Source organism: Glossina fuscipes, unplaced genomic scaffold, assembly GCF_014805625.2.
Source record: "Glossina fuscipes isolate IAEA_lab_2018 unplaced genomic scaffold, Yale_Gfus_2 43, whole genome shotgun sequence".
Classification (NCBI taxonomy): domain Eukaryota; kingdom Metazoa; phylum Arthropoda; class Insecta; order Diptera; family Glossinidae; genus Glossina; species Glossina fuscipes.
Genome location: NW_023998427.1, coordinates 1200255 through 1344433, shown reverse-complemented (window position 1 = coordinate 1344433; position 144179 = coordinate 1200255). Strand labels below are relative to the sequence as shown.

Genomic DNA, 144179 nt, shown 5'->3' with positions numbered 1-144179 from the left:
AATAGAGAACCGAATATAATTCATGTTTCGTCGATTGATATAAAACACATCTCATCTTGAAATCTAATCGCATATAGTATAATTTATAAATAATGAATTTCTTTATTCAATGTTATGACCGTATGCATAGAGCTTACAAGCATAAATAAACACATGTGCGTTGTTTCATCTTTGATAAGACATTAAATAAGAAAAAATTACATCTTTCAGAATGTGTACATATACTTACATACTTTTAATTGAAAGGAATTATTTCAAATACAAGGTATGTATTAACTTTAAATATCGGACAGTAAGGAAAAACGAATAAATTTTCCTACAGTTGACTGTTCAATCTTTTGAAGTAATACATACTCAAATACACTTCAATTAATTGTAAGCTGAGCAGAACTTCCATTAATATATGCGAGAATTATTTTACAGAGCTAGGGATGCATTCAATGCATTAAAGGCAAAATTTTTTGAAAGCTACGAATTGTGTAAAGGGCTAACTTGATAGTCTTTAGTTGTCGTTTCTTGCATCTAACGATCCATCCAATAACAGAAAGCGGAAATTGTAACTCGTATCGCCCATACCAATATGGCGATATATTAGTTTGGGAAAAAAGAAATCCATTATTTTTTCGGTAGATGGCTGCACTGATAGATTTCTCGTAAAGTATCGATCAAACAATTTCCGATACTGTACATTTACATACTGTACATTTCGGCAGAATTGGCCGACAGGAGAGGTGTCGTGTTCCACCAGGACAACGCTAGGCCACACACATCTACAGTGACTCGCCAGAAACTTCGGGAGCTTGGTTGGGAAGTTTTAATGCATCCGCCATACAGTCCGGACTTGGCACCAAGCGATTATCATCTTTTTCTTGCATTGCAAAATTTCTTTAATGATAAAAAGTTGGAATTTAGGGAGGATTGTGAAAATCGACTACTAGAGTTTTTTGCAAATAGAGACCAGGACTTCTATGAGAGAAGCATTTTGAAGTTACCTTTAAAATGGCAACAAATCATACAACAAAACGGTGCATATTTGACTCAAATCGGACAATCCGAAGCATGTTAAATAAAGTCCTGAAGTTAATATAAAAATAATGGATTTCTTTTTCCCCAAACTAATATTTATATTATTAATCCAAATTTCATCAAAAGAATGCACAAGTTTTAAATCATGAGCACAATTGTGCTCAGTTTATATTGGGTTGTAGGTGTGACCTTTGACCAGTCTTAACTTACAATATTAAGGCTTTGGTCAAAAATTTGAAGCCAATATCTCAATTTGTACGATCACAGGAGAGCATATACCATAGACATTGCAGACGATATAGGATAGACATGCTGCTTAGCAATATATATATTTCGTACGTACCTTTCTTCTCCTTCATAGAGCGTATACAGAAATTTCGAATAATATTTTCTCTTTACTATCATTTAATACTCAGTTAACTATGCGGGTTTGGCAGAGTTAACTTCTTCGAAACATTATAAGAAAACATGAAAAGACAAAGAAGGTATCGATGACTGTCGACTATAAACAACTTAAAATTATATTGAAAACCAAATTATTGCAAACGTGATAAAGGTGAAATTGAAAAACTTGAACAAAAAAAAAAAAAGGAAAATTTACGAACAACTCAGTTGTAACATTTAGCATGCACAAAAACTTTACATCTCTAATTATGCATTGGTCTACGCTAAAAGTCATATTATATTAACTGGTCGTTTGAGTGTGTATGCATACAACAACAACTATTCGTAAAAACCCGCTGCTGCACTTCCCATGCTTTCTTATTTGTAGAGCAGCTAAGCAAGTCAGCGGATAGTCTTTTGTTGCAGAGCTTAAGGCGCTATCGATTAATACAGGCGTCGCTCGTATAACACGGTAATTGTAAAGCCCGGTTTCAATACCATTCGGTAAGAAATTTGCGACAATTATAACACGATTTTAGCACACCATGACTTTCAAAAATCGATTATGCATTCAACTACATTAGATAACTTTTGCACTAACTGAGCAATGACTAGTGAAGACCAGCTTTGAGAAAAAAATAGGTTTATCTATAAGTTTAGAAGGCGTTGAGATAGATCCAGATTTTTTTTTGTTAATTTCTAAAACACGAAAGTGTGGAGGAAAAGATTTCCCCAATAGGATGCTTTGTTTAGTGAGGTAGAGAAAAGGCAAAAAATTCGGATCGGCTGATCCGCGACAGAAGCAGAGCAAGCTTCGAACATTCTGTCAGCTACGTAAAAGTTGATCCTCTTTGGCTTACGTCATGAGGCAACGACATGAGAATTTTACTGTAACGATCAATTTGAAATCACTTTTTGAATCGATCTAAATTTGTTTGCTCGTCTTTCTCTCTGACGTCTGTTTATGTATTCTTGTATTCAACATTTAGGTATCAATTTTTTAGATATTCTGATAAAATTTGATACATTGACGAACCTAGGTCCAAGGACGAACTCTCTTGAGAATAGTTTAGACCGAACCACATTTTCGGCCAATCTTGATATCAGCCCTTATTTTGAAAAGTCGTTATATTTACAACTTTTCAGAATTTTTAGATAAAACTCGATGGATACTAGTAAACACCACATTTGAAATTGTCGTGAAAAACTTTGATCGTACGTAACCGTTCCTGGTAAAACTGAATCCCTACATGGCGGAAATGTTTAATTTTCAATATGTCATGATGAAAATTTGTCCATAATAGTAATTTCATATAAAAATTATTCTTACCAAATTTGGACAATGTAAGTCTAGTTTTTGAGTCCCATCCCGTTTAAATATTTTCATAATAAATAAGCCTTTATATGATAAAAAATCCCCATTTTTAATATTTTATAATGAAAATAAGTTTGCTAAAAAAAATAATTTGATACAAAACTTAATTATATCAAGTTTCGTCTCAAGTAGGTCTACTTTTTGCACCTCCACGCGCATACAAGGGTTGTGTCATGAAATTTTAGACCCAGATTTGTCGAAAACAAATAATTTTTCATATTTTATGATGAAAATTGGCTCATAGTAAATTAACCGTAAATTATTTGGACCACATAGATCTATTTTTTATTATATGGGCTCTTACGAAAGGTAAGTCCCTATATGACGATTGTTTAATTTATAGTTTTATACGACGAAAGCAACTGATCGACAAATAAAAACGTAATCGTGGACCACGATCCACCATTGAAAATGCCCCACATTACCCTACACTTGTTCACATTGCTTGATTTGTAATTATTCTAGACGTGACATTTTAGTCTAAATAAATAAATAAAAAGGTTTTGTATAGCACGGTTTAGATAAAGCTGGGTACAAAATGACCGCGTTATACGATCGACGCCAGTATATAAAGTAGAATTCGAAAAATTTTCAATGTTTATTAAAAATTTTTATATTTTTATATTAAAAATATTGTGTGTTTGTTTGTTTGTGTGTGTGTGTTTGCGTATGTGTGTGTAATAACATGTTTTATACTTTTTCATTGTAAATGGAGAATGCCTTAAGGTATACTTCAGCGGACTTTATACATTTTTTATTAGTGAATAAGAGCTTTAGAATGTTTTCTACATTCTATTATCTCTCATATCACAATTTTTTTTTTTAAAGTTTTGGCAGGCATTTGCCTCATTTTTAGTAAACAAAAAGATACCAAAATACATAAAAAAGATAAATTTCATCCTTTAGCTTTAGAATCGCTCAGCTCTTTTATAGGCAATTTTATAGGCAAAATTGAAAGAGTGGACCTTGACACATTTTAAAATTTTAATTCTCGCCATATTGCCAATTTATTACCCATTCATTCTAAAGCTTGCAACTACGATAACGATCCTAAAAAAACATCTGGGTTCGATGTTTTCAAAATTATCTTCATAGGATTAAAAGTTATGGACGGGAGTATTGATAGATTATCGGTGCTAATTTCGAATTTTTAATTGATCAAGCGATGTTTGTGTCAAATTTCACTTTCCTATCTTTATTTTTGCGACTGCGATGATTCAAAAAAATTTACCGTGAATCTCATATTAATGTCCTTTCATTTACTGTGTAAAACTAATAATTATTCTGCCTTAATAAATAATGATTTATTTATATATTAAATGCAATTAAAAAGTAATTCCTCCCTTGTTCAGGTATCGTGAAAAGTCTCAAGTCGGATAATTCTAAAATAAAAGAACATATAGAGACGTTAGGAATAAGGTCGAGAGAAGTTGTTTGTCGTGACATAACTTGTGAATAGTTAATAAACGTTCGACTCACTCATGATACGCAAAAGACTTTTCTGTGTTTAGTCGCCTGTAAAGATGTGTCTTTCATTTTCGGCATCAACAAAAAATCATCATGAAAGTAAATTGTATTGATTGTTCTAACTATGGGAGTAGGGATTAAAATTAATTAAAATTCATTCTATGACTCGCGAAAGAAACTGAAGAGAAGTGCAAAAGCGATCATAGTAACCCTTGATGCGATTTAATATATATCCAATGATCAGTAATGATAAAAGTTGAGAGTTGTTTTGTTTTCCTTGTTAATCGGTAATAGAGAGCATAAATGCCGAAGTAAGCGGAAGTAAGCGGCCAAGTGAATTGAAAAGATTGATTTTTTATGTATCCAATGAGTGCCTTAGAGGTCAACAACCGCAGTCATGCAGTATAACAGAAGTAATAGTCAAGTAGAGTATATTGACAATTTAAATCATTCGAGCAAATTTTTTTTGTATCATTTGAGTATCCATTTAATCACTGACGCGTAACAATAGAGATAGTGTAAATAATAATTAAATCTAGTGTTGCTACCTTATAAACGAATGGGGTAAGTCTTGATATGAAGCAACAATTGTATACATGTACGTCAGACGTACCGTGAAAAAATATGGAAAATTGCGAAATATGTAATTAAGCAAAGCGCAATCTCTGCATAATTAACGTGCTGCTAGTATGCTGTTAAAAGGCAAAATGGTATAACCACAATTTGTAATGCGACTAAGGAATCTTGCGGTTGTTTGCGTCAATTTAAGCAATTCATAGTAAAAAAATATTTCTAATATATATGTTTCTAATATATATACATATATATATATACTTACAAAGACAGCCCCATTACTTGGATTTAGAGAATAGTCTTAAGTAAAAAATATTTTTGCTACGTCCATCAATTACTTAGAGGTTACAACGAATTTAGACATATTCATTTTTGTGTCAATTTTTCGCATATTCGTATACATTAGGATGAAAAGCGAACAGGTGGCACATGCGAGCACATGAAGTTGACTACAACGATTAAGTTTGGAAACATTTTCTATTCGTTCATAAACCCAATCCTCCAGAAATATAATAGCATAACTTGCGATACAAGATACACTACGCAGTTTGGGTGGATGCTAAAGTGATGCGAATGATCGACGTACCCAACAAATAAATTCGATTCTTTTGACCTTTCTCTACATACAAATGACAGCTTTTTCTTTTAGTATTCTTGACCTGTTCAGCGCATACAGACGCTAATCATGGAACGCTCAAAATTGCATTTTCGACATTCATTACTTTTGTTGTTTGATATAGAGACATCTGCTCCCGAAGCCCAACAAACACCTCGGTTTTGGTTTTAATAGTTTAAAAGCGGTGATTTTTTCCTTGAGGGCCAAGGAAGTTCGAAGATAAAGCCGAATTACAAGATTTATTGAATGAAGACCTCGAAGAAAGAAGAACTCGCAGAACTCTCAAAGAATTTTCGAACTAAAATATTATTTATCAATGCTGTTTACAACATTCTTAAAAGTGTGTGCCGTTAACGGTGCACGCAGCCTATCGATCTGTAAATCTTTCAGGCGTCATTTGGCTTTTTGATTTATGATTTTAATTCTATTAATCCTTTCCTTCTTCAACTTAAATATTTCTGCGATTTATATATATATTTGATGTATTATGAATGCGATAATGCATTTAAGGTTGCGAAACGTCTCTATAAAGTCTCTCTCTCTTTTCTTATATTGATCGCTTGTCTGCACGTGTGTACATGTATTTTTATCCTTAATCTGCAGATAGCAATTTTTGGAGGTAGTTTGATGAAAAAACTTGGCAAGCTGATGTGTTTATGCCCAAGGGCGAACGCTATTGAAAATAGTTCAGATCGGGTCAGCTTTTCGGCCACTTCCCATATAACGAAATCGAAATGTTGTAATTTTTAAACTTTCGCTAAAGCACTTGTTTAATAATAATATTTCGGTATTTTAAATGCGTGTGAAGATCATAGATCGAATGGCAAGAAAATTCGTTCGTTGTAATGTCGTAATTTGATATAAAAATTATCTTCGCCGAATTTCGGCCACGTAACTCTATCTTTTGCTCTTTAATCCATGTAAGGGTTCTAATAAAAAATTAGAACGTGATCTAATAGGGAATTTGCATAACATAACTCTGTTCTTTGCACCATTTTCCGGTCAAAGTTACAAAGAAAATTTCCGACTATATTTTGTACACTTCGCCACAACAACTTAGTGTAAAACAAGTTTCCACATACAAATACATATGCATATATCTTCGACACGAGGTAACATAGATATCTGCCCGTATCTGTTGCCTGTCTTCCTTTTATCGGTTAAAGATATTTAAAAAAAAAAAAAAAAAAACTAATCTCAAATCAAGCAAGTTTTGAAAGCCGTTCATCACATTCATGAAGACTTGTTAGATAATTTCAATGGAATATATATACGGTTTGCTCTAAATAAATGTATATTAAATTCCACAAATTATTCATCAAATGTAAAGCAATTACAGAAGTCAACTGAATTAACGTTAAATAATGGTTTAACACGCAATTCAATTAACCATTACTTCCGCTGAACGATCTGAAAGGTAAAACACGTTTTCGAACCCGAACCCGAACGCGAACCCGAACAATGTTCATGTGACACGCAAAATATGTTACATGTCACTTAACAATAAATACGGGTTATAACCTGTCGCGGCAAAGTTCCTCTTTATCTCAAAGCAGTTTAAGTTTATAAAAAAAAAAAAAAAATCATTTTTTTCTTTGTTGTTTGATCTAACGTATCACAGCAGTCTCAGGGGTTTAATATTAAATACTTTTACGTAATAATAGTATGTAGGGTTGATTTCCTCTTAAGAGGGTTGTTTTTAGTAGATGTTACAAATTCCTAAAATCAATTTGTTTCATTACATATTTTTTCCCCCTTTTTCTTCTTTTGCAAATGTGTATAAAATTGTTGTTGTTGTTTTTTTAAATACTTTTAACCTGCTAACCTAATTTATTGATTTTTGCACTTGCGTTAATGCCTTTGAGAATTTACGCCGGTTATAAAATGTCGGAATTCCATTAGTTGTTTGTGATAAACACTCACCTGCAACGAAAAGTAGGAAAATGATAAATAGTGAATAAATTTAATTTTCAATAATTTATTGCTTTATAGTTTATAGTTTATCGCAATTTTGGGGAATATAATATTAACCAAACACATTAAAAATAATGTTAGATAAATCACTGTAAGTGCGCTGTAAGCCCCTAATTCATTAATTCGGCTAAAGATAGTATGTTTCCGCAAGTTTTACAAAATGTTAAAGACAAGACAACTGGTCAGTCAGCCAGTTAGTTAGTGATCGTTTAGCGGTACGATCAGATTATATAGTTAATGATGTCTTCTATGACGTCCTCGTTAGATGAAAATGCGAACTTGTGAAAATGTTTTGTTTACATATTCCTATTGCTTATCTATATACAAGGATTATTATAAGGACATAAATAAATTCCTTCCGTTTTCATATAAAATTCGATTTTATTAAATATATATTTGTTGCACAGATTACTAATCAAAATATTCAACAGTTTTTTGCCATTTATCGGGTAACTTAAGGATGTTCGCGCGGCGGATGTATACGGGTTTATATAAGAACTCAACTTCTGTGCAATACTGACCTGCTAAATATGATTGCATCAATCTAAATAAGTAATAAAAAGGCACGGTCAAGTTTTTCAGCCTACGTTGAAAATCACTTGCTGGATTGCTTTTGCTAGCGACACACAGACGTATGCGAATTTCTAGCAAACGATTTTCTAACTCTCTCTCTGTCTTTAGCTACATTTTTCCCGCATTAATCCAGCGGAAAATGCAGACAACAATGCACATCTATTTCTTGGCACCTTGACGTACACTAAACAGGACTTGTGGCCTTGTAACCAAGTGAAACTTACATCCTGACAGCATACAAACAACACTCAATAACGTTGTAGGATAAATATTGACGAACCCATAGGGGAACCCCATCGGGATTTTTCTACTACAGCAACTCGAATCGGAATGTCATGACATGTCATGGCTTAAAGATGAAAGTACTCTGTAACAATGTTGTGAATAATGGCGACTTCTATATGCCATTCTATGCACCTTATTGTACAACATACTATTTTATATGAGCAAATAATTTCGTTTCATTTGACTTCATATGACTTTATTAGATACCCCATCAAACTTTAAGATTTAAATAAATGTTATGATGAAGTTCTGATATTTGTTTAGATTACAACTTTTATCTAAACAATGCTTCTTTTTTATCTTGCGGAAAGTACTTTGCAAACAACCAGAAAGACATTTTGGGATTTTTAAGTTTCATTTGAGCTTCGCCGAGTTTCGAAATTTATTTATTTAGGATCGATGACCTGATCAGATGTGTGTACTTTCTTAAATTTCGAATGAGAATCGCCCTCGATATGTAAGTCATTTATATAATAATTTTAATGACATAACACCTTGAATTTTATTGAAAATATTTATTTATTTATTTCAATTATCGTAGAATACCGTTACACAAATCAACTGTGCAAAACGGCAATCAACAAACAAAAAAAAAAAAAAAAAAAAAAAAATTGAAAGCGATTTTGTACAGCTTTGTACATAAACTTAGTATCTTTACAACGATTATAACGAGTATTGCATAACTTATTGTCTAGAAAATTAATTCATTAATTAGTAAGAATAGTAACTTACTTGTTAAGGGTAACAATACGGTCGATGCGCTCTGGTCTAAAGAGATGTACAAGTTTGTATACGTATGTATACATTGATGTAACTTGGCAATTACATAATTATCGATCCGATTGTGAGCATTCGGAAGAATAGCCCTTTCGATACATGTGATGGATGGATTAGAAGGACAAAAAGCGAATAGCACTCATTGAGCCAACACTATTGGCTTATAATTACGTATTGAACGCGAAGGAACATGAAAACTGATTCCCTTTAACAAATTTGATGAATCAATGCAATCCTTTAAAAAGTTATGTGCGCAAGTAAATCCTAGTAGATATTTTCTGGCTGCGAGAGGGCGCAGGTATGATATCAGTTATGTGGATATCGATCAAAGGTTTCCAAAACTTTTCAGCTTTTTTTTTTTTTATATACATAAATGTTCGCGTTTCGCTTAACATCCGTTATTGCGTCATTTTACAAAATTTTCACTTCAAACGTGAACGAGACTTATGATGCGGGCGTATAGTTATGAGTTTATTCTAAAGATGCAATTATGTCACCAAAGAATGGCAAAGTGAAAGATTACTGTTTATAGGTCTTTAAAAATTGTTTGTTTGTTTGTTTGTTTCATCTAAAGAAAGGGGATTGGGAGAAAAGCAAGTTGTATTTAACTTATTATTATTATTATTATTATTATTATTGTTGTAATTTATTTATTCAGAGAAATAAACTTTAAGACTAAATTCGAAAAGCACTAGCATCTAAGGGTATCGGCTTAAGTGAAAACTCTACCACACTTGAGAGATTTGAGAACATACATACGACCACTGTGTTGTTAATCGTCACCCGTTGACGATTGTCGTAAACAGTTAAAGCTGAGTTTAAGTTGTTGAAAAGAACTGCAACTTTTGGCATATAAAGGGTTAACATCGAAGCAATTATACGCAATAAATATCTTTTCCGTAACTCAAACGTACAGTTGGGTATGCGACTAAGTTTCTTGTTATTTTTTGTTTGTTCTTGTTTTTTGCTTTCATTTTTTTTATCAGAAATATTTGTAGGAATTTTCACCATCATCGCAATTTGAGTAAGAGTTTTCATAAAACTAATTATAAGCATTCAAGTACTTTGCGCTATTACGCTCATCCGCATAACTATACAATATTTTGTTGAATTGTTTTGCATACCGCCATGGGGAAATTATTAATTTGCCCCAAAAGAACCATAAACTCATAAAAAGAAAATGGTTTTCAACATCAATTCACAAAATGAAACAAACATAAACAAAAAACAAATAAAAGTGATAAAGCAATTAAAAGTTTTCTGATCATATTAGAACGAATTTCTGCGACCTTTTTTCTTGCGAATAGATTCGGGAAAACAAAAAACCAAAAAACATTACTTTTTCAAAAGTAAACCAACCAATCTAAAAAAGTATATATTCCGAGGCGAGTTCTCAAAAAGTTTGACATCGTCCAGAATGTCCCGTCTTAGGATACGATGCGAATGCACGAACGAGCTTATTATGTATAGTGTATCTGGCATCTGAATGAAGTCGGCTTCGCGACGCCACCTCACAAATCCAAAGGACAAGAACATTTTTATATATCATATATGTATGTATTTCGATATAGAATTAATTAGAAGTCAAGCATAGAATAAAGCATAGCTTTCTGATATATCTGAGTCTTACTTACTTACTGTTCGTCTTCGCGCTACGTTCCTTCTTATGCAAACGCGCTCGCGGAGAGTAAACGTTAACTGTTTGAGAAAGCGACGAATATAGGGGAAATTTTAAAGAGTCAAATTTCCTTCTTAATGAGGTACGCGTTGATATATATTGAAGAGGTGTTCAAATGTCACGTTTGCTTATAGAGTATCGGAAAGATGAAGGGCTTTCTTGAAAATCTCGAGAAACTCTTGAAATTACATAAAGTTCTACCAGCCTCATAGCTATTCGATCAGTAACGCTAAGAGATATGGGTAAAGTCCTTTATTAGATTGAAATTCAGTTGACGCTACCGATTATAATCGAATTTTATGATGAATTTTTTCGAAATTTCATGCGGGGCCATCGTATAGTTTTTTGCCGGGTCGGAAGTAGTAACCGTGCATTCGGAATGAAAACGAAGAAGAAGACATAGGTGAATTTATTATATTTTATTTCTATCTGTAGAATAAATACATATGTATGAGTAAACCTTATACCCTGGACGTGATTACTCAAGACTCTTGCTTCTCGCTTAAGTGTTATAAATGCATGTAGGAAACGATAGTCAGGATTTAGATGGTTGCTGTTGAAGCTACACTTCACTTCTTAATTGACTGAATGAATTATGCAATTTGTCGAGAAGTTTTTCAAATTTTTGAGAAACACATATATCTGCTTAGTTCACAGTTGTTCACTTCGTCGTGGAAATGAGATTTGTTTTTGCTAAGCGTATGTTGGGACTTGTTCCCTTAACTGAAAGCATATCTTATTCATATAAAGAAAGAAGACTTTTTTAATAAAATATTTCTCAAACTTGATCGAAACACGAAAATGATGCAAAAAATTCATAGCAAACTGTTAAACTGAAAAAAGAAACCGCTGACAGATCGGGATGAGGGAAACCGATGGCTCTAATACGTTAGTTTTGTGTTCTTTAACGAGAACAAAGATTAATCTATAAAATCAATTAAAACATAAAAAAAAAAAATAATATCAACAATATTCATTTTAGAAGGAGTTGACGAAAGGGACTAAGTTGGCAAAGCTGATAAGATAATCTTCAATTAAGGTTTTAGTTTCAGTATCAAGTTTGGGTGTAGCGCATTCCCCAAATCTGCTTACATTTCGAGCTGGCGTTTTTCGAATTGAAGCGTTCAGTTACGTTTATCCGTTTTCGCTTGTCTGTCTGCACTTGCGTTTCCTACACTTCAGGATGTTTATCCGCATATCTGGCAATTAAAAAATTGTTCTGTCCTCCAATTAAATTTAAATTTTCTCAAAGTCGATCGTTAAATATCGAAAAATCGCCGATAGAACATATCTGTCTATCGCTGGCTTACAAAGTCCATTATTAATTGTCGTAGTTGAAAAAGAATATTAAGAAAAAGCGCTTCTCTCGAAAGACCATATATGGCGATGTTGTGCATGTAAGTCTTGCTTGTTAAAAAATTAAAAATCGTTCCGCGAAATACATACAACATTTTATATATATATATATATATATATTGTAAGTGAATATTTATTAATCGCAACACACACGACGAATTGTAATGATTGCTGTTGACTCTTGTGAGGAGGATGACATGCCTTAATAAATGAAGTATATGTTGTTACAACCACACATCATTAGTTTAATAATTTGACAGCAGAAGAGGGAAAAACAAACCGTACAATTTAAGATGTGTTAATATTTATAAACACTTGGTCTTCCTATTTCTCCAAAACTTTTGCTGTTTTTCATTAATGTGGGTATCTAGAGTAGAGTACTTATGTTCTTGCTTTTTGCTCTGCTCTCTCAAGAGGGACGCAAAGTTATTTAATTACGATAATAAAAAAATAAAAAAAAATAAAAAAAAGTTGTTATTATTTTATTCCTCTTAAAAAATTTAATTATTCTCAGCTACGAATCTGTACGAATTCATACTTGGAGCAAGAATTTTTATTAAAGGAGAACCAACTTGACAAACAAAAAAAAAAAAAACAACTGTGAGTTGTTTGCTATTTGAAAGTTTTGTCGCCAATTAACGCCAAGTCATATGTTACAATATTCCCTTTGAAATATTTCAGCCTTTAACTTATCTACTTTCTTGCTTTCATTTAAACATATTTTGTTTAGCTTATGCTAACGTCAATTCTTTGCAGGAATTCGTTCGCCCAAAATGAAAGTGAGAGTTAGTGAGAATATAACGATTTACTTCAGATTCGCAACATGAATATATATCTTCGTAGTTTATTTCTCTAAACGAAGGTTAAACGTCTCGTATATAAATTTAACTTATGTGAATATTTAGCTTATGTTAATTCTTTAAATTCTATAAATGGAATACAATGATTCATCGAGATTTTTGTTTAAGGTTTCATTTCTTAAAGTAAACCAATCAGTTCTAGGCGCTTCTTAAAGGGCGAGTATGGCTAGTTATCATGTCAGTGACGAATAAGCTGAACGCATGCTCCTCTGCGATGTTTGTCAAAAAAAAAAAAAGGTTAGATATAGATTTAAATTTCATAAGTCTCGGAAAGTGACCCACACTCGATTACCAGAAGGAGAAACTTTCTAAAACGGAAATGCTCGAATAAAAAAACAGTCAAGTTCAGCGTTTTCTGTCAAAATTATATAAAAAATGTTACATAACAGTTTAAGGAACCAATTTGTAGCGATTTGGCCAATAGGGGATTCTAAAGTCGTGTAGCTTTGGTAACACCAGCCCTAGCCATAGAAAATTAAAAAAAACATTATGGCACTGAGTTAATTCAGTTGACAGCAACTGCTTTTTGAAAATGAATCAAAATTCTGAACATATTTGTTATGTTCTATAATACCTCGCACTTCACAAGCCCGCGGTTAAAATGCCGCACAAGAGAAACACAATCGAGTGATTTTTAAAGAAACTTATCACGGGAGACGAGAGATAGTTCGCCTGTGCGCAATAAATCATAATCGAAAATGAGTGCAGAAAACGGTGGCAAAGCCTGGATTGACGTCACTTGAAGTAATGCTTTACGTTTACTGGCATTGCAATAGAATCGTGCATCATGAGTTGCTCCAACTTGGCCGGGCAATTATTTTCATTCGCTACTCTTGACTGTAAGATGCTTATGCAATCCTTATCAGAGTAAAGGAAAGGAGGGCGGAGGAAATAGAAGCAGAAGGGAGAGTGTCATCTGCACTGGTATCGCATTCATTGTTAAAGACTTTTAATGAAATCATTGGGAAATTTTGATGGGTCCACCGTATAGGTTTGTCTCTGTCCATTTCGAATGTCACTTGTTTCGCTCTCCCAAAAAAGGTAAACGTTGGCTTCTGAAAATCCCTTGGCTTACTCTTTTGCCCAGAAATTCCAGAAATTATACAAGGATTGTATAATGGTTTTACCAGAAAAATTGCGGAAGGCTATCGACCAGAGTGGCATAGTGCTGAAATGTATAAGCGATACGTTTTTTGACTTTTGGAAATGTGCGATGTTATGCCAATAGAGTACCAGCAAGGGGAGACGTAACTATTCCATTTGCGAGGCGAAGAAAATCGTGATACAAGTCAGATGAGACATTAACATCGATTGTAAATTAGATTATGTATAGTGGTCTCGTTTGTGGGGATTAGCTCAGTGCATTGTACAATGAAGTTTTCCTATATAACGAAACCACAGGTGGGATACAATACTAGGGATGACTGATGCAGTTAATTCGACCACCAAAAGTGGAACGGATACAATACGCTAAGAAATTTGAGACGGCAATTTTTTAACTGGATACCATATTGGGTTAATTATTAAAAGTAACCGACCGGATTCATCACCATTAGCGTTCCATTAGCATTAGTTGCTTCAACTGAACGACTTGTGTGCCAGCCTGAACATTGCCGACGATATCGAAACTATCGGCTCTTTTTTTTGTCAAAGGAGAAAATAATCTTTCGACATCGAATTCATATTTCGATCAAAGATTTTTGATAAAATATCGGGAACGGAAAACACATTCACGCACCTAATATAACGCATCTTCTTTATTGAGTCTATGCGTAAGCGAAAAAATGTAACAAGTTTAAACACGGATCGCCCCGAAATGATTAAATGCTCAAGATTGCCGAGACTACGTTAGATCTCTGTTATTGTCAGAAGATGATTAAAGCCTCGAATGGGCAGACACCACTAGTAGTTGTCTATGCAAACCGTGGAGCATTTTGCATCGAAAATCCAGACTCTGATGATAATTGTCTCTTCACGTGACGTGAGACCCTCTATAGATTTGACGTTTATGCAAGCGAATTACATCTTTCGAGATTTCGCTGAGTAATCAAGCGTCGATACAATCGGGAATAGCAGACAGAGCTCGGCCGAAAAGAAGGTTCCCAATTACATGTAAACGTGAAAACGTTGCCGCTAACATCCCCTAACGCTAAAGCAACTCCTAGCGGTCAAAGTAAAATGCAGAGCCCATTTGAGATAGGTAATGAATTAATACCTCTGCCTTACTCTAGCTACTAAAGCCGAAAATTTTGTAAATAAAATAAATGATTTTTCCGGCTTTTTTTTCTTTTCAAAGTTCCTCAGGTCGTACATTCTGTTCCAAAGCATTTCAAGAATTGGTTGCCATACGAAAATCAAAACAAAAAATTTGGGTTTGTCAACTATGGTTTTTGCAATTTTGCGTAGAGTATTTGTTTGGAAACAACAAAAACAAACAGATTATGAATATAGACGATAGATAAGCAATTTAAGGTAAATTGAATCAGAATCTTTATCTGACGAAAAATATATTTTTATAATAATCTTGGGTCGCTATTGAAGTTACATATGTAGAGAAAAATCTGGCGTGCACTTATCCTCCTGGCGAGAGCATGCCAGGAGCTTTTTGACTAAAATTCTTGTTGCCGACATTTGGGTTAGACGTGTTTCAAAAGTATCTATAGAGGCAATTATGACTTCCCTACTGGCGGCGAGTGTTTTCCATAAAAAGACTTGCTTTCCTAAGGGTCCGTCCCTATACAAAGTGTGTGAAGTCGATGTGATTTGATCCGAATTCAATTCATTTGATTTTTACACCAAATCAATTTTCATCATAAAATGATAAAAATTAGGCATTTTTGCCAAATAAAGGTTTTTGGTTTCCTTATAAACGAATTTTATGAAACGAGGTCGAAAAAGAGCGGACCTACGTGGTGTAAATAGGTTTTTAAAAATTGCAATTTTTTGTTGCATGTTGAAAATGAACGAAATCAGTTAAAAGACACGTCTAGTATCTGAAGCGAAGACACCTCTGCTCTTCAAAAGGATTAAAAAATTCTTTTTTCGCTCAGTTCTTATAAACTACAGCACATAAATGCTATGGACGATGCTTTCGTACCTTTACAAATGTAGAATAAATCGGCCACGCCTAATTAATTTTTTAGTGTGTAATTTCATTTTTCTTTTAAAAATTTTATGACGCACAGAAGCAAGGCGCGAAAACCCTATAAAGTATATAAGTTCTTCGCCAATTTCAAGTATAGCGCCCGTAACCATTTGTCCATCTGTCCGTTTGCGCAATTACGTAGTATTATACCGCTTACAAACTTGCAAAAGTATTTGAAAATCACCTAAACTTTGCAAAAAAACACGCCTACAACGCCCACACCTTTATATAATAAAAATTGTAAACCTCTTTGCTTTCCGTGTTTTTTGCTCGTTACTTTTTTCTAGGATTATGATGATGGATGTAAAAGGCTCGATTACCACCACCAAGTATAATCTTTTTACTTGTGGGATTATAAAAAGTATTGAACTTAACAGAAATTAACTCGAAAAAAAAAATCGCAATAATCTTTCCTCTCCTTCCCTCTCTCGAATAATAGCTAAATTAATACGCTTAGAGATACTGGTGCCTCGTCGTCAATTGGATGAGAGTAAATATGCTTACATTTATATCTACGATAAGAAAATATCGCAGATTGTTTAGCAAAAGTTCATAGATATAATAATAGATAAATAGTGTAAGGTGATGAAATTAACAGGAACGTCACAAATTCGTATTGTTTAGGTTCGATTATTGGTTTCGATTCGATACGAGGTGATGCAGCGTGACAAATTGATCGTAACAGGCGTATGTACGCGTAAATAATATCCAAACAGTTCGTAAACACTTCACGCATCAACTAATATGGACGTGTTACTCTATTCATGTAAGATGCAGTAAGAATCGTTTGAGATCTATTGGTATTCCGTGTAGTTTTTACTTTATTTGAATAGTGTAAAGGAAATTCCTGCATACTTTCTATTCGGAATATGTCGCTTGTATGTGACAGTTGTTGATAGAGAGTAAGTGGTATTTTGTTACGATATTTATGTAGCAACGCGGACATAAAGTCGCATATGTGCAAAATGCAACACAATGCATAATAATGACAGTCTTATGAAGAGAGAAACAACAATCGAATACCTGTTTATGTACACATAAAAAAATCACATTTTGCTTATAATGCATAAGATATTCTCACAAATTTAACAATGAGTTGGTACTTGAAATAAAAAGCACAATTTCCACAATTAGTATCACAACAACAATGAACGATAGTAACACAGCAACAATAATAACAACAACAATAACAACAGACAATGGCAATATGCACGTATAGTTATGTAAAAAATATCTCCATTCAAAATATGACAATGGAGACACAGCTCAAGATGATTACTTTGAATTAGTGCTTAAAACCTATTCTCTTAATTTATACTCAAAGGGGATTTGAGAACATGAAGCAAAGACCTGCTGCTGTTTGCAGTAGTTTGGAATAGTGTGTGTTTAGCTTTGAATGTGTGTGTGTGTGTGTTTGTGTGTGTGTGTATGTGCGTTTCTTTTCTTTTCTTTTTTTTTTTTCAATAACTGATCTATTTCTGTCCACTCAGCAAAATCGACGCTATGCGCTGAAATTGCTGTAATTATGGAAACGAGAACGCAATGAAATGAATCCATTACACTTATGTACGTAGGTGTGGAAATTGATATTAGTCAACATAATTTTAGCGTACAAACAAAAATATATGTATTTAAAAAATATAGTAAGTAAAGGGCTACATGAATTAAAGGACATCGATCCCTAATGGTAGAGGCATTTGTTACGCTATAATATTATATAATAACAACAACACTAACCGATGAGATAGATATCCATTGCATTATGCGTATGTCAGTCATAATCCATTAGCTGTTATTTTTGTATTCACACTTAACACACGCTTGTGTGTTCATGACATGCTCAACTACGTTCAAAGTGAAAGTGAGTCTATCCAGGTGAAAGGATACGAATGCTCGGGGTCGGCATATGAGTTCTAAATCACTATTTTTGCTTCCTTTTCTCTTCGATACGATCAACCACTTAATACGGTGGTGATTAGAAAGAAGTGGGAAGAGACGGATAAGGGTGTGGGCACAGCCTGTGCCGCATGTCCCCGATCGGTAGTTGTTATGCCTTCACCGATCTTCACGAACATACACACAATAGCTAGGACCATATACTAATCGCAATTAAAATCTTGTGTACCGCACCGACGACTTAACGCGAGTATGTTGACTTCGTAATCGCGCCCTTTTAATTTTTTAGCCATACGGTAGTCCAAGATAAATCCTATAACCCATCTCGCCTGAGAATGAGTTTATTGTGAATAATAGAATACATCCCGATCCATCCGAATTAGAGAGTGAAAAAACTATTATCATCAATTAGTAGCTTAGCTACTAAGACCAATTTGCCTAGCAAATGAGTACACTGATTAGAAGACGCCACACTGAGTTAAATTGGTTAACAACCACCAAACCATTTTCATTATAAATAATAAATAAGTTACTGTCACCTGCCTGGTTAATCGATCATGTTAACGAGAGCAATGAAAAAGCATTATCATCAGTCTACGCCAAGAATAAACATGCTCGCACGCACTAATCATATATTTGTCTTCAATCGAAACAACGTTTGTCATGCGAACAATATCCGTGATTCGTACGATTCGCATTTGTACAAGTCTATGTTGTAGGGACATCCATTAATTTAATGGCTACGTTACTGTAGGATTTCTAGAATACATTTATGCTCTAATGCTAAGATACAGTAACTAACTGCTCTAAGGCCAAAATCATCTGACCATGATGATCCTTTGAGTCACATTTGCAGGTAAACATGATATCGAAATTATCCCTGTTCACAAGATGGGTATTGTTACACCACGAAGTACCTTAGAGACATATGGAGAGAAGGCAATCGCCTGGAGCATCAGGAAGGGACTAATCGAGGCAAAAATTGTGGGACAGAGATGCATTGAGAAACTGTGCACATCATTTCAGAGCAGTAACGGCAGCATCAGATTCGATAATTTCTCTATCAGCTATGAGTTGGACCAAAGATCAATTAGTAGTTTTTTTTTTCTTATCTCTTGAAGCTTTTTCGTCTCTTTTTCTATATATAGGCGGTATAGAATATTTTCTGCTTACATACGAGTTGTTTGAATAAATTAATTTAACAAAAGCATTTTAATTATTCGCGCGAGTCAATTAGTGTCCGCGATATGATTCAGTAGAAAAATTATTCATGGAAACAATTGCAATTAGTTTTAGTTAGCTTGCATCTAGCCATCGGAGCCATTGCAGTTTATAGGTCCTTTGTTTTTTAATGCCCTCATGCGAGCTGTTTAGAATAGTTACCAACTCTTGAATAGTACAACGACAATATTACAACGACCTGTACGGGATTATGCCAACTCAAGACTGACAAGCAAGTTTCAAATTAAAGAGGCAAAGGGCCTCTTGTAGTGTTTACAAATTTAGAAAAGCTATGCTGGCTTGATCGTTATCCTGTTAAGATTATTTCCATTCAGAAGTGTCCTTAAGAGAAATACATTTGAGAAATCCATTTGCGATATTGCCGTAGAACTGCCGTTTTCAACTGTTAGCAAATAAATGAGCAATAAGTTTGGAGGGATTTACAAAAGATGGCATAACTAATACTCAATCGTTTTACATCATCTCGTAACTGTATTCATGTCCGCTTTTCCCTCTAAAAATCATTTTGTTTCATTTCGCCAAAGTGTAAACCACATTGTTTCTTCGAGCTCGAACTGCTAAGCCTTTATGGATGATGAATGGTGAATGCGTTACGATCCATCCAAAGCCCAAATAATTATGTGGCAGAATGAACGAACCATTAATATCGATGACAAGCCTGAATATCTATGGCGGGTTTATTTGGTGTGAGGGGAAGAAGGGCTGTCGGCAATGCGCCATATATTGTGCCATAAAGCCATCACTAAAGAGTGCTAGCAACGTGCAATAATTGATCATATAGCAACACTCGGACAGGAAATGTTTGCGGTTTCAAACCGTAGTAGCAATCTCCTACTCTAGAAGCCGCGACAATCGCGCTTGATCCGTGTAGAATCTTGAGAAAATGAGGCATTTTAGATCAATTCACCTCGTCGTTGGCAAGACAATGTAAAACATAATCCTTTTTTTGTTTTTTTTTTTTTCATTATTATTATACATATACAGTTTAAGCATATAATCAGGTTGCAATTTATTAGAAAACTAGTTTTAAAAAATTACGTACCGAAAATTGAAAAATTTCTCAAAGAAATTACGACCCAAACTGGTAGTTGTTGTCATTATATCATAAAATTCCATTTAACTGAGAATGTGTTTAGAAGAAGTGCAAGGTATTCTGTGTGTTTGTTTATATTCGGATATGCAGGCCAGGCGCGTTTCTCTCAAAAATTATTTAGCGCATAAGTTGACGGAAATATTAATCCGAACGTAGAATGCAGATATAACCGTTATATATATATATATATATAATCATTGTTACACAATTTTTGCGCTACTTTTTTTTTTTTTTTAATTAATTTTTCATATATGTGTATATTTTAATCGTTAATTGTTTTCATCACTTATTTAGAGAAATAATTTCAAAATACTTTTTACTGCTCTTTCGTGAGCCATAATCGAATATTAATTAAAAAAAAAGAAAAAAAAAAAAAAATACACATATGTGTACTTGATTGAAAAATAACATTAAGAAGCGATTGGATATGTATATGCATATACTGTATATGCATACTTGTATTTTCTTTATTTATTTATTATAATAATTTTTTTTTTTTTTTTTTTTCATTCGCAATAATTCTATTTTGCTTTCGCCGTTTCAGGCAAAAATCAATAAAAAACAATGAACATAATAAATGTTCATACAATTATGTACATAAGTATATTTTAAAGCGCCTTGTAAATATTAATTAACTCGAATAGAAAAACATTAACAATCAAATCACATGTCATTCATTCATTCATTCATTCGGGCATATTTCGTTTCGCAAGCATTTAATGCTGTTTTGTTTTCATATCAATTAAAAAAGAAATTCTTAACACGTTTATATATATATATATATATGTAAACAGCAATTGTGATTCTTTTCACTTTAACTAGCTAGAGTAAGTAAGTATATTGCGCGACCCAAACAATAACGTATAGTTGGAGCATTCGTTCGGTTTGAAAGTAATTCGGCGACTAACTATGTCGTGCTGCTGATCCAGCTGAATTTGTTGTAAAAGCATGTACACATGCAGATTAATACACACATATATACAACCGAACACTAGCAAGTACATATCCAATTGTGGATGCCTTACGGTGCGATCCGTACACAATAGCTATTTGTGGATAACAAAAAGTAAAAAAATAAAAAATAAATAAATAAATAAAAAGACTTCGTTTCGTCGTTAACGACGTCGTTGTAGTCTATATTTTCTGTCCGGCTGCTATGCACACATAGGTATTCGTACATACATCGTTTGTTTGTTCCTATCTTCGTGTTATATTCTTTGAAGCTTTTTGTATCCGCTGAAGTGCCTTTCTTCTCTTTCTTTTATATCCATGATTGAATGAATTATTTTATTTATAACCAGGGCCACAAGATTCGGACCGGAATCGAATAAAATTTAAAAAAACCGGACTTCTTACATATCAATCGATATATTTTTTTTTATTTATTTATTTTTTAATTTTTTTTTTTCATATAATTATAAACATTACGCGTGCATGATTGTGCGTGCGTTTGCGTGGATCTAACTATCATCCTATAACAGTTGCATATGTAAATTTTTGAACCGATTTAACAATGCGTCCATCCTTTCGTAACCTAAAAATTAGAATCTTTTTGTAAATTTTATTAAACTTAAATTCACTTATCCACAATTTATCCTATGCGGTGTATGCATGTAAAGTTACCTTAAACTTTTATCCACAAAACAGGGCTTTATTAAAAATGCAGAAGACATCGAATCCATACATATTCTTTTATGTAACGTGTAGATGTTTATGATCTAAAATAGTACCTTTTGCCACCCCCCCCCCCCCCCCCTTTTATGTATGTTAAAAAGATCAAAAATGTCGGAGTCTATAAACGGATGCATGCAAATCTCATTGCAAAGCTAGCTAACCCGGAAGTGAATTGGGGGGAGGGGGGGGGGGCAATTTTTATCTTGCAGACACTTCACAGATCATTACACTTATTTACCGAACGGGCTGGATTTATGTCCTAGGCCATTCTATATCTTGCCTTACCATGGTGAAGGTGAGAGGGGGCAACCGCCACTGTATTCTTGCATTGTTTTTTCGTTAAAACTTGCATGCCAGTCAAGTACAAAATATCAATTTGATATTTCATCTAAACATATATAGAGATATGTTAAAGAATCATTTCAAAGCTTGTTCCGGCGGCCTACTAGTAATGACAACAGTTAATTATAATTCAAAAACCTTAACATGTATGTTTTCCGCATAGATGGAAAAGAGGGCCGAGATGATCGTTTATTTATATTCTGGGTTTCGAATCTTTGAAATTTATTTCATGGAAAGAGAAATCGGGCATATATTGATATATGAAAAACGGAAAGTTTAGTGGAGTTTTTTCAACTTGAAGAAAATTCTATATAAATAAGCAGAGAGAGAGAGAGAGAGAGAGAAAGAGAGAGAGAGAGAGAAAGAGAGAGAGAGATACGATAATGTTGGAGTAGTTATTAGCTGCAATTGGATTGTAACGGCTTACAAAAGGGAAAAGAGTAAATAGATTAACTTCCAACTAGAGGATCCAAATTGTAGGGTTACTTGAAGTCAAAGATTACCCTTTCAATTTTTTATTCTAATCACGAATGAATTACTCAAAGTCTTTACCAATATATTAACAACATAACGGTAAAGAAAAGTTTTTCAAAATTTTCGTCCCAGAGATTGATAATATTTTGCAATCAGGAATCGAGCGAACAGCTATAAGCTATAACTTCAATATAGTAGATCTGAACGAGAATCTTAAGTTTTCCTTATGTAAAAAATTTTTCTTTTTTCATTTTCCCAAGAGGGCGGCTTGTATCGTTCAGCGTGGGAAGTACAGTAAGTGTCTTTAGTTTTTAATTTTGTTTAAGTTATAACTTTATTAGTTTTTCTATATAATATTAAGCCAGATCGATGCCTACGATTGATTGTTGTCACGTCAATGAAAAAATATGCAGGAACTACTAAAGCTATTAATGACGTTCAGAACAAAAAGAATTTATTTTTTTTTTATTTTTTATTCATTGATGTGTGCGTATATAATCAAACTTGTTGCTATTATTGTTGACCACCTTTGGTTTTAGAAAATCTTACAAAGAGAGAAAAAAAGGAGAAAAGTAAAGAATAAGAAATACCTACATTACGATAACCAGGAAGCAGTCGATTTGATGATATCTTTTGGCACAGTTACAGTTGCAAGCATTAAAAGAAAACGTTATAACTTGGCAAGTGCTGTATAACTTTGATAGGCATCAATGCCTATCTTGAAGCATACGAAACTGTTTTTTAAGGCTTTTGATGAAATTTTTATAAATTTAATCACCAGCACCGTTTCGGTAATTTTATATAGGCATATGTATATATATATTTATTTATATATATAATATATATATATAAATGAATACGTATAAATATATATATTTATATATAAATCTATGTTCATTTGCAGGAATTTCATTGCAAGCCTACCGAACCGCCTAACATTACTTTAGCATCCGGCTAAACAAGTAAGAGTCCAATGACAGCCAGTAATATTATTACCAGACTGAGTGGTTGGGCATAACGTAGACAGAGAAAGAAAACGAAACTCTATGTTATGAACATTGCACTTTTATATAAAAAAAAAAAAGAAGAAAGAAAAGAAAAGCAGAAAAAAAAAAAAAAAACGTCAGATAACAATGTGCAAAATATGTTGCTGACAGAATACACTCGCGACTGGCAACCGCAAATGGACTGATTGTAGAGAAATGAACAAAAAGCAAGTGCTAGAGTTGTGGATAATAGGGTTACGTCGATTAATTGTGATGCTAAAAATCAAAAGCTTATGAAACGCGAAACGTAGTTGTGCACATAAATGGCGATCTGGTCGGGTATGAAGCGCTCACTTGCTTATGTATCACTTACGCATACAAGAAACTAAATTAATATTAAGATCTACATCTGAATTTGGCAAACGTATTCGCGCCTATCAACAGTGTGCAAACGTAATAATATATTTAATTTACCGTCTGCTAAAGGTACGTGATCTATCACAGTATCCATGTTTATGAAATGGAAGAAAATTAAAATGAAAATAAAACGAAAGAGTAGAAAAAGTTTTTTTCTTTCTTTTAGTGGACGGAAGACTCAAGAACAAGAGCAACAAACGAAAATAGCATAACAAACTACAACAAAACATTTGAACATGATCCAAGATTAATAAACATGCGAAAAATATTTGTAAAAATACATTTTTTTTTTTTTTTTTTTTTTTTTTTTTTTTTTTTTTTTTTTTGGAAATGAAAGTTCAAAAAATTATTGCTTTCCACGCCGAGATGAGATTTTTAAGTTTTTAAAGATAAAGCAAAAAAAGAAAAAAAAATAAATAAAAGCTTGAAAATACGCATTAGGATGCTTCACAAGTAGCATAAAATGCATTTCGTTTGCAAATTTGTTAGAGCAACGACTTCTCCTTCTTTTAACTAGTTAACTAGTATCGATCACTTTGGAAAGTGTGCATTTAAATCGCATCGCGATGACTTGACAAAACGACATACACACATACTAAAATACATCATTACGGCAAATGTGCATTAATAGCGATAAAATTTTATAAGGAAATCGGACAAGGACGTATGGACGGATCATGACGTATATATTCGTCATATACAATTAACTGGTTAAGAATGGGATGCATTCTTACAACGATAGGAGCCGATACGAGCAAAAGCGAATGAGGAAGCAAAGCTTCATTGTGCCAGTGTATAGAACTTGGTGAAGTAGAAGCCATCTGCGTGCCCTGCAAAGAAAAGCGACGGCTTTGATTGCGCTCTCCGCTTGCTTTCTTAACGACGTATGAGCATACGATTTTGTCAGCTAACTCAAGCCATTCTTCACAAATTCTTCAATTCACTTTAGTTATTGCAACGAAATTGGGAATTACTGAGAGAGAGAGAGAGAGAGAGAGAGAGATGGTGTTGAAAAGATATATCACTACTTTAAACAGAAATACATACATACATAACATATGGCATCTTGATAGCAACTTTAAAGTCGTCTCCAAACTATATTTCGAAAAGTTTCTTTCTTACATTAATTTAATCAAATCAACCGATATATTATATGTGTATGTGAACATATGTAAACATTGAACCTCTCTTATGAGGCATGTATACATATGTACATATAATATTTTATAATTCTTCAACGGGCCATGTTTTGCGTAAAAATTCAGTTAAAAACATTTTCCCATTAACCTATAATTCTACATTTGATTTAAATGTTAGTACACACGAAATGTTTTCAAAGGAAAACTTATTTGTGTGTTTAGAAAACTTCTTCTTTCTTTTAACTTTCAGTAATTGCCTACAAGTAATAAAACTTAAACTGTAAATAGACATAAAAATGCGTCTAAAAAAATTCAAAAGAATATAAGAAAAAAAATTAATATTCACTCAACCATAATCATTAGACACGAACGTTAGTCAGCGACTCGCTAAAATTCTTTTCACTTGGATTTTATACGCTCGACCAAAACTTCCATATAATAATATAAACGACAAAATCTTTTAAATTCAAAAAAAAAAAAAAAAAAAACAGAAAGAAGAAAGAAGAAAAAAGAAAACAATTGTTCGTAGTTACCTTTTTTTTGTTTGTTTTTTTATATTTTTATTTCTCAATTTGAATTGAATTTCTTTAATATCTAATGCTTTCATCGTCATAGCTTTACAAGAGAGATAGACTTCATTTCATTTGAAAGTTAATAGGAATCTGTTATGATTAAGAATGATTTCAAAATTGCGTTCTCTCATTGTGGCATAGTAAGGCCTCACCTCTCTTAATTGATCACAAGACACATAAGGGTGATCACAATTGATGGCAAAATAAGTGAAAACACTATAGTGGGCCATGGCACGTGATTAAATACTCTACACTACTTCGCTTAATGCTCTTATTCATATAAGGACTTTTCAAAAGAAGACGATATAAGGCGAGTGATCAAGAAAAAAACGGACCGTCCAAAACCATTTTCAATAGTGTTCTTCCCTGGGCCAAACCATCGGCCATCGGTATACCGATAATGCACATAACGGCTTTTCCAAATTGGGAGTTCTATGACAAGTGGTCGAAGGAGGGGTCCAATCTGAACCATATTCGATAGTGTGTTACCTCGGGCTGAAACACGTTAGCGTACCAACTTTCATCAAAATATCTAAAAAATTCGCGAAAAGAATCTTTTCTGCCTGAAAGAATATTTTTCCTAAAAATTTTGAACTTTTTCCCGACATACTCTGAAGAAACTATTGGGTGAACCCCTGAACCTCTCCAATCTGCTAACTAATATCTTTATTAAGTATTTATGTTCATTGACAAGCATTTCCACACAAGGATACATAAGCGTAGGTTCATCGAGACGAAGAATGGGATGAAATGATGTTCAGAGCGATTTACAAAGAGCCAGTGCTTCTGTTAGGAAATTTGAAATGTTGTGATGAAGATCAAATATTTCTCGCCATTTTCTCTATCATATCGTATTATGCTATAAAATGTGAAACGTATTGCTTCTCTCCTTGAAAGATGAGGAAAAATGTTCAAAAAAGGAAAGTGAAGAGGAATATTTGAACATAGAAGAGCAATTTTATGATCGGGGGAAAGCAGATTAATGAGAAAAAAGTAGTGATATCTATTTTAGTTAGAGAAGTGCATTTCAATGCTCAATATCAATGATAGATCTTATATCGGTTGCTTTCTGAGAAATTGAAATCTAATTCCTGCTAACTCTGGTCAAGCAATGATCTTTTTATAGCGTACCATGCATTCATATTTCTTGATCATTCCACCATTGCGAATTACGTTAAACAAGTCAATTTTCTCATTAATTATGGTGGAAAGGATTTAAGTGCTGTCATTAGTTGCTGGCGAGAGGTTGATTTTTTTCATAATTTTCTGAACTTTATTCTAAATTCTATTAAGTACGATTTATGACTTCATTCCCCGGGAATTATATTCTCCCACTTCGTTAGAGACTTCGCGCATCAACGCTGTATTCAGCATGGAAATTACGATGATTGGCCCACATATTGTAGTCTACTCTAAGACTTTTATGTTCGCATACATTAGCCAGCGTAGATGTTAATGAGGACATTAATCATTTTATACAAAGCAAAGCTAAATTTAAACCTTATATCGATCGAGAGATTCCCTGAGACTTTCTCTGAGACTTTTAATTTTGCGAAATCCTTCGAGAGCAGATTAAACTTACGCTTCCACTTGGTTAAAGTTTGTCTACCTTTTTATAAACTCTACAATCGATATGTTTACCTTACCAATTAATAGCAAACTCTTCAGACTCCTCTAATGTTATATATAAACTATTGCGTTGAACTAAAGTTACAGGATGCCCTTTATGAAGAGAGCCCGCAAATTTATGCCAGTTTTGAACTTGCCGCCGTTTGTGCGATAGAGTGTTGGTAACCACAAAAAAAAAAAAATCAGTTTGACTGCTAGCAGTTTCAGGTCGTTTACGTTGTTGAACAATATTTCCAAAGTAATGAAAATTTGCTGGCCACAGTTTGGAAATTTTCTACAAAATATGGCCAAGATAGCATCACCACCTTGGCTTCGTTAATCATCAAAATTGTCGCATGTGGGTTACAAAGAACTTCAGAATGTGATTGTCGCGAAACATATGCATCCGCAACGTGTCACTGCTTAGTGTCGATTTTGAGCCGATTTTTGGGACGTACCTCTTCAGCTAAAAACATGTCCGAACCACTTGGATGAAAAACGCCTCGCAAGAATATATTTTCATCTTTGCAATACCTAATGCTTAATAACTTTCTAAGATGCTAATATTCGATCAGCTTTCCATCAATTCAAAAAAAAAACAAACCGATTTTCCTCGCTATTAAATTGGTATTTCCCGCTCTTAAACTTGTCAATGATCTTGTCAGAGAATGTAAGTCGAGGAAAACCTACACTGATATCGAGAGCGCAATAATTTGACCGAGTTTGGCGTGGGACGTTTTCAGTAAGGTATTCGCTTTTCAGATGTAATCGGCGTAGAGAGGCTCTGCTAGAGACGATCAATTTTGGTAGATTATAATGATTGCCTAGACGCCACGATGAAACGCATCAATTTTGATATGATTGTAAAAGTTTCTTTGGGTAAAAATGTATACAAGATGTATCCCTCTAAGAGCGGGCAGATCCGTCCTCGGGTAGACCCGTCCTCTGCTGTTTAAATTCGTCTTGTACGAGTCATTTGGGTTATACAAGTATATGGGCCGTTCGCAATTCAAAGCGATTAACTCACTTCTTGTTATTATATGTATTTGTGATAAGTTTCTTTAATAGTTTGGGTTAGTCGTTATACGAACACGGCCACAATGTATATGTGCTTCCTTTTGATTGTTTGAATTGACCTTTCTTAGAAGCTGGCAATCAATGTTTACAAAATTCTACATTCACAAGAAATCAATTTGAATTTGCACTAACATCTCGCACCTAATTATTCGTAACGTGCACTCCGGCTCAGTAACTCAGTAACGTTTGAGATTTCTAAAAACGATTAATTGAAAATTACTGTAATAAATGAGAAATCTAGTCATAATTGACTTAAGTCTTTTCTCGAATGAAAGATTTTAAATGAATGAAATTTGATGACGAATCGAATAAAGGTTAGGGTTAAAAAAAATAAATAAATAAAAAGGAGGTTGAATTGGGAAACCAATTAACCCGTTCCTAAATGGAAATGCGTTTATGCAAACACTGACCCATTCGTAATGTGATCGGAAGGGAAGACTTGGAAAATATTAAGAAAACCCGATGACTGTAATAATAAGTGCGTATAAAATTTTATCGATAAATGTCTAGAACATCTGTTAGTTCGTAATCACTGGACTCTGTCTGCAATGAAGTTTGCAGAGAGAGCACGTTATACGTACGCGTTATACGTGGTGGGTAAGCGAGATTCGACTTGAGTTTCGTATGACTTTCCGACTTGTTTTAACTAATGGTTTTTTCATTACGATAAACTTTCTTTTTTTTATTTTATTTGTGATTAAAATACATTTTTTTCTCAGCATTTATTTAGTTGTTATTGTTTATATTATTGAATTTATTGCTTCGTTAGGCTGCAGACTTTTTGCAACAGCATGCTTGGTCAGTAAAAGTTGAAAGCTTATTGAGAATTAGCTAAACACAGACAGAGCAACAAGTGCTCCTGATGTTTTTTTTTGTTTTTTTGTTTTTTTTTTTTTTTTGTGGTTATTGAACTGTGACCACGGTTACACTGTCTTTCGTGGACGTGCATGGCTATACACTATAATGCATGTACTTATCGTTGTTATTGCTATTGCTATTGCTGCTGTTGATGTTGTTGTTATTTTTGTCGTTTTGTTGTTAGTTGTTGTTACAAGGTGAAATGTAAATAATCAACTTGCACATAAATACAGAAACTGTGTACTCACCAGTTTTGTGGCTTCGTCTCTACGATCCCATTATTAATTTAAGCAAAGCAAAAACTATTCGATTTTATTATGCTTCATTGTTTAATTCCTCTTTAGCTAAAAATATTTGCATTTTTATAGCGCTTTTAAGCGCTCTTAGCCGTGTATTTTATAAAATTTATTTACAATGGTAACGAAAAAATACCTTTCATAACATAAGTGTACCTATAAAATATAAAATATAATTCTCTTTAAGCTTTAGAATATTTTTTTCAATGCTTTCTAAATGCGCGTAAGCCGTTAAGGTAAGAAATATTGATTTATAAACACAAACCGTTTTTCTTTTTTTTTCTTTTTCGATTAAATCCTCCGCATAATAAATATGAGCAAAAATATTTAACTGTATTCCTCTTGTACGGTATTAGAAGCATGGTTCAGTATTAATTTACCATAAGCCATTTATCATACTACGAGAATATTTAATCTGTGCACACTATGTGTACGCTCTTTATGTTTGAACGAAACGCATAACGGTACAATTATAATTTTTAACTCTAATAATAACTGTAATGATTTCAACGTGAAGCTTTAAGCCAGTGAAGTAAATAAACGTATTTTTCTTCTATATTTATAAATAAAGGCTTCACATGTTAAATAAGATATTGTTGTTGAAATCTTGTTCACTTTCAAACTCTACTTCCCATTCGTTTATGTAGCCCATTCGAAATACTTGGAGTTACACCGCTATGCCTTTCATCTGCTGATGCGTACGTTCGTTAAATATCTAAACAGCACATGTATGCATATGTAACTTATAACACGATAGAGCGCTTTGAATTCACGTAAATAAATTTCCATAAGATTTTCGAAGAAGAAAAATTTTCATTATAATATTCCAAGGGGTGAAATTCGCTACACTTAATTCATATCACTTTTTCTTTTCTTTTCGTTTTTTTTTTTTTTTTCGTTCTAATATCTTATTTATATTTTAACAAGTGTAAAATAAATTATATGTAATGTAATCGCAACGAATTCTCCGATGGTTAAGCATCTCAGCTTACGTGGGAATGATCAGCTGTTTAGCTGCCGAGTACCAACTCACACTCACTCACTCACTCACTCGTAATTAGGATAAGTAGACAGGTTTAAAAAGAATAAAGTAAGAAATTAATAGTCGGGCAATGCCGATCATTAGGTACTCTACACCGCTTCGCCTAGTACAGTTATTTACTCGTTTTGGCAATAATGCACCAAACGTTGCACATCATTTTGCATGCAAAGCCTTAATTCTCATGGAAGCTCGCATATTCTGTATTCTCTGCATATAAAAATTTGCATTTCGTGATAACTGTTAGGGTGATATATGCTAGGGTTAAAAAAAAAAAAAAAAAAATAGACCTATGTGATCCAAATTCCCATCGGCTAATTTTTTGTTACTCAAACGCTACTATGGAATAGTTCTCATCATAAAATATAAAAAATTAAAGCTTTTTCCGAAGGGCGTACTACTCATGGGATATCTTATACGAAGTGAGGCCAAGGAATAGATGCATGTGGTTGAAATTGCGTTCATTTAGTTTTTTACTTAATTGCTGTCACAAAAAAATTAACAACTGCACTCTTTTGGCATATAAGGGCTTAGGCTTCTTGAGAATCCTCATATGCGATTACATCCAAGAAATGCACTTACGTGGTCCAAATTCGGTTAGCTTAATTTCTTTTTACTGTTATGAGCCAATTTTGACCATAAAATATTTTTATGCTATAAAAATTCAGTGTCGAGACGAGTAGGAGAGAGAGCGAGCTCGAAAGATTGCACCGGCCGGTTCAAAGTTCTCGCACCAATTAGAAATGCAGGAATACTACTACTTAGCCACTTTTGTTGAGAAATTTTGGAAATTGCAACGACTTTTCACAATAGGGCGTTATATAGAGAGTGGTCGAAACAGTGGACCGATTCAAATCATTTTTAATAGCGTTCGCAAGAACATAAGACGGACAGACAAACAGACAAGCTTAAACCGATTCGTTTCGGCGATTTTCTAATCACATCTTTCTGTTGCGTAAAGTAACGCAATTCTTGCGGACCTTTTGCACATAAAATAGCACAAGTGATAGAAAAATCTGACCTAAAACTGCTAAATGGTTTAACGGATCTCAATGCAACATAATAACCTTACTTTCTTAACATGACACCTGTTTTGCTATAATAAAAGATTTTAAATATTTAAACAAAATTTTTTTTGTTCATTTTTGGAAAAAAAAGGAAAGAAATTTATAAAGAAGCATGTTTTTTGCGAGTAAGGTTATTGATAATGATTTAAGCAAAAAAAATTTAATTTAGTTTAGCTCAGTTTATTACTTATTAATAATAATTATTAATGACAATCTATATATATATATATATATATATTATTATACAATAGTAACTACTATTATTATGTAATTAATATTAATGCGCCAAAAATACTATGAAGTCTCTTACGGTACAGTACGGAACAACAAAATATATCAACAAGGATAGTAAATATGTTGTACAATGTTAGATCAAGGGAAAGATGCAGACGGGATTGTAAATAACAATATTCGATAGGAGAGGAAGGATACTAATTGAGCGAAACTCTTGAGGAAAAACTGACAATTACTTTTTCTTGCAAGGACTCAATATCTCGCTATTGGGAGAGCCACACAACCACCGAGCACGTTGTTTTCATAGGAAGCAGAAATTTATTTATTTATTTATTTATTCCACTTATACAAGAAACTCAACTAAAACAAAATGGCAGTCGAGTTCAATTGACTCTTAAGTAAATCTTAAAATTATTTAATAATAAAACTTAAAAAAAAAGCATGTACACAATTAGCATAGAGCCACGCCCACAACCGATACAGGACCAAATTGCAAGTGAACCCCTAAGCCATCGCAAACATGCATAAGCTTGGCAACCGATAATTGTTAACAACAAATTAATTTTCGATCCCACCTAAAATCTATAGAAGCAAGCGTCCAAGCAGTTACTGCTATGTGGCTTATGCACACGAATTGTTATCACTAATCTCGACGCCAACGCACTCAACAGGTCCTGTACTGGCGGATGTTGTTATAACCGTTAATGTCACAAAATTGACGGTCCATGCGCGTCTTGAACCATGTCTACGTTATACAAAGAACATCAATTGTCAAAGTATATAACAACTGAAGTAGTCAATCCTCGGCTCATTGATGATCTGCGCATTGCGATGACAAAGCGTTTCGCTAACAATCTTCGAGACTATTATCATATTAACACCGCAAGCATATAGATGTTGCTCACGCATCCTAATCGAACCTCTGTTTGACTAAGCTGGACCCGATTTGCTCAACGTGAAATGGTTAACTATGAGACCTAACTTGAATTGGATCTGATGCAATTAATACATTTATCCACTAGTTCTCCATCACATCCATTCGCGTCATGGCTACTTAAAGTCTCTACATTTGTAACATCTAACCATTTCAGCTCCAACAAAAGCACGACGGTTCTCCCAACTCAAAGCCAACGCAGCCGCATCTAGAACCTTAAGAAACCCACGTTGCTTCAATCTCTACGCAGTACGGTGTGTCCTAGTTCGTCTAGAAATGCCATACGACCTCATGATTCTAACTGCACTGCCTCGAGAAATACGATTCTGCATCGGGGTAGCTTCTCCAGGAGTTCATCATTGTCATATGTGAAGTTAATACTGTTTAGTATTTTCAATCACAGCACAGCACTCTTCATCACAGCTTTAGTTTTCTTTCCTTCCCCATCGCCACAGCAACCTATTACCACCACAGTGTGCAGTGAATATTTGAAATCTTCAGTTTTTTTGGGTCAACATTTTTATGATTCGCGGGATTGCGATAATCACGTCTGCTCGCAACTAAAGTTACTGCCACAATCAATGATCGCAGCCTTTTTCGCTTTAAGGTCACCGTACATCCTACATTATTACAAAATCAATAATATTACATTGCAGATACGTTCAGCTTATTTAATTCCGCTCTGCTTGCTAACCCTAAATAATTTTTCACGTTTTTTAATTCGAAAAGAAAAATCTCCATAAATCCCTCGCATGTTTCGTTTAATGACTCTGAGTCCTCGAATGATATTGAAACCTCAAATCCTTTTGCGGAATACGTCCGACAAAACGTTTCGACTACTAATTTCGATTTATCAGCAAACTATCGATAGCCGATTACTAATTTGGTTTCAATTCTTGATTTTGTTGTTTCTGAAAATGGCGTTTTTGAAGGGTTAAGCTCTCTAAAATATAGTTGTGCGCCTGGACCTAAAGGAATTCCATCGTGTGTACTTAAATCTTGTGCTGTCGAGCTAAGCGGTGTTATGTCAAACATTTTTAACCAGTTCTTGAATTTAGATGCTTTCCCTTTTTGTGTTGGAAGACTAGTTTTCTTATTCCAATTCACAGAAGTGGAAGTAGACAACAGAGGCATTGCCAAGTTGAGCGTCTTGCCTAAACTGTTCAAATGAATTGTGACTCAGGATATGGCTTTTGCCATCAAATTGTACATATCTCGTCTCCAACATGGCTTTCGAAAAGCAAGAACTCCCAGTTACCAATCTGTTAGAGTTTACTTGTCATGTTTTCGAAGTTTTTTCTAGTGGATCTCGCACTGATGTCATATACACTGATTTTAAGCAAAGCGTTTGATTTGGTTAACCATAACTTATTTATTTTTAAACTCCAAGCCTCTGGCTTCCCTTTCTATTTATCGAGACAGTTGAGCTCTTGTCTGCGCAAAAGATTATTCATAGGGTTTTGTTTAACTTCATTACCTCGGATGAATTCCCCGTGACGTCTGGCGTACCTCAAGGCAGCCACTTAGGGCCCATTTTATTTAATTTATGCATTAATGATTTGCCCTCGGTGAATAAATCCAGCCAAATCCTAATGTATGCTGGTTACGTGAAACGTTCTCTTCCTTTTCCGAAGAATCGCAATCACATCAGTTTCAAAATGACTTGAATAATATGGATGCATGGTGCTCGATGAATCTTCTGAAGCTTTCTTTCCCAAGAAGGAAGTCATTCATTACTCAGTATTTTATTGATTCTCACAATTTGGAAGATGTCGACTAGTTCACAGATTTAGGCGTTCTATTTGACCATAGGTTACGTTTAACTTGCATATTGAGCTTTCGTTAAGCAAAGCTTGATTTTATAAAGACGTCGTCCAAAGAGCTTGATGATCCTTATATTACGAGAAGGCTGTGCATGTGTTTGGTTCGAGCTATACTTGAGTATGCCGCCTCTGTTGTGTGGTCTCGTTCATATAGATGCTATGTAGATTCAATTGAATCTGTTCAAAAGCAATTCTTGCTGTTTGCCCTTAGGAATTTGCGTTGGGTTCCGGTTGCCTCTCTTCCCCCTTATAAAAATAGGTTGCTTCTGTTATCCATACCGCGTGTTGAGAAACGTACATTTATTCTTGACGTTTCCTTCGTAATCAGAGCAATAGATGGTACTATTGACTCGCCCGCATTACTTGGCGAAATAAGCTTTAATGTCCTTAACCGCTTCTTTAGGCACTTTATCTTGATTAAGTTAAGCTTAGTTGATGTAGCTACAATTATGGGCTGTTTAACCCGCTCAGAGTTGTTTGCAGAAACCTAAATGATGTCTATCACTTATTCCCATTATCGGACTCTTTAAAGTCTATTAAAGCAACTTTGCTTAATATGCGCGATTTACCTATGCCGTGCTTTTTTTGTTTAAAATAATATTGTCTTGCTAACACGTCGGTTGCCAAGCTTATGCATGTTTGCAATGGTTCAGGGGTTCACTTGCAACCTGGATCTGTTTTTGTTGCGGGTGTGCTTCTATGCTAGCCGTGTACATGCTTTTTTTTCTTTTATCTCTTTTTTTTCTCTCTCTCTCTTTTTATTTATTGATACATGAATTATAATTTTTAACTCTTTAATTTACTTTTAAACTTACTTTCTTATTATTATACTTCTTTTCATCTTCGTTTTTATTGTATGTTAGTTATTAAAACAATTAGTATAAGATTTTCTCTTAAGTTGCACTGAATTCGACTGCAATTTTCTTAGGTTGAATATCATGTATAAATGAATAAATAAATAAATATATAAATATAGGGGCCTACTTCTATTGAGTACCCTTATATATGGTGGAATTTAAAAAATAGACCTATTTAATCCAAATTCTTTACCGTTCATTTTCATGGAATGAACGAATTTTCAACATTAAATATTAAAAATTGGACCGTTTTGGCATAAAAGGGTTTATATGCCATAAGAATCCCTGCATGCGATGATGTCCAATAAGCAGACCTACTTGATTCAAAGGTATTACAGTGAAGTTTTTATCAAATTACCCTTACGAACACTAAACGGATGGACTGACGGACAAGTTTAAATAAAATCAAAAAATGATTCTCAATCAATCGGTATGAAAACAAAAAAAAAAAAATAGTTTGATCCGATATCCTTACCAGTGTTACATACATACGTACAAACTGCGCATACCCTGTATTACAAGTGGGGAGGTAGGGTATAAACATGAACACTGTTTCATGTCGGCCAAAAAAACAAAAAAAAAAGAAAGGAAAAAGATGAAATTACTTCCCTTCCAATCTATTAGTTTAAATTGCAAGCACACAAATTGTAAGGTGATGGCCTTAAGGCAAAGTCCCATCCCAAAATGCAAACAAAATCAAACTTTACTCAATAATATTTTTGCACTTGACTTAAGGTGTTTAAAGAGATACAATAAATGTTTTTGCTCAGTTTATTTATGATTTGAAAAGCAAAAAACATTGGCCGAAACGTGAGCAGAAAATCTAAGCAAAAGTTTTTTTTTTTTTGTTTTATTTTGGCAAGAAATAATATATTGTTTATTTATTTATTTATTTAGTTTTATTTTTTGCGTTGGTAAGATTTTAAATAAGCAAGAAATGTGTTGAGAATCAATAAAGAAAGATCTTAAAAAAAAAAAAAAACCCTCTAAGAAACTACTTAAACTGCCTTTTGTTTTATTGAATATAGAGTTTCTTTCAGTTCTCCAAAATGTCTGCAGCAATTACAGCAGTGCACGCACGTTAAGACGTTCGATAATTAACTGGCAATTAGTTAGATGATTATTACAAAACCTTATCAACATATTCCAACTACATAAAATAATGAATGAATGAATGAATGAATGAATGAATGGATGAACGAGCGAGCGAATGGAAGACAAAGTGGAGCCAGACTCATCTAAAGTTGAGCATTTATCTCTAATGGCTAAACATGAACTCAGACAATTTTTATAATAAACACGCGCGTACACTGCGATAAGAGCAGCGAAGCGTATAAAATTGGTAAAATAAAAATTTAATGTTTACGTCTCATTTGATAGAAAACAAGCACAAATCTAACTGTTATTGTTTTTGCCCTTTTTTTTGTTATATAATCACCACAGCAGATATATTAAATTTGGAAAATGTTTGCAACGCACAAAAATAGTCGTCATCAGGCCCGAATTAAGAAAATTTTTTTCTGTCCATCTCTCGAATTCATTTCCTCTGCCGAAAGCAGCTACATGAATGGGAAAAGAGGCCGGTGTCCACGCAAGTCAATCCATGCATTGCATTGCAGTTTCAACATATAGTTTCTATAAATATAGATTAGTTAAATGTCCGGGTACATGTTATGTTAAGTACAACTAACAAAGTCATTTAGAGAGACTGCTTGTATTTTTCTATAGAATACGTTCGCAAATCTCTCCGCCCCTTTATATGTTGATTTAAAGTGAATAAATAGAATTCTTACGCTTACTTAGACTGTTACGTTTCCTTAATATATGTTATGTTATCGATTTCGATTAAAATTGATTTTCTTTATTTAAATTCGAGCATTTTGTATTCATTTTAGCGTTCATTAAAGTCACTTATTCAACCCAAGCATGTATGCTGGATGACTATGAAAATTCTCCAAAACCAAAAAAAGAAAAAAAATATTCCCTTCTTCTTCTTTCCTCTTTTTCTGTTTTTCTTATTTTATTACTAACGCTGCTCTAATATCGAATTAAGTAACAACGGAATTTTATTTCGTTGATTAGGTAATGATCATAACAACTATGTACTTTCACGTTTAAATGATGACTAATGGATTGAATGAAAGGCGATAATAATTTATCTTACGTTGATGATATGAATTGTGACTTATGAGCAGACTGGCGTGGGTGAACTTGGAAATTTGTACTGAAGTTTTTAACACCCTATGCCGCATATGTCATATTGCTATACATATATATATACATATATATATTGTGTGGATGTACTTAATACCCAGAAACACGAAAGAGGAGTTCATCTTGTGTTATAGCGATCGACTTACAGTCGTTTCATGAATCTATCTAAGTTTGTCTGTTCGCCTGTCCGTCTGAATATGCTTCGCAACAGTTTGCAGCTTTTCAGATATTTTGACGAAATTCGGTACGCTCACATGAGTTGTCCTGCGGGTGTACTCAATTGAATTCAAAATGGATTTATTTGGACCATTCTTTCCAGCATTCTCGAAATAGCGCCTAGTTTACGAAAAATTATTATATGAAAAACAAGTAAAAGCATTATATAATGGGCCACTGCCCACCATTAAATACCATAGAATACTCGACTTAGTATTGTTACTCAGATGGTCGAGAATGATTTTCAAGATTTTTTTACATGCTTTCTGGTGCAACCGTTTCTTTTGGGCAGCCACCAAGAAGACGAAATACGAATTATTCCAATGTTTTCGAAATCCAAAAAAGCCATTGTAACTTGTAAAAAAATATTGACAGGACATGTAGCTTACGTTGAAGGTCATTTGAGGTCTTACATTTTTTCGGAACTACATATATGCTAGAGACGATGTCTGCGTGTCAGTCCCAAGACTGCGATGCTATAAGTAACATTAAGGAGAAAACTTAATTTAAAATCCAACTTTCATTTGATAACCATTCAATTAGTTAGTTAAATAAGATTAACAAAATTTAATAAAAATTGGTTTCCAGTGGATATATGGGTCACACACCCAGGATGCCCAATATCGTAATTTGAAGTTCTTATAAAAATTTTAAATATTATTATAAACAGTTTTTAGCTCACGGTTGTCCAAAAAGCAACATTTGTTCTCTACTTCAGCCTTTGTCTCCATAATGGTCTACAAATATTACTTAATGAATTTGAGAATCTATGAACTGTAGTCGGCAGTAGGAAAATTAAATAATATATGTATATTGAAAGAAGATGTTCGGGCCTCATATTACCTTGTGATTAACAGTTAATGTTCTTTTAACTTTAGAATTCTTACTGGGCTTAATGGGGCGATCTTCGTCTATTATAGATGATTCATGAGAACTGAAGCATTTAGGAAAAACGGTCGTCGTTAGTTTAATCAAAAAGCAAGCGCCACCTAACCAATCATAAGTATTGTATACGTTCTTCCCAAGTCTCTTCATTACAGCAAGCTGTGTTAGAAACCTAGCATAATTTATACAATTAACATTAACGCCTTCTAGTTTTTTGTGCTTTAAAAGAACTGCCTAAAGGAACATAAAGAACTTTCTTTTTGTTAGAATATTTGCACCAAACACTTTTCGTGTCCCGTATACGTGCTCTCAAGAAATGCATAATTCAGGATAGGTAGTATGCGGTTCTAATCGAAGAATTATTTGTACCTTGATTATTTAGCTGTACCTCGTCACCTGTTGGAGTCTTATGACGTGAAGTGAATAAACTTTTTTATTTGACTTTTTGGTGCGCTCTTGCAAGATTATATCAAAGAATGAGCATGACCTCTCGCTCACCGTTGGTCAAGGTTGCAAAAATCCACAATTGAAAAAATTAACGTTGTCAGTAAGTCGGAGTGCATAGGCAAATAATAAAATTATATTTTCTTGACCAAACGACTTATCGGATGACAACAAAGAAAATTTCCCTTATTTTTGTCTTTACCTTTGCCATTATTTTTTTATCGATCTGTTATTACTTCTTTGACTTAAGAAGGATTTTAAATCCGACTACCACGCTAGCAATGAAACAGTTTTTTATATACATTATGTACAACTCTCTTACTTGCTTTCCAACAATGAACCCAACGCTTGATGCATTCTCTAAGGCTTCTACTTTAAAATTCCGCTTTCGTTTCTTTTTCATTTCTTATTAAGAGTCTCGAGATAACATCAAGCCGTAAAAAATATATATTTATTGTCTTTCCTCTTTTTGCTTGCAAATAAGTGGGAAAAATATGTGAAAAGGAAAAAAAACCTCAAGTAAAATTATGAACGCTTTTATATGAACAAAAATAACAAAAATTATATTCGGTTTTGACCGAAACTTTTACATCTCTCATTCCCTCGTCAACTTTAATTTCATTCAAAAAACCGCCAAGCCGAAAAAATATATATATTTCAGCTGACTGATCTAATGTGTGAGCATAAATGATATTTTCCATTTTTGCATATGCGTTTTGTAGGATTTCCAGGAAAACGCAAGTAAAAATTTTAATCATTATATCTGTTGCGAATAGTAAGCAAAAACAATTAATGTTTTACTTTTGAAAATAAAATGTGTGTGTAAGCGTGTACTTAAGACAAATTCGCGACAAGATGCAAATATCTTTTTTACAGACGAGTGGGAGCGATTATCGGACATGCTTTTGCGTAGATTGGCAGGTGAGCATGTTTAAATTGATTCGGAATTTGATCTGATCAAGAATATATCTATAGTTTATTAAACCTCTGAGCTTGTCTTGTGACCGTCTCAAACTATTTAATAAAACGAATGTGCCTAGATCTTTTGGTAGTGAATATAAAAGTGAAAAATCATTTTAAGAAAAACAGTTGGGCGCCACTTTATATTCCATATTATTTTCTTACAAACAAAACAACAAAAAGAAATTCTTTTCGTTTACGTTTTCGCTTTCGTATTTTCGTCTTTTTTTTTTTTTTTTTTTTTAATAAACAAACAAAATATTCATAACACTTTTATGCAAATAATTGAAAAAGATCTATGACACATTTAAGAAAATCTAGAAAAATTATGCTAAGTAAACAATGGAAATAAAATAAAATAGAAAGAAAATGCTGCGAAGATTGGCACCATTAACAAGAGCAACCAGCGGAAGCGGAATTTTGATTCCAATGAATGAATGAACACACAATAAGAATGAATGAATGTTGATGGTAACGGCTGTAATAAAATGTGAATACACGCAGTGACAGCGAAAACAATATAAAGCAAAATTGCTCAGAAACACTATTTTTTTAATAGCATACTTTAGGGCGAATGTATACTTTAACAGTTTTTACAGTTTAGTTTTAACAATAAAAAAAAGTAAATAACATGATTGCCAAAGCAAGTTTTAATCGGCCGAGCATGTAAATTTTATTTGTCAAATTGGATAATAAATACATAAGAAATCAGTGATATTTTAAATTAAGAAATACTTTCATTCATTATTTGATTTAGTTAACTTATCCTAACAAATGAAGTGGTATCGTTTTATACCTTACCCAGCTTGTGATACAGTGGTATATTAAGTTAGCACCGATGTGTACAATACTTGAGATAGACCCGCCTTTGATTATGCTGATCAATTTTGAATCACTTTCAGAATCGATCTAAGCTTACCTGTCCGTCTTGTTTTCTTGTATTCAATTTCTTGTACAGGCCACAAATGTTGAGATATTTTAATAAAATTCGGTACACTGAATTGATTTGGCCTAAGGACGAAAGCTATTGACAGTGGTTCAGATGGGAGCTCTTTTTCGACCACTCCCCATAAAACGGCTTTTCAAAACGGGAAGGTCTGTAGGATTGTGTACGGTATTTAATGCTACGCCTTGATCCACTACACTACTATTATTATTTGCAGATTGTTGCGACCGATTCAGAATGATTTTCAGAATCGATTTAAGCTTGTCCCGTCGATCTCTCAACCTGTTGGTCCCCTTATCAGCCCGTTTAGTATTTTCAAGAAATTTGTTTTGCTATAGAAAATTGTTCGGATCTCTTTTTCAATCACTCCGTGCATAACGTCTTGTTTTGAAATGTCATTATATGAATAACTGTATTAAGCGCAGTCGTGCAGAGCATTTAATGGTAGGCCGCAGCCATCTATAATGTTTTTAATTGTTCAGTTTGTGGTCGGTCAATATCATTTTAATAGGCGGCGTTTGCGACGCTCAGAAGGAAGCATCAGAGACCCCACAAAGCATATATATTCTTGATCGTGCAACGTTATTTCGTTCACAAAAAGGAAGATTTCGCCTCGGTTTTGACACGTCTACAACGCCCATACGCCTATGCGACAAAAATTAGGAGCACCTTGACTTTTCCTGTTTTTTGCTTGTTACTCATAGAGTACAACATCTACAGCATATACACCAATTTCCAATTTTATTCTGAAAACAGAATAAAATCAGCCGAGCCCACCCAATATTATAAAATATGAAAACGTACTTTTTCTTCTTTTTTTTAGCCTTTTTTAGCATGGCGGCGACGGATACAAAAGATTCGGTCATGACCGAATATAATATTCTTAACATATTGCTTGTTTTTTTTTTTTTCTCTAACATTTATACATATGTTTTGTAATCTTATTATATGATATATCATTATGATATTGAGATTGCTTCCATTCCAAAACAATTGCCAAAAGTATATATTTTTTTTAGACTTTCATTGTCGTGGCTTCGCCCGCCTCTTAACGGTTTTTACTTCGCTTGGAAACACTTTTCTTTTCTCGCATACAAAGCTTATTCAATTTATCACGAATCGTAGACAAGCCTCTGCTGGCGTAGTGAACTATAGTCAAAGGAAATTGCACGGAAAGTCTTTGTTCTCAACAAATCAAAAAGTCGAATTATACCGATAGCAAAGCCAAGGTTAGGCAATCACTTGGTCCGCATTAGGGGCAAACGTATTGAAATAGTAGGAAAAAAGAAAACTCTTCCGGTAGCTTGGAAAATTTCAAAAAAAACCCGGCTTACTTACTAAGCTAAAAAAAGAGAAATTTAACCACAAATAATTACAGACGTGTCTCTGTATATCGGCGGTGGTCATAAAAATGTTTTCCCTTGCTTAAGAAAATGTTATAAGATGTTTCCAATAATCGGCATAAAAAAAAACGGCTATAAAACAGCGATTTGTTAAAGTAATTTATTTCCCCTTTTATATGGCGGTTTAAATTGCAATTTTAGGTTTTGTTCAATTTTGTTCTTTTGTATCACATAACTAGAATAGATAAGAAAAAAAGGAAAGAAGAGAACAGCATCTAAACAATTTACTTTTCATGTATTATAGAATAGATTTTCACATTTATATTTCATGAACTTTTATTGATGTTCTTTGTTTCCTGACCACCCAAGTAACATATTGAAGTTTCGATTTTTATTTGCTTTGCCCTCCCTTGCCGGGTTTAGGTTCATAATCTGTTTGTGGAATCTTTCACCTGTTGTTCTCGCTAATAAAACTTCGCATTCAATTGTTAAACCATTCCCAAACTATCCCTTATATACCATGTAAGTCGCATTTTTTTAGAAGAAAATACAAAAATTTCTTATAACAAACTTTTCGTTGTTTTCGAACGTTATTACACGCAACAGCAATAAAGTAGGCAATGGTGCGTGTATCGTTTCAAAATTGTTATAATACCGTTCTTTCCTTAAGCGAAGCCATACAATAAATACAAAAAGTGCGCATTATAAGTTTTTCTGGCCAAGACATAAGGACGTGAAAGGAAAGAAATTTTACATTCTACGCTCGCATCTTTAATAAAAGTATACGAAACTGTGCATCAGGAATCTTTTACTGTATATTTTAGAGCATATATATATATATATATATATATATTGATGTTCTGATAGCCTGCCAAGTATTCACTTGATTCAACCTGCGAATGCATGCATTCTTCCGTCCATACAGCTATATATCTATGTGTCGTTCTATATGTATTTCTACAGTCTTTTACCGTTAAAAAAGGCATACAGCTTGGAACAAAAGCATAAGCGATTTGCAAATCGCCACCTCTCCATTTGCAATTGCACCCATTCAGCCGAATTCTGAGTAACGTCGCAGAAATGTCGCAAGTCGCAAAATAGCGGAAAAGAAATGTGAAATTGGTTTTATAACTTGTACTGACTTGTGATCAACTATTGAGCAAATCTCATAGAAGTTTCCTTAGCACAGCATAGCAGAGAATATGCAGAAAATTGAAAAAAAATGTTCTTGAAATAGTTTTATATGAATTTGTGAAGATTAAGTAAAGAGAGATGGGTAGGTAGGTGTACAAAAAAAACTTCGTACAACTCCTAGTCACAACTTCATTAAAGTACAACGTTAAAGCATTTAACAAACATCTTCCTACGTCCCTTAATAAGCACTATATATGTGTATATACTTTCGAGAAAAATTCAAGAATGATATGGGACGAGATCGTTCCAATCGACGTTGGCTCTCGAAAACAACGTGATGAAGGAACGAAAAGTTTGGGATTATTTGGATTTGAGCATGTACAAAATATTGAGAAACTTGCGGCCTATTATATCCAAAAGTCGATGAACCAACCGAAAAACATGAAGAAAATCGGTATGTTTGGGTAATGTGTGCAACCGGACTATCGCCGCCCTTGCGAACATCGACAGTTTACGCGGTCTTAAGTCGCCAAAATTATTCTTGGAATAATAAGGAAATTCGTTCGTTTTTGTTAGCGCCACGTTCTGGCGGAAGGAATAATGATGGCCAAAGTACCAACTCTGAATCAAAGATTACTTGAACCCGCTCTACTCCTATTCTCTCTACGCCGTATATTTTCACAATTCATGTTGTTGTCATTTTATATCTTCTTCATATTGAAGAGATCGCTCTACGTTTCTACGATATTGAAACCGAAAGATAAAAATGAAAGAAATTCTCTTTGGCAAGCGGCATTATTGCAGCAGTAGTCATTAGTCGATATCTTTCCAAGTGGCTTATCGGATGCAATATATTTTAGACTACTTTTTGGAGTTTTGCAATTTAGTCTCAAACCTCTTCTATTGCAATAACTGAGCGAAGGTAAGAAAAATACTTAGAGAAAAATGCAATGTAAAAATAGATTTTCTCTTTTATATTGTTTTCCTAAATAATTTCAAGGATGAATATTAACTTAAGCGTTCTTTACTTCTGGCGTACTCAATAAGTACAACAAAGTTTCAGGGCGTGCTCTAAAAGAGCCTTTTTAAAGAGCCTCTTATTTATTAAAGCTGTTCAGTTACTCGGCATAGAAGGCTTTAAGGTCCACTATCTATAACCTAATAACGGGACTTTCTCGTAGAAGTTTAAGGGGAGTGTTGGAAGAGATTTCTCTTTTCTTTACGAGAGGCAACCTTTTCCTTCCCCCATATAGCTCACTAGCATAGAGGCGATCAACTTTGCTCAGACTCTGATGCTACTACAAAGTAGCATTGGGGTGTGGCGCTGTTAAGTATGTGCTGTGTGAGATGACGCCCTTAAAAGCATTTTTGTCTCGAAAAAGGATAGCGTGCTGGATGGTCTTCCGCGATGTACGTCAGATCTAAAGGTAAGCGTAACGCCGGCTGCGTACAATAAGATAACATCTAAAGCCGTGTAATATGGCGTAAGCCCAAAGGACGACCAAATTGTGGACGATCAAACTGTGGGTGTCCATGCTGCGGTTACCCAGAAATTTCATGGGTCCGTTAAAGAATGAGGTCTCGAATCCTCTATATTGGCACCTCAAGAGTTGTGGAGCCCCTTTCAATAGGCATTGTTCTACTCCTTGGTGGACGTTGAATATCGTTTGCCAAATTAATTTGTTTGCCATCGGACGCTGTGAGGTTACGCCATTTGCGGTAGTTGCACAGATTAAACGCTGCAGGAATCTGCAACAAGAAGGATTATTAATCGAAGAATTATTAATTTTGTCCGTTTGTTTAATTCGTACAAAACGTGCCTATCAAAAATCCGTACATACAGTTGATCAGTGTGCGATTCGATTTAGCGGAATACTCTGTATGAGCGATGTTGTTTAGTCCTTGTTAGCGGTCTCATGGTGGCACATATATTTTCACCGACCAAGGCAAATAGGGGCAGGTGGCTGACAAGGTACTTTTGACAAAAATTGAAAAAATTGAAATCAGTCTTCGCCGTGTGGCAGGCAATCAGGCGACACGATTCCTCAGATCACCAGTGCAAGCAAGATTCGATCAATGGTCATTTTCTTAGTAAAAACCCAAACTAGCGAAGAGCTGGTTTTACGTATGTAAAAGAGTCACTTCAAGATGTTCGTAGTACTTCATTGGAATGAGTGTTTGGCATAATGAGGTTCATGACGAATATAATATTTACTCTCTCTCCCTCTCTCTTTTCGACAACATCTTTTCAGAATTGAGAGAAGGCTATCATCTATCTTACTTTAATTCCTTAAAAATAATTTTATTTTCCTTTCAATTTTCAAAAATGAAATTTCGGACATCTTTTAGTTGTTGTTCACAGTCACCTTAGCTTAGCCACATAAATTTTTCTTTTGCATTTTTAACAAATGCTTTTAAAGGAAGAATTTAAGGATGTTTGGAGCACTTAAGTATTTAATGCTAACTAATTCTATATCGATTCGTGCAGTAAAAAAGGAAAAAATTCCGCTTGCCTAAACTTATCCCGAAATCGGATGTGCCAAAATTTGTTTTTTAGATGCTGAGCTGGTGTCTTAATTTGTTCAATACCCTACACTACTTGATATAATATGGTATATTAGGTTTATATAGATGTGTGTAACGTTGACAGAGGCTTACAAGATAGATTCAATTTTTATTATGCGGACGTGTGTCCCGTGTTCTCACTTCCGATGTGTGTCCATGGAGACTTGTATTCAATTACAGGCCATAATTTTTAAGAAAATTTAATTTAAAATTTGCTACACCGACATGCTTTGACACAAGAATGAACCCTATTAACTACGCACTATTGCCACGAACAGGTTAATAAAAGGACAATCGGACAGATAAACTGATATCGAAATGATTTTGAATCGATGTGTGGATTTGCCTTAAGCCCATCTAGATATTACGCAAACGTCCAGATAAACTTAACAGACCCTGTGCTACTTACTGTAAGTACGTTATAATGTATATTATAAACACTTGTAGTTCCATAATGAAGCATGGCAATTCTATCTATCTGTAATTCGTAGTTCGACTAAATATTCTTAGTTTTGTTCAAATAAAACCGCTATTGTCGCAAACATGATTAAAACATTTCCAGACATGCAATAATACATGTATACCAAAGAGTGTGCCCACCATTATCATCTTTAACTTCATAGTAAACACACGCACACACACACATTTGCACGAACGTAAAACTATGAAAAAAGTCGTATTTGAGCAAACCACTTTAACTGCTAGTGGTTAGTGCACACGCTAGGTGTATTCCCATAGCACAAAAACCAAAAACCAAATCCATACCAACATAAAATTATTATTCTATAAGTGAATGTTCTCGCCTACGATCTGCTGTGTTCCCGGCTTTGTGGTAATGACTTTCATTTGTTTAGGAATTCTTGAAAAGAAAAAAAAGGCAAAAATCCTTTCGTAGTTAATGTTTCATATAAACGAACGTGTACGTTCGTGGTTGCGTACGTACATAAGCGTGTGTGTGTATGTGTGTGTGTGTGTATATATATATATAAAATTTATTTATGTGTTATCATCGTTCATATGTCTCTCCCATTGGCGAGGCATCCCTGTGACTATACTCGTTCGTGCGTGGTGTAAACATAAAACTCTACATTTTTTCTCTCTACGTTTTTTTTTTTTTCTTTGTCCATGCACTGGAATTTTGTTGTTGTTTTTCCCTTTTTGTTTTTTTTTATTATTTTTCTGTTTATTTTTTTTTTTTTTTTTTTGCTTTGTTATGTATTTATGAAATTTAGCCACATGATTGTATGCGTATAGACTTTAGTTCCGCTAAACACACATATACACATTGAAATGTCCATGAAAACGTATACCAGTAAAAATATATTTTATATGTCCAAACTCACCGCATGGCCTACAGAGCTTTTACTTCACCAGACTCTTATAAGGTCTTTGTTGAAGCACTGCTGAATAAACGGCACTGATATGGTTGCTTATGATGGGCGAGAGTGTTAAAGTGTTTGGAATGATTTATATTGCATTTATTAAAGGCTTCAATAGCCTTTTCATTACAAAATACTTTTACGTTGTCCTTACTTTTTTCAACTTTGCGGACATTTGCTGCGTGATGTTGGATTCGTTTCCTATAAAATTTTTCGAAAACATAATTTATGCTTCAAATATAATTAAATGTTGTAATTGAATAAACGTGTATACGCACGGAAAAGGAGCAAGCAGCATTCTAAGGTACCAATCGAGGTGCCTGTTCGATGCTACGAATTTTCTTTAATATATTTTTGTGTGTATTTATTTTGATCAGCGGACTCGATTGGCGAAAATGATAAAGTAAGTAAAGTAAGCAAAGCAAAGTATCAACGTACACAACAGTTAAATTTCGATGATTTTGACCTTTCTCTACATAAAATAACCGTTTTCCATTTAGCATTATTGAGTTATTAAGTGTACATAGACGCTGACAATGAAACGCTCAAAATTGTGCTTTCGATATTCATTACTTTTGTTGTTTGATTTGAAGAAATCTACTGCCGAAACGCGGCAAACACTTTTAGAAGCTTATCTCGATGATTTTGGCTTTACCGGCTTAAAAAAATTCAAAGTCAATGAACGAAAACCCAGTTGTCAGCCTCAACGAACGTTCGAACAGCTTAGCGGCTTAGATGAATCAAATGTTTCTAGACGTTTACATGCGATGGGAAAGATTCAAAAGGGTATAAAACGGCTTCCATACGAATTGACTGAAAATATCAGTTGGAACCATTTCAACATAGCGGGTTCATTGATTGTCAGGGAAAAAAACGAAAAGTTGTCTGTGGCATATTGCAACTGGCGATAAAAAGTGAGTACACTACGACAACTCCAGGCGCACAAAGTTGTGGGTTAGCCCAGGAGACCTATCCACATCGACACCGGAGCGAAGAGTATTTATGGCCACAGAGCTGTTAAACCAAATGAAACAATTATCGCAGCTTTCTGCCTACGTCAATTGTACAAATTGAAGGATGGATTGTCGCAAAAAAAAAAAAAACAACAATTGGGGTTAAAAAATGCAAAGTCATTCTCTTGCATGACACACACATTCGGCCACGCGTTGCAGAAATTTTCAAGGACAGGACCCAACAGACGTAGCGTTACCTGATTACCACATGTTCATATTGACGCAGCATAGTTTGACCGGAAATTCTTCGGGATTTGTGGTGGGGTCCGCTAGTCTCCTTCCCGCCTTAAGAAAGCGGATTGGTTCTTTCAACCTTACCTTACCTTAGGAGAAACGTAGAATTATCCTAAGTGTCTCATTCTTAACTATTAATCAATGATGTCCTGCATATTAGGGGAGATTAATTTCTCTCTGTCTCTCTTTCTCTGGTCATTGTAGGTGTAATTGTGAGCTATTTAGTTCGTCCAGGATCGCCTGCAAAATTCTATATGATATTTAATAAACAATAGATAGCAGACGCACTGACAGACAGGCGGACGGACAAACTTAGAAATGATTCAGAAAATGACTCCGAACCGTTAGGTATAATAGAAGGTGCGTCCATTCATCTTAAGCCCTCCTGAGTGGTACGTGCGTCCGTCCAAATTTAATATACCCTCTACCATAAGCGATGTACGGTATCAAGACGCTTCTTGTTTTTAAGTGAATCGTGAACTAAAATAATCAATTTAACGTAACCATCTTTCTTAATTGCTCTCAATCAGCCGAATAAAATAGACGTGATAGTGTGTGAGTTCGTTTCTCCGTTTGCTCGTATGTGCTCATACGCATTGAAAATTCATATAAATTAAAATACAGAATACAATCATAAGAATAAAATTTGAATTGTTTTTGTTTTTTTGTTTATTCGTCATATGCGCCACATATTTTTTTTGTAAATTGTGTAAATATTTCAAGAGTTGTCTCACGCAATCCTCTTATGAAAATAATTGAACGAAACTTAAGTGCGAGAGAAGGCTATCGTATGTCATCCATTCGGCTAAAGCTACTTATTAATTGGTATCGACCTCAATATATCATATGTATGTGAAGTTTTAATCATAAATTATGCTTCTCATTAACAACACTTTTGCAAGAGTTTGTATGCAAACGCACTCACTCAGCTTCACGTTCACTCGCACATTTATCTTTATACCCGATAAGGCAGCAAATGGCATTCTACACTTCTCTCACTCTAGAAGTATTCGAATTCTAAATAATTAATTATTTACTTTACGCGCATTTCAAAGAATTGCGAAAAAGTGAAACACATCTTGATCTAGAAAAATCTAATATTATTATGATTTTTTTTTACACCACTTATGTGGACCCTAATAGATGGTAGATTTTAGTAGGTTCCCTTTAGCGATGGACGAAAGTATACTTAAAATAAAAAAAAAAATCATACAATTATCATATGCGAATTGCATATTACATATTTACATGTGATATTTCTTAACGTTTTGGGCCGCATTCACAAATCACAGCTGTCTGTCGTCTTATCAATTACGAAACAAAACGATCATAGAGTGAGGCAAACAATTTAATGTTTTTTTGTTTATAACGGCATCAACGAAACGATGAACGATAAATAAAATAAAGACAAAAAAAATGTGTAAGTTGCGCACATGCTCCCCTGGTAAGTAGTGAAGTGACAAATACTTATTATTGCACCACAGGCAACTTGATGTTTGATTTCAGTTTCAGTCTGTTTATTAGCAATTGTTGTTGCTGCTAAACGTTCGCAAAACATTGTAACATACTTGCAATAATAATGTAAATGGTATAAGTCATTTTCGTTCTTTTAATGAATGTCTGTGTCTCTCTCTCTCTCTCTCTCTCTCTCTCTCTCTCTCTCTCTCTCCCTAAATTTGCTTATTTGTGTCACTTACAACTGTCAATTAGTGTCAAACTAGCAATTTTATTGTCATCGCACTGACAAGTATACTACTATACTATGTTGCTTTTACTGCTAGTGTCAATACTACTATGTGGTGTTGCATTACACTAAATGCCTCAAAGTGAGTGGTAAAATATTTGTATTTTTTACGCGTTTCCATGTCAAATAGCCAGACAAAAGTATTAAAAATGAATGATGATTAATTAGTCAGTCGATTTACAACTATTATGAAAGGATATCATAAACTTATTGTCTAATTTCCTTATGCCGCTTATCAAACTTATGATGTTTGCGATGACAGGTTAATAACGATTATAAAATTTATTTTTGCTTCTAATCTTCTGAAGCGTAACACTTAATTAACTCTACACTTTCTTCGTCCTATTTTTTCACTTAGACTCAATCTGTTGATTTTTTAGCGCTTCTTCACCTTTACTTTGCCTCTGCAACGCTAATGTTAATATCTTGTATATATTGTGTGCAAAGATATGGTTGAGCTTAACTTTACTTTTTGCTGATGATTTTCTGCTGCAATGAGATAAATTATTTCCTATCTCTCTCTCTCTTTTTCTTTTTTTCTCTCTTTCTCTCTCTCTCTCTCTCTCTCTCTCTCTCTCTCTCTCTCTGTCTCTCTCTCCGCATACTATTGGTTTCCCCGTGAAACTATGAATATAAGTTCATCGCAGGAACCCTATTATAATATCGTTGCGGTATTTCGTTTCATATCTAACATATCCGCGCCTTTCTCTTTACAGGCACACAAATTTTAACGTACAGAAAGTTGAGACAACTAAGAAAGCGGATGAACACTATCTTGAACACTATCTTACCTCAACTATATGAACATTGCGCTCTTCGATCGTAGTACTATCTACTTTCACACCATTCGAGCCTACTTTTGTAAAAGATGTTTATATAACTTTAATAAAATTGACATAAGTCACCGATTATTAATGAGAATAAGATTACGTTTTCCAATTGCTTTTATACGTTTCAAGAGCTCTATTTTCGAACGAATCTTTCTAATTTTCATTTTTGATCTATGAATTCGAATACATTCCATGATATGCAACACATCACCCAATTAATTCCTAGGATCAAAGCATATTGTTTTTGCGTTTTTACTCGCTTTGGACGGCTTCCATCGGTTGCTGTCCATTCGATCTATTGCCAGTTCAACTATGAAGTCTAGCGCTGCATCCATATCTCATATATTTTTACTTATCGCATGATAAATCCTTTTTATTGCGCCTAAAAAGCTCCAAAAAGCTCTTGTTCTCCGTGAAAAGTAAGCAAGCACGGTATCCACTTTGACTAAATATTTCTCATTAATAAATGTTTGTACAAAGTAGTAAACAGGCATTGCCTTTTCAGCATCATCACTTAAACAGTTTTAGGGAGGAAAATCATGGTCGAATTGCCATGAAATGTGAACACATTTTATTCGAAGATTGACGCTATTGAAATACGATATGAATTCGGCAATAGTGGTGAAATCTACATGTTATCCTACGACCTTGTTGAGTGTTATGTTATGTATGCATACACGCCAGTTTAGCAGCTCTACTAAAGGGCATTATCCAAGCGGGCAGACGAACAGATAGAAGTTTTTCTAATTTATTAAAGGAGAACTTATGCATGTTATGTTCTAATAGTTGCAAGCAGAATCACAAAGTTGGGGAGGGTACCGCCAACCGGTGGCGGTTATAAAAATAATAATGTCAGAATAAAAGCCTGCGCTAGAACGTCTTCGAGTCAATATTATCTTTTGTTAATTAATATCTTTAAAAATAGTTTTGAATCAGTTTCATTTAAACAATTTAAATATCATAAGCTTTATAACTTTTGCAAATTTTCTCAATAGAATAAGAATAATAGAATAGAATAGAATAATAGAATATCTTTTCTTTTGTCTCAAATAAATCATATTCGAAGTCATGTCAACTGAGTTCGAATGTGATCTTTAACCGATAGTTAACGCCAGTTAATTTCAAGCCGAGGTATAGAGGAAAAGAAGTTAACATACAAATTCCTCGTTCCTTCGGGACATAGCAGCTGTTCGATTAACGGCGTCAGCTTCAGTTAAATTAGATCTGCTGTAATCCGCATGGGGAAGCTCGTAAATTAAACCTGTCTGGTGATAGTCTCAGTGGAAAGAGTGAGATAACTGACCGAGACGATTGCATGCTTCACGGCTGGTTAACACGGAATCCACAATATTAGTCACTATCAAGTCGTAGGTTCTAGAGGAAAAGACGCTTCATTTTCGTTGTTTCGTCGTTATTATTGAATGGCCTTTGACCTAGTTAAGGGCTATACAGCTGCAACGAAACTGTACATATCAAATGGGCAAACTACTTTTGTTCCTTACTTCATTATAATGAAGTTGAAAAAGAAAAAAAAAAACGCTAAAGTGTATGACTTCTTGCATGTTCCAATAGAGAGGTCAATGCTAAGATTAGAACCACATATCCATATAGGAGCTCAAAGCCTAGAGAGTGCCTAAAACATAGTTATATAAAATTTTCCCCTGTGAAGAATTTTTTTTTCTTAATTTTACATTTCTTACTATTTGTTTAAGAGTCAAGGATTGAAAGATTGCATTACGCAGAACTGGCCACCATATTTATCCAACACGCGAAAGGAATACCTAGTGCTGCCTAGTGATTGAGACAAGACTTTAAGCAAAATTTTCACGCTAACAAACAAAAGATGCTACGTTCTATAGCAAAATCATAGGTGCTCTGAACGGATATAAGATTTTCAAACTTGAAATATTCTCGTCCCTAGCTCCTGAAGACTTTCCCTAAAACCCAAATATGGCAATGAACCGAAATACTTTTCAATCAAGCTCTCCACCGCAGCAAATTAATAAACATTAAACAGCATTTATATGACTTGCATATACAATACCTTCACGGCAGTGTCTACGCAGAACGCATACTCAGTGGCTCATGCTAAGGCCCAAAATGGTACAAACAAAATAGACATATATATATATATATTTTTTTTTTTTTTTCATTGCAACCGATTTTTTTTTGTATCCATCACAACCGTGTGTTGAAGCAAGATGAAGGCTTCAATAATTTTGCGTAGTTTACATATATATTTACATGTATATTTATATGAGTGCTTAACTTAAATGCGCAATAAAAAGGGGATCGCACACGAAATGGCGCTCTTTAAACATATTTTTATAAGACATCCACATATCAGAGCATAGGTATGTGCCTGTAATTTAAAGAGGAAACTAGAAATCAATATGTTGAGAAACTTGTGATAACCTCGGTGTTAAAATTCCCATACAATAGGCATATATATATATTCCTGATTACAAGTGTGTAGAAGAAACTTTTTCTGCGGAGATCCTTACCGCAAATTACCCCATTCAGGGCAGTTTTAGAGACTTTCACCATGACCATGACCGTAACGAGAGTAATTTGGTCCCATTTCTTTGTATAATTGCCACTACAAGAATAGATAAGGAATCGAAATAAATTTTATAGAAATCTATACAAGAAAAATAAAATGTCTAAAGCGATTGGTGGCATAATTCATGTTTGCTCCTTCAAGAGCCAGGATGCATATGGATTTCATTATATGTCGATAGCTAAACCCAAGTGGCTGTGTAACGCAAGGTCGTCATGAATGTAGGAACATTATAGCCTGAAATAGTCTACACTAACTCGCTTAATGCAGTCATTGATATAACTACTTTTCAGAATAAAGCGTTTTATGGGTATTGGTCGAAAGAGTGGGGAAGAGTGGTTTAATGACCTTCGTTCTTGGGCCAAGATACGCCGGTGAAACATATTTGGTTAAAATATTTCAAAAATTGTTATCTTTTTGTGGAATACGAGGAAACACGAGGAAACACGAACCGGCGGACCGTCGAGCTTAGATCGATTTAGAAAGTAGTACTGAATCGTTACGAAAGACAAAATTACTACCATTTTGATTGATTCTAGATCCGCGGAAAAATAATGCATTGTGGACCGTATGAACTCCGTGGCACTTAAGAATAACATATTTAAATAAGAATTGAATTGTTTTTCCTTTTTTTTTTTTTTTTTTCTTTCAAAATGGAAACGGGTTTCACTCGAATTTCATTGGAATTTTAATTTATGACATAATGCATGTACTTCGTACAGTACATCACTTTAATATACAATACAGACAAATACATAAAATTACACGCATGCATAAATATATTGTGTACATAAACTCAATAAAGACCCACACTCTTATATGCATAAAATTGATCAGGTTCTATGACCCCAACACCCATACAAACATATGTATGTATCGATAAATAAATGGTTGTTTTATTTAAAATAAAAAAATAAAAAAAAAAAATAGCAAAAACAAAAAAAAAAAAATGTGCGTTGGCATCGTTTTTATTTTATGTGTACTTAAGCTCACCGTACGATTGCGCAACATTGCTTTATCGCTAGCAAAATTGCTACCACATGAAAAGCAATAATTTATTAGATGCAAAAGCGTAATACATATATATACCATGAATAAAATATGGACAAAAAAATGCATACTCAATTCATTTGCACTTGTGTATATTTATCACCTTTGTGTCTTATTTGTTTGCTTTAAGTAGATTTCAGTTCTTTATGCGCTGTTAATTTGTTGCCGCATATATTGACAATGTCCTCGACCAATTGTGCAGTTTTCAAACTACTTCTAGCCTTTGCATATTACACGTCTTGTCTTCCAGCATATTCTTTTCGGCTTTCGCAAGGTCTATATATGGTAAGTAGTATATATTTAATTTTCAAATGCTATATGCTATATGCCGATAAGCATGAATGAATGATTGAAGACGTAACACCGACGTTAATAATTGCATTGTGCTAACAAATGTTGAGCCTTCATAAAGTCAAGATATTATGTATGCGACTCAATTCATGTTATCAGCAAGAAGTAAGAAAAGTGTATTAATTTTGGTAGCATTAGGTGCTTGCACATATTTTGATCATCGACATCTATTGTTCAAAACGATCGAAGTATCAATGCGCACAACGGTAAAATTCGATGATTTTGACCTTTCTTTACATGAAATAACAATTTTCCATTTAGTGTTATTGAGCTATTCAGTGTCGAGGGACGCTAATCATGGAACGCTCAAGATTCCATTATCCATTATTTCTGTTGCTTGAGTCGAAACGCGTCCATCATCTACTCCGTCCAGGACCAAAAGAGGTCGAAGACAACGAATTGTAAGAGTTGTTGGACTAAACTCTCAAAGAACTTTCGAGCAGCTTAACAGCGAATGAATCAAATTGCTAGACGTTAGCCTGCGACGGGAAAGATCCGAAAGGTGGGAAAGCAACATCGAGGTTTCATTTCTGGCCAGGCAAAAAAAGAAAAGTTTTCCCTGGAAAGTGGATCGGTTACGACAATACCAAGCGCAAAAGTCATAGGTTAGTCCAGAATAGTAGTTAATATCGACGCCGAAGCGGAATATTCGTGGCCATAAAGTTTTGTTGTGCATATGAAATCATGGATGAGATCAGTAACGCGTAGTACATTACGAGCTACTAAAAGCGAGTGCAACTATTTTTGCAGATGTCCGTTAACGTCAATTGAAAAAACTGAAGAATAATTTGTTGCAAAAAAGACCAGTAATAGCGGTTAACAGATGCAAAGCCAGCAGCTTGCATGACAATGCCCAGTCACACGTAGCCAGATTTGTCAAGGAGTTACTGTTCTGCCACGTCCGGCGTACTCATTAGATATGTCGCAGCATGGCTTCGAAATGCTGAAGAAGTGCAGAAATCAGTTACAAAATCTATATCGTTCTTTCGACACGGTCGATACCGTGCTGCCAGAAAGATGGGAAAAAGTTGCAAGAAAATGATGGAACATTTTTTGAATTTTTCTCAATAAATGCCTTTTTCTAGTGAAAAATTACCGGAATACGTACAAGCAATCTATTACATTTTTAACAAAATCCAATAATACCTATTCAAGGCCCTATAAAGCATATAGAATTTTACTGGCAGATATGTATCTGTCGGTTCGTGAATATTAATCTACTTGAAGCTTCATATATTTCGTACGACAAAAGTCCGGCTTTCGAAGACGAACTGTACAAGTATATCCTACTATGTGCAAAAGGACCATGTTCAGCTGATTAACACGCCCATGATTAAGCGAAACAATAATCGTTAGTTTCTGAAAAGATTTTCTAGCTCAAAAATGTAATGGAAAGTAATATTTCTTCAAACGGAATTAATTTAGTCTCAATTTTACCGCCAATAAAGGCCATGAAAACAATTTTCTTTTCTTTCTTAGACAAATTACAAAATTATTTGCGTTTCTCCTATCGTCGGATAGTGGTTACCTAAATTTGTCATCGACTGAGGACTCGCCGTTAATTAGTAGATTGCCCAATATTCCCATCCATTCGGAATTGATTCACCATCTTTGCCAAGACCTTTTTGTACCTAAAATGCGCAATGATAAAATTTTGTAGGATTGTCGAGTTGTACAGAGACGGTAACGAATCGTATGCTAAAGGAATTCAATTTTTATATTAAATATATATCCGGTACAATCTGGTGAGCGTAGTACGCGATGCCTTTTTTGTGTATGACAGATGCTAAGCTGCTTCTATTTTGTACGTAAGACTTCCTTTGTCGATGCTTAGCTTTTTTACTGTAATAGTCCAGAGTTAGCCGAATATTTAGGGCAACTCACCCAAGGTCCATTCGTATGAAAACATTCAGTCTTGAATAAAAATAGTAACCAATGTTAAGTGGTTTAATGTTAGTTACACAGTTGGTATGTTGCTATAATAAGGATAAATTAAAAGATTACAAAGACCTTATATGCTAGGGTTTCAGCATTTAATTCAACCCGAAAATGCAAAAATGTATGCGACAAATACATTCTCAACACGAACAATTGGTGACTCGGCTTTTCAGATAACGCATTCATAAAGTTTGTGATATGTCTCCGATCCGGAATAGATATATTTTAGATTACGAACATATTCACGTGCACAGTTGAACGTGTAATAATTATATAGGTATATAAACATAATGCGTTTAAACATTTTAACATTTCTTTCCAGATCTTAACATATTTCGGATTAGATTAACAATACGCAGCGACTTTCCTGTAATTTCGCAATCAATGATGAACTAAAAGATTTATCTAAATTTATTGCATTTCATGTCGGCAGCACATGCTTATAACGCATGGCAACGTGTCGCAGATAGTTATGCTAACTATATGTGATAAAAACCACAAATTATGAATTATGTGCGCAATCAGGTTTCAGAGAAATAAATTTAAAAAAAAGAAAAAAATTTATTCAAAATATCGTATCTTATCCGCCGCATATTTTTGACATCTCTCTACTGGACCACATGATTAGACCCAAAAAAAATGTTGAAGTTCTTCTTAAATGGATAAGTCAAGCTATATGCCCTTGGCCGGAACAAGTAATCATTGAAAAGTGCCAAGTCCGATGGGTAAAGGCGGATGGAGGAGCAGAAGCATGACGAGACGAAGCGTTTTCATAACGCAAGAGCACTGATTCGTAGTTCGTGCCTTATTCTGCCCGTTCTTCTAGCAATGCATTGTATTACAAAATGATCAAATATTCCCGCCGACGATCTCCATAGACTGTTTGACCCTATCTTAGCAATTCATAGGTAACAATTCCATTCTGGTCCTATCTAAAGCGTAGCGTTGTCTTCTCTTCACCGCAAATTGGCCATGCCGTCGGTGTTGATGCCATACTAAATGGAAAGCACAATTTTTTACGCTTGAAATGCTCGAAGTATCTCCATTTCTCGTCGCAATTGACAACTCGAGATAGGGAAATTGATGTTTCATTCCGGAAAAGCAAAATATCGCAATTGTCTCTCCGAAATTCCTATACATAGCGGTCGAGGCTTAAGAATGATAAAAGATTTTCTGACAATTCGTCGGTCTATCTTCTATTGATTTTCAATGTCGACCCGATGAATTTGTTAATACGCAATCAAGACAAGACGTGTTAAGGAAAAATGATTCGACTTTTACCCCAAAAAGTGATATCAAATTTGCGCTAAAAGGAATGAAAAATCTCAGTCATAAGCAGCCTTTGAAGAGATGGACAACAAACAGTGTAAAAGAATCCAAACGGATTAAACGCCTTTATTATTCCGACCGATGAGCATATATCTCAGAAAGTAATCTAAGTCGAAAAGAGAAATTTTGTTTTCATGAAAAGAACATAAGTTACAAGCAATCACAAACGTGCCAATTTTTAGTCATTTACTAAATAATAAAAAAATATCAAAACCACCACTTACCCTAATTACGGAAAGTGTAAATATAAAAATTCAAGTACTTTGTAAAACAAAAAAATTGGATATCAAAAGTATAGAAATACAAAAAAGGGCTTGGTAGAAGCGAGGGAAGCTTCGGGTGCGCTTTCATCCCCATATGTACTTAAAGTGCACCTTGAAGTAGACACCAGGAGGCAGAAATCGAAAGACAGCACAGCTTACCAGCTGCAATTCGATTGACACAAATATCCTATCGCACCGCTTGGGGAAGAATTCAAAATTTTCAGGTAAACATTTTTTGACGCGTGGCCAAGTCTTAAGAAAAACATTTTTCGGCTTTTAAAAAAATAAAATAAGAAAAGAAGACGAATCACTCACATATCCACTGAACTAGCTAACTTAGCAATGACGCGTACGTCCGTCTCTACAACCACCGATCCTCTTCAAGTGGCACTTAAGAGTAGTTCTAAAAATAATAGACTCAATAGTTCCATATTCAGGCAGACAGAGAAGTATTTTACAGACAAAACGTTGTAGAAAATGATGGAAAATATGTTGATTACTCATTTGACTGGTACTAAAATGTCTCAAGAGATGTCTTTTTGAAGTACAAAAATTATCAGAAAACATGCAAGCAACTATTTATTTATTTATTTATTTATTTTTTTTTGCAAAGCGAGTAGCGCGTAAAGATGGTGATGTATTTGGCGCCTGTACGACGTAACCTATAATAATAATAATAACAATAATAATAATGATAATATTTTTATGAGTATAATAATAGTGAGTCATGGAAATTTTTTTTCACATCACTGTATAAATTTGTAGAAAATTCTTATATGTATTGTATTAAACGCTCACGCAGCCCTAGAAACCTGATTGCGCAGTATCGTAATATAAGACAACTTCGTTCAAGTCTCAATAAATATTTTGGCAACTACTCGTTTTATACGTACAACAGTAAGGCCAACAACAAACGTTGTGAATTGTTATACATTTTGGCAACCATATCGGATGACTTCAGGTGTACAGGTACATGCACTAACTTATTTGCAGACACGAAATATACACATACATATATATATATATATATATATATATATATATATATATATACATACACATGTACATACACACACATATCACACACATACACAAATAAGGCGCATACTGATTGGGTTAGATTAATCGAGACCTCGTACCCGAGACACGGCAATACGTATACAATTGGTGTATAAATAAATCGTTCGTAATTGATTGATAAAAATCACAAGAGAGAAACCACATTTGAAAAACAAAACCAGGAGGTGAGGTTTATTAGCGTGTGCGCCCCGCTTATTGTAGCAAATGTTAATTTTCATTTAACCGACACCACAGAAAGAGGATCTATTAACTTTATTAACCTATACGAAAATAATGATAACATCTTGAGAGAATAACTTCAAGATGTCAAGCTTTGTCTTTCTTACTTTACTTAAGTGTACGTTTGAGTAAAATACAACTGCTTGTATGGAAGAAAGGTGTTCGATGATCGAATTCCACTAACGTTCAAGTATTTGCACTTAATTATTATTGAAATTTTATATCTATTGCTGCACATTATTAACTTGTTAGCTGTTTCAAAAGGGGGACGGACGCTTACGCCTGTGAAAATGTATATTCAACTGCGAATAATTTTATAAATTAACCGGAAATCCTTTCAATTGAAAGCTAGAAAAAAAAAAAAAAAAAAAAAAAGAAACTGGAACAAATGAATATCGTTATCTCTATTTGAAATTTCAATTTTGCATCATTTGCATTTGAGACAATTGTCGCTGGCGAATTCACGTATTTAATGTTTACACATGTGTACGCGCATATACGTTTGCATACATATATGTATTATTACATATCAGTGCAAAGAGTTGCTGTTAAACTGCATTTACTATTCTTGTTACAGCTGTGCTTCATTTCAATTCTCTATTGGCGTCAAGTCATTCATTCATTTATCTACAATCGGTTATTATGATAAATGAATAATGGAATATAGAAAGCAAAGAAAAACAAAAAAAAAAAAATTTAGGCTTAACACGCTTTAAGCAGATAGCTTCTATAAATTATTCTTAGACCCTTTAAGCGCTAGCAAGTCAAAATTTCAACTATAATAATTTCCATCCTCAATGTACTGCAAAGACTCATTTCAATTTTTAATTAATAGTATAACCCAAAGAAAATATCAGTTTCAGGCTACTCAACAAATTCATCCAATTCATGGAAATCAATGCCAGACCAAATTGTAATTCCTATATCCTACAACATATGAATTTTGTGCGGACATATAACATCCAAAATGACTAGAGATAGTAGAGTCGCACTTTTTGAGATATTTTGATGAAATTTGGTGGACTCGCGAACCTTGACACCGGATCGCTTTTCCGGCAAGTTCCTCTATAAGACTTTCATTTGAAAATTTATTGTATGAAAAAAAATCACAATTTTCAGAACTTCACGGCACTCTACATTCATACGATTAATTTGCATCAGATCAGGGGAAATCTTTTGAGCTAATCGTCACTACGAGAACTGAATCTTTATATGGGAAAAAGATCAAATTTTCAAAATTTTATGGCTTATAATAATTAAAATTGATCCCATCAGTAGATGTTTTGAACATCCACCCATATGAGGGCTTTGACGAAAAGTATACCTTTAGAGAAAAGTAACCTATGGTTTTTGGTGCATTATTACGAAAATGAATAAGCGACTATGTTAGGCAATGTCGTATAGGGTATCCAGTGGTTAACCTTGGTAGACTATAATGTTGTTATCTTTACGCTTTATGGTTTGCTATGATTGCTTATCTAAAGAAATCTACAAAACGAATCCGGTCGGGTTTCAAATTTGCCTCATGTAAGTCATCAAAGTGAATGTGCCTCACATCTTACATAAACTAATTCGGATGTTACCGAAGATTACAATTTAACGCGACTCTTCATATAGTCACTCGTTTTCAATGCACCAAAACTTTAGTACTAGGAAAATACATTTAACTCTCTCAATATACACCTCTGCACTGCAGGCATAAATTGTGCGCGAAGCCTTCTTATAGTTTAGGCAATTATTCTATCACCAAGAACTATTAAGACTAAATATTCACTCTTGATTTGAAAAATTCATTCATATATATGTATGTATATAAAGGCGAACGATTGAGGAATTTTGATTTCGTATCCGTTCGGAGAAGTATAAAATTTCGAAAACTAAAAACAGAGGAAGACTTTCAAAATTTGCTAATAATTAATTATATGATTGAGTGATAATGAGACGCCTTCAGACGAACTCTATTTATACGGATTTGAGTCTTTTCTGATTATAGAATAAATGCTATTTTCAAATCTGATATGTTCGAGATATGTTAGACAAGTTGAGACTTTCAATATAATCATGATAGTCCTCTCTTATAGTGGCTTACTAAGAAAGCCGTTGGAATATCTCGTGCAGTTTGATGCCATTAAAGCTTTTCTGCTTCATTTTCTTTAATGTTCTTTTGCGGTTAGGGGTAAATGTTTTGTCTAATTTAAGGTCTTTGTCGGACCGCATGTTTTATGCTTTTTTCAACCACAAAAAAAGTCGCAAGTAAGTATTTTATTATTCCTCTTTCTAGTGGCAAATATTTTTCTTTTTTGTGTTTTCTTCTTTTTTTTTTTTTTTTTTTTTGTATGTATATGCATATGTATATGTATATAAATAATGTAGAGTTTCTAAAAACGCAGACACGAAACATTACACACGTATACGTATGAGCAGACAAGCAAGCCCCCTTAACATAGAATGTATGTGTGTTTGTATTAGTTTAACTCGGCATATATGAATACAGGGAAGAGAAGAACACAAAGACGGTATGTGAAAGTAATTTTATTCAGCTTCCCTATTCTGTCGTGCTTACAGAAAGAGAGAGGGAGAGATAGAGAGAGAGAGAGCTGTGGTTCAACAGCAATTACTTGTTGGTCTTTAATGAGTAGTAAAAGCTAAAACATGATGTGTGTATAAGGTGATTGTCTAGCCAAAATAAAAAGGATAATCTTCTTTACTTTTTTGAAATGTATGCACAAATGTACATAAAAATACAAACACGAGCAGCACACGCACACACACGCACACACACACACACATACACACCCATCAATGAGAGATTAAGCAACCAGGCGGGGGACTAGGCAAAGAGCAAAAAAAAAAATCATGATTTATTGATTGAATTTTGTGGTCAATCGTAACAAAATAATAAAAAATCTTGTTTCTAAAAGTTGTCACATCCGCGAATGAATACTCGAAGATGCGAAATTGTTTAAAGCCTTCAGCACGATCGGTTATCGATGATCGATTCTCAAACTTAACTAGAGTCGAGAGTAAACAGGAAAATTTCCAGATTAAATTTGCTATTCTCGACAAATTTTTTCCCGTTGTTGTCGCAAGTTCAGAACAGAAAGACAAATTGAATGGAAATATACCGGATCAATGTCGTAATCGCTACAATTTTGAACTTAATTTCGTCAGAGTAAATGCGAAAAGTTTATTCTTATTTAACAAGATTTGGAGATCGTGATTAAAATTTAATTAGCTTAAGTGGCCAGACAAAGACAATCGAACCCGAATCGATTTCATTTCAATTCCGTTAAACGTATACATAGGTGATTGATCTCCGGGATCTCCGATACCAGAGCAAAAGAAAATAGAGCACAAGCGTATAACCATGAATCTTAATGCAGACGATCTCGTTGCATTTGGTAAACAACTTTTTTCTTTCATTTACAAAACAGAGAAACATCTGGTAGAGAAACTATAGAACCTTCACCAGCGCTACATTCTAAATCTATTTGACTCGCGCATGTCGGTTAGTCTGTCCTTATTATAATTTAGGACTCTCACAAACAAAAGTATTATTTAGTTAGAGACTACCGAGGGGAGGCGGTAACAAACTCAAGATCTAAAAAGCTAATTCTAAATGTTTTTATGAATCATGCATAACAATTAAGGGAGAACTTATCAGATCGCTTGAAAATTTCGCGCAAAAAAAAGCCCAGATAGACAATCCTTACTATAGCTACAACCGCGATTGTTGTTATCGAACTAGTTCGAACCATCAAATTTTCATTATTTTGGTAAAAGAATCGCGTTATCGAGCAACTTTTAACAAGTAGTGAGTTGATGGCGTCCGATAGTATATCAATTTTGCTTGATATCGAATATGAAATTTCTTATTGATCAGTGTTGCGGCGTTTCGTTGTGCGTACTAGTTCAATAAGGAGAAAAGTAAACCGACCGAACGGTCTAGCAACGGGCTATGGAACTGGAGATTGAATCCAAGAATGTTTAACTGAATAGTGACACTTCTAATTTTATAGACTATCCGTTAACCCCCCAATTATTGAACCCGGAAAAAGAGAGAAAGATGAAGACTGTCATGTTATTGGTAAAACAATCTTTGAAAGGTGAAGAAGCCGAGTCGCCAAACCGGTTGACATTGAAGTTTAAATCATACTTTTCGATGAAAGTTGCTTGCATTGCTTTGACTTTGCAAGTTGGGAGAAGTGAAAAGTGATTAACAATAGCGCCGAATAATCAATTCAAAGGTTAACCATTGAAAACGATAAGATTATTGTCGAGTGAGGTTAACCTCCCTGTACCTGCCTTCATACCTCTTTCATATATAATTGAAGATACACAAAGCTTGTAAAACGTTTTACAAAAGTCTCGGCTTTCTTATGCTGAGCAAATACATCGTAATACCGTAAAGGATTATTAATATTCAGCTCTAATTATTGAACGTAGCCTTTAGGGGGCCAAGACGGGCACAGCGAAATTAAAGCGACTGAAAAAGAGGCTAAACGCTACGCTATTAAAATAAAATATCATATGTTTAACGCAATTCGAGCATGGAGAAAATTGGTAAAATGCATGGCAAGCCGATATAAGAATGCCATTCGCATGATTTCCAAAAGAAAGCGCAAAAGACGCGAAGAGAAAGAAGACAGACGCTAGCCGAACCCGAAAAGCGTTGATAACATGTCAACACTTAAGATTCTGCAGGTGGCAAGAGTTCACAATGTGCTTTAACTTGTAACCAGCCATTTATTGAATTACATTGTGAGTCACAGTTTCCATTTAAATTGCTTTGTGATTAATGTCTCTCGCAGTGAACTAAAGATTAGCTTTAAAATGTAGTCAGTCATTCTGGGCACAGATTACTGAAAGGTTAATACTTCTCTTTTGCTTTTTATGATCCTATTAACCTAACGAAATTAAATTTAATGCCTTCAAGCGAATTATAGGCATTAAGTATTATATGGAAACCTTTGGAGCTATACGATCATGATGCATACATTTGTACTAAAAAGAATTTCATTTTAATTTCAAGTTTTTCTCTGCCTTCTTCTACAGAAAGATTTCCAAAATTTCAATGCATTTCATCTCAATAGATTACTTCTATTGTACTCCTTGCTCTAATCTAATATCGTCTATAATATGGTTGGATAAAGAGTTGATTCCCGTTCGCCTAAATGGCTAATGTTGAATATTTTCATTAGTTTTTTGTGTTTTCTTACGCCAATCAGCCAATCAAGTCAGTTTAACTTAATATTTCTCCTCCAGCAGCGATTTGATTAAAGTGTTACTTTGGATCATTTTTTGGACGCAAAACGTTACAACAGATAAAATAAATTATGATAAACCTCATGTATTCGTATTGTTAAGGATTCTCTTAAAATGAGCTTTTAATCTATTGTCTAATTGTGTTATTCACACATAACATTAAATATGCGCGTGCCTTGTGTTAAATTATCATAGATACGTCCGTATTATGTATGCTCATTAAGCAAATTGTGTTTCTTTTAGGGTTCATTTCATTTATGTTTTCTATACGCGTTTAGTGATTGGCTTTGTTACCAAATTACTGCTTAAACAAGTCCCCTTAATTTACTTAGCACTTTATTGTACTATATCTGCTTATATACTATGAAGAAATTTATACGACCTCCATACAAATTATTGTAATTAAAGCTAATAGTATTATGGTTAATCCTTTTATACTATGATTGTTGAATAACATGGAACTGTGAATTAATGAACGGGGAGACCAACACGCTTGATATTCGATATTTTGTAAATAATAAGATAAAATATTTCTTCTTATAATTCAAAAACATTGTTAAAATTTCCTTTGAACGAATTCGCAAATTTTCAAAAAATAATTCTTAGTCCTCGTAAAAGCGACCATCAGCCTAACACAAAAAGAGGAGCCATTCACTTCTTGTCACCAGAGAAATTTGTCTCTGTGAAAAGTAAGATAATCATTTATAGCCACCAGCGAAACTTGCTGCAAACCCAAAAAAAAAAAAAAAAAAACAAGCATATACATCATAGTTGGGCAAGGCCGACCTTTAGATACCCTGCACCAAAAAATTGCTCATCATCTTCATGCAAAGATACACTTTTCATGAAGGTCCGCATATTGAAGGATGCCCAAAACGTCACATGACGTGAGCCAAATTTAGAAAAATTAATTTTCTTCCCAAAAATTTTATAATTTTTCAAATTCGCTCATAAAAAACTAGAAAATACACTTTCTCCTCCTATAACAACCCCTCTATATATTAGGGTCTCAAAAATAGACCTACATAATCCAAATTGCTTTCCGTTTATTTTTGTGCTAATATGGATCAATTTTCATTATAAAAGAATAAAAATGAAATGAATGCTTTTCTGAAAAGGTTACTTTTCATGAGAAATTTTAAATGGAATGGAGTCGAAGAAATAGACCCATGTGGTTCAAGTTTGATCTACTTCATTTTTATGTCAAGTTACTGTCAAAAACCAATTTTCATCATAAAATATTGACACTTAGGCGCTTTCAGCATATAAAGGTTTACATTTCCTGGGTATCCCTAAATGCGGTGGTAACCAAAAACTTTACCAATATGGTCTAAATTCATTAAACTTGATTTCTGTTATAAATTAATTCTCACCATAAAATTTTAAGGATTTCATTTTTTCACCATATAAAAATTCAGTTTTCTTAATAACGAGTTCAGAAAATTACGCCAGACGGTCTAAAGTTTTCACACCAATTTAAAATATCAAACTGCGATTACTTTTGTCAAAAAAGTTTTGAAAAATTGAAATATTTCTTCCATATAACGACGTTTCAAAATGAACCCTTATATGGGGGTTGGTCGCAAAAGGGGACGAATCCAAACTATTTTTAACAGCGTTCTTTGCGTCCTGGGATGAAAACACGTCAGTGTAGTAAATTTCATCAAAATATCGTGAAAATTGGAACATGTAGGTTGAGCAAAAGAACACATGGACACACCTCAGACGAACAGATACACTGAACAAATGACGTTAAATCGATCGGTATAATAAAATGTGGATCCACCTTAATCGCCTCTGGGTGTTACGTATGTCCGCATTCTCACCATTTATGGTGCAGGGTGTAAATACTACTTTTAATGTTTTATTAAAAGGAGCATTTTATCGCGCCACGTTTCAAATACGAAGAAGTAAGAAGCAAAGTCATCCTAAACGTAGGATTAACTCATTTAGTTCGTTAGTAAAAAATGTGGCGCAAAATCAGACTGTGCCCACTATAAATAAATGAATGATTTTCGTTTTGTCGTTTCAGTTAGGCGACAAGCATATCCCCCTGGCAGACGTGATAGTAATCAAACGTACATAGAAATGGACTATGGCAAGCCTTTCATGAAAAACTCTATAAACTGACCGAGCATTAATCTCGTTCTACATTGTAGTACATTGCTTGTGTATTGAGTAAATATATATATATCGTTTATATAATATATATACAAAAATATTTATATATATATATATAGATATATATATATATATATTTTTTTTTTTTTTTCATATACCACATCACTAAGGAGATGTCTCTTATGCATCTGTACGACCGTGACGGTCAAAAAAAAGATGTAGGGAAGGAGAAAGGGAGGGAAGTGGTCGCAGCTTAGTTTTTGAGTCGAGTGGTTGATGGGCAAGTGTTGTGCCTTTTTCTGACACTGTAGTTACGAGCCCGAAAATGGTCTCATGCACTGAGTTTCGAACTTATCAACACCAACTTTGTGAACGCTATTCTTATCTAATCGATTACTCATGCGGGCAATGAGTGAAAGGATAAATCAATTTTGCGAATTTTTAATATTATGCGACTTTCTAGCGAATTTCGCGTTCGTCGAAATCTGCTAACATTTAGAGACATAAATGAAATGAATGAAATGAATGTGATGAAACGTATCGGATTTTCACGACCGATTACATGTTTGACGCGTCTAAATAATAACATAAATTCTAAAGAAAAAGTGTGAAGAGCATCATCAATTTTATATCATAAAGTGGTGTTAAGAAAAGAAGATTTTCATATAATTAACCCAATTACTGGTTTCATCATCATTATCATCTATGTATCTATTTGTTGCATGCATAATACGCACTTATCTGACAATGCAGCATATGCCTAATGATTGATTGTCGTCGTGAGTGTGTTCAGCGGTTGGCGGGCTGGTTGATAATCGATACATTTTAAATTGCCCGCAGGTATATGAAACTTAATAAAATACTATATATATATATATATATATATATATGTTTTACAGTAATGAAGGCATTCACTCACCTGAGAAAATTTGACGATGATGGTAACCAACTACTGGCGTTGCTGGTGTCGGAGTTGCGGAATTTATACAAACGATTGGAGCTTTTACTAGGTGGCGATGATAATGATACTAACGATGACGATGATGTTGATGCTGAAATTGATTTGATTCTAAAATCTGTTGACGATGACGATGAGATGAATGAAGGATTTGCAAGTGCTGTTGTTATTGTTGTAGTTGTGATGGTTTGAAACGATGTGCTAGAAATATTGTTACAGATGTTAGTGGTGGTCGCTGCACAGACACTGGGAGTATGCTTGACCACATTCTCTTTGGCAGTTATTTGTGATGTTAATGCCTTTAAGGCCTGTTGTTGTGGCAGCAATTTTATGTGCAGCGTTTGCGGTTGTTGCAATTGCTTGCGTTGATATGTATATAATGGCAGTCTGGAAATTCGTGTAACATCAGTGGAGAATGTTTGGAATGACGATGATGATGACGATGACGATGACGTTAATGTTGATAATGATTTCGATGGTGAACTGCAACAACTGCTCCTTGATATATTTATATTACTTTCTAATGCATTTATAGGTTGCGTATGTTGTATGCCTAGACGTCCGGTGGTTATAACATTTCCGTTGTTAATTCTATTCAGTTCGCAATTGCCATTACTGCCATTGTTATTGTTGTTGTTCGTATCATTGCTCTGATTCGCATCAGTGCAGATTTTCTGATTGAATTGTAATTCATAATGATTTTGTTGCACTTGCTCTACACTACGATTTAATTGCTGTTGTTCATTTTGTTGTTGTTGTTGTTTTTGCTGTTGTTGGTCTACAATATATTGATTTTGATGTTGCTGTTGCTGCTGCTTCTTCTCTGCTATGTCTTGCCTGCTATGGTAAGTGTACTCACACTGTTGCTGGTAACTTCGATAATCGCAAAGCGTTGATGAACTTTGCGAGTAATTTGAATAATTTGGTTGTGTTGTCTGACTGTTTCTATTAATGCCAGCAATGTTACTGCTTGTGCCAATACCGAGTGATAGGGGTGTATAAGTAGCGGTAGATTGTGAATGATGATGAGGTTGATGATGATGAAGATGATGGTGTTGGGAGGCAGTAGATGTGGCTCCCAATCTTGAACTCGGCGATGATCTTAAATCGTTAAGCATCATATCCAAGTCGGTAGCCAGAGAGCTGAGAAGCTGTCATTTAAAAAGATAAGAAAAATTCATTTACTTTCTATCATAAAATTATACAGCAAAAGTATACTTTGTATTATATTACAGCGATCAACTATATATATATAAAGTGTTTCCTCGATTAACTACCGAGCTGAAGAGAAGCACGAATTTAAATCGAAATAATTAATAGTTCATTACTTCATCTTCGATAATATCATTCAGCCTACAAGAATAATTCAGAGTTTTTTTCGGATTGCCGAACAAAAGACCGAGACTGAGCTATGTGAAATACAATGGAACAATTCGTTTTGACAAAATAGTTTTTTTTTCAATTCAGTTCATCATTTCTAATATAGGTGAAGCTATATATGCACATAATCGATCTGTCAAAGCAGTGACTTTCCTCGCATCTACATACGAGATGCATGGCATTAGCTCAGAATTATTAAACAAAGGAAAAAGCAAAAGTTATACAAAAATCAACTTTATTTCGGAAAGCAGTCGCATTAAATGTTTACATTTCAAGCGGCTTTAATAAAGTGTATAGATATAATTTAGGAAAAGGAGATAAAAATCGAAGCAACGACATCACCAGAAAGAAAAGATTATAGGCTGAAACAATCGTGACTTAACCTTTCCGATCTTTCACTTCTGCTGCTTCTATAGTCTGTTCTTGCTGCTGATGTCGTTGATTTCTCAGTTTTCTCCTTTTCCGAATTATCCCCTCTAATAGCCTAAGTATATCAACAAATGTATATAAATATAGATAAATATATAAAAATGACTGGATATGTTTTTAAAGTAAAACCGATTAACGAAAAGTAAGCTTTGGCGATTTAAGTCCCCTGAAAATGTCAACATTGGTAAGTGCCACTAGTGTTCGATTATACACCTTATCCAAGTTGCTTGTTAACTCTTCGATCTTTTTCATGTTTCGCTCTTTGTTGTTTCTGCGTTGATTCATTGCCTTAAGGATATTAACTTCGAGTTTATCAATATTTTGCGTATGCTGGAACTCTAATGCCTTCACATTTTTCAAAAGTTGCTCACGATCTTTCAATGTCGTGACATCGATACTAGCGATTTTTTCCAATTCTTTCGCGAGTTTATGATCTAACTGCTCCTCAGTTTCCGGTGCGATAGATACTCGCTTTTTAGACGTTAGACGCTTTGATTGAGATTTTTGATTTTGGGCATGTTGTTCTTCTGCGTATTCGTCACGGCCAGAGATAAGTTCCGGTTTCAAGATACCGCGTCTTTCAATACTTTGGTCGGAGAATCCATGCTCCAATTTTATTTGATCCAAAAATTTCAAATCTTCAGCGTACCGCTTTTGAAGGGTTTCGTTAGATTTTTCAAATGCCAGGAACTCCGAGCTGGCATTTGCTTTCCACGCTTCTAAAAATTGCAAATTTTCCGAATCTTTTCTTTCAATATCTTGAACAGAGCTTTGCAATCTTTGGTATATAATATTAGCTTTATTTTCAGCAGGCGACAAATCGAACGTTTTCATTGTTTTTTTTTTTTTTTTTTGCCCTTTTTTCTTTTTACAATCCAAAGCTTTCTCAAAAATTTACACAGACGAAATGAAAACCAAATGAATTGAACTAATATTTTCTAACTGAAAATTCGAATTAAAAATTTCAATGCTATTATTGAATTACATATCGCAACCTACTTAGTCCCCTTAAAAACCAAAAACAATTTTTAAAAGTTGACTCAGGCCGGAAAATAAAAAGCAAAACCTTGTTAAACTTGAGAAATATATTTGAATTACAAAAATAATTAATCAAAAATGTATTCTATTTGGCAAGGGATAAAATTCGATTAAAAGAGCAAGTAGGAAAATTATATGCGGTCGCGACCGAGTCATTTACATCCATCACCACTTTCTTCAAAAAAAAAAACAAAACCAGTTAAAAAACTAAACTTCCGTGCTCTATGTGGCCGATTTGGTCTAGTTTCAAAACCAAAGGTTTAGTCGCATAGGCGTGATGGCGTTATAGACCATCGTGTCCATTGAAAATTTTAGGACGCTTCCAAATCCGTTTGCAAACTTCTAATCGATATCCTCATTTTTGCTAAGGGGAGCATATATACCACAGATACTACACAATCGCTCAGACGGACAGATGGACAAACGAACAGACTGTTATGCTTAGTTGAATTCTAAATTTGAAACTGGCCCAGGATTCATATACTTTATAGGATTTTTGAAGCTTGTTTCCGTGCGTAGTAAAGATAGCAAAAAATCCCCTTTTTTGCGCAGGTATTGCTTTAGTTTACGAATAATGATCGAAAAACCTATTGTACGTTTATGTCTGAAAAACAGAGGTGTTCTCGTTTTGTGCAGTACTGCAGACGCGTCCTTTGACCTATTTGGACCATTTTCAATATCCAGCTGAGTGCAAGAAGTTTCAATGTTTCTGCCCAATGTGGAGGCGAATATTTCCACAGACGCACACACGAATAACCCGACAGATGGACAGACGGACAGGGGTATATTCATTTTGTTGGAACGTTTGCGTATTTTTGATCATCATCAAATTCTGACTCGAATAAAGCACGTCCATTTGTCCATCTGTCCATCTGTCCGTCTGTTGTAAGCATTCTCCTGACCGTAAAAATGAAGTTATTCCCTTCAAAATTAAGTGAAACATTGGGAGTACTTGCACTCATATTGGCATTGAAAATGGGCCAAATCAGTCGAAGGATACGCTTACAGTAGAACGTATGCTGGGAGCACGTTTGTTTTTCGTGGAGAGAAAAGCAAAGCTGGTTTTTCGCTCGTTTCTCACAAACTACAATTACAGATAAACCTACAAAAATATAAACGTTTAGTCTCGGGACAATGCTACCGTATCTGTGCAAAAATGGAAAATGGTCGCCGCGCCTATCCAATATTATTATATATACAAACATTTTTATTTTTTATCGGTACCCTTATAGCGCCCGAAAGCAAGCTTCAAAACTCCCGCAATAAATTCATTACCAGTGGTAAAATCGGAATGCACCTAAGCGTGTCCATATGTCTGCCTACCCGATTGTGGTGAATATTGTGCCGCTTACAAGTTTGAAGAAGAATTTGAAAATCACATAAGCCGGTCAAAAGAAACGCGTATAAGACAACAAACACTGAGAACACTTTTACTTTTCAGATAAACGATATAAATTTTCGCCTTTACATTATAAAAAAGGAAAAAAATAACCCACGCCCACTCAACGCTACAGAGTATGGGGAAATTTAGTACTTTGCTGCTTTTTTTCTGATTTTTTTTCAGAATAGCGGTGATAACAGGTATGAAAGATTCGATCATAGCCGATTATAATCTTCTTTTTGCTTTTTTCTTGGCTGAATTTCTGGAAAAGAAGACATTTTTATAGCGTTCATGAACAATTCCCCAACGCTTCTTTTTTTACTACAATCCAGAAGGACGAAGTTTTTTTCTCTTATTTATTTTATTTCTTGTTTCTTTGTTCGATTATCTGCTAACCTAAGATATCCAAAAACGTTTAAAAGGAATTAATTTATAAAATTTATTAAACATATATTATTTGTCATTCAAATACCTACGAATATATAAAGACTGCATTATAATAAAAATATTAAATAATGCAACCAAAACAAAATGTGAAATATAAAAAGCATAATAATAAAACATATAATTAATAAATTTATACGCGCCTCAGAGCAAATCTTGAAAATATTCACTGCCTCTAGCCAATGTATAAAATTTGCAAAATATTTTGCTAACTATCAGCGTTTACACCAATTGACCAATCGAGTATATATATATATTTTTTTTTTATACTCACTTTTAAGATAGCTTCAGGAAATTTGTATAGCAATTAATTTTTTTATTTTTGTCATTAATTAAATTAGATTAATATCTGCAATAGATTGTCAATAGGGATTACGCCCCTTTTGCTAACTTGATTAACGGCGATAAACTTTCGCTACCATAACTTCTTTCTAACAACAGATAGACAACAGGTGAGGGTGGCGAGGGGGAGGAGACAGGTGGGTGATTATTGCATCCATTGAAAATGCTACGCTCATTAAGAGAAACATATATACACACATACCAAAGTGGTAAAACAATTTAGTGGATAACGAAAATGATGATCAACCAATTAGGTCTATGTCCTCATTGAAATCTAGAACGACTTAGCCATAACATGTGCGACATTTTTTTTATGAAATAACTTTTATTATTCACTAGTCGCGACAAATTGAATTTAACTGTTTTTATGTTATGTTACGTTACGTTAGCGCTTTATATAATGAATTCATAATATAATATAATATATGTTACGACCTGTTAACAGATATAGAAAAAATTCGCTACTATATTATGAGAATCAAAGTCACTACTTCATTTCGGTGCTGTATTCAATCGTAGCCTTTTATGTCTACATTTGCATATGGTAAAGCTTACTGGTAAGAATTAGAAATAAAAGAGTAATAGATCACTTTCAAAGCTGCTGGAATGAATGTTTGTTTAGTTCAGCCATTATTAAGCTGTCATATCATGTAATGTCATATTCTCTCGCCTATATTTAAATGCAATAGAAGCCCCATCGAATCTAATTACAGCTAGCTGATCGACAAGATCGATTAAAATTACAGAAAGTGAAGAAGTATCGTTTCCGTTTCCGTTTTTCTTCTTCTTTTTATCAAGACTGAAACGTGTCAAACATGCCGCAAATATATCAAGCGGGTATGCTGAAAGTAAGTGTTCAATAGAATGGACTGCGCTGCAATATACAGACGCTCTCCTAAATTCGTTACTTTATAATGCTTCTGCTAAATGTGGAAGACCATCTAACCATAAAAACATCAAACATTTCAATTGTTTTATCTGTGTTCATGTTTCCATAGTGGAACGGTCTTCCAGAGATAAAATAATAAAAATGTACAAGACAGCCAAGGTAACAAAAGGCAAAAAAAAAAAAAAACGTCTAAGCGTAAAAAGCCGCGTGGGTATAAGTTTGAAAATATGTATACATAAACATATATGTATATGAATATTATGAATACTTAAAAGGCAAGATAGTCATAGCTATTGAGTGTATAGGAGTAGCCATAAGTGAAGTAATAAATGAACTGGAAGTTTGCTGGTATAACGTTGATTGAAAATTTACAATCTTCTACTTATCGGGCCACCTTAATATAGATACGTTTATTAATGTACGAGAGTAAACAATAGACTTCTACTCATACAATTCGACAAACAAAACCAACCTTGAACTTTGTTCCATATAACATGATGCACTATTCAATACTGATAAGGGAGTATGCAATATTTTATACAATCTGACAACATTTGATAGGAGAACTCACTCGGCAACTCAATATCTCATTCATATGCCCCAACCTAATTATTACATAATTTTTCATAGATATGGACAAATCCTTGCTTCGATTTATCTTATTTTCCAAGTTGACTTGGGAATAAGGATAAATAGGGCTCCAAGTTCAATACCGTTAACTAAATTTTGAGATTGGAAACTTTAAAAAAAAGAAGGTATTTTCGTAGCTATTTGTGCAGACAACAGACAGACAGGTGACCAGAGCGATAAAAAAATTGCTAAAATCGATCTTTTCGGGAACACTACTATACTATACTTAATGCGTATCCTTTTACAATATGAACATTTAAAGGATTCCTGCGGTACATATATAAAGAGCTCGGTACTCGCAAACACTTGGCGCATTTATGCAAAGTAATCATTATTTAAGAGAGGCTTTCACTTTTCTGCGCATACAATATCTAGTAAATAAATTAATTCCAGCATAAAATATCGTATTGGCCTCTGAAGTGTGAGTGGAAAAATGCTTCTCTTAAAAAGGAGTAAGAAAAAAAAAAAAAAAAAAAAAAAAAAAAAAAAATTAAAAAAAAAAATTAAAAAAAAAAACTAAAAAACAAAACCGAACTATTCGTGACCAAATCCAAGAACAATGAATTCGCTTATATTGCAAAATGTGGCAATAATTTACTACCAATCAAATCTGTAAAACAACATTAATTTGCATTGTTTTACAATATGTTATGCTAGCATATATAACTATGTATGAGTACATGCAAATACATGCATTACTTAAACGAACGTGGCGTGGATGAAAATGCTAAGCGTAATGTTTTTAGATTTATTGAGCGCACTTTTATATTAATGTGCCAAGTTTTTTTAAATTGCTTTATGAACAAAAGACGTAAGAGTTTTTTTCTCTTCTTTTGAACTCGAACTTGAGTTGAGAAGCCGAAATGATTACAGATGTGTTTCTTGTTCTATCGCATCTAAAAAGCAACGTGATACATTTATATTAAAGTCTTACCACTTAAGACATAAGCACCATTATGGAGAAAGAAAGCGCAGTGAAGGGGATGGACAAGGTTAAGAAAATTGTAGAAACTGCAAGAGCCTCTAAAGAAAAGACAACGTACGCATCAATCGTTTATTCTTAACTCCTAGCGAAATATCGTTTTCACTTAAGCGATATTTGTGTACTTTTTATCTAAGGGAGTAACTAGCATAACTGTACATTTTTCAGAAAATCAATTCTTTCCGTTGGCATAATGGATGCTTCGAGTCTTCTAGAATAAGTGAAAAAACGTTTACCACCTGTCAAAAAAGCCCATCTGCTCTACTATGAGGACTTGCTACTAGAAAATTGCAGCTGAATATTTTACTTGTTGATTCTTAACTCTTCTAATGTACGCATAGATGTAACCGTAATTTCTTCTAATTGAACTTTGTCTCGATATTAGACTGGGAAAGATTCGAAAGTTCTCAGTACTTCTCCTGACAAATTAAATGTTTAGAATGACATTCTTAGGGTTGGTTATGAATTCGGCTATCGCATTACAACAAATCGTATTGTATAAAGTGTAAAAGGTGCGATCCTGTGTTCGACCGACACAGCATAAAAAGCACTTTCGAGCCATAAATCGTCGAAGAAAGCGTACGCAGAGAAATATTTGAACTTGGAAGTGCAATTTGACAGTCCTGTGATCGCATACTACCATGAGAAGAAACAATACAAAAAAAGTGTTGTAATAAAAAATGTCTACTGCTGCATGTCGCGGAGCCCGCTAACCGGAAGATTACTCTAAGTAGTTACTATTGTCTTTTAACATTTCTCCAAAAGCTTTTTTTTTTTTGTAACACTTAAATATACGCGTAATGACTTTTCTAGATATTATTATTCTGCTACCTTTACTTGCATCCAAAAAATAAAAAAAAATTGTCAGAAAGCTATTACAGTGACGTCATTCTTTAAGTGGCGTTAAACGATTTTTGTAAAATGATTACGTTTGTAGCTAAATATTACAAATTCCTTAAGAGCATAATTTTTCTTTTAAATCTATTTCTCTGACAAAATCAGCTTCCATTTTCGATTTTAGATAAACTGATGGTACTACTATAGTCCTCCCTGGATATGTTTCAAGCTTACGATATTTTTAAATTATCTACCTGCTTGCATCAAAGAGACGAAGTGCGTGACGTTTGCGGATGATTTAAAAATCTTCCATTCATTTAACTCCACTAGCGATATGTCATAAGCCATCAGTCTGACTTAGACATTTTCAATTGCTGTAAAGATAATGGTATAGCACTGAACTTAAAAAAATGTTTCTGATTGACATAGCAAAGGCTAAGACGGCAGCGCAGTAAGAAGATTCATTGGAAATTTTACAAACCAAATGTCCCTAATTAATTAATGATTCTGAAGCGCCCAGTTCGCCTTTCTGCTTTTTTATGGGTATAATGTTAATAATAATAATAATAATAAGAGAAATATAAAAGATTTCATTTTCTATTGGTTGCAATGAACTGCTGACTAGCTAACTAGTCTTCTTATGAGGTAATGATCCAAAAACCTTTGTCTTTTCCATTGTTGGATAAGTTTACGAAAATCGTTACAGGTAGCGGTTTTATCGAAACGCTGCCTTTTGGTAGGATTACAACGAATGTTGTTGCTATACTTCAACGTACTAATTACAAATTTCACTCAGATATGCATTCTTTATATACGCGACATATGCTTTCGAATCCGCTTAAGACTGTGGTCATTTGTAATTCGAGACTCTACCGTAACTTTTTAATCCGCAAATTTTATTAACCAATAGCTTAATAAATTAACTGTAAACGGCGTTTGAAAAGCGAAATAATATTTAATCGAGAGCCTACGAAGGTCCAAGAGTTCACTGCAATTTCCTAAAGGCCTATGTATAAGATTGAGTTTGAACAGACCAAACGGAACAACTCTACGGAATACTCTGTCTGTCTAGTTTACATCTGCACAACAAACGCCTTCTCATTTCAAAGCATTGCCTCCCGGGAATGACGGATAAATTTATTTCGCAATTTTATTTCCATGTTATTTTAATCGTGTTCAGAGCTGTTTTTAATATCTAATCGATAATAGAGAGCAAGGTGGAGTAAGCCATTACTTACTTCTTCTCATTCTCATAAATACATACACACATCTATGCATTTATAAATGGGCACATCACTTTGGCGAACTAAAATTGGTGTTATTGTGTATTATATCTAATGATACTTTTATTATCGAATCTCATTTTTTACTTTTTTCTGTACAGTTAACATATGTACAACAAACAAGGGATTGAAAATCGTCATTAAGAAGAAACCATACAAGCAAAAGCCCTATTGTGAGCCACGGCCCATCATTAAATACCCTATACCCCTCTGCAGGTATTCATGTAGAGGTTTTTCAAAATGACCCGTCGAATCGGGGGCGTTGATTCGAATCGCTTTCTATAGTGTTCGTCAACATACCTTCGTAAAAATATCTGAAAAATGGCAGCCTGTGGTGGGTTGAACACAAGAAAACAATGCGGACGGATGGAAAGACAAGCTTAAATCGATTGAGAAAGTGATTCTGAATCGATGGATGTGGTATAAAAATCACAATATTCACCCCTCAGTTCACTTTCTCAGATGCAGGACACTGTTGATTGTCGATATTTTTGTATCGATTGATATTCGATGCCATAGTCAAAGAGTGTTGCCACTTTGCTTTATAACTTTTCTAAGACAGCTTAGTTGTCAGATGGATCAGGCTAAATGTGCTAACCTTCTTTATATGTTATATATTGATCGGTTACGATCGATAATGTTCTCTTGATTCAATTCGCAACACTATTCGTAGAGTCTGAATCGTTACAATGGCTAATAGTTATCTGGTAAGCGAATGTTCAGTAATGTGTAAATTTATTCAAATGGTTTGACTGGCCATTATATCAATAATAAACACCAAATAGTCCATTAAAAACAAAAAAAAAAAAGCGCTAAGAACGCGAGCAACAACACTTGTTTTTAGATTTTTTTGTTCTTTTTTTTTTTTTTTTTTTTGTCTTCTCTCTCTTTTTTTCCAATTTCAATTCCATCATCGTAACATTGTACCTCAATAATTTTAAAAAAGCACGTTGACATTAACAAGACAAAAAGGCAGGCAAAGGCAAACACAACTACATGAACATATTTGCAACCTTCTGAAGTAGCAGTAGCAGCTATTATATACAGATGCATTGAAGTAACGAAAAGAAACAGAGGGGGCAGATACTGCATTGTAGCAATTATGAAACGGTATTTATTCTTCACACAGTTTTATATGAGAAACGCGTTGCACTGCCGCAATTGTATACATATTTACAAAAACAACAGTTTCATTAAATTATGAAAACGAAAATCATAAAGGCCGAGACCATGCAAAATACGTTGCCACGTCACAACGTTGGCTCATAAACTTATAGCGCTGAATGCGCTGAGACTCCGTCTCGGTTGATTATGGTGCAGAGGCTGTTGAGGAGCTCCCACGCTTGTGCCAATTTTGAAAGCATTTAGAAAAAGGCGTTTAATGGTAAATTTGAAACCAAGTGACATAATAAAGCAAACACGATCTATAAAATTGATAATAAACTCGATATTGTTACTGTTACGCAGCGTTAGTATGTGCGTTTTTTTTTCCTTTTTTTTTTGTTTTTTTTTTCTTTTTTGTTTATTTATTTTCAAAAGCAATGGAAAAAATATTAAATTAAATATAAATTAATTAATTTTAATAAATTTTCATAAATTTCAATAAAATAAAATTCGTCTCATACGCACACAACAACACAATTGTGAAATAAGCTTATGAAAGAGAGAAAGAGACAGAGAGATAAATAGAAAAATAAAATAATGCAGAAAAAAAAAAAAAAAATGGAACCTACCGCAATAGCGTCCATAACAGCATTAACCATTTTGCTGTTGTTGTTGCTGTTGGTTGGTTGGTTGGTTGGTTAGTTGGTTGGTTGGTTGGTTGATCTTATGTCTGGGATTTCAATAATTTTCACTTTTTCCTGTAACAGTTGTCACATAATCTTGTTGCTGACATTTAATTTAGTCACCGATTCTGTACATGCACACGCATACGCATACGCATATTCATACGCATACGGGCGACATATACACAGGCAGATATAAAAACAAAAACAACAACAACAACAACAACGAACGTTACATGCCCACCTTTTCTGTTATACGATGGCTTTGTAATCGTTTTCCGGCTGCTGTCACTATGTATTTGTGTTAATCCATGGAAATGATTAAATTCCATTTAATCTCTTGTATTTGCACCGTAAGACATAACCTCGTTATTAACGTAGCTTCAACTGCTTTTCACATCGCATAGCCAGCCACTCATGTGATCTTTTTTTCGCTCTTACTTACATTAATCGTTTAAACAAATATTGGATTTAGTTTTTCTTTCATTATTTCTCTTCGGTTATTTGCAATCAATTCTATGATTTTTTTTTTTTTTTTTTTTTTTCTCTCTTTATTAGTTTTCTTTATTGGTGTCTTCGGTGTTTTGCACTTGTTTGGCTTTAATTAAATTTTAATTAAACATTCACTTTATTTATTTATTTTTTTTTTTTTTTTTGTTGCTGCTTGCTTTTCACAATTCGTTATTAAAATTATTAGGATATATTTGCTGGTGTCGCCAGTCGTTGTCGCATGACAATTTTGCAAATATTTATCACAGTTTTCATCACATTCAAAACGACAAACACGAAATTTGAGACTAAAATTAAATGTGAAACAAACAAGTGAGAATGCTTCGATTCAAATTTGGTTATGGAGCATAGCATTTAGACGCGCCTTTAAATTATATCTATTGTTAGTAAGCATCTCTTTTTGACAGGCTTAACCTTCGAATGTATTAAGTCTTGAGTTTTGGTACAAGAGATGACGCGAGCTATTTCTGCAAAGGTCAAAAAGTCAAGTCAGACATCATTTAATGCCTGGTTATATTTATATTTAAACAGAAGATACTGGATCCTGAACTGTGTATACATACGAGACGATCCAAAAAAGAACTATATATATATATATATATATATGAACCGTTTGTTCAGAACTTCCGTGAACATCGCACATGCTACATGCTACATGCTAAAAGGCTTGATATGTCAAACCCCGATTGCATAGCTGAGGTAATAACTCTCGCGACTGCCAACTCGATGTTCACGGATTCAAACCTTAGTGCGGTAGATCATCCTACATAGTTTGCCACACACATAATGGTTCGCACTTATTTTCGCTTCGTAAATCGTCTGCTCTCTGTCTATGTACTTTTGCACCCAAAGGATGAGAAATGCATGCATTTTATCAAAATCTTTGCAACACCCAGCGCAAAATTTCATAGACATCGTATAGTGTATATTATATTAATAGTTTTGATTAGCATCAAATTCTGATTCGATTCAAGCATCTACGGTTGCCCGGCTATGTAATATCCGTATAATGTCTATTCTAAACTGTATTCTTCTGGCAGCAAAAACGAAGTTATAGGTTTCAGGTTTCGCAGAAAAATGGAAAATATTCATCAGACGACACGTCTACAATCCCATCGAGAACACTTCTGCTTTTCGAACTAAATAAGAAACGGGTTTTACGCTCTTTACTCACAGGGTAGACTTACAGATATATCAATAAAAATGCGAATCTATAGTCTATGGGCGATGCAGCATTGCAAAAATTGACCAGGTCTATCCAATATTATAGTGCATCTAAATGAGACATTTTCGTCTAGTGTCAAATTCGAAATGTGGTTACGCATGTCTGTCTATCTGTCTGCCCAAATTTGGTAAACGCCCATACAGATACCACATATACAAGAATACAAGAATAGAACAAAGTGAGCCACGCCCACCCGATATAAGAGAGTATAGATATTTTGCGTCTTCAAGTGAACGATTACAGCCGAAAATCATTCTCTTATTTGTTTTCTTTTTTATTCGTAAATATCCATATATTTAAGAGAATTGTTTTATCTCTCAAACATCTACAACAATGGAATATAGTTCACAATCTTTATGATATTTGGTAATGCTTTGTAAAAAACTCTATGATGAAAACTAGGAGAATCGATCGGAATGAATATTTTTTAATGCAAAAATTTTCAAAACACAATTACATAGAATTTTTTAAATTACGTAGCACTTATTGGCCCTTATTGGTTAAACGATATATATGTTAAAATAAATGCCGTTTATTTGTAGCCAAAATTTTTCTTCTTCTTCTTCTTTCGCAAAAATCAAATCCTATAAAATGCTATCATCCCAAGAAGCGAATTCGATAAATCGAATGTAAAGATTTGTCCGTCCCCCATTCATCGACAATGTTTTTCTTAATTTCAATTTAAAGTAATTTCTTAAATTAATAATTAATCATGTTCACATATATTTCATGTTTTCGTTATTACGTGGAATAGCGGAACAGTAACCAAGACTCGTCGAAAAGCAAATAAGGCTTTCTTTCTTTGCTTTACACACTGATATTACTATGTGTGTATTAACTGGTTTTATTTTAACAATTTAACAACAGTGCTCTATGCAATGTAGTGTGCGTCACTACTGTTTCAGTTCGCAGATTTGAATAGATCGCCCATCCATTCATCTCATGTGCATTCAAGTTATGTATACATGTATATATGAAAAGATTTCATGTTTATCAAAAGTAATAATAAACAAATTTATGTTTGTACAACATCAACGTTATTGATTGCAGTTAAGAAAAAGAGCTTAGTTGGCATTTTGTTCCCAGATAATTCAGCTGAGATTTATTATTGTTTTTATAGTATTTTGATAGAATTACAGGATCGTTATCAAAACACCGCACTTAGCGGGTAACAATTTCATTTTGTTTTGATCTCTTTCACAAAATTACTTTATTTGAAATTGATAAGTGCGTAGCTGCGAATAACAGTAACGAACATATTCATCATTTGTGAGATAACACGTATTGATAATTTTTCATTCAATGTTTACTTAACGATTATGGTTCTTTTGAGCGTATTGAACACAATGCAATCTCCGTCAGAAATAAAGAACAAAGAGAAAAATGGAGAAAACAAATAAAAGAAAATATTCGAGTCAAAGAGTACCTTTAAATTTATTATTTCAAAGTCTATTCTATTCTATCTAAATCCTATGAATTTACCCTATAGAAAATATGAAAATATGAATATATGAACTTTTCGTTATGTAAATATGTTAAGAAAATGCCATTGATATTACTAAGCATTAAATGCATTAGTGGCTTGGCGCGCACCTTTCAATGAAATTGTACTCACATACATACCAATACCTACATATATACATATATCTACATACATATACATAAATATAAACATATATATATATATATATATATATATATATATCTACATACATATACATATATACATATATATACATATATACATAAATATAAACATAGATATCTCAACATATCTCTGATAGTTTTTCTTAAGAGGGTTGCAATTGCTTATGAGAAGGTGTGACAACCTTTTCACAGTGCCGTAAACAAGATTAAACGATCTATAAGAAAATTTAAATTAAACTACTGACAATCGTTTCACTATATTATGTCTTATGTATTAGATAACGAAATACGCAGGTAAGGACTTTTGGAACACCTTCACATTTGTTATTACGAAAGCAGTGACAACGGCGTTCAGTGCTTCAGGGCTTCAGAGCTATATATACCCACTATGGAAATTTTAACATATTTTAGCTGAAAATTATGAGCACATCATCATCGTTATTAACTGATCACATCAAGTCATATAAAGCAAACAACTATTTGGGGAACGAAGGCCATACATCTTCTTCTTATATAAGAAATTGCTAACATTTAACAGCAGACCAATGCGTTATTTTTCATTTCAACCTTACATTCGCCAAACCGAAAAAGTTGGGAAAGATGTTAACCTTTTAAATGTGTACTAGAGCCCATCACGTTTCATTTTTAACTATAGCAAGCAAGAACGCTAGAAACGGTGGGTGCACGACCCATACGGTCTTTCGCTCTGCGGAAATACTCGAAAGAGTATCGAGATCCGAATCATTCTTAACAGAGCTCGTTTTTGGTGATTTGGTGAAAATATCTCAAAAACTGCGGCCTGTATGTTGAGCACTTAAATACAAGACGTGCAGATGAACAGACGTGCAGACAAGATTAGAACTTATCTTTCTGAATCTATCGATGTATTAAAAGGTGGGTTTATCTCAAGTCCTTTTCGGGTTTGTATCCATATACGCATAGACTTGCCCAAGAAATATTTACTTTCTAAGGAAACGAAGAACCATATGAGCCATCACTTAGCAGATGTCCCGTAAGGGTGTCGTACCTTGACGGTCAGAAGGAGATGAGGGAAGACAAAAAGATAGGAATTGGCTGGGGCTTAGTGGATGCGTACCTTATCGTCAAATTTCAATCCGCAAAAGCTGAGTTGGTGATCGCGATGCTTATCTACCCGTCTAGTCCTACTACTCTATTGCAGCCGCAAACATTATAACGTTTCAAAAGCGTCAAGGAATAGGAGCCTTTTGCTTTTTATCACAACAAACAGGAACTTTTAGAACGGAACAAATGGGCATCAGATGGCCTTTCTGGTCGCAATCATAGGCTAAATAATATCCCCTTAACTTTTAACTCGGATCGGAAAGAAATTTTTCTTCGGCTTTCTTCGTTTTTGTTACGCCATATATTTCATCGCAAAATGGAGTGATGGTGCTTTCGCTTTCGCTTTCGCTAGATTTACATCTTAAATCGCGTATATTATATATGTATTGACGTCCCTCTGTAATCCGATACTACCTCACGAGAATATATGGAAACAAAAACTCGTATTTACATACTTAAGCGAGTTTGTGCTGATTTTTTTTTTTTTTTAATAAATGTGTACGAAGTGACTCTTAGTCACTTTTAGCTGATTTTTTAGCTTTGCATGGAAATTTCGAGACTGCATTTAAAAAAAAAACGAATTCTTCGCTAATTGTGGCCGCAATTTATTAAAAGAGTTCATCAAATTTTGAATTCGATATGACGAGAACTAGAAACACGAATTTGTAACCATTATATGGTTTCTAGAGCAAGAATTAAACGTGAACTCATAATCTTCAGAGATAGACCGACGGACGGAGCCTGTTGAATCAATTTCGTTGTTCGCGTTGATGAAGAATCTAGTCTGCGCTAAGCTGCAGTCACTATCTTCCTATTTCCCTCTTTTTCCTCTCATCTTTCCGACAGTCACCGATAGTTACACCAATAGGGGACATAGTCGAGTGATGATTGGTCATATTAAAAAAAAAAAAAAAAAATCACGATCTCAATTCTCATATGAAAGAATATTGTGGCTATACATTTATGCCACTCAAAATATAAATATCTTACAGTATAACTGTGAATATTACTTCAAGTGGCGCTCAAGTGTAGATGGCCGTGGCTATATGTTACCACAAATATCTCTGATATTTCCAAGTAACTGATAATGAGTATACTTCAAGGGTAGTATGTAGTATGGCGCAAGGAAAAAAAAAAATATATATATATATATATATATATATATATATATATATTTTTTATTTATATATATTTATTATATATATGTAGATGTGTATGCCTGTAATTTCATTTATAATGCCTCGAACACCTACTTTTTTTTGAGCAGCATGTTATCGGGAATTTCTGTGATGCAGAATCTTTCAACCTGAAAGTTTCTTTTAGAATACGGCGAACGAATGTGTTGAAGAAAAAGGTAAAAAACATATTTAATTCAAAACCACAATGGTTACAGTTATTGTATAGGAAATACACATTCTCGTACTTCAACATAGTTACATAAATGCCGAATGCTTGTTGCTTTCCTCGCTTGCAACAAAAGTGGTAACAACATCACCGGTTAGTTAGCATAAACCTTTAACAATGAGGACCTATGCTGCTGAAATTTTCGATTGCCTTTACCTTTAGGGGATTTATTGTTGTTCAAACGGACACACGAGGTTAAAGACCTTCTTTGTCTGGTCAACGATGAAATTCATTTCATTTCAATTTGGTCAATTGTTGAAGACAAGAAATGTATTCTTTTTTTATACATATATATATATATATATATATATATATACAAGTGTATGGATGTGACGCAAACCTCTTTACTTATTGAGCTCTTCTCTTGCGCTCTTGCTCAGCATGCTTGTTTTTTGTACACACACACACTACACATATATATATATATATATAGATGTATAGATATATAAACGCTTGTTCAAACGAATGTTGGGAATTCCTTAGGTTTTTAACTTTAGCAATATTTTAGCATGATGTCAAATGAAAGTCAGTGCCCTTTTTAAAATGTTTCCATTTAATATACCAATACCAACGGTCCGCTTGTTTGGTAGACAAACTGTCTAACTGTTTTAAGATAGCCTTATACAATTTTCGTATTAATCTTATTATGAAAGGAAAGAAACATTTCCATAAACTTGTCACAAAAAATTCAAATACTTCTTTATCAATAACCTGAAACGTTTAGCATATTTATTTCGCTAACTAATATCTACCTATATACATATACATATATATATGATTTGAACTGATTTAAAGCAATAAAAAATGCTAATGTCATTTTGCCTATCATTTTGCCAAGACTCTATGCTCTACTAAATAATAATCATAAATATTAATAATGATCAGAAGATCAGAAATATTCGACCGCAGAGTAGGTAGGCATGGCTTTTTCTAAGTAATAATGACAAGCTCGAAAATAAGGGTACAAAGATAAATTTGCATTTAACTAGCAAAGCCACTTACGGACTAACTTAACTGGGCTCTGCAAGCGCTCTAACAGAGTTCTCTAAACTGTCCAACACAAATCTATTAAGTTAATCGAAATAGGACGGAATTATCGAATTTGGAAGATTACTTCGTATAAATTAGAAAATGTACGATATTTTTTGGTGGAAATCCCGTGATAATATCGTTCGAATGAATTAAAGAAAGGCAACATTTTCTTTTCACAACTATTCTTAACAACTTTTTGAAATTTAGGTAGATAGGTTTGCATAAACCGGCTATGGAAAAATAGTCAAATTAGTGACTACAGTGCAGTCAAACTAAAAAATATCGCCTATATTCACTTATATCATCTTTCAATATCTTTCAAATGAGCGAACGAAATTCGAACTTGGCAAACATCTTCAAGAAGAAGAAGCACAAACTTCTTTATCCCATTCAAGTAGCCTTCCAAATCCAGCTATATATCTCTTTTTCTGAATAACTTGACAGAGATCTGCTTAAAAATTGTCTTTGATTTCTGTTGATCGTCACCGTTCAATCCAACTCTCTTTGGGCACAGAAATGAAATGAAAAGACAAAAAAGTCGTAAGGATTCCGTAAAAAAGTGTATATATAGGCTTTTTATTTTGAAGGGAGGCAAGTCCATTTCTTTTTTCTTCTAACTGTAAATTTTTATTGATCGTAAGATCGTATTTTTTAACAATGAACTTGCTCCACTTTGAAATCGAACGGCTCCCGCGTTAATGAGTGGCTCATAAATTTTCTTACGCGAGAAAGCAAAAAGCAAAGAACAAGGAAGTTGACCTAAATAAAATGAAAAGAATCAAATTTCCTTTGTATAAGGTTTTATGACATTTTCAAGCATTTGCCTGCCCTTCTAAAATTATACCTACATTACATTTATTTATTTATATACTAAATCATTTTAATTACATTTCGGGCAATTTTCATTTCTTTGAAACCAGATTTTTTTGCTTTACTGCTAACTATACAGATGCGTATAGCTCACAGGCAATACTTTCAAATGATGAGGTCACAGTGTGATTCAGCGTCTCATACAAAGTACTAATATGATTGCCCATTTTCTTAGAAAACGGACCGAAGGAATTGCTACTCCGATTAGTTCAGACACAATTGAATCAACACCTTGGCCGCAGATGATAATAGATTGCCAAGTCGGATAAGATAAATTGAAAGAAGCAATCGTTTATAATGTGGCGCTGTCAACCCACATAGCTTTGAACCGTTATTCGTTAATAGTGTTAAAAATACGGTTGGAGATTTCAGTGAAGATGCCAGACATTATTAGCAGGAGACATTCTTGACCGCATTTCAAGAACTCTGAACAGTCCCCTGCATTGGCTTAATTACACTTTGTCGCAGACATAAATATACAACGTTTTACCGTGAACTTCACCGAGTCATAGCTTACTGAACGAATTGAGTAAAACATTTTCGTTTCAGGAAAAGTATCTACGATGGAAAATTCCAAGAAATTCTCAGCCAACTTCTGATGAGAAAACAATTTTCCCACTCGGGCCGTGAAAAAAACAGGCAAGTAATTTGTACTTTCCCTCTTTCCTTTGAAACTTTGAACCGTTGAATGATTGTATTACAAAGTGATGTGTGTGAGTAAATAAAATTGAAATTTAAAAGAATACAATGCAAGCACAAAGAGATGAAATTTTTTTTTTTTTTTTTTTTTTTTTTTTTTTTGATAAGAGCGTTGCTTGGGATAAAGGGAGAGCTTAAGACAGCTTATACCAAACAAGACGACGTAAACGAATTGATAAGATTTATTAAGTATTGAAAATGGTCGAGAAGAGCATAATAAGCTAAGCCAGTTCTACAAAGAGATTACAAGAAAAAGGGGGGAAAAAGGAGCAAAAGAATAAAATCGAAAAGTATAAATTCTTACTAAGGTGCAAGGTATATTAACACTAATCCTACTATGTGTTTTGATAACGAATCGTACCACAATGTAACTCTCGCTCCCTTATAAGAATCATGGAGATAACTGAAATGTTCTTGTTTTTGTTTATGGTTTAAATTCACTTATCTGTTCAAAGATAAATATTGATTTCCAATTATAAAAAAAAGCGAATAAAAACACTATAGAGGAACTGGGCTTTCCATTAAATATCCTAAACCACTTCGTAACGACTCTTCAAATTGAGGCGTAATAATGGGAGGATGGTCCCATTCGAACCATTTACAATAGTATCCGTCCTTGGGCCAAAACATGTGGGTGTACCAAATTTCATCAAAGTATCTCAATAGTGACGACCTAAGGGTTGAATATAAAAAACCATGATGGACATACAGACAGACAAGCTTATATCGATTCGGGAACTAATTCTGAATCGATCGGTATATTAGAGAGTTTGTCTATTTCAACTCCTTCTGGGTATTGCGTACATCCACACAAACATAATACATTTATAGTACAGGTTTTGAAAATGCGATATGAAACAAGTGCAGGGCTCAATTGTGACTCGAAGACGCATCGGGGTCCGATTAGTGTTAATATTTTTCATTTTAAAGTCAACATCCCCGATGACGGAACATAATTGTGCGCATGATTGTAGTCATAATACTACAGTCAACACCTAAGTATACCGAAGACGATTTCAATGAAAGTTTTCCGTACATTGCTTTTTGTGAGAGGAATCAATGTCCCAAGAGAGGTAATGTCCCAACGCAACATGTAGTGTGCAAGCGCTTGCACTTAATATGCAAACGTCATCTTTTAATGCAAGCCTTTATTTTTTCTTCTTTTTTTTACTGTGTTTCCACATAACCGAAAATTCAATACGTTGTTTGCGCAATGTTCTGTGTAATTATAATATTTTTTTTTCTTCAAATAATTTATTTCTCTTTCAAATGCATTCATCAGAAGAAAAAATAAATAAAAAGAAAATGGATATCTCAAGGCAAACGAAACTAGAACATATTTCGATACTCTATACACGTATCTTGACGACGCCAAGTTTTCTCACTTTTACGCAAGCACTGTACGATCACGCTTAGAAGAGTTAGGTGGAAATATTTATCGTTGCGACTGTTTCAGCGTTTAAGCAATAAATGCAGAGGCCAATTTTCTGCATTTTCAGAACACAGATATTCTCAGCTTATGTTGTACAGTGAGCTTGCTTCTGAGCAATGTGGCTAGCGTGCAATATATTGGATCATAGTCCAAGTGTACAACATATTGGAGCATTTGAAACCGGTATCTGCAACCGCAATCATCTTAACTAGTGTAGACGGAAGGACCGATATGCTTTCTCTTTTTTCCGAATTTATTACTGATCAATAATGCAAATACACTATACATTGTCCCTTCTTGCTGGGTGTTGTAAACGCTTTGACAAAATTAATGAAAAAGTATATATGTATATATCAAAGTATATATAGGGTGCAATTGATTTTTTTATCCCTACTACCCGTGTATATACATATATTAATATATATATATATATATACATAAATATAAATTTTATTCTAAATTTATTTAGGTTAACGAACTCTTTAATTTTTCCCTAAAAAACCATAATCTCAATTATTTAAGCCAACCAAAATAACGTAAAAAATTTTATAATTTGTTTGTATTCGTTTCTTATAAGATGCTTTTTAAAGTCATTATCATCAACAACAACGAGGTGTCAAGGTTTTATTTAGAAGTTCATAACTCATAAATTTAGTTACATACGTGAGCAAAGGAAAGAGAATTTAAGCGTCGTACACGCATTTCGAAACACAACTTACGAACAATATATAGGCAAAATCTCGGGTTTCCTTCAACTTGACTTAATGCGAAGCTTACCTTAAAGTGATAATTACCACATTTATAATTGCATATATATGACTACACAGCTAACTATATATGTATGTATACATATACATATATTTAATATCTAAATTACAAAAAAAAAAGTTTATTTTCTTTTTCACTCTTCTCAATGAACAACAGAAAGAAGATCTCTCTATTTAGTATAGAAAATCATGTATATATTCTCTCCGAGGCGAGAATTCACCAATTCGTTATTCACCACAAGAAAAATATATAGAAACTACGGTATTTTTTTTTTTTTTTTTTTGTTAATTTTAGGGTTTCAGCTTTCGATATCGTTGATCGAGTAAGCCATCTTTCGAGCTTGCTCGCAATAGGTTTACCGCACGACAGTGAAAAAACGAATAGACTGAAAAGATACCATATTTTAAGCCGAGATAGAGATAAGATACCATATTTTATTTACCGTTTACAAAATAAATGGAAGCATAATAAAGTATATAAATTGCAAAATTTTATTCTCCGGGGAGACTACAGATAATGTATTTTCTTGAGTTAAGCTCGCGCGGCCAATAGTAGTGTAATGGGAGCAATGTCTCGCACTAACAACGAGTTCATTATCCCTTTGCACTAATAATTGCTTTTTTCTTCTTCGCCTACCGCTAACCCGTCCTTCATTTCCAACTTCACCTAATAATATATCGACTCGAGATCGGCATAAGAGCTGCTACAAAAAATGCAAAGTCGACATGTACACGACGTAGGAATGCAATCGGCTAGTGGGTACTCTTGCATAGCTGCATTTTTTCTTTATGATGTCAATTTTGAAATAGATTTAAACCGGCATAATACTTTATATGAAGCACAAAAAAGTTAATAATAGCTAATGGTAAACAAACAGTTTCCGAGGTAAGTAAGAATGAAACGTTTTCTTCAAAATTTGACCTTATTCAACAACATAGTCTTCTTTAAGAATGATACAATTAGCCCAACGGGGCTCTAATAATTCCATGTCTCTGTAATTAAATGATATGCCGAAACCCTCAAATCACGCTTCAATTTCAACAATGATCGCATCATTTGGTTCAAACATCTATCGCCAGAACATCCTTTTCAATAGATAATAGTGGATGGTAAGTGTATATGTGGAGAGAGAATATAAGGGGTGCGACAACAGATCGTACTTCCATTCATTCAATTTTGCTATGGTACCCATGGCTTGTAAGTCAGACAAACACAGCTACGTAAACACCTCATTTGGACATGAACATAATCTCTATCATCTCTTTAACCGTAACTCGATAGGGGTGAAACATCATCTATTAAGCAATATTTTGGGAAAGGGTTCGACAAAGTCTATGAGCGTCCTGAACGTGCATCATCACCCAAATTACACAGCGTCAAACTTTGTGCAGATATATTGTTGTTCGAAAAGAAATACTTAATATTTAATTTCATTCAGTGGTGGTCAGATCCGAAGCTATTCAAGACAACCTATACACCGTCACTTAAACATTAATGATTTATAATTACGTAAGATAGTTTTAAAGTCGGTCACTGAATGATAAAAGTATACTAATTTTAGTATTCCGTTTGCAACGTCTAAAAGCTAAGCTCACAACTGCCCATAGATATTGTTTTGAGCGTAAAAAGTTGCAAGGCCTTTTAGACAGGTTTGCTCTTCTGCCCGATTCCGTAGTCGTAAATTAATCTGGTGTGTTAAAAGTTGACAAACATATATATACCAAGACCTCGTTTTACGTCGCTTCATCTTTCGTTTGTTCGATGTTACGTCGTTCTTGAATCACTGTTGATTTTCCTTTTGTGTTGTCACATTTTCGACTTGCGTTGTTGTCCTTTTTTTAAAATTTTGCATCTTAGAAATTGATTACACTTTTACTGCTCGTGAAGAAATCACTCATTTGGCTAGAGAGAAGGATTTTGAAAGAATAAACGAATTGGACACAGCTGAATTGTTAAATGCCAATAACTGAGAATAATCTTATGAAGATTTAATGGACCTTGACGTTCAATGTGTTGAGCGAAAAGCCAGTTCAAGTTTTACATCGCAAAAGCTTTCTAAAATTGCAGCCGCAGTAACATCCAATATTAACTGCAACAAAGAAAATTATTTAGAAATAAAAGAAAATCTGTTTAGCAGACATTCGAGAAGTTTTCCAACGCAGAGGCACCAGTTGCCTCCTCTACAAAATTCTATTAACTTGTTTCATACTTATTGATTGTTATTGTGTATTATTGTTCATTTATTCTGTTCGTTTTTTTTTTTTTTTGTTCTTTTTGTTTTAATGAAAAAAAAAAGAACTTTTTTGTCTAATTTTTATTACAAATATATACATATATACTATAATCGCGGCTAACTTTGCACCGTTTCGTGTTGCGTCGTGTTGTTCTGCCGCGTATCTACGAGGCAAAGCGGAGTCTTAATGTATTCATTTAAACTGTACAAACCAATGTGAAGCTTGTTCAACATAAAAGTACCGTCCTGTTGTCTAAGAGCGTAATCAGTAAAAAACACAAGGTTTCATCTAGATATCGTTTGGAAATCTGATTTAAACAAACATTAGTGTTGCAATCGACATCACTGATGCGAAGGCGAACCACATTAGCTACTGCGAAGAATGGATGTGTAAGATTTATTCGCTAATTTTATTTTACTAATTGAGATATGACAATCTGCTGTCTTTTCCGCACCGTGAGTGCTCTTCGGGCAATGAATTCGTGATCTGTGCTGTACCATAACACGCCCCTGCTCCTCGTTCAAAGAAAATATATTATCATCGTTTACTTCGAATAGACAGTGTATGCATTTATCATATTTGAAGTGGAATGACGTCACCAACATCTAATATAATAAAATATTTTACAGTTAAAAATTCTTATCTTATAAATTAAAATTATTCATAGCATTTCTAAGAGATTGCACTTTTGTTTTCTTCCCGTTTTTCAGTATAATATTAAATTTTTGCTCAACCGTCATACATCAGTAATAATGATAACGCAGCGAAACTAATTTACAATTAACCTACATAGAGATAATAGACAACAATGAACAATAAATTTATGGCGAAGAATATTCGATAGAAATTAAATTTAAAAAATTGCTGGGAGAAAACAGCTTTTAAATGAGAAAACTACTACTGTATTGTTGGAATTCTAAAATGGCCAAAGACTAGAAAAGCGGAATCATATCATGTACACTTAAGAATTCTAGCTAACGACGAGATCTCCCTTAACCCTAATCGGACCAAATGTTTTTCTAACAAATTGATAAGCTTCATAGGCTCACAGTCAGCACGCAGATATCTATCTTTAAAGGCTAGTCTAATATAAAAGGTGATGACCAATCCGTGCCGCAACCACCAAACATTTATTGTACTCGCCCGTGCCGCTAGCCTTCCAGCTTTAGAATTGTCCTGAATCCGGCCACCCTCTTAGTTTCGTAACGCCGTACAGCGTTCAGCTTTATAAAGTGTTCACCAAACACCTGGTATCTGATCCTGCAGATGGCCGCACATTCGCTCAGAATATGATAGGACGTTTTCTTCGTCCCCACGCAGAATCTGCACGTATCGATGTCTGAGATACCTATATTTCTCAGGTGATACCTGAGGCAGTTATCACCTCCCAGGGGTTGTTGGTCCTTCATGGTTCCATGTCGGCTATGTCGGAGGGTTTAATGGATTTTCTTGTGCGCGATTGTCCTAGACTTCGCTTCCAATGGATTGCTGTTTTCTTCCTAAGCCTATTCCGATACCGGCCTCTTGATGAGGCTCTTTGGTATCCTACAAAAATGTTGTGAGCCTTTGGTTTCCCTACCGAGTAGCCAATCAGCCGTTTCATTTGCTTCCATCCGAGTCCCCAAAGTAGGTGCAACGCATTGTGCTTCCCTACTTCATTCAGGTTTTAAAGGCATTCCAACGCAATCTTGAACGTTATTGCATGCACTTACAGGGCCTTTGGAGCAGCGTGACTGTCGGAGTGAATGCAGATTAGCTTTCGCCTACTTTGTCTCTTTAAGCATTCTGATGCATTGAGGGAGTATGTTCCAGCAGAATGGTCTTCTCAAACTTCGGGCCATAGATGCCAACACCGGTTCCGTCACTTTCCATTGGACAACTTATAATTCGATATAGTTTATTTATCGAAATAAGCAACATATACACATCAAACATTATACACAGAACACGTAACGACTTCTTTCCGATTATGTAAAAATAAATAAATTTCATTCGCACTATTAACCGAGTAAGCAAAGGATCGCGGCAAGCAACTCAATCGTCGCCGTAGAGTTTTCAATGCAGGCAAGCGTATAATCCAAGTTATTCGGCAGCCTGTAAATCCATTGTTTGTGAGTTTATTTGCAAAATATGTAGACAATAAATAAATAAATAAATCTTTTGGAGAAATGGATGAGAAAATTATATTCAGCTGTGACTGAATACTTTATATCCACCACCAGGCTTATTGTAAAAACGATTTGAACGGGCGTGGCTGATTACTACCGTTTCTGTAGAATATACGTTAGAAATTTTTATCGTACGACTATTGTACAAAGACGTTCCCAGTTTATATTGTATAGGCACTGTATAGGCGTCTACCTTCACCGATTTAGTCCATTGAGCCTGCGTGCAGGAATCTTTAATGCTTCCGTCAAATTGAAAATGGATAGACACATTTTTGCGGCCAAAACAAAGCCTGTGTAATAGACATTACACAGGCTTTGCCGTTCTGCATAAATTTTGGCTCAGTTCATAGCTCGTAAAAAAATTATTAAATATGATCCTGTGGCACAATTTCTCAGGACATCTCTGTACCAAATTTTGGGTCAATCGGGTGTTTCGTGTCCAAGATACGAAATAACTTTCTGACCATAAGCCTGTGGGACAGATCTTTGTAAGATTCGTTAGAAAAACAAAAAGGGTCAATTTCGAAAATAGAATTTTTTTTTTTTTTTTTGAGTGTTAAGTAAGAAAATTATTTAGAAATGCAATGTAGAACAATTAAAAAAGTTCAAAGCGCAAAAAAGCCTCAATGGCTCAACCTGATCCGATTAGGAGTGAAGAGGTAAAGGAAAAAACACCGTGGAAAAAATACAATCTGCAAATGATTTCTTAAATGTCAATAGTTAGGTGATTGATTGTAGCAAGTACTGATCAGCAGTTTGAAGGTTATATTTAAGAGAACTTTGTAAACATTACTTAAAAGTTCGCTCAATTTGCTCACACGCTCACAATCGACAATCAATTGAACCGCTTTCCTTACACAAGTATCCAATTGAGGCAATTTTTTTCCCAACATTTTTAAATAAGTGTCGTCATGATTTATTTAGATTTCTTTTGGTGTCCAAATTATTAGATTTTATAAAATTGTTGCTCATTGTTGTATATTATAATTATACTTATGTATATATTTATGGTTCATATTGTTACAGCTGCAAACGTGATATTTGCAATTGTGCATAATTTATAGTGTTTCTCCTCTCATTGTCTTAGTTTATATTCATTCATTCATTCATTCATTCATTCATTGCTTAGTTATTTATTGAGTACAGTTATCGAATGTTATTCATGTGGAACGGAGCTCAGTCACAATTGCTATGAACTTTGTTAACATCAAAAACCTTACCAAAAACTTACCAAACTCATTCCTTTACTTTAGTTTTGTTTATTATATTAATTGAACGAAGCATTCCCAAGAGAGATAAATTTCAACTAAATTTTGTTGTATAATCATGTATATGAATATGACTAGACAAACTGGCAAGATTAGCGAAAATGAGACGCAATCCAAGTCTAAAACCCTAACTCCGAACCCTTACCTCTCTCGCGTCATATCAGTTAAATCCCGCATAGCAACATTCATTATTGTCTCGAAATTTCATTATTTATTAGAAGAAAAAACTTATTAACGCTATTGAGAAGTATAGACTATAAGCAACGTTACGATCGTCAAGTAATCAGGAGGAATCAAGAGACGTACGATGCGCAAGAATTGACAGTCGCCTGCATCTAACTCTAATTACGGATACACAAGCCGAGTTACATCACCCGAATATCGAATAAAATAGTTAAGCCGATAGCCTTAGATGCTAGTGCTTTTAAGAGTTTAGTCTTAGAATTTATTCCTCTGGCCAGAAATGAATAATAATAATAATAAAATAGTTTCTCATAAAAAGATTTCTATGAACGATTCATCATCCGACAGCGCACGATAGTGATAGATATCAATTTTATCATACAATATTCAACGGGGCAGATGGACGGAAGGATACAAACGATTTGAAATTGTACTTGGGTACAATTTCGTGTGAAAATATAAGCAAAAAGCCTTTAAAAGTGTGAAAATTCACATGCTTGTAACTAAGATCCCTATGAGAGCTAATGAACACAATTAGAGTTTGCTCTCTAAATAAATAGCTTATGCAATAGTAATCTATTTAATGTAAGTACATAATTGCTTTTAACATATAAAATGAAGCTTCTCCATTCTATAGTCCATCCATTTTCTTGGCAATTTTTTAGCTTATTCTACGACACTTAATATGTATGTATTTTATAGGAAAAATATTTACGAAAATTATATGAATATATGTTAATGTATATAAGTACAGTTGAACATCTTCAAGTATTTTTTATGGTCTTGGAACAATGAACCGGAATAAAAATGTCGCTCATATATAATATTCGTAATAATTGTTTCTCATATGGAGCGAACAAAGTTCATACGACATCTGCAGATAAAATTTGGATACTATTTACTGCTTCCTATACTAAAAAACTGGATATGGCGAAATAGACTACGCCAAGTACGGCGCAATATCGTCTGCGATGGGCTTTAGACAGCGGCTTTCCACAAGAGCGGTAAGGAAAATATATTTTGTTATTATAATCGCTTATTAAAGGAATGTCCCCAATATGTGCCAGACGGTTGATGATCAGACCGAAGTGGGGCAAGAGAAAAGAACGTTCAGGCGCCAGCCTAGTATGGTGAAACAACTTTATAGTAATAACTCTTGCCTACTACTAATACCTATGCGGCTGGCCAATATGACGAAATACTGAAAAGATGGAATGAGGGCATGTTCTTACAGCTGCTGTGATTGTGTTGGATTGAAACGCTAATTACCAAGATTTCTCGTCAGTTTTAGAGGGCGTTGAATAGTATGTATGGAAAACTAGATAATGTCAAGATTTATCAAAGATGGTCCACACTAATTATCTAGACTTAAGTAAGGATAAGGGCAGAAAAAACGCAACACAAGTTAAATAAAGTGAGGAAAAAAAAGCGCCAAATAGTAGGGGCAGCCAAATCAGTGTAGAAACTGAGCATGCACCAATTTTCAGACAATACAAAAAAGCACTAAGCGACGGAAAGGGTCACTTGATAGGATGCCGACCTGTCTCGGATTAGTAGAATGATGATGAGAATGATGCGTTTTTTTTTGTTCACAATTATACGGCCACGTCAAGTCATTTGGCAATTGCGAGGGACAGATATTCGGTATTCGGCTCTGCAGTCCTGAGCTGAGTAACGTGCCTTATTACTGCTGCAAAGGACTGCAAAGAAATAAATGTAGGGGATCCAAAGTCTTATATTAGCTTACTTTCAAATCAAAAATAGCTCGCGAACAATTAGTAAATATCGATCACGCAAGTGGACATAATCACTCTTGGAAACATAAATAAATCTTCTTATTTTTTGTTTTTGCTTTTTCCAAAAAAAAAATAAAATAAAAATGCTTAATACATTCACAGATAAGAGAAAGAAACCACGATATTAGACGTAAAGCGATTAACATATCTATTCAATAAGCCGTTATGTTATTTGGCTCTTACCTAATGCAGATCACTTATTAACAAATGGATAAACAATGAAAAATGGTAAATGAAACTCAAGATATGTAACTACAAACTCTAAATACATGTGCTTGAATTCCAACAATAATACGTAATCAATATGTTGTTCACCTGAGTAAATATGTTTTTTCAACATTGTTGTATGTAATCAATATATGCAAACTCACTTCAACGAGTCAGCGGAATTTTGATACATTACACTAAACATATGAAAAGTGACACGAAAACCACATTTCCACTGTATTTTGGAGAAATAACATTTGCTGCATTAACTACCAGTAGCTTTGTCTGTTCCATACTTTTGCTCGTGCTCGTGGCTCACTAAAATTTAATTGTGGTCAGCATGTTTGCGTTTTTGCATTTTCTAATAAAAAATTAGTATAGAATGCAAAATTTATTGTAGAAAATGTGTGGACCTCATCGATCCCTTTTTTCGGACCAGATAAAAGCTTTCAAAAGAAATGAATCTTTACGACGACCGAACGGAATAATTTTTAATATTTGCTATTATGCCATATGGTGTAGGGTATACTTACTTATGTTATTAAATTTTCTTTCATAGCATAATTTCCTATTCAATCTATATTTTTGTAGTTTTCTTGATCTCCCCTTTCTATAAGAAAGGCTACGCACACTAGTACATATTGAGTTGTTCGATCAGTCGGCATTAGATATTTTTCCTCATCTCTTATCTGCTGTTTATTACAAATGAACCGAACGATACGTGTGTGAACATTTGTCGAAAGTGAAGATAAAATGAAGAGAGATTATTATGGTGAGGTCAATAAAAAAAGGTATGGATCGTTATCGCATACGGCATATAAACTCTTAAGGTCAGGCAACGAATTTCCCGTTCATTCGGTCTTTCAGTTTCGATGGCTCTTCTTTTTCTGCTGCGTAGTTCTTATTTGCTTCGCAAAATCTATAATTTGAACATTCGCAGAAAGAGTATTCTTTCCATTTGCTTCATCTATTCATTCATAATCACATATAAGTTATCCCACCTTCATTATCAGTTCTTGTTTTGCCTACTGTATGCCTTCTAGGTTATCTTTACTAATCATTGTTGTGTTCATCAGCGGACAATGCAAATATACCGACTTTGTTATATCACATACAGCAACGAGTAAACTACAACGGATACCTCGAATATACGCATATAAGAGCTATTTGTAGCCTGTTAAATTCCAGCTGAAGCACCGTTAATCGTTAAGTCAGAGATCTCATTGCCACTTACGAAGACAAAATGAAAAATTTTTTTGAGTACGGACTCTTTGTGTGGACCACACCTAGCACCAGCTTCTTCAGCTTAAGCATCTTTAATGACGCATCTTTAATAATGGAAAAGTTTACCTATAACAGTGCTACTATCCGTACTGCATGTTAATCCTATCCTCCTTCCACCACTATATCCAATTAACGTTGAAGAAACTAAAATCAAAACATTTGCAAGCATTCGCTTTGGTCTAAGCTTCAGGGTTCTATTACTCCGTTTTGCGGTTGTTAAGAAAATCTTAGGACTAAATATATACTTTGCGAAGAGTCAAAACCCTTCTAATATTCCGAGATTCGTATTCGGAGTATCTAATCCTGCGAAAATCTTCAAGGTACCTGGTGAATTAAATGTGAATAAGAGAACTATTGTAGAGAGAGAGAACTATTGGAAAAAAAGGGAAAGGTCTTTGTCTTTGTTGCTGGTGCTAACCCTGCTTTTAATCTCGGTGCTTATTTCTTTGCTCTTAATAAGTTATAATAACTATAATGAAGTTCCTGTTGTGATCGTCTTGTTTCTGTTACGTTTACATTTTGATCTGAAATATAGTCCATAAGCGAAGTTTTCTTTAGCCATCTGAAAGGTATTCGAAAATTCTTTCCCTAATTCATTTAAACATCTTAAAATAATGCACAGTCCTGCTAGCACAACGTTAATATTGCGCTCTTCTTCCACTACTATCCTCACCTGGCTGTCTCTCTTCCCCGAAAAAAATAAAAGGAGGAAAATATTCCGAGAAGGTAGCGCTTTTTGAGGATCCTCACATCCTCACACTCAAAGCGATTTTCACCTCGCACGAGTTACCAGCAATTCTTATGACTCCCAACGCAAAGCACGAACGAAATCAATTTCACCCCTCGCTCCGAAATAAAGTGGTATGTTCAAGCCTTTGCCCTATTAATTCGTGCTCCTTTCTCCTCTTTAATTAATAATTCGAAAAAGTATATAATTTTGGCTCGAGGTTGACATAGGAATTGTAAGTAAAAAATACAATCTCTCGGCACATAGTCGAATGCATAGACGTGCGAAGGGTTAAATTTGACCATATGTTTGCGGACAAAGCAGGCGTAACTCGTTACGGCATATATATCTCTGTATTAGGGGAAAATATTATCAATAAATAAATATAGAAAAGATAAGAAGACGATTAACAACAAGTAAGAGCTCAGTCACCGCTTCGCTGATAACTCTACAAATTGCTATGAAATTTCAAAATTTTTCTCTCTTATAATACTTTAATATTATCGCTTATGCTTCGTAGCGCATATACATAGGATATAAATAACTAAAAGATCTTAGATAATTAAGGTTCACAAATATTCGAATAAATCGATGTTATTAAGTTGTAGCAAACATGTTGTGATCCTTTTTAGCACAAGATATACGAAATTCCTTCGACGATATAATATATACATATATATATAGCTTTCTCACTTGTTTTTATTATTATTGTTGGCTATTATTGTTGTCGCTATTATAATTTTATTATTCTTTTGTTTAAGTTGACGCCATTGCGATGATCATCATGCATCTGATGATTATCATTATCATGCATGGACGTATGACGTTGAAATTGTAAGAACATGAGCGTACTTTTAGATCACATATTTATGTTATACGTAGGGAATAAATTGTATGGTGTTCGTTCACGTTTGTAATAATAATGACGATGATGTCGATACCGGCTTAATTGTGTTAAAGACAAACAAATACACATATTGACAATTTGAAGTAAAAGCAAAAAACAAATAACGAAAACGTATTTTTGCGTTGGTTGGCATTTTATTATGACTTCATTTTTAATTTCACGATTTAGGTGTTTTTTTTTTTTTTTTTTGTTTCTTTTCAAACTTTATGGTTACGCTATTCATATAATACGCAGAATAAAAGATTACAAATGCGTTGGTGGTGGTAACAAGAAAAAAAAAAAAAAAAAAAAAAGAAAAGTAGAGAGAAAATTGCTCCTTTTTTAAGATTTCAACCTTTTTGTTCATTATTCCCGTTTTGCTATTTTCAAAATCCATTAATTTATAGCTAAATAAATAAAACAAGCATACACACACACACACACATGCACAAACACGGCACACGCACTATTTAAAACAAGGATAAGAAGACGCGTTATTGCATTATAATGTTCCGACACTTGCGCACATTATTACTTCTATACCGAGAGCGGCATTGAAATCGAATCGTGAACTTGAACTTGAGTCACACACATTGCACAGAAATAGCAAACCGTTTCTACCATAAATGGTATGTCGTTTTATACACATCTTGGTTACGTTTGTTTGCACGTTATGCTGTATATTATGAGCGCATGAGTAGACAACTAGGTAGTAGAATACTCTTCTGAAAGCATTTACAAATCATTGTATTTCCTTTTCTTTTTTTTTTTTGTTCTTTCTTCCATAAACAACGAACGCACAATAAATAAAACAAAAATTTTTATTATTTTTATTTATTTTTTTTATACGATACCTCAACTTGTCGCGACCATTTAAGGTTTGACAAGATTTTAATGCATTACATTAGATACACATATATAATCTTTTCAAACGCAATTAAATAAACCATTGATGATAGAATTTACTTTTCTTTCATATTTTTTCTTTGCGAAATTATTTATAGACTTCTGATGAAAATGGCATTAGAGAGATCGTATCGAGGACGTTGCGAGATTTTTGGTAAACGATGAAGTCGCAACAGCCAGACTAAAATCAAGTCCTCTACTAAATCATATTTCAATTTAAACCCAAATAAAAGTTTAAACAAAAAAAATAGAAATAAAAAAATAAAAAAAATAAAAAATTGAACACAACACCACAACACTCTATAATTTATTTTTCTTTGTGATATTCCATCTAATATGTATGCATACATGAAGTGTATGCAGTACTAACCATTTCCAGGTAGACTATAATGTGGTTACGCGTATCCATAAGTTGCGAATTATTTCGGTCGTTATCTGTCTTGTTCGATGCACGCGCACATTCGTTACGTTTTAAAGCTAGCGATCAAAACATCAACTAAGTAACATAACATAACGATTCGCGGAGTTTGCGAGAATCTCCGCTAACAACCAACAGCGACCGGCTATGTTGAATATCAATCGTATTTTCACTCCGTTGTGGTGAATTTATTGTTGCATGTTAACATTTGCATCTCAGCTAAAGTGTATATAGAACAAAAGACACAAACACTCGTTACACTCATTTTGATTTTGTCTTTTTTTTTTTTTTTTTTTTTTTGTTTTTTTCTTATATAGATAAGTAAAAAGACGCTTACACATGCTTATACACAATTGACTCAAAGTTTTCACGATTATTTCAAACCGGTTGAGTGTGTCTGTTTGATAGTGTCTGTCGTTCGTATGCAATTGCCTCGTAAATACTCACTTTATCTTATTCAAATAGTTTTCATGTTGAGGTAGACTCGGGTTGGGTTTTCAATACTAACACAACTGAAACAAAAACATATGTTGATACACATACTCGCATAACTTTGCTTAGTGCGCTTACTATATAACTTTTTAGAACCATTTAATAAATAAATTGATAGATTAGAAAATTGGAAATCAAGAAAAACAAAAAAAAAAAAAAAAAAAAAAAAAAAGCGAAATTTATTTGAATTTATTAAATAAAGTACTCGCACGCACACATGAGGACCTCTTATAAGGAATAGTATGAAAGCAAAATTCCATAATAGGTGGGTGATCTTTGGCCAACACAGCGTTGGAATCTACCTATATTTATTGTCACATAAGCAAGTGCGTGGAGTTAATTATCGATCCAAATTATTGTACTTGCAATATTCAGGCATGCCTGCACCGTAAGATACGTAAGGTATAGCCCGTATATCTCTTATCCCAATTTCTGCCATACTTTTCGCAGGAGTTATGAGAACTATAAAAACAAATTCTAGTACGGCCAATATATTCTCTTTATCATTATTCTTGTTATATAATATATTAAGGTCTAACAATAAAAGTAGGCTGAGCACTAGCAACTAAGATTATTGGGTACTTTTTTTTGAGGGCGCTCCACAAAATATGCATTTAATCTTAAGATTTTGTCCACAAATGCAAATTGGAGGAATAGAATTCCTAAGAATCGATTGGTATGTTGCAATTGATGACAAAGATGCTGAAGCTGCTAGGTCTGGTTGCTCATTTCCCAAGAGTGCAATTCGGCTCCGTAGCCAAAAAATGTTGATTTCTCTCTCTGTAGGTGGCAATGTTATCTGGAATGGAATTTGAAGGTTTATAGATAGCCATTATGACCGATAAACCATCTGTAATGCTAACCGCTTTGAGTTTGGTTTTGCAAGCAGGGTGTGCAGCTTAACGTACAGCTCTAGCTGCGATCGCAAAAGCAGAAGCATTTTCATGCCAGATGTGATTAACATGGACTTGCCCTCTGGCATCTACTGCTGCGTGGGCGGGGGACCAGTCGTCACTCTTATAATCATGTGTAAAAAGAATGATGCCAACCATTCTGTTCAAAAAAGTTACTGTTCTCTGCGTTTAATTCTATGGATCAATGTGCTCAATTTTAAAGTCGACAATGATTCATATACAAATTTTGCGGAAATTGATTAGAGGATTGCTTATTCCTTTTGCAAGAAACTATGCAGAAATTAATGGTGGCGAAAGACTGATATCTTTTGACTTTGGCTTCCTTAACGTCTTCGTCTAGTATTGAATTATTGGAGTTGAGGAGTTAGTTCATCGATTCTATTATCTCTAAATTTGGATGGCCGACTTTAACAATGAGGATGTTGTCAGTGCTCTTCGAAGAGTTTACACGCTGGCTCTGATCACTTGGTAATAAACTGGTTCCAAAATATTTAGGTTTGATTTGCCCTTGTTGCCATTTACAATCAAACCCTAATCGATCTTGCTTAAAGTAAGCATTTTACTGAGGTAAGCAACGGTGTTTACGTGAGCCAAACTTTCGCAAACAATGTCACATATGAAGTTCGTCGTAGTTAAAGTGAACGCAGTTTATTTTCAAAAATACACAGACACACGCACACATTTAGAAATTCAATAATTAAGGACTTATTTCTGTAACGAAATAATTTTTTTTATTCAATGCGATCAATTCATTTTCAATTCAACTGCAATTCAACTTCAGCTAAATTAAGCGACTAATTTTGTATGCTTAACAATTACACATATCCGTAAGATTAAACAAAAAGTAAGGATTTAACGTAAAAGCTATATCGAAATGAACTATGGAGAATTTAAAAAGAAAAGCCATGCTCACATCCTGTCCAGGAATTCTTTCTGTCCATGTGCATCGAAGTGTGATTGCGTCACTAAGCCAAAGTTTCTGACTTAATGAATTCTCACGATAAAAAATAGACAACACTGGCACTAATAGATCCATTCGAGTGCATTAACCATGAAATTACAAACAAATAGCTCAGCGTGCTGTCGCCGATTCCCGCAGAACTGTATCTCTTTTCGAATTGTTACTAAACTGAAGAGGAAAGAGTTTATGGATTTCCCAGTGCACTCTGTTCAAACAATCATGTTTTGGTCGACGGCTTATATATATTATATCATCCCTACCCACCTCTTTAGCTCCATTTCGATTTTGTGCATTTAAGCTTCGCCATTAAGGCGGAGTAAGAGAGAGAGTTAGAGAGAGAGAGAGAGAGAGAGAGAGAGGCAGAGCAAGTTTTGAGTAAAAGTCACTAATGAATAGCTTCTCTACGACCAGCAAAAACTTATTAGCCCAGTAAGCTTTTGTTTGCCGCCCCCGAAGTCATAAAAAAAATAAATAAATTTATAACGAGCTATAAGTTATTTCGAAATTTTACTTTTCGCAATTATACGTAATTGTTAAACGAATGCGTTATATGTTGCTTTCGACAATAACAAGAACAATTCAATTATAAAATGAAAAAAATAACCAAAACCACTAAGAATTCAAGTTTGTCTTTTGCACTATGCCCCCAAAAAAAAAGAAATAAAGTCTATCCGCTTTGGACGTCGCCTCTTCTTACTTTCCTTTATCATTACGAAGACTTATAACAGTCTATTTTGGTTGATCTCATTCAGATAGAAGTTGGCCTTCCCTGTCATACTACTACATAGTCTACTGTCATGTAATACATATATTTATGAAATGGACATTTGTTCAACGAAATCAATAATTACAATAAAATAAATTCTTAATTAAGATGACTGACTAACTTCTCCCATGGAAACAGAAAAAGCTGAAAATTTTGATATTGTATTTGTTATGGATCGTTCAACTTTATCACTTAAAGTCCATGAATAAACACATACATATATGGACGCCCGAGCGCGTGCATACCCGGCCATGCATATACGTTGGAATAACAACATCAACAACATTACGTATATGCATCATTAAGTTTGGTGGCATTTGAAGATTTTTGCACAAGTTCATGATCGGTGCAATAAAATTATCAAAAACATATGGCAATAACGACTCTAATAAAAAGCGCACACACATATACATGTGCAACACATTTTATAGGCAAGGAGTTGTGTGTTGATATTATGCCACAATAACAAAAAAAAAAGAAAGAAAAACATTCAAAATATACAAATAGTATACGACGATGATCTGTTTGCCGGCATCATTGTGCAGAATTCACTTTTGTTGTCATGTCTGGCATGTGAGAGTTGCATCCTTGTAATCGTGTATATTTGCGTGCTTGCGTTTGTGGATCCACTCTGACAGAGTTGCATCAGCTTAAGGCAACTGCAGTCTTGTAAAAATGTTCCATTCTCTGAGGGTGTAGGCAGACAAAAACTCTGCATCCACAAGCATACACATGAATACACACAATTATATATATATATATATATATATATATATATATATATATATATGCATATGTTGTAAACAGTTTTCAATGAGTGGAGAATGAGAAGTGCATAAACATCATGAAACGTTTGACTGCATCAGGCAAGAATAAATGCTCGGTATCATGCACAACTTCAAAAAAAAAAAAAAAAAAAAAAAAAAAGAAGCAAAATAAACTTCATTTGAGTTGAGGCATCCATCTATTCAGACGCCAAGACAGGCAGGCACAGTCGTTTAGTCAAACAGGCAAACTGTAAGTCATCCACGCCATTTTATATACATACATACATACATAGACATTTTGTGTTATATAAAAAAATACCGGCAGTTATAAGTTTTAAAAGAGGCTATTTTTAGTAATTTGCCTTTATTGTTGCGATTGTGTAGGCACATATAAATATTGTATTTTTTTTATATATATATATGTACGTATGTGTATGTAGTGGCAAGTAACAAAATTCACAGCACTGTGTGAGATATGTACATCTGTCTGCCTGACTGTCACTAAATGTATAAGAAACCGAAAGGCAGAGAGATAGACAGACAGACAGACAGACAGACAGACACACACACAACCCAGCAACGCTTTAGAAAACTACCATTATATAGTGTAACGTACGCAACACCAACTCACATTATTACCAATAAGCCGAACATTTATATATGTGTGTTTGTTGTTACTCTTTCTTTTCTTTTTTTTTTTCTTTTTTTTTTTTTCTTTTCAATAGGTTTACGTCGGTGTGATGTACAACGCTTTTATCCATGCATGCATATACGTGAATATGAGTGTCGTCTTCTTTAAATTAAAGTAGGCAGTAAAGCATGTCCATGTGATCAGAATCCGAGTAATTATCTTTACTTTATATAAATATAGATATTCGTGAATTGTGTGAAAAGGTAGACAGACCTTTTTTCTTATAAACATTGCAAACAATTAGGAAAGATTTTCAACAATTTTAACTCACACACATGCAGGTAGAGAGTGGTATGATTAGAAAGTAAGTTGTGAGCAAAAGACGCTTAACTCCCATTTATTTCATTTTCATTAAGTATTTTATTCTATATTGGTATTATTTACTATATACCTACCTACCTACCTACCTACCTACCTACCTACCTACCTACCTACCTATATTATGTATAAACAAGATCTTTTTAATAGTTACCTTCGGCATCACTTACTTCAAATTTCGATTAATTTCGATGTATTTTCTTGTTTTCTTTGTTTCTTTTTTTGCTTCCTTTCTGCTTTCGCTAATTCTTCCTGCTGCAAGCTATTCATATTGTTTTCTTAAGTTTATAGAAGAGAAGTGAATGCGCAACAGCCAGATGTAGTATGAAACGTTAGTGGGCATCGAAATAGGGAAAAGCAATTCGGCGTTTCCGTGCTATATAGCGGAATGAGCCAGAGAATAATAAACAAATATAGATGCATCAGAAGAGAAGAAAGTTCTGGATTCCTGCATTTGTTTTAAGCGTATAACACAGTTCCATCCGCATCCATTGATTTACGAAGAAGCAAAACTAGAAGTACCGCAAGATCTCATGCCGACAAATCACCTACGAATAACGTAGAGCATATTCTCAGAAAGGCATTCGAGGATCGAGGGTTTTAGCTTTTGTGAAGAGCGTAGAAGAACGTCTTTGCCGTTACTAGAACGTTTATGCCCGCATTCGATATATATATGTAAGTACATGTATATATTTGATGAATTGAATAACGTTTGATATGCATCGGGTACGTCTAACCAGATAAAGTTTACTAACATAGACGGGTTTTCCAAAACTTGAGAGATTACCACAATTGCTTACCGTTAGCAAAAAAGCGTAAAAAGCTGTTATGTTGCATTTCTCTTAGACACGCCTATCTCTTTGCACGGCTATGGAAAGCCAGCTGTTGGATCAATACTATCTTGTTGGCTTGAAATTAAAAGCTCTTATGTATTTTGTGTGTGTGTGTGTGTGTGTGTGTGTGTGTGTGTGTGTAGGCATAATTTTTGACAGATCATGACGATTTTCAAACTCGACCTTCGCATAAAAAATAATGTTGCATACGACAAGATCGTAAACATTCTAAGAGCAACGGTCGATAGTTATTTGTGGATACGAACGAACAGAAATATGCTTTGGTCAAGCGTGTATATATAGTTTATGGAGTATGAAACATTAAACTGGACGAAAAAATCGAATATATCCCAATCCTAAGGAGCACAACAACAAGTAACCTTGGTGGACATTTTTGCTGCCGGCAGCTCCGTCATGCAGCTTTCTGCTAACCCTGCTATTGAAACATATTTTATTAAATGTAAATAACGAAACTACGAATCGGCAAAGTTAGACTCTTTTTATCTATATTCCGTTTCTTAAGTTAAGCAAGCATTCATTGTGTGCGTGCATATGTCTGAAAGGAAATGATCGACTGCAAAGTGATAATGATATTTAAAGTTTTACATATGTCCCTCATACAGCAAATACCAAAAACAGCGCAGAGTGTTAGCAGTTTGTTTATTCTCACCACCGTAGGATGGACGTATATTCATTTTATCAAAACGTTTGCAAGGCCGAGAAGGACAATTCAGAGACCCCAAATGTAATGTGTAAATTCTTCATCAGCATCAAATTTTAAATCGATTTAACCATGTCCGTCTGTCCGTCTGTGTAATGTCTGCCCTAAACATTCTTCTGATTGAAAAAATGCAGCTATAGAATTCAAATTTGCCAGAAACATTGTGAACTCTTGCATACAAGTTATTATTCAAAATGGTCAAAATCGGTCGAAAGACTCGCCTACTACAGTACTACATAAAGCGAGAACACCACTGTTTTTCAAAAGAAATAAAAAGTTGGTTTCTTGATCATTCCTCATAGACTATGGCAAATAAATGTGCAAAAGTTTAGACGCATATTCTGTGGGCGATGCTGTAGTGCGTGTACAACAACGGAAAAAATTGACCACGCTTACTCAATATTATAGCGTATCAAAGTTGAAATTTTTTTTTCAATGCCTTTATAACGCGCAGAAGCAAGCTCCAAAAATGGCATAGAGTACATAAATTCTTGGGCAATTTCAAATTCGGAATGCACCTAACCATGTCCGTTTACCCGTCTGTCCATCTGTCCGTCTCATCAACCGCGTAATACCGGTGGTAACCATTCTTCCGTTCCAAAAATTTGCAAAAGAGGCTACGCCTGCAAATATATGCCACAAACACATCTATTGAGCATCTATTTGGTTGATATTCATAGAGTCGAAAAAACACACATTATATAAACTTTTGCGTTTATTTTGAAAATGGAAAAACATCTGCCGCGCCCACCCAATATTATAGGGTGTGAAAATTAAATTTTTTCCGCTCTTTCTTTAATCTTTCTTAGAACGACGGTGATGGGCATAAAAGATTCGGTTACGACCAAATATAATTTTCTTACTTTTCTTTTTGTTCTTATTTTTGGTTAATAGCTTTTGTTGCTTTAAAAGTTTTTACACTTATTCTTGAAAAGTTAAGTCGGAAAGGCACTAAACGGTGGAAACGATTAGCATCGCGTTTCTTTTTTATCCATTTAAGCATGGGTTAGACACAACATTTTAATTGCACATATTACATACACACATAACATATATGATGATAATCTGTTTTCAAATTTCAATGCTACCAAACATCAAGCATATTAAATAAAATCTAAAGATTTTTTATTTTTATTACTTTTTTTTTTTTTTTTTTTTTTTTTTTTTTTTTTTTTTTTTTTTTTTTGCTTACAACTTTGCAAACTAGGCTTAGTATGATTTAGCATAAACAGTACTCGATGCTTAACTGATTGTTAAATTTTTTTTTTTACTTGGTAAAAACTAAACAATAAATCAACTTAAAACTGAGGGTATGAACGAAAATTCAGTAAAGATATTGTAAAGCGGTTTTTTGAATTCAATTCAAGAGATGGTATGATTTCTTTTAACAGTGCGTCTACTTTTTTTTGCACAAATATGTTTCCGTCTTTGCTTATTCGCTTCTATAGACTTTTGCAAATTTTGCAAATTTACCGTGAAAGGTTACACACGTTTACCTAAATAATTTCTTCATATTATTCAAATTTAGCATCGAAATACTTTTGCTCATATTGCAACATTTCGGGGAACATTTCCTAATTTACGGTCGTCATAGTCGTCTTCTAGTCGTTCTCGCTACTTATCGTCTTATTGAACATTTCGAATGTATTATATATTTTCGCTTACGCGATATTCATGTCCCAATAAGCCAAAGAAATGTTCACAATAACGAAGATATTGTTATTGCAGTTGAGGTAAGTTTGGCGGACGACAAAATTTTGTGAAATTTAAGGTCTTCCCATCAATGGGAATTGTACTTGTGCTTGAAATTAACTTAGTGAATTTCGAGAGATGATTCTAGTTTAGATTAATAGGAAAATTCACACAAACTCACACACGTATTACAGTCTTCGAAACATCAGAATGTCGTGAATTTGCTGATTACATAGAGAAACCGCTTGGCTGTAATTAGGTATTTTTTTAATAATATCATCTTCTCAGATGAGACTCATTTTCATGTCCGCGTTTCGGCGAGTAAGGAAAACGTTCGTCTCTGATACGAAGCCCATCGACAAGCTGTCCACAGGACGCCTTTATATTCAGTAAATATGACTCACTGCTGGGATTATTACGTCGATGGCATTATCGATCCTTATGTCTTTGAAAATGAGAATAGGGATCGCGTGACACCTTGATTTGAAAAGGACTGTACACCAATTTTAACGAGCTTTTTGATCACCTGATTTGAAATATTTTGATCCGGGTTCAACAACAGAACATGGGTAGGTGTCACAAAGCATGTCCATATGATTTATTTGTTATGTCGTAGGTAAGGCGATGTAATAGTTTGAGGAAATTGTGATTTTCTAAAGACTCGAAGTTACTGAGATTTAACAGCTTTGCCATATTTCTTGTAGGGCTATTTAGAATCGTTGCTGTATGCAAATATATAGATCGTATTCATAGACTGAAAACGGATATTAAAACTATTGGTGAAATTGGGAAAGATTTAGTGGGGAATTTGCCCGAAAATTTGCTTCAACGGCCTCGTTTTGGTAAGAGAACCCTTAGCAGCCTTTTGAATAATATTGAGTGTAGATATTAATTGCATCGACCATAACATACTTTAAAATTAAAAGAAAAACTTTTGCGTTTCATAAACGATCTGGGGTCCTTTTAACAAAGGTAAACCATGCTTCACTCTTATTGAAAACGGTTATAACAAATATTTCTTTGTGCAATGCAAATAATGTCAACAAGTAAAACAAGACTAATTCCAATTGTTACACTGTTAAGTGACTCTTTTCGAAATGCTTTAAGCCACTTATTACATCCTAGATCACACGTGGTACAGGGTATATATGCAACTTTCTGAAGGACTTGAGATGGACCCATCTTTTATTCAGCGTCACGTTCAGAATCACTTTCTGGATCGACATAATGCTGCCTGCTGTCCGTCTATCCATCTTGTTGTCTTGTATTCAAGCTATAGATCACAATTTTTGAGAGATTTTAGTGAAATTTGATACACTGCCGTATTTTGGAAGAATGCTTGCTGTTGAAAGTGCTTGGGATCGGATCATTTTTTCGACCGCTTTGTATATAATGCCCGCTTTGGACAAGTCGTTATATAAATACCGGTAGGACGACGTAGAATTTTAATAAGGTTTTTTATTTGCTCTTTAGCTTTGCTTTTGCTTTTCACTCATCAGTTTTCGCTGTTTAAATGCATGCTCCTCATAGTAGTCCTTGCTTGTTCATATTCTTGTTGCTTAATATACCATAGAGTACGTCAACAATGTAAAAAGGTAGAAGGCGGTAAAACAAATTATCTCTTTACGAAAATTCCTTTGACATCAAACATAAATCAATTATAATAAATGGAAATTACATGATATGAAACAAGTATTTAATCTGAGCAGAGCATTCAGTTCGCAGTAAAAATCATTCCTTTAACAAATTAAAAAGTCAAACAAATTATGATATAACATACAGAACTTTTACGATTAAGTGACATCACGCCAGGGACGTCCTTTTTTTATGGTGGCGCTAGCTCAGCTCGGACTCGATATAGCCACGATCAAAACAAATTCTACAGCAATTCTATCTATCTCTAGTAAGATTTAAGTTCTCGGACACTGGCTTGGTAGCCACGATTCTGCGGATGCTATTAATTGAACTACATTTTGTTCTTTTGAAAACTTAAGATTAAAGGAGGACACGAAAGCCGAATAGGAACAGGTATCTGCATCTAGGGGTATGGCCGGAGCACCCATATCAACTCCATCATACTAGTATAACTGATAATGTAGAGTGTTATGTGAGTTTACTCTGTGTGTGATGAGTGATAAATGAGTCTTCCTCCGAAGTGAATCTTTATGTAGTGTATCTTTATGATGTCGTAAGCAATAGCTAAGGACTAGCAGTAAGGCCATTCAAATCGGTTTTATAGCTTAACCCAAAACGTAATAATTGTAAATCAGCTAAATAACTCAATCTCAAATGTGGTAGAGTTTTTAATAAAGCCAGATAACCTGCGATGCTAGTCCTTTAAGACTTTAATCTTAGAATTTATTCTCTGATTAAATTAATAATAATAATAATAATTTTTATACCCATCACCGAAGGACAAGAGGAACATTTGTAGACGAGATTTGGGTAGACGCGGTCGGTTTTTTCCGTTTTTCCGCACGTACTACAGCCTCGCCAATAGCATATGCGTTCAGGACGATTCGTTTAGTCCTCAGTTTTCACTTGCGGGCCAACATTTCAAAGACAGCAAAGAGACAAATGTTCGAACGGCAAAGTGAAAGAAAAAGAAGAGAACATAACTCCATAAGCTCGATTATTTACACTGATCTGATCAAGAATATGATGAGAGCCAAAACGTACTAAGACTAACTTGTTGTCGGTGTAGTGCATTGTTTGATTAGTTGCCTTCGCAGGGTCGAATATTAACAAAAAACACAATTTAAGCGTTATCTTCCGCTTGCGCGAGCCGAACGGCCAGTATTATGGGCAGATAAATAGCGCTTGGATTTTATCTTACAATGTCAATAATGCGGTCCTCGCTCGCTCTCGGAAGGCATGTGCGTGCTTTTAATAAGCTTGGCTGCAGAGGGAGTTCTCTTTGAAGCTTCTACATTATACAATCCTTTCATAGTTGATATCGGTCCTACTTAATAAGTTGCAATTATTGAACTCTCTGATGTTTGCAAAGGAAACTTAATATATATTATACGGCAATTGTCCGTTCGTTTGACTTCTGGCGTTCCCGTTGGATCGTTTTGATCCCATCAATGAGAGAAAGTCGAAAAGTTCCCAAAGAACATTCCGCGAATCAATTCTAACAATGAAAGCATCAAGATATCAAAATATTCCATGTTAGCCGGCTATAATTTCTTACAAAGCTATAACATATAATTGTGTTTATGTGAATATTGCCCGTTTCACAACTTTTTATTGTTATTCTCTCTAATAAGCGATAAGTGAATAAATGACCTCTCTCGAATTAAAGACAAATAGGTGTGATTTAATTAAGTAAATTTCTTGACAAAGAAAACAAAAACAAAATTTGCAAAAACATGTAACATACCATATAAAAGGAGGGAGGGAATCCAAGTTATATTATAAAGTTGCTTTTATAGTTTTCGCATAGAGCAGCGATTATCTTTTATTACCTCAAGATTTGTCAAAGGTCTTCTCGTGGCTTCACGTTTCGAAAAGCTACTTAGCAACGACACACCCGCATATAATCGATGTTAACGGTGTAAACAAAGAAAACAAAAAAAAAAAAAAAACAAAAACAAAAACAAAACAAAAAACACTCAATTTAATTCGAATTAAGCATAAATTAAGAAATTTTCATTTGAAAATAATACACTACATGAGGCAATGAATTAAAAAAGAAAAAAAAAAAGGCTGGTGGCAAACAACAGCGTATGCCATACGGATGTAGACATAGACATGAATAAGCATATTTTTCATTTTACGTACACGCTTAACATAAGACAGTAACCGAAGCGTTTACAGTTGCGAGTTTTTTTTCATACAGTTTCTAAATTATTTTATGATGGCACAATAATTGTTCAATGCGGAGACGGTATTGCAAGTTAACAAAGCTGCTGATAACCTCATGCATTTTGGCCAAACATTGTCTGACAGAAGTCAAGTGTCATTTTAGTTTGTTTAGTGCACATAAGAGAAGACCCCCTGAGGAGATTTCGCAAATGAATATATATATGAATTATATATATATAAATATATGAAAAATGAAATGAAAATAAAAAACAATTGGTGCGGCGCAGAGTGTATGTATATAAACTTGTGTTTTATTGCTCAATTGCCGTCAGTTACCATATTGTCGTTAGCGATCAACCATATATAAACGCCTTAAACACACATGCAAATCATTTCTTATGTGTTTCTTGTTGTTGTTTTATAAAATTTATAAACAGTCTCCAAACATTTATGAGCAGTGCAAATACAGGCGGACATATGTCTACATATATATATATATATATATATATATATATATGTTTGTGTGTGTGTGTGTGTGTGTGTGTGCTTGTAAAATACAATAATATGCTTAGAGTTAAAAAATCTCTTCCCATAGAGACTGATCGCGCTTCATTGTTCCGCTAAAGAACATTATTTTTTTTTTTTAATTTTATTTTATTGTTTCTGCTGCGGAACGATTCTTTTTATTAACGAATAACATACGAACATTTCTACATACATATCATGTCAGGGTCGGTCTCATTCATTTGTTAGTTTCGTTTACTTTATTATTCTGTTTACACATTCAGGTCTTTAGCTTTGCTGTTTATCTCATTTGTCATGAGCTTCAGTTTTAGAATATTGAAAAAAGGCCACGGAATTTTTTTTTTTTTAACATCTTAATCATTTTGAATATTTCAGCAGAAGAAAAAAAAATTCGAAAATAAGTTTTAAACCGAATTCCCTTTCACTCTACATATATATATATATATCCTAATATTTCTAATATATCTAAAAACGAAATCATACACTTACTAATGGCCTGAACGACTGCCTATAAACGAACGACTCTGGAAATCTCTCTTAGCTGCTCTAGGGTTTACTGGTGGTGATGCAATATAATTTTCTGCATAGCGTTCACAATCCTTAAAGCATTGAGCTTAAATTACGATCCTACAATGATGATGTAGTCAGTGTTTTAAGCATCATAAGTTTTCTTTATGATCCCAAGAAACCAAGAGGAGAAGAGAAACTATATTCGACTTGAATAGAATATTTAGTTCCTTCTAAGCGCAAAAAACGTTTTAATAAATTACGATAATTGTATCATGTATTTCATCGTCTATGCATATATATGTACACTTCCATATAACGTTAACAAGTTGAAGACCATTATCAGTTTCGGTGTATAAATATGGCACATCATTCAATAAGTTCATAGGATGACATATAGATATCGCCACTATTAATTAATGTATCCATATAAACTTAAGATAGGACCAAGCTTCAAGCGAAATATGTCAACATTTTGTTCAGATTCCTTTTCACCTTATAGTTATTTTAATGACGCTACATTTGTTGTTCTCAACGCAATGGGAACATCTTAAGCTTTACGTGTTACTAAAACATGGCTTTTTAACGCGAAAAAAATACCGACCAAATCAAGGAATGGCTTGACAAATGATATTTGAACTCTGCTCTATCGAAACACGATTTCAAACGCGGCCATACAAACACCAATGATGCTGAACGCTCTGATCGGTCAAATGCGCTATGTTGACCAGAAAACATTAAAGGCTGGAAAGCGAAATTGATCGAGATAGCTGACACCTTAATAGTATCGGAAAGCGAAGAAGAAGAAGAAAATACTATTTTGCATGAAGTGGATATAACGCTTGCTCACCTTTGAAACGATTATTTTGAAAAGGGCAAAGAGCATCAATAGTGAATATGGAATTCTTAGCGAGAGGAACACAATGCTCCTTGACCGCGACAGTGCGCCGTGTCATAAGTCCATCCATACACATGGCAAAATTATGTGAAGTGCTTGCATAAATCATTGTATAAAAAAGTCATGTAAGTGCTGGGGAGGCGTTGAAATAAATTAAAAATATTACTCTTAAAAGAAGTTATGCTAATGAAGAAACTCGAATTTCGCCTAAGAGTTATCGTTTTATTAGTGATCATACGAATTTGTTGAGATATCTTATATACCATAAAATAGACCGAAGGTATTTTTAAAGTTTGGCACTGCTTCTTAATAAATACAGCCATTAAAAGCCATATTGATAAATGTACAAAATTTCATTTATTATAGCGACGTTTTTGCCGAGGTCTACATAAAGCAAAGAAAAATTGTAAAATTTATGCAAAAGAAATATTTCCAACCGGATTTGTGCTGGAATCTAACTTGAAATTATTTCGATATATTATTCATTAAATTTATAAAGATTTAATCATATTGCATTCATAGTAATTTCTTTACAATGCCTCCTTTTTTTTTTGTTTTTCCTTTGAAGAGTCATTCAGAGAAAGAGGAAAATAATCGCGTACTCTCAACTTGAAAGTAGAAACATCTGGAACGATGTAGAAGACCATTACTTGTAGAGTAATCCAAGAGTTGAAGAACGGCCAATGCGGCCAATTTTAGGACGAGTGGACGATTGGAATATGTTAAGAACAAATCCCAATAAAACGATTTGGTTGGTGTGTGTTAGTGCATCTTCTTTTTTTTTCTTAGATGACAAAATACCTAAATAGTTTCTTTGATTAATGTTCGCATTTTTTTTTTTCATCCATAAAATAAGAATTTGAAAAATTATTTACAAATTCAGGATGCGTTGTCAAGAAAAGTCAACGCAGTATGAAAAGTGCCGTATAAGGCGGTCGAGAGAAACACCAGTTCTATGTAGAGTCTAGCAGTTTTTATTAAATCGTTTGAAAATCGTTTAAGACATACGCAGATGTTTTAAGAGCGTCTTCACGCTAAAGAAACAAAACAATCGATCGCTATGTTATTTAACTTCAAGCTGCGTCAAATGAGAAGAAAAAATTTCGACCCAAATTCCTTTAAGAAATCGGTTCCGCGATTCATGTTGATCAAGGACTTACATATCATGCCTTACAAATAGTCGTTGATTTTAGTATGATGTAATTGTAACGATGTTCAAAAATTCACCTTAAACGGTGCGATCTCAAGATTTATGCTTACAGTGATATATTTTTTAGTATTCATTAGTATTCATTGTCTTAAAGACGAACTTGAACAGATCAGAAGGAAAATAGTAAATTATTAATGACTACGCTTACCGTTAAATAGGTGCTTTGACCCCGTACCCGAGGAGGAGGTGCTCTATATTCCTCACCATTTTTAGCCGCCTGTTCACGTCTGTAAGGAAAATATAAATTATTAAATTAAATGTTGTATGTAATGCAAGAGAAGTACAAAGAAACGGCATCAGTAAATTAAGAAAATGAGTCGCAAATTCGTATTGACCACATTCGTTTCGATCGCTATCCATAGGTAGTCGGGGGAAAAAAATTGCCTGACAAGGAGAACTTTTTATCTGGTCTCTCTAAGAAAGGCCCATCTGGGTCAAAACTAATTCTTCTACAATAGCTACGAAACCAGAACTTTTCAAGTTCGCATAACGGGCCCATTTTTCATTTAATGCAGCATCACATCTAATACTTTGTTTACGAGCCGTGAGCCAAGTCAAAGTTTATGCACAATTGTAATGTCTATGTGATGTCCATTGTAAACATTCTCGTGGCCGTAAAAAATGAAGCTATCGCTTTCAAATTTCGCTGCAACATTGAAAACTCACGCCATCTGCCTGATATTAAAAATGGACTCAATCGGCCTTTCCGACTATAACGTTTTTACTTGTTTTTACAAAATTTTCGTGTAACTTTTGTGTTTTCAAAGTTCGGCTTCGCACGTGGAATGATCGTGAAAACAATTCGATTCAATCCAGAAAATGACTTGGAACGACCGTCAACAGTGACAATGCTTGACGAATTCAATTCACTGAGCACATGACATGTCATCTAATGAATTAATTATGAGAAATCTATTAATAAACCCAGCTTCGTATTCGTTCTGTCATCAAGTAAAAGAAGCAAAAAGTGATGTCCTTTCGCTAAATGCTAATTAATACTCCCACTAGAGTGACGCAATACAAACAAAAATTTATATATTGTTTTGTTTTTAGACATGTAACAACATTATAACGGACCACGTCCCATCGGACCCATCGTTAAATATTCTATATTTACCCTACAGTTAGTCATATAAACACTTTTCAAAACAAGGCGTTGCATGGAAACTGGTCGGAGAAATGCTCTAATCCGAACCATTGTCAATAACGTTCGTCCCTGGGCCAAAATACTCTTATGAAATTCGCTTTTACTAGATACAGTCTGTATCACTAGATCGTGGATATTTTGATCAAGAGAAATACACAAATACAAAGTCTTTTTATTTTACTACTTTGTCTTTTACAACAGTAGGAGTATTGACTTACAATTGCATTTCTTAACAGTACAATTATTCACAATTTAATTAAGCCGTACTCTCAGCTCAAATGTTCTTGCCCGACTAACCCTACTTTTCACAAATATTCTATTTATATACAATTTTACAAGCATCTTACTATACCTAAGTTGGCTGGAAGATGAGCTCTTCACTCAACAGCTGGTTACTACCGAGGAAATATATGAATGAATGGTTTTTAAGTACGTTGATGGTAGTAATCTGGCGAGTGCATGGTAGATCACTCTGCAATGTCAGTGCAATACCCGAGACCTATATATCTCGAAGAAAAGTAGTTCATGGTGTTGGCAACCAAGGAAGTATGGTGAATCCGAAGCAAGTACGGTTGTTTTTAACATCCGCCCAAAGTATGCCAAAGGCTTTGTAAAACAAACTGGGATCCACGGGGGTCAGGAGGCTCGCCTCACAAAGCCACGTATGCCTGCGGGTATACGATGGACTTTGTTCATAAAGTCGTAATGAAATAAATTAATTTTTTACTAAAGAATAATAATAATGCAAAAAGGAATTGACGGACGGCCTTCCCTTTGGCCAATTATTAAAAACCCTCTCGAGAATTAATTAATTAATACATGCAAAAATGAAAAAAGGAATTTGACGGAAAGGCTTTTTCCCCTTTTGCCTATTTTTACTTTTGAACATATGTCACGGATGCCTGCGGGTAATGGTGGTAATTGATCAACAGCGCCGTGGAAGCAATATGGCGGAAGCGAGCGTTGATCAATTTGTGAGTCCTGACTGCTTGGGTGCGGCCCTTCGGGGAGTACTCGTGGTGGCTGTGGTTGTGGAACAGTCGAGTGCAGCTAGGCCTCATCACTGACCAGAGTGAGGTTTATTGTTCCATACACAATAAACTATTCTGGACTCTGGTGTTGTTTAGGCCCCTACTATGTGGGGATTGTCTAACTCGCCAGGGGGCGTAGTACGCTTAAAGTGGCTTGGGCCACCGTGGGATTAAGCCTTTCAGGCAGGAACCCACGATAAACCCTTGCTACAAATTCTATGCCTAAGTTTATGGTTTTATTTCTAATCTCAGCTTGGTTTTTCTTCTAATCGTTTCCATCGGCCTGCACCTGCATGAGGCGCCTGCGAATGTGCACTTAGCTTTTACCTGACTGCTTTTCCGCTAATCGTTTTCATCGGCCTGCAGATGCATGAGGCGCCTGCGAATGTTCATTTGGTTTTTCCTTCTTTAGGGAATTTATTATTACGAAAATTACTTAGCTGACATTTACTGAATTTGGGATTTTCGTAACAATACGTTAGTGTACCAAATTTCATGAAAATATATCAAAAATGATGGCGTGTACGTTGAATGCGAGAGAACAAAAGGGATGGACTGACAGAAAAGTTTAGAAAGTAACTCTGAATCGATCGGCATAATGACGCTACTAATGCCATTTATTAAGTGCCATCGCGAACACAGCATCTCCAAAAGCCTTCATTTTATTGCTGATATGCAAGGAGTTTTTTCTCTTTAGAGTCTATCAATAAAATTTCTTAAAGTTAAACTAGTCTTTCATGCAGCGCTTGCCGATTAATTCGAGAAGACGTCTTTCACAGGGAGAAACGTAACGAAAGCGAAATATTAACGAAAAAACAGAAAAAGGAATGTTTGCATGAATTCAGTGTAAGCAAACTTTCAGTTTTCTATGATTTTTATACCCACTGGCCTGAATTCTCGATATGTTCAATTTGTCGAAGCGTTTATATATAATCTTATAATATCAATCTGTGCTAAGTTTTGAATCGACATAAGCATATCCGTCCATCTGTCCTCGTTTCGTCTGTGTTCATGTGTATTGATATAGAAATATCTGTGCGTCTGCTCGTCTGTCTTAGCCTGTGTAATAAACATTTTTCTGGTCGCAAAAATTAAGTTATCGCCTTCAAAGTTAACAAACTATTAAGATTTCTTTCGGTTACGTTGGTATCGAAAGGGGGCCGAAAACTGGACCAAAGACAAAATTATAGTAGAGAACACTATCGAATTTTAATTTTTTTAAAATTTGAGGGCAAAAAAGATTCGGCCATTGCTGAATATAATTTTCTATCTTCCTTTTTTTCTAACCCATACCATTAGCTAACGCTTAACAGAATACTACGGTTCAACAATAAGACTGAAGTAATAGTCTTGCTTTGCTTGTTAACAAATCGTTGCAATTTAGGCAAACTACCATATAGTCAAAGATCAACGTAACCCCGAATAGAAGAGTAATTTTATTCTTTTATGTATAAAATACTTGCGTACATTCACGTAAATGTCTACAAAAGGAAGGAGAAACAATTTGTAGGTGTGAGAATATATAGTTTGTTCCGGCAATAGAAGCGTAAACAAAAGTCATTGTAAGCATTTACGTACTTTAGAGAAAAAAAAAGAAAAAAGAAAAAGTGAATATTTTATACAAACCAAAGTTATTTGCGGTTTACTGAAGGTTAGATAATGCCAACGACTAAAATACGAGATTATAAATGGCTATAATGTTGTCTTCTTTCTTGCTTCCGTCCTTTCGCAACATTTAACCATAAAATTGCATACCATCTAAAGGAAATCTTTTATCTCATTTGACGATTAAGAATGTGTTATAAAATATTTTGAGCGAAAGAAGAAAAAAGTCTTAAGTTTTAAATTTAATTTCTAAATAAATTATTGCATGCTTTGCATCTCTTTAGTATTCGATATTAGAACTTGAAAGAGTTCTAGCTTGGTTTGTGTCCAAACTTCACCCCTAACCTATTAAAAAGTCATATAGAGATACAGCCCTCTTCTACTAATTTGAAACTTAATCAACTCAATCACTTACCGCAATATAACTTTTTCAGATGTCATGTCGATTTTTATTGCATAGTTTTAGGATATTGTTAAAATTCATTCTGCTCACAAACAATCCTGCTCATATCGTCGTCATTCATTGCATTTCTTCACTTATTGATGAATGAAATCAAAATTCATTTACTGTACTTTTTTTATTTGAAATTTTTTACATTTTCTTTTCAATCAAATTCATTTCATGTGACAACACGTGCGGAGAAATTGCATGGAAATGGCGTAATTAAAACGCACGTAATCTATGTGTAGCGTTTGCAGAAACTTTATTTTACCCTTTTCGGTATATGGTAAAACTATGCTTTATTCGTTTATTCGCAAATTTTGTGTTCATATTGTTTTTTCATTTCATATATTTTTAAGTGAATTGAAATTTGTTTTCCTACAATAACAACAAAACTAAGCGCATAACAATGAAATCAGTTACAATCATATGTAATGAAGTTTTCATTTTAACGGAACTTTCTCAGCACCAACCATTAGATGGGCAATGGTGTCGTTCTAGTTTAAAGCTTGCACCACGAATTACGCGGTCAAAGTTTAGCAAAACATAAACACTACAACGACAAGTTATTGTTAAAGGGTATGGAACTCTAGAAGAAACGAATGTTTCCGATTGTCGCAATAAACTGTTCTGGACTCTGGTGCTGCTTAGGCTCCTACTCTGTAGGGATTGTGTTTACTCGCCAGGGGGCATATATTACGCTTAAAGTGACTTGGGCCACCGTGGAGTTAAGCCATCATGGCAGGAACCCACGTTAAACCCCGGTTACAAATCTGTCGAAAGTATTAAAATCGAGGCATTGGGAGACTGTTTTTAAGATCAAAGCGGCTAAATTACAATCGACATTGGTAATGGTCAGTTTGAAAGGAACCGTGGAGCCCCGCGTAAAACAGAACCTTTTAAAAGGAGAAACATTTATTGGCATTCTATAGATTTATATACTAAACTATCACTTATAGGAACTCTGCAAAAACACTACGTTGTAATCAAAGGAAGGAAATATTCTTCCTTGGTATACGTCCTTAGTGCTGCGACCATTAGGCATTTTCATAGGTAACAGTCAAATAAATAGATTAATTTATCCCTCAACACTCTGGTTAGTCTTAGTTACGATAAGTTGTGACAAGGCGTTAGCGAACGATTGCCTTCTAAGTATAGAAAATACCACCTTTACCACATTGTTTTTTAAGAGCATCATTTAAATTCTTCCTTTTACGGATACGTTTCGTGAACATGTACAATTTGTTCACGTTTTTTTCAAAGTATTTGCATGCATTGCGTGCAGAATAATAAAATTAATTTCTCTTTATAGCTATGCATATCGAATATTGGGATAATTTTGAATGCATTGAGATAACGAATCCGTGTCATAAATTTGCATTATAAAAAAATTAGTTTTGCATGTTTGCCGCAGACGATGAAAATAATTCTACAAACAAACTCTTTACTCCTACCCGTTCACTTGCATAACTCACAAAGTAAGGTGCGTGAATTAACTGAAGTGTATCTGAAAAATGTGATAAAATTCAAAGATCCAATAAAATACGAAACTCCAAAATGTTAACAGTTACAGCTGACAGTGTCACAGTGAAATCTTTTCTTAAGCGAAATTTCTGGTTAAACAGAAAGAGTGGCTGACAGCCACTAGTGTATGAAAAGATGCAACAAATGTTGATAAAACACGTTCTGTTAACTTCCTACTTCCCCAATGTTTGAAGAGTAAGCTTTACAAGGGCAACAGACTAGGTAAGAATCGCAACTACCAACCCAGTGTTTCTATGAAGAGCGCTTGCTCGGTAAGGTCTTAAGACTTCTTCTCGATTGGGCTCACACCCACTAAACTGCGGCCACCGATTCCTCCGTACCTCTTTCTTCATCCTTATTTCTTTCTGATCGTCAACGTTTTAGACGGATACGGGACCGCCCCGGAGTAATTGACCATATTAAAGAAAACAAAGAGAAAAAAACTTAATTGAAATGATGGCTCAAGTTGCAATCAAGCAACTTACCTAAATCGGCTACGAAAATGTAGATCTATTGTATGACACTTTGCAATAAACTGAACTATAAATGTGACAAATTCAAAGGGACGTGAAGGTTGATATCATTTTATTCGACTTTTGGTTTAAAATCTCTGACGAGTGCAATCTTACATGACGAGGAATCTCCGACATCATCGTAAGAAGCATAGAAACTAAGACGCTTTACTATCAGACCAAAACAAGCGGATGTGTAAACTTCTGCAGGGGCCCTTACAGTGTATATATTTTATTTTATAGGGCGATTTTTTAGGGAATCCATTGGAGACCATTGTAACAGACTAACAACAAAAGGATTTTTTTTTCTTTTTTGAGAGAAAAAATTTCGAAAACTACTAAAAATGACAACACTACCGTCGTTCTCTGGAACCATCTTTTGAACTTGAAAGCAAAAATAATCATTTAGTGCACATCTTCACATCTAGTGAAATACGTAGGGGATTTTGAAAGTGTTGATTTTGCGTATTATTGGCGCCTGTTTGAATGGAAGAAATTGAAGAGTGCGAAGATCAATTCGAATTACACTAGCAACGACACCGACCAGCTGCCTTAACGGAGTTCTGGAAACGGGTCAACATAGCTCTGTTAAGTAGTAAGGATTAAGATATGGTTGGACTTGGAAGCCTACTCCGTCCAAACTACAAAGCTTAAAATATTTTTGTGCACATCTCATGACTCTATATGAAAGTACCTTTCAAAGCAGCTACAGCTAAAATTCAAATTCCGCCTCCCAAGAGGGAATAATTTTTACCAAATTCTTTAAAATTACATATTAACAGTCACCGAAAAAACCAAGTAAGAAAATTATAGTCGATCTTAATCGATAATTTGATACCCATCACGGTTCTCTTAAAAAAGACAAAAAGAAGTAAAAGAAGCAGAACTAAATTTTCATGCTCTATAATATGGAGCGAGCGCGCCTGATTTTTTCTGTTTTCAAAATGACGATTTTTTTGTTACATAGGCGCATGGGCGATGTAGGCGTATCCTTTGGAAATCCTAGATAAGTTGCAAATTCTTTTACGCAACTTTATCGGCCACATCTTCATTCTCGCTAGCGGGAAACGGAAAGACGGACAGACGAGCAGACGGAAATAGTTAGGTGGACTCCGCGTATTTATTTGACTTAGCTTTTAACGTTTAACACACCCAAACGAGAAAATTCCAACTACAATCACATAAATTACATGAACGTATATGAAAATTCCATTCAAATAGGCTAAACAAATTCAAATTCGCCTTTCCAGAATTATTTTGAACAAATTTTTGAAATTTTTCTTTTCAACTTATCCAACAATTTCTACACGTTTTAATAGAGAATAACAGTTGCTTAAGTTATGCTGCTTGCCGTTTTCAAAAATCGTATTTCGAGAAGGACGCATTTAAAATTTCATGTACCTATATACCGCCGTATGATTATTATATATATATGAAAAATCGGAAGTTTTGAGCACTTCAAATTTCTTCACGCCCACAATTGTTCATTCTCGACTATTTGAGGGATCATTTAAACTCACTGCTCCAATTTCGACCATCACCATAATATTGTATGCGACCAGTTTTGCCATCAATTTCCTTTAACCAGTGCGACAATCGTTTGCCTTTTTACACGAATACATAATTAATTTAGGAAATAATATGCTAAGTACAGTGATGTACCTAATTTATTGAGCATAACTCTAGACTTCACAGCAACAATTTGTATGGTTTGTGAAAAGTAAAAATGTATTTTATTTAGATCCCATACTCATCTATTCAATAACTGACACTGTGCTTGACTGATGAAGAGGAGGATAGAATAGAGAAAGCAAATTCATGGTGGGAGTCCAAATAAAATTTCGCAACATTATCAACTTTAGGTGGAAGAATTTATATATATACAAAAAATCCTTAGCACCTTGCAATCTGTTGTATATGCTGCTAACGTGGAATCAAGCATACAAAACATATGTAAATGCCAACAATTTGCTTTCATCATAGCCATAGCGGCGCAAAGATTTAACATATAAATTCTGCATAACGGTATAGTGATGCTATAAAATATTTGCATATGATTAGAAGAGAAGCACGTAAAGACCAAAGATACAATGAGAATAAATATTAAAGTGTATCCACGAAAATTGAAAATGGATTCGTTAAGAATTATGCTTAGTGCAAAGCAGACAACAGAACAAAAATATTCAATATATTGACTATAGAATACCATGTTGTATGTGTGCGTACCCCAAACTAAACATTTGCTAGAAGATACATGTGAGTCTCGTTGCAGATGTACCAGAGATGCAAACATTTCTGTGTATATACAATCGTGGCAAAAGACGACTATATATAATCGGAACAACTACAAAAATGTTATACTCGCGCCTCAAAACCAACTCTCTTAAATACCCACTACCTAAGGAGTGAAAACAATTTGTTATTGCTTATTGTTGGCGGTAGGTAAGTTGACCACCTTTGACACGCCTACGATCAAAAGTGTTGTTGATATACATTACGATCTGCCATCAAATCATATATACAGGTATCACATATATCGGTAAACATAAATATTGATATTATAACAACAGCCAGAAGAACTTGAGGTAGGTCTCGACCTTAAAAAAATGGAAAGGGGTGGGAGTCGTTGCCGCAAGCCTGCTGAAAAAACAATGAAATGAGAAACGCAAGCGTAGGCTCATATGCAGTGTCATAGGACCAGTCCCTACCATGGCTTAAAGACGCGTACTGTGCTAAAATGGGAGCGGTCTTCATACGTTTTCTCATCGCACGCCTAAATATATACATACATACATACTAAAGTGTACATTTGAGATAACAAATAGAGAGAGAGAGAGAGAGAAGAAAATAAGAAGACTGCAATACCTATTGCACCAAAATTCCAACTAAAATTTAATTCAAAATCTGAAATCCCGTTTAACGAACACAATTTGGCTCCGGTGCAGGTTGTCTGAAACTATTGCGAGCGTGCTTATAGATAGAATCACGCCCATTTCAACTGAACTAAGAACGTATTCATCAAGTTTTATTTTACGTAAGATAATCATCAAGATTCCAATGTCAGAAATAGACTTCCATTCAAAATGTAAATAGTTTATCGCATCCTTTATGGGTGTTAATAAAACCGCCAGCTTTTAAACGTCATAACTACTTCCGTTAGTTCAAAATTTATAATTCTCCGATTCGAATGCTGATGCGGTAACCGCAGATTTTGTTTTACTACATACTTCACACATTCACAGCAATATACGTGAGCTGAAAAATATGAATAGGGGAGCGAGTATGCTTGTCGCAAATAAAACGACAAAACTAGTATACGATCATATATCGGGTAATGGGTGCAATAATGCAATGACGACTTTGCCATTAAAGGAATCGAATTGGCGAATGGAGTTATGCAGGAGAGAAAAGTAGAGCCTTTCACAAGCAAAAATCCATGTTAAGCAATCAAGTTCAATGATCAGGTTCTTGCAGCGTTAACTACGCTTCGCAGCAACAACAGCTATGCGTACAAACATGCATAGGTGTTCAAAAAAAAAAAGAATAAAAAGAAGCATTTGTAAAAGAGCATTAAGAGCGTAGCTACCGCACTAAAATTTCATTTACAGATCGATATCTCAAATTTGTACATTTTTACACTTCAAGTGTTATTTCCACTTGAATTGATATATACCAAGCACACATATATACTCCAGCCACTACGTTTGCATTACTCTCACGCAAAATTATTAAAAATTGAAAGTTTTAGTTGATCATCGTGAACAGTACGCCGCCATCAACGAATGCTTCACTAAACCAAATAATCATTACTATACGCGTCTGCAGTATCCACGGTGTTCGGAAATCTTTCATTGTTGAAATACAAAATGTACACCAAACAATACAATGATTACCATGTCAGCTGACGGGTGTTGGTGTGGAGGGTCTTTTACGGCATTTAATTTCAAACATAACCACGGGTCGGGAGATCGGGTTTAGATAGCAGATGTACGGCATATATTCGAACAAATAATACTAACGAGTATATTCTGGCATTGTGATCGGTGACTGTAGTCGTAAAAGAGGAGAAGGCGATAAGAAAACGCTTCGGCATTAATTTTTCAACGAATAAACGGTCGTTAAATCCCCCAAATCATACGAAAAAAGATATCTTGTGATCTTGTGTTCAAAATTCTATTCTTCTACCAAAATATTGTACAATGACAAGCACATTTAGAAGAATTTTGGAAAACTAATTTAAAAATTTTAAAAAATATTCGATTTTCATGGTTTGATGGTGTTATTGCCTATAAAAACATATGATTTCACATAACCCGCATCGGTATACCCTATTACGAATAGTGTAGTGTCCATCTGGTACGAGATCTTCGAATAACTTTGATAGAACTAATGTACATGAAGATAGATAACTGATCGTGGGCTTGTCCGCTCTTTCAAAATCGAAACGGATATTATAAGATTGAGGGTAAGGCGTCAAAATTTTGAATTTTAAACAGTTGAAAATGGGTTAATGGATGGATGGGCATTTCTTTTGAAGGGCATTGCCAACGCTTAACTTTACAAATGGCGGCCAAATTCAATTCTTACGTAAAATTTGGAACAATCTGTGCGTACACAAAATGTATTGATTTCTTTTATGGTCACCTTTTCAGAAAGACTTGGGGTAAGAGATAGAAATTGGGTGGTCGTGGATACAGCCTTGTGGATAAGCGGCCGATAGGTGAATGTTGTGTCCTTATCGACCCTCTATAACTCTAGCCAAAGTACACTCTACCGCTGCGAGCTTCGAATTCGTGGACACTAACCTTACGAAAGAACGGAAAATATCATTCCGTTTGTAACACGCGCAAAAGAAGAAGTTGAAATTCTACGCTAGCTTGGCCATGACCGTCCCTTCGAGCGTCCTTAAATCTGTCTGCTGCTGCATGGAAATATATATACTTTGAGAAGAAAGTGGGCCTGAACTGCACGAAATACAATTACATTTACAATTGATAGCACATGTGGGTGTGAAGTTGTGTGCACATGTTTAGCAGGAAAAATTTAGAATGTCGTTACACCCCCAATAGGAAAAGAAATTTTAAATTACAATCTATCTGAGATAGGGATCTTGATCTCAGGCTGAGTGCAATGCCACACAATATACATGATTAAAAGAACAAATGGTTCCGATTGACATTTAACAAAGTATTATACTATCATTACCAATTCTAATGTGTTGGTGTATCAGAGAATTATCGTTAAGCGAGTATAACTGGCTTACTTGTTTTTTTGATTGGTTACGAAAATTTGACTTAACTTGAGCGTATAATATATAACCCATTGTTTTCTCTTATAAACAATATTTCATATGGACATAGGAACTGTGTGCAATGTACAGTGTACGCTACACTTTTTGCCTATTATTCTTCTAAGAAGTACATTTCTCATTTAATATCATACACTATATAGTTGTAATGACTTTATGTGCATCGAAGCATTTGATATGCATTCATATCATACATTAAATTAAATAATATTAGAGGAGACCAGTGTCAGCAATTGTGTGCAACGACAACGTTTCAAGATCATTAATATCGAAGAAGAGAGTTGACGGTTAATAAAAAATAAAAAAAGCACTACACATTGTAAGGCATTTTGAAATGCATATGCAAGACAATATATGTATATGCGTTTTTAAAATTATTATGAATATAACAATAATAGAATTTTCTGATTCTCTTCCTTTTTTTTGTTTTTTTTATTATATATATATTGCTTTACGGAATTTTCTTAAACACTCTTAACATGGTTTGAATTTTTAAAGAAAATTTCTTCATATCCGGTAACTAACACACATGGAATTCATTTATAAATTTTATTTCATAACCGACAACAATACATATACGCCCACCATCCATAATAGTTAAACAAAAACGAAAACAAATTTAACTCGCGTGTATATGGCTTTGTAACGATCCGTTAATTCAATGTTGTCACGTTACCGTACAACCCGTAATCACATCACAAAAGTTATTTACAAACTAAACGTTTTTAAAATTTTTTATTCTTTTTTTTTTTTACTTCGTTCACTTGAAAAGTTTCTTTCTTGGCTGCTGCACTTGATTCGACAACAAACTAATAAACAATAACAACGTGTATATGTTCTAAGAATAATGGGAAACATCAACGAACAGCCCGATAATATACATTCATGCTTACAAGCATGCAAGATCATATATATATATATATATAGGTATGTATGTACATTTGAGCAGCAGAAAAATTATTGTTTATGTCGGCATACCGTGATTTAAGAGAAATACATTAAGAGAAATTTCAATAACAGATATATGGGAGAAATGCAAGCAAGTAGACGACATGCATAAATAATAGGGCTTTCAATCCCAATAGTTTTGCATTCTGAAGGTGCTCGCTCAAGCGAAAAGCCGACACTGCATCTAGATGCATCTATCTACACATATATCCAATTCTATCATAAAAGTACAAATAGTTTCGATCCTTATAGGCCTTATATATAAAGTATGCATCATACAGTCTTGATTCGCATCATTCCATATTTATTTGAAATTTTCAAAACATTAAAAACATTTAGACTAAGCTTAGGTTAAAAATTTGCCACACATGTTCAAATTCGATTTAAAAGTGTCAGTTGGTGTCTGGTGTACGCTGGGTTGATATCTGCTCCTTGTATATTAAAAGTCCAAGGGCGTATTATCTCGATGGCGTCCAGCAAGTATGGATAACCCAAAATTAAGAGTATGTACATAACTATGATAACTGTAGCGCCGATAACCTTCAAGCGTGACAGAATAAAACTATAGGATTCACGGGTGTCAGATTGCCTAGTCACTTTAATACCCCATGTGCTTTGTTGTTGCTAAACAGGAATGGTGACGCTGTAAAACGGTGGAGCTGACGTGCAAAGCCTGACTATTGGATGCGGTTCGTCGGGACGTGCACATGGCGGCTTCGATTATCCCCAAGTGCATGATAGGCAGAAGGTTTGGACCATGCCAAAGCTTTCCTATTTGGTTCTCCAGTCTTGCTACAGGTCCTCTCTCACTTGCAGGATTGCCGGGACTCACTTGTAAATTAACCGATGGGTCGGTGGACTTCGTCTGCTTAAACTTTCAAGGAGTACGCATAAAGACTCTCCTTCTTCGCAATCTTAAATCGTTAATTAAAACTTTAACCGACCTTTTGAGATTATTTGTGTTTTTAACTGTGATAAGCGCACTTGCCAGAACCGCCCAACTGCGTTCATCTTGTAGATTGGTCTGCGAAATCAATCGAAGGCAGTAGGTGTGCCAGTTGTGTTCAGCAGCTTTTTGCCGATATCTTTAATAGTAGGATAACAAAAACCCAAATTTAAATGAGTAGACAGAGTTATTTCAATTAGGTCATAACACTGCGTTAGGTCATAAAATACGCAGGATTTCTTTAAACAAGAAGCTATTCGACCCATTAATACATTCGCTTACAATCGCAATATTCGTGTACTTGTGTAAAAAATTTGTGTGTTTCACTTAAAGCGATCCGCGTTGTTACATAAAGGGCATAGGACTTATTCCGTCTACTGAGATGAATTTTAGCGCATAATAAAAATTAAAAAAATGGAAATATGTACATAAAAGAATTAAATTGCGCATTGTATTTATAAAGCAACAAAGTTATACCGCTGGCACTGACTACTGTGCACGCACATACTGGCCTAATCCATACAAAGTAAATTATAACAATTACGAAAATTATATTCGACTATAGCCAAGTTATTTATGCTCACCACATTTTTCTTAAAAATATAAAATTTGTATATTTTCCATAATACTAAGGACGCGACTAGGTGATCGACTTTTCCGACATAGAATGTACGTGGAAACGTTTTTGATTTTGAAAACCGAGATATTCTCAGTTTATGTGACATATACCGAGCGTGTTTTCCGATCGACATCCAATGAAAGAACATCCAATGTTTCGATAGCTTCGTTTTTATGACCGGGAAAATTTTTATATCTCCGACATTTAACAGACCGACAGATGGACCTATCTAAATCGATTTAGAATGTGATGATGCTCAAGAATGCATTGAAGGCTTGACCGGAAATTCACGTCATTGCCAGAACCGCCCATAATTACGCGGCTGGTAAAGTTTGGTCATCACACTACCATTGCCCTTTACAACCGTAATATGCTCATTATTTCTTGCGCTTCCCCATCTTATCAGCGCCGGAACATTAGAAATGAATATGTCGATTAGAATTCACTCTTGAAATTTCCTTGACGCAACGTCTGCATACCTCTAATACTTAGCGCATATATTCATAAACACGTGGTTGAATGGCAAAAGTTGTTTAAGTTTTAAGTGTTTCACAATTATGTATATGGCAAAACTTTGAGAAGCCAAAAAAAAAAAAAGTTGAACCATTATGTAGGCAGGAGCCAATGAAAATGAGCCCAATTGAAGAAACTGTATGAGTACGCGGTCTCTTACGCTTGTCAATAATATACCTCCGTCTTACTGTCACGTATAGAATAATGATCTCAACCCCCTACGTAGTGACAACATATTAATTGTCTCTCTCTCTCTCTCTCTCTCTTCCTCGGTCTTTTTTTTTGATTTCAGTAACTCACGATATTATTTCTCGCTCCTGCTGTGCTCTCGTGCTCTTGTACTCTTTATTAGTTGGTGCAAATTTATTTAAAACTTTACCACAAAACGAGGAAAATAATGTTTGACTGAAAAAGAAGAGTTTTTGTTTTTCCTATTTTTGGCTTCAACTTGCATCTCGTGCTTATCCGCATATCAAAGAAATAAGTAAATAAATGAAAGCAATGCTGCTACTTTCGTAAGTATTTCTTCTTCTTCATTTTCGAACATTACGCTTGTTAAACAATAAAAATTTTTTTTTTTTTTTTTTTCTTAAAATAAATAATAATTGACAGCAACTAAAGGCTTAAGGCTATTTGTAATGGAGTTGTTAATATCTTGACGGCGAGTATTGCTTTACCAAAGAACATCGACATATAATACCGACAAAAGAGAGAATTCGAACGCCGAAATAAATGGCTGCGACGATGTTTGCGAGTGAAAAAGAGAACAAAGAAGAAGAAGAAGAAGACAAAGAAGAAATTTAGACCAAACTAATTCATATACGCATATATATACACTGGTTGCATAGATGTGGAGACAGTGATTTATTTATTTATTTATTTATTTATTTATTTATTTTATTCCACTTATACTAGAAACTCAACTAAACAAATAGCAGTCGAGTTCAATAGGCTCTTAATGCAAAACTAATATTAATTAACAATAAAATTGAGTATAAGCATAATAAAACAAATAAGAAGAAAAAAAAAAAAAAGAAAAAGAAAAAAGAAAAAAAAAGCATGTACACTATCAGCATAGGAGCACACTTACAACCGGTACAGGATCAAATTGCAAATGAACCCCTAAGCCATCGCAAACATGCATAAGCCTAAGCATAAGCATAAGTGATAACAATAGCAATATACTTGCATGTGCTTATGTGCGTATATATGTAGTTACAATAAGCAATAAAAATGCATTACAATCAAAGAGAACCAATTCAAATGCAGTTCATTGAGAATTAGTTCTCTCTCGATATAAAACATTAAAAAAGCATTCTCTCGGAGATTCTGTCTATAAAGTCTTTCTATGATTTCAAAATCATGTTTACTCTCTCAATAAACGAATAAAAAGCGAGGTACAGCATCGGGCAGACTATGATGGTTAGGTTTTTAATTCTGAAAATCCTTTAGATTATTTGATAAACGAAAGCAAATGATAAACTAGCAAACCTATCCATTGTTCGATTCGAGCATTGTGCCTCGCAATACAATTCTTCTGCTTAAGAGGATCCTTCTATTTTCACAATAGCCCGTTCCAAACCATCTCTTAGATATGATTAAGTGCGACTTACGCACTATCGCAGGACAAAGAGCACAAATCACACTCCTTTCAAAATGTACATACACAAGAAATCAATATTCGCCTCTTGCCCATGAATTGGTTTATAATTGCGGAGACCAAAGACAGAAAACAACAACAACAAAAATGATAAATCAATTGTTGTCGCAGCTGGCAATTTAAATTGCAATTTAGCATTGTAAAGGCTGAGCCTCCTGCTTTTATTTTCATTTTCATTTTCCTCTTCCTTTTTTTCATTTTGGACTTTAACTTCGTTCGCCTTGTAGCACTGACTAGTTTTTTTCAAAAAAGGGATTAACAGGAAGACTGGCGATATGCGAAGCGTGAATGTACCGCAGCTCACATGCCCTTGGAAGTTAATAACTTGTTAGTTAACAGTAAAACAATTAAAGATGAGCCGTTGACTTTGTGTAAATAAAAGATCTGTCATTTTTATTCTATTCAAAAATCTCTGTAATCCAATATCCAAAAAATTGGCAACAATCTTGATCAACGCGAGACTGCGAATGAATTTTGTCATGAAAATATTCTGGATGCCCAATAAAAAACCGACGTTTGTCATGCTAATAATAGAACTTCGAGAATGGACAGACGGATGAACACGCCCACTGTTACTGTTACTTGTAAACATGATCTCGGCCGGCTATTTAACATAAAACGTTGACGATGTCTAAGATGGCGATTATTCAAGATTTACCATAAAGTGCGACAAGTTTGATGGTTTCGCGATTTTCAAAATATCGGCAGTAAGTATTAATATATATTTGCACAGACACACGAAACCCATCAAATCGATTTAAAGTCTCAATCTAAAATATGTGAATTCACTATTTGGACTAACATCTAAAAAATTAAGCCTTCGTCGGGTCGTAAGGGTCGTAATTTCCTCAGATATCACCTGAAAAACGTAGGTAGCTCTGCTACTCATTCATGTAGACTCCGCCAAGGTACGAGTGAAATGGCTTGTCGGATCCTATGTGAAGACGAGACCGTTTGTAGAACCACGTATCAACTGTTTGGCGAACGCCAGGGACCAAGCGATGCTCCGAACCAAAGAAGATGTCGAACTCCATAAGAATCGTAAGAACTGAAGGGCTAGAGGCATCGGCGAAGTACAATAGATCTTTCGGGTCCCGGTATGAATTGTCCACATAATAATCAAAGCATCGTTTTTGGAATCCCTGTCGCAGCGTAAGCGGTAGCGGAATGTATCGACACTTTGCACAAGTTTCGTCGCATACTTATAGATGTAACAACTACAATAGGAGTATTAGTTTACCTTTATGGATAGATATAGCAACAAAATTTATTACAGCAATGTAACCAAAGTTCGTTAAGGTAAACATTTTATGTAACTACATAATTATTCACATGTGTGTGTAGCCGCCATTTAAATGCCAATAATTTTTGCGAAAACGTGATAAAATTAAGCGGACAATATATATATATTATAATATAAGTATGTAGGCAGGGTAGAATCCAAAGTACTCGTTCTGGCTCTTTTGAATTTTAGGATACCAATATGTCAGTTAAGCAAATCTGCTTATTTTTCTCCAGAATTCTAAAGAATTCTAAAAACCTTTACAGAAACCCAGTCAAAGGAGGAATCACTCTTAAAGGTTTCTTCTCTTCCATATGTCAAATCTTCTAAATTTAAGCTCTCATGGTTACAGGAGGTTTTTTTTTAGGCGGTTTAGCATACTAAATGCTTCTATGAAGTTGGCAAGAAAGTAATCTCGTTATATCCTTTTTCCTCTGCAAGAGGACAATAGGAATCAATCAATCAATATATTCAATTTGCTGAATGTTTCTCTTTTGAGAAGCATCTGTTGACTAAATCGTTACTAAGCGTGAAAATATTTAAACTTTTTCAATACATTTCCGCCGACATATACAACAATTTAATAGCGCATAAAATTACCATAAAGGAAATTTGTGTTAAACATAGCATTACCCTTAAATAAATCACAAAACTTAGTGACTAAACGACAATTAAAGCAATTAAACCAATCTAGGATATAAACACGCACTTGACGCACGCAGAGTCTTACATATACTCATATATATGTGTGGGTGTGCGTGTGCGTGTCATTCATATATATGTTGGTATGCTTGTAATTAATTTCCTTTTAAGTTAACGATTAAGGGAAAGTTATGAGTGGCAAATATACGCATCCTCTTATGGATGCAAAGTGACGACAAGTGCCTAAAAGAAAGTGCCTGTAGAAAGGAACGTTAGTTTCTGAAAGTTTATTTGATTTTTTTCTTCACTATCTATCCAATCACATTGTTAGTGAAATCTTCTACTTAACTAAAAATATGTAGAAACATTATGGTCGGCCACGGCCCACCATTAAACACCCGACACTACTTCGCCTTATACAGTTATACATATATGTGGAGACTGGTTGAAAGAGAAGTCCGATTCGAATCATTTTCAACAGAGTTCGACCTTGGGTACATACACGTCGGTGTATCAAATTTCATCAATCTCAAAAAATGCGATTTGTAGGCTAGCCACAGAAGTTACTGGACAGACCGACAGACAAACTTGGTTCAATTCACGGAATCGATGTACTAAAAGCAGGGTCTCACTTAATTCCTTCTTGGTATTACAAATACCCGTACACTGTTAACATAACCTGTATCACAAGAGGTGCAGAGCACAACTATGTTACCATATTAGGCAACATTAATGTTTCGGCCTCTGAGAGACAGTATTAAGATTCATTCTTTCGGAATTTTTTAAGCTATCGATGTGATCATTTCGACTTAGACTTTAAAACACGTTCCAAGATGAGCACCATATCGACATTCTTTCCAGATATATAATATATGTAGATGTAAATACCTAATGAGTCATCATAACTACAATTCAGTCTAGAACTAAAGTCTCTAAAAAACTTTAAACATAATCATTTCATAGCAGAAGCAACAAAAATAGGCGAATAAGGACCACTCATCGATTTCAGATATAATGTAGCATCTTTAGTACTCAAAATGGTTTTCGACGTTTTGAAGTATTTTGTACTACAATGTTAAGGAGCCACTGAGAGAGGATTAAGAGATATATCCAAATAAAATCGAATATTTGCGACATGGTTTCAAAAGCTTTATAAGTAGAGGATTTACTCAAAGCGAGAAGAATTGAATCGTGATTTTCGGAGGGAGAAGTGAAAAAGAAGCGGCGTTAAAATTAGTCTAATCTTTCTAAGCATTTCTTATCAAAATTGCGCATTCAAATCTACGCTATTTTAAATTCGGTAATTAATAATTACATTACGGTTCAAATTTGTTCCACTAAATTTTTATGCCAACCCTATACAATTCCATCTTTCGCAGGAACGGTTATATGAGAGCTGGTTCAAAAAATTGCCCCAGTCAGACCAAATTTTTTACACCAATGTAGATAGAATATCGGAAAACTATTAATCATCGACTTTTGTCGAGCAATGTTAAACATTGCAGTTTTTTTCAACGAAGTTTCAAAAAAAGGCATTATGTGGAGAGTGGCCGGCAAAGCGGACCGATCCAAAGCATTTCAAGTAGGGTTTGCCATTGGGTCAAAGTACGTGTAGCAGCAGCGACCTGTAGTTTCAACACAAAATTACATGGATAGACATCAGACGAAAAGGCGGACAGAAAAGTTTAGATCGATTTCGAACGTGGTCGTGAACCGATACATATAATAAAAGAGATGGCTATCTTACGCCCTCCTTGTGTTACATATGTCTGCAAAAACTTAATATACTTTATATTGCATGTGGGGCACAATATAAAAACAAAGTGAAAAATTAGTAACATGATCGCTAATAGAAAGTAATCCGAAATTCGGCATAAATATTATGCGAAATCCTCTTCTACACGCTCTTCGTGATAATGCATTTACAAGTACTCGAGTAAAGCAATTCATGTGTAAAATAAAATTTTAATAAAACATTCATTTTAGAGCTTCAAAGTTCGAATATTTTGTGTAAATTTATATATATATTGTACTTTTCCATTTTCACTTGCCTGCTTTTATAAGCTGCAAGTAATCACCCGCCTCCCTGGCTACGAATTTATTTACTTTGCAGTTAAGTGTTAAATGTTGTTCAAATTTTTGTTTAAACTTGCCGGGATACTTTCAAGCAATTTACAGCCACAAAACTTTACAGCTGAGACATTTGTTCTCCTCGGGAAATATAAATAAGAAAATATATTCGGGTTTATTAAAAATTCAATATATTTTACCGTTCTAAACTCAAGTGACATTTATGAGTTACGAGAATATTTGTTGCTTCTCCCATTTTTTGCATTAAATGTTCTACGTTTAAGAGTTTAAGCGGATGAAATGTGTCTTTGTGTATTTGCATAATATTCTATTGGAAAATTTAATACAAAATATCGGTATCACCTGCTCTTATTAAAGTTGTTTTTTGTTTTTTGTTTTTTTTTTTTTTTCAACTTTTTATTATCTTTTGCATTCATTTCCTTTGCCGGAAGCATGTATCCCATTTCCATTAAAGTAATTTCCGTTATTGCTATTCACCGATTTGTGTACAAATAATAATAATGTTGACTCGTGTGTAAAGTAAAGGATAAAAGATAAGATATGTAGGTGGTAAGGTTATCTTTTTTGCGAAAGAGAAAAATCGTTCGAAGAATCCACTGCCGCTAAAGTGCTGCATAATATCTATTTTGATGAACTCACACAGAACGACCATTTTACTTGAAAAACTTTAAAGGAAAGTAACATCGGATCTATGTATTGTACTATACCTCAGCAATTTGCTAAGGCGTTTAATAGCACTCGCCGATACCAAGCAAAAACAGATACGTGGGTATTAATTCTTTTCATCGATCTTCTAATGTTCATAGGGATATATTGAGTAGCAGCCACATGTATCTAATATTAAGAACGTGAACGTGAACGTGAACGTGAACGTGAACATGATAACAACGTGTGAAGATTGCTCAAAGAATAGTTACTTGGCCGATCTCAAGATGCATATGGTTGATTTGGCTTTTAAATATAATACGTTGATGGGATCTGCGATACGATCGATTACCTCTATAAATCCTATATGCAAAATCGTATATTCAGCAGGTATGTGACCATCGCCTTCGTTTCCTTCATTAGAACGCACAATAATAATTTAAGCGGTCAGGCGACAAAGTTCCATTATCAAAACAATTACCTCATTTTCACCTCCTGTTATAGAGGTTAGGTTAAATTTTGACATTAACAACGTCTGACATGGATAACGTCTTCGTTTATTGTATTTTCTATAATAATAATCCATCATCAAGAACGGAAGACAGGAAGAAGTTGAAAACTGAATGTTCTCTTCGGGCTTTTTGAGAAGTCCACATCACTTACAGAATAATTTTTATTATTGTAGTCCGTAATGAACGTTATGCCTAGCATTTGTCGCCGAAAAACTTCTTGAAAATCGTGTGCTGCTTCGATGCAACGTTGCAATATATCAAAAACAGTTTCCGTGCACAAAGCTCTATGACCGATATCGGTGCATAGTAAGTAATATGTTTCGTTCGTGTTTGCGCCCCGAAATGTGATAGCGAGGCGGCAAGTTCGCACCATGTTCTCGTAGATAAATCTTAATAGCTACGCAACAGTATACGCCGCAGCTTTAGCCCTCTCCATAGCTCTTCGAGCTGTCAAGTCGAGTGGTTAAAGGCAGCTGAAACGATCCGTGCCAGTTGTACCGGCGTTCCTTACCGGCGTCCATTCTTGCGGGCAAGAATAGTTTGCTTCGCTGTTTGTTTCTTAATAGAAAACAGTTTCGTAAGTGGTCTCCTAGAACTGCGCGAGATTCGTAAAGCAAACCACACCGCACACGACTCAGCTCTAGTTGGGTCGGGATACCGCCATCTACGGCTTAGTTCTTCAGACATCTCTTAAAATGTGTAGCAATTTGTCATAGATCGAAACTAACACCTTCCACTTCCACTCGAATAACGATGTTGTAAAAAGTTTTCTCCTTGAAGCTTACCTCCTTCGATATATTTATATCGCTTGCTATAGCAGTAACTTTTACTGTGTTAACTGGGAGTGAACTTAATTGGCACAGTGTTCTAACACTGTGTAACTTATATCTTTTTGTTTTTCATTTTTTAACACATATGAAAATATTCTCGCTGCCAATTATCAATAAATAATTTTACGAAATTATACTTTTATAGCCGAGTAAACTGTTAACTACACAACAAATTTGTCCTTTCTCGAACCATCGAAACCGTTAGTTTACATTTGCGCAATATAATCAAATAAATATTTCTTCTTGCCACAATTGATCGAAATATGCAAAGGTTTTTTTTTTATTCCTTCTTCCGCAATCAATAATAAAATTGTTGTTGCCCCCTTTTTTTTAATTATCATTTCTTAACTAACATCTTAGCGACCGTAAATCGTAAAACAGAAAATTATTTCAGCTGCGTTGAATCCTTTCTACCCATCACCTTTTTCCTAAAAAAAATTGAAAAAAAAAAAACAAACGAAAAAATTAAACTTTCATACTGCATAGTGTTAAGTGAGCGCGACTGACTGTACTGTGTCGGTTAAGTCGTATACCTATTGCAACGTATGAACAATGAGCAGAAAAGCCAGAAAGCAGAGCAATTTTTCGTTTATATTGGATTACTACAGTCGTGACCCTTGAATCTGATATAGAGGACACGTCATAGTATAATGAATTTCGTCCAAATATCTCCAAATTTGCGATTGTCACGTTGGCGGCAGGTCGATTGACATAATCTTAAGTTCTTCTTCTTAATATGTCTGGTAGCACAAGTGATGGCGGATTCAAATCTCAACTGCGGTAAACCTCTCTTTGGTCGTAGGTATAATGAGTAAGTACTCAAGACAAATAGCTTGTGTTTTTCCAATGGCCGTATGGCTATCTGACATAGGTTGACTTGAAACACTACATGTGATTGTCGTGTTACCGCAGCTGATACTACTTCCAAATTGAAAAAAAAAAAAAAAAATAGTATTTAATCTGATCATTGAAGTTTGCCGGTAGGCAAATGCATAAACAAACTGTATTTACTTTTAAGGCATAGTCCATAAAGTTGGATCAAGGGTGGAGAACTTCAAAATCCCAGCAAATGGGCCTGCATTTTTGTGTACTTAAGGATACGAGGAGTGCATAAGCTTTTATGAAAAATTCAATTTTACTCATTGTCCTTGGCTAACTGTTCCATCCCCTTCTTATAGAAATGCACAAATATTCCTCAACATACATTTCAGATTTGAGGCGTCACCTTTCCATTGGAAGCAATATTTGTGATCAACTTGTGTCTTACTGCCATCGCCGCGGCGCTAGAGTATTTACTTGCCTTTCAGTTAGGCCCGTTTTTTTGCAGGTTGTTCGTTCAAACGCGCGAATAATATTCGGTATTGAGCGTTTGTATCTGCCCAACACAGTCGATGAATATTATATCATGAGCATCCCGAAATACGGACACCATAACCTTTCCAACCGATGCGTTTGCGTTTTTCGACCTTTCGTCGCTTTGATTAGCTTTCGCCGATTGTCGGTCACTCGACTGACTGCCGACTACTGAACGTTGAGGAGTAACGATGAATTCGCGTTCCATCCATTGACACAAATCGCATGAAAAAATCGTTTCGTTGTTTCGTCCGAAACAGCTTTACACAGTACTATAAATCGTCAGCACGTTGTTGTTTTTGATCGAGAGTGAACAAACGATATGTGTATGGCAGCGTTTAAAACTGGACATATATGACTGGACATTGACTTCGATGACTATTATTGAATGTAGCAAACGGTTTGACAGAACTGTCATACATCATCCGCCCTTGGCGGGCATTAAAAGTTTATAACAATTCAATTACTTTCACTTGGTAAAAATTTATAATATATTTATATATATATATATATATATATAAATATCTGTTAAAGATAACAATGGGCGGTAACTTGAAAAAAAAGAAAAGAAAAAAGGAAAACAGCAACTGTTTCTTTAGCTTACGACATTTACAGGCACTCTTACGGCCATTATTTCTATTGCGAATATTTATGTTAATGATTTATGGTTTGTAATTAAAATGAACAACACAACAGACACTGGTACGGCACTTGACACTACCTCTATATAAGCGAATACACACAAACACATTCCAATAGGCGAACACCAGCACGTGTCGTGATTTCTACTGTTATATAATATATAGCATCGTAAAGATTCAAGTATGTTAAGAATTCTGTTCACAGTTTCCGACCACTGGCTGGTTTTTATCGTTAGCGTGTTAAGGATATGTATATGAAAATAATTTGAAGGAAAAAGGGGACAATAAAGACGATATTACAAATGTGAGTTTAGTCTCACAGTTTAAATGAGTGTACGTTGCATGAATTAAACTTCGAAAGCATAAACTGAAAAGCAAGCGTACTTCTTGCGATAATGTTGGCTGTTAGCTTACATATATACATATGTGTATGTATAGAACTATATATATATATATATATATATATATATATAGAGTGAGGAAGATTTAGATTCGCAAATGTTTGCATTTAAATTTAATTTAACGAAATTGAAATAAAATACGATTTCAATAACATAAACCTAATTATTTACAGACAGTTAGACTTATGAAATTCATTGGTTTAGTCGGCAATCAAAAGCTTCAATAAATCGCTTAAATTAAAAAAATCTTCTTTTTTTGTTTTTTAGATTAAAGACCTGCAAAAGTGCAGGTCATTCAAGCGTACTAACGCGGCAGTGAAAGATAAACCGACAAGTACGTGCACGTACGCAGCCAAAGTTTGTTTGTTTATTTTTTTTTTTTCATTTATTTATTTATTTATTTTTTTTTTAATAATGAACTTTACGATAAAAAAGAGACGCACTGCTCCTCATCAGCACTAAGTAATATGATCTTAGATTAATAATGAAGCAAACTAAGGTCACAAACATTTTCTCGATATGTAAACAAAGTTGCAGGATAACGCATGCTAAGCAAAACAATTAGAAAGAAGAGTTCCTGGCACTTTCTGAACAACATTGTGTGTATATGACGCGAAAGGGGCAGCAACGACGCATTACTTTCAAAATACTGTTCCAAGACTGTTTCCAACTTGTCGATAGAATACGAATTACGTGCCAAAAGGACAGCAAGCTGTTCGAGGTTGTCAACAAAAGGGCCCACTTTTTGATTATCGCCATAGAGACGAAAGCCCGATTCGTGCAGGCAACAGCTCGTTGATTATAATCAGAGTTTAACAAAGAGAGTAATATGTGACGATGACAGCGGCGGGGCTGCGACGTGCTGCTGCGAAATTAAGATATCCTGATTTTTCACATATTGTGCCTGTTTTTCGCCCTACTCGTGAGAGCATCGTTTCCGTAGAGCATATCAGTACACATCACACTCGCCTGACAATCATCTCCCGCCTACCAAATATCCAAATATCCAAGAAATTGTGCTATGTACACTACGTGGATTAATTTAATACTGCTGTGCAAAGCTTAAAGATAGCAGTTTCAGATGACAAAGCCACAGTTCAATGCAGAATCCTATAGTTCGAGTTGCGTCCTCCCATGGAGAACAACGAACACTTGTTCAACTTAATAACACTTTCTTGCAATTCTGGAAACAAAATCGCAAATAGCATCACACTTCCGGAGTGAAAAGAGTAACTTGGAAAAAGTATTTGCGTCTGAATTAAACACTCTTCAAACAACTGCAACTAGTCCGCGGCTAAAAAGGTAAAGACCGACGAGAACCCGGCCGGGGAAAAGAGCAATCTAAGGACACACTGTTTTAATGATGTCGACGCATGGCACATGCCAGTGGCAGTAGCTTGTAGTAATAGTTGAAAGCAATGAATATAATCGCCTCCCTGTAGACTTAGACTGGCTTAAAAAAGTTGTCCAAATTTATCCGAAGAATTGCCGGTTCTAG

General features: G+C 34.4%; 1 protein-coding gene across 1 annotated transcript; it reads right to left on the bottom strand.

Moving 5' to 3' along the window:
• Nucleotides 1-47802: 47802 nt before the first annotated feature.
• Nucleotides 47803-130345, bottom strand: LOC119637190 (uncharacterized protein DDB_G0283357-like). The gene is made up of 5 exons (XM_038033045.1): nt 130275-130345; nt 122228-122632; nt 118178-118256; nt 68720-69909; nt 47803-48004 (listed from the first exon to the last, which is right to left on the bottom strand). Exons 2-5 carry the CDS (start codon nt 122251-122253, stop codon nt 47803-47805), a joined length of 1497 nt encoding a protein of 498 aa, XP_037888973.1. The 5' UTR covers nt 122254-122632; nt 130275-130345.
• Between the last annotated feature and the right edge of the window lie 13834 nt (nt 130346-144179).

What these genes read in the sequence shown, in the direction of transcription:
- LOC119637190 (XM_038033045.1), bottom strand. Translation starts at nt 122,253, where the DNA reads ATGACATCTGAAAAAGTTATATTGCG. An exon ending in TCTGAAAAAGTTATATTGCG is followed by an intron (nt 118,257 to 122,227) that starts GTAAGTGATTGA and finishes TTTTCCTTACAG; the next exon opens with ACGTGAACAGGCGGCTAAAA. An exon ending in GTCAAAGCACCTATTTAACG is followed by an intron (nt 69,910 to 118,177) that starts GTAAGCGTAGTC and finishes TTTAAATGACAG; the next exon opens with CTTCTCAGCTCTCTGGCTAC.